This window comes from Eucalyptus grandis, chromosome 3, assembly GCF_016545825.1.
Source record: "Eucalyptus grandis isolate ANBG69807.140 chromosome 3, ASM1654582v1, whole genome shotgun sequence".
Taxonomy (NCBI): domain Eukaryota; kingdom Viridiplantae; phylum Streptophyta; class Magnoliopsida; order Myrtales; family Myrtaceae; genus Eucalyptus; species Eucalyptus grandis.
Genome location: NC_052614.1, coordinates 33,661,901 through 33,806,079, shown reverse-complemented (window position 1 = coordinate 33,806,079; position 144,179 = coordinate 33,661,901). Strand labels below are relative to the sequence as shown.

General features: G+C 37.8%; 7 protein-coding genes, 1 long non-coding RNA gene and 2 other non-coding genes across 12 annotated transcripts in view; 6 read left to right on the top strand and 4 right to left on the bottom strand.

Annotated features, from left to right (window-relative positions):
* Positions 1 to 26,199: 26,199 nt before the first annotated feature.
* On the bottom strand, positions 26,200 to 26,305 carry LOC120292338. Its single transcript, XR_005550133.1, has one exon. It is a non-coding gene; the product is annotated as a small nucleolar RNA R71 (small nucleolar RNA).
* A 20,084-nt stretch (positions 26,306 to 46,389) lies between these two features.
* LOC104437280 (ribosomal RNA small subunit methyltransferase H) lies at positions 46,390 to 51,835 on the top strand. The gene is given in 7 exon segments (XM_010050199.3): positions 46,390 to 47,021; positions 47,023 to 47,070; positions 48,135 to 48,386; positions 49,238 to 49,306; positions 50,731 to 50,923; positions 51,119 to 51,330; positions 51,333 to 51,835. Coding segments are annotated over 7 exon segments (1,404 nt in total). The 5' UTR covers positions 46,390 to 46,598; the 3' UTR covers positions 51,540 to 51,835.
* A 7,458-nt stretch (positions 51,836 to 59,293) lies between these two features.
* LOC104437279 (glucan endo-1,3-beta-glucosidase 5) lies at positions 59,294 to 63,930 on the top strand. Its single transcript, XM_010050198.3, has 2 exons — positions 59,294 to 60,247; positions 61,856 to 63,930. The coding sequence occupies exons 1-2, from the start codon at positions 59,898 to 59,900 to the stop codon at positions 62,979 to 62,981; spliced, it is 1,476 nt and encodes a 491-aa protein (XP_010048500.2). The 5' UTR covers positions 59,294 to 59,897; the 3' UTR covers positions 62,982 to 63,930.
* Positions 63,931 to 71,326: 7,396 nt separating this feature from the next.
* Positions 71,327 to 71,457, bottom strand: LOC120292365. The gene has a single exon (XR_005550161.1). It is a non-coding gene; the product is annotated as a small nucleolar RNA snoR111 (small nucleolar RNA).
* Positions 71,458 to 72,218: 761 nt separating this feature from the next.
* Positions 72,219 to 76,948, bottom strand: LOC104439557 (endonuclease V). 2 transcript variants are annotated; one of them, XR_005550043.1, is made up of 10 exons: positions 76,761 to 76,948; positions 76,360 to 76,642; positions 76,176 to 76,238; positions 75,993 to 76,032; positions 74,877 to 74,941; positions 74,487 to 74,603; positions 73,390 to 73,518; positions 73,055 to 73,117; positions 72,664 to 72,724; positions 72,219 to 72,549 (listed from the first exon to the last, which is right to left on the bottom strand). XR_005550043.1 is itself a non-coding variant. In XM_039310494.1 (9 exons), the coding sequence occupies exons 1-8, from the start codon at positions 76,868 to 76,870 to the stop codon at positions 73,067 to 73,069; spliced, it is 858 nt and encodes a 285-aa protein (XP_039166428.1). In that variant the 5' UTR covers positions 76,871 to 76,948; the 3' UTR covers positions 72,236 to 72,724; positions 73,055 to 73,066. The 2 variants fall into 2 exon arrangements, 1 of the variants encoding a protein (XP_039166428.1); XM_039310494.1 differs by having other exon boundaries at positions 72,236 to 72,724.
* A 6,738-nt stretch (positions 76,949 to 83,686) lies between these two features.
* On the top strand, positions 83,687 to 85,652 carry LOC104437278 (acetylglutamate kinase, chloroplastic). The gene is made up of 2 exons (XM_010050197.3): positions 83,687 to 84,902; positions 85,260 to 85,652. The coding sequence occupies exon 1, from the start codon at positions 83,858 to 83,860 to the stop codon at positions 84,851 to 84,853; it is 996 nt and encodes a 331-aa protein (XP_010048499.2). The 5' UTR covers positions 83,687 to 83,857; the 3' UTR covers positions 84,854 to 84,902; positions 85,260 to 85,652.
* Positions 85,653 to 94,591: 8,939 nt separating this feature from the next.
* LOC108958562 lies at positions 94,592 to 100,103 on the bottom strand. Its single transcript, XR_001985809.2, has 3 exons — positions 99,512 to 100,103; positions 95,793 to 95,857; positions 94,592 to 95,040 (listed from the first exon to the last, which is right to left on the bottom strand). It is a non-coding gene; the product is annotated as an uncharacterized LOC108958562 (long non-coding RNA).
* Positions 100,104 to 105,104: 5,001 nt separating this feature from the next.
* LOC104437277 (disease resistance protein RPV1) lies at positions 105,105 to 108,427 on the top strand. Of its 2 annotated transcripts, XR_005549638.1 has the most exons (4): positions 105,107 to 105,619; positions 105,817 to 106,911; positions 107,590 to 107,895; positions 107,982 to 108,427. XR_005549638.1 is itself a non-coding variant. In XM_039309072.1 (3 exons), the coding sequence occupies exons 1-2, from the start codon at positions 105,408 to 105,410 to the stop codon at positions 106,064 to 106,066; spliced, it is 462 nt and encodes a 153-aa protein (XP_039165006.1). In that variant the 5' UTR covers positions 105,105 to 105,407; the 3' UTR covers positions 106,067 to 107,895; positions 107,982 to 108,427. The 2 variants fall into 2 exon arrangements, 1 of the variants encoding a protein (XP_039165006.1); XM_039309072.1 differs by having other exon boundaries at positions 105,105 to 105,619; positions 105,817 to 107,895.
* Positions 108,428 to 129,195: 20,768 nt separating this feature from the next.
* Positions 129,196 to 132,026, top strand: LOC104437276 (disease resistance protein RPV1). The gene is made up of 2 exons (XM_010050194.3): positions 129,196 to 129,804; positions 130,001 to 132,026. The coding sequence occupies exons 1-2, from the start codon at positions 129,317 to 129,319 to the stop codon at positions 130,239 to 130,241; spliced, it is 729 nt and encodes a 242-aa protein (XP_010048496.3). The 5' UTR covers positions 129,196 to 129,316; the 3' UTR covers positions 130,242 to 132,026.
* Positions 132,027 to 138,753: 6,727 nt separating this feature from the next.
* LOC104437275 (DNA topoisomerase 1) overlaps positions 138,754 to 144,179 on the top strand; it is a 25,162-nt gene continuing 19,736 nt past the window's right edge. The window contains exons 1-5 of the mRNA XM_010050193.3: positions 138,754 to 139,049; positions 139,460 to 140,185; positions 140,283 to 140,704; positions 140,992 to 141,646; positions 142,768 to 142,854. Coding sequence (XP_010048495.2) covers positions 138,960 to 139,049; positions 139,460 to 140,185; positions 140,283 to 140,704; positions 140,992 to 141,646; positions 142,768 to 142,854 — 1,980 coding nt within the window. The 5' untranslated portion in view covers positions 138,754 to 138,959. The remainder of the gene's footprint in view (positions 139,050 to 139,459; positions 140,186 to 140,282; positions 140,705 to 140,991; positions 141,647 to 142,767; positions 142,855 to 144,179) is intronic.

The following is a 144,179-nucleotide window of genomic DNA, read 5'->3' as shown; positions in this document are numbered from 1 at the left end:
TTTAAGGTTCAAGTGAGTGGTTATATTAATATAAGCTTTGATGTGACATAAAGGAATTTACTTTTGATTTATTTAAATATTCCGAAATTATTAAATAATTTAATAATATATTATTATTCGAAATTATTAAAATATTATTATTTAATTATTTTCGGAATAAATTTAATTATTTATTAAATTCCGAAAATTTTGTTAGGACCCTAAATTCTCGAATTTCGTGCTTGGTCACCGTGTAGTCAGATTTTGAAATTGATGATTGGATATTATAAATTGAGTGTGGATTGTGAAAGATATGGATATTATTATTTAATTAATTTTCGGAATAAATTTAATTATTTAATAAATTATGAAAATTATTTTGGAACCTTATTTTCTCAGAATTTCGTGCTGATCGCTGCTGTGCATTTAGAATTTGAATTTGATGAATGGATGTGGCAAATTAAATGTTGATTGTGGTAAATAGGGATTTTATTCATAAAAACCCAAGTGTCGTTTTGATGCAAAAATTGGATTTTAATGATTATATTAAATAGTGGGGTTTGAAAAAGTGAGATATTGGCTTTTTGATTCGAAATTAGCGTGTCCCCACACACGTGAGTAATTTCTGGAATATTTTTAATATTGAGAAAAATGGTCGGGATCACTATTTTAAGTGGAAGTATTGAGCGAAATGCAAGGTGTCCTGGGGCCGAGTATGATTTGGCTGTGTGATAATTAAGAGGAATCGTCCTGGGCTGTTGAGCCGGACTTGCCCCTATATGGGATGCCCACGCGGTGGATGCTGATCGCAGTAGAGGCTGGGCCGACTGGATCGATGCTCCTTCGGGAACGTCGTCGATGTACTGACGAAGCCGCGCTCCAAGGTGGGGAGGCGATGCCTAGCTATGTGTCAGTAGATAGCCGAATTGCGAGTAGGCTATGCCCTTTGTGTGTTAGTGAATAATAATTGGAATGTGTGCTAAGTGCGATTATGATTTATATGAAAGTGATGGCGTTCCAATTGTTTGAATTATTATTACTACCTGAGATTGTGTGATACAAATTGTGCTAACCTGCAGGAAGGAATTGAGGCGAGGTAAGTTCTATGTGTGATGTGGCTAGGCCACCCTTGGGTGTATTTTCTTTCTAATAGGGGTTTAGGGGATTGAACTTGCTAAGACATTGTCTCATCCCGGTTTGAGGATTAAAATTTCAAGTCCCTGGTGGACGGAGCGACTAGATAGCTTTGGTTGGCCTTGAGGAGTTGCAAAGGTGAAGTCATAAGGATGAGAGAACGTGTCCGACTTGTAGGTTGTAGGACAGTTCCTTTTTAAGAGCCGGTCTTTTGTAGACTTTTGGCTGTAGGCTTCTGTTTGTAATTCTGTTGAATTATGAAAGTGTTATGTTGTGATTTTGCTTCATGCTTTTCTATCCCGTATTTCATTGTCAGGGGTTTTATAATACGTTCCGCTTGCGCAATAATAAATGAATGGGGTCGGCGACACTACTTATGAATGTCGCATTTGCATGACCATGGTGGGATGTTGGCGCGCTCGAGGTTCGGGGCGTGACATGAGTTATGCTAATGTTGCTACTAACGCCCTTTCAGTACCTACCTAACAGTCAATGTGTTACCAAATGTGATCATATATCTCTTTTTACTGTTTCGTGCAAGTTTATGTGGTAAAGGCACCGGGAAGAGTACTAAGTAGATCAACTCAACTTAGCCCCTAGAGCTTTCACTTACCTCAAATAGAATGATTGATTAAAGGCAATCGCATCTCATACCTTATTTATGTACTTAAGTGACATAGGTTGGGGTACACTGGGGTACAAAAAGGGTCCTACCACCCTTGACTATGTCAAAAGCTCCATCGGTCATCTTTTCCCAACTTGTAAGCACATATATACAATATCACCTATCTTCTGCCCACTATATGTAAAAAAAACATTATTTGACTTCCTAAAAATGCTACTCCGCCACATTCTAGTCCTTACCTTACTCTACCTCATTGTTGCCATAGTCGATCCTGTCCTCCTTAGGGTGTGGGAGAGCTCCCACTAGTTGCCCACTAATTTGGGTGTACACTGCTCCGAATCCCAAGAAAATGGGGCCCACTAGGGATCCGATGTCCACCGTCAGTATCAAGATGCACTTACCAAATACTACCTTTGAAATGTCGGGATCCACGAACTTAGTAATATGACTAGAGAAATCGACCAGGACATCGTCAACAAATCAAAGGTGGAGGCAGATAGAATCGGCATGCCTACTAATATGAAAGGGAATAGTCAACAAACAATGAGTATAAACTTAGCAAGCAAAATATCTAATTGTCTATACTATATAAATCTATCATTGCACAAGTGAGGAAAACTCAAAATATAAAATATATGAAATCATTCTAAAACCAGCTTGTCTAAGAACCTTCTTCGAAATCAAATTAGTAGGTCGAAAAAATAATTACTTTGAAACCAGTAAACTAGTAACTCAAATGCAACTTGGAGATGCCATTAATCATATTTGCTTTAAAAACTCAGTTGGCACTATATTTAGAGGGAACTCCATTACCCCTTCAGGCATCTTGCACCTACAAGACTTCGCGAGGACATCTGGGGGAACCGTGTTACATTCCTAGGCATCTGGAGGAGCCCAACTGCCCCTCCAGACATATTGCACCCATTCCAGCATTATGAGGACTTCTGGGGACCCCTTTTACCATCCAGGCATTTGGAGGAATCTAGTTATCCCTCCAGGCATCTCTACTACAACCCAGGGCATCATTGTTGTGGGGATCGACTGAATTCACCACAGTCAAATTATGGTGCAACCATTTAATAATTCAATTTAAAAATGTCATTCATGTTGCTAATGCACAAGAAACAACTCAAGTTTAGAAAAACCAACCTCCATCCACTTATAAATCATAAAAATGATATAAAACTAGTTAGTTGACAATACCGGTCTTAAAAAGGCAAGTTACAAGAGGAAATTTATCCAAAATCCCAAAATTGTCCCATAAAGGCAGTTTGCACGCTTTTGGAAATTGTCAACTTTACCTAAGTAAATCAGATTTAAAAATTATGAAATTTTAATACAACATAGTCAAGACATAGAAGAACATTTCTTGTGAAGAACTCGGAACCCAGTTCAGCTTGTACAACTCTCAACAATTTAAACAATCTAGGTAACAAATGGAGTGCAGATTGCTGAACTAGAATAGAAGCAAAATGGACGTTTTGCAGGTTTAATGAGTTCTAAAAACCATGGAAAAATTGTATGTTATAGTTTAAGATGTGACCTACTTTCATGAAGAACACTTGTGCAAATTTCTTATTAAAAAGTCGGTAGAAATTCAATATCATCTAGAAGTCACTACTTGTCTAGGAATGTTGACACAATCCCATGTTTTATCAAGGCAATAATACAAATCATATGAATTCTGAAAAATGTAGAATTAAAATATATCGTAGAAAAAAGTATAATGTGCAACTTTCATGAAGAAAAATCCATAAATAGCTCAGGTACCACGGATGGTGAGGTTTTCTCTCGACATGTAGAGTTTCCTTCTACCTTATGGTAGTCTCTTTCATCACCAAACCCTTATACTCATAGTTGAATTCTTCGATTCCTCCGTCTTCGTGGACTCCTTTCTACATTTATCGAAGATTTCTTCCCTTCCTAGCCATGGCTTCATCCATCGGACCCACCCAATGCCATCTTTGTAGTTTCCACCCAAAATCCCCTTTCTCTTGACCTTGTTCCATGCTCAATGCGCTCATCCCATCCACTATTGTCAATCTTGCTTTCCCCACTTGAACTCAATGGCTGACACTTTCAATTTTGCAATTTCCCCTCTGTCATCTTTCATCCGAGAATCTCGACCAGGCCTTTCGGGTGATTTGCATGGGTACTTCCTCTGATTTGCTTTTTGAGTTGCTCTTTTTAGTTTGTCTTTGTATCCGACACATACCCTCTTCCTACTTTCGTTGCCTTCTTACCCAAGGAATGCTTGCCGATGGACTCCACGAGCTAGGAAGGGGACGCACGCCTTGCTGCTCTCTACACCCGATTGGGTAGACTTTGGTTCGAACAGGATGTCGACGTCTGGGATGAAGCTGCCCCTGTCGAGAAATTAGCAGAATGTAACTTAATATTGGTGGGTAAAGTCCTCTCTAACCCTTCTATCAATTTCCAAGCATTTCAGAATACCCTGAAAAGGGCATGGCGAAATGATCAAGTCAACATTACTCAAAGGGAGGAGGGGTTATATGTGTTTAAATTCAACTTAGAAGGAGAAAAAAAAAGGGTGTTAGACAATAGTCCGTGGTTGTTCTCGAGCCATCTTGTTATAGTGAAGCCTTGGGTACCTAACACTCCATTACATTGCTATGACTTCACCACTTGTGCCTTTGGGTGCAAGTGTTTGGCCTTCCTCTTGAACGCTCTACAGAGGAAATGATTAGTAAGGCTGTGAGGAATATTGGTAAGGTGCAGGAAGTAAAGATTGAAAGCAGAGAATGCACAACGCTATGGGCAGGCAAGGCCTATGTAGAACTCAATTTGCAAGAACCACTCAAACTTGGGAAACTCATACGATTAGAAGGAAGAAACATATGGCTTGACTTCCAATATGAACGCTTATCCCACTATTGTTACTCATGTGGTGTTCTCGGCCATTATGCAATGTACTGTAAAGATATTCCTTATGATGAGGCGAAACTAGATGGGAAAGACAAGTTATACTATGGTCAATGGTTAAGAGTTGAAGTTATAGAACACAGCCCATTTTGGCGAGCTTTCTATGAGGCACAACATAACTAAGACGGAGTAGATGAGATCATACCTAAACTCCCTAGCATTTGACTCTTTTATTACCTGTTACTTCTCACACCACAAACCGGCAACAAGCCAATATGGAAGTTAGCATAGCTCCACATGTTGAATCTCCTTCAGATCTAATCCTTAGGTAGGCACCTCTCATTGACTCTCCACAAGAAGATATAGTGCAAAAGATGAAGCCCCTGCACAGGACCAACATGTAATAATCAAAGATCCAGAGGTAGGTTCTTCCAAAGCGAAGAAATTAAAGACTAGCATAATGCATACTAAAGCGAATCCACTGAAGAAAGCGAAAATGTATGCTCCTTATGAATCGCGTTCTTATGTAAATGAAGAGTTTGATGATTCTCATCTAATGGATAACCCGATTTACGAGGCTGAAAGGGTAGACAGTTGGGCGGTGGTGGCTTGCCCCAAAAAGCCACCAATTGACAAATGAAGCTAATTAGCTGGAAATGTTAGGAACTAGGCAATACCTTGATAGTTCAAGCGCTAAGGGCCCTAGTGGCTTGAGAACGGCTTGACGTAGTATTTTTGATGGAAACAAAAAATCAGGATATGGTGATCCAAAAAATTCAGCAGATGTTGAAATTTCCAAAATCTTTTGTGGTGAGCCCAATGGGTTTAGCTGTGGGGATGGTGGTTTTTTGGAATGATCAGGTCTCCTTATGTATAGAGAGACATACTACTCATTTTATTGACATGTTATGCACTATTGATCCGAGTGGACACCTAACGAGAATCACCTGTCTTCATGCGCTAGCGGTCTATCACCAAAGACAACAACTTTGGGTTGAGTTGCGACACCTCGGTTGCTCTAATAACCTGCCATGGATGTGCCTTTGAGATTTTAATGAGATAATGTATCATTGGGAAAAAGTTGGCAAGAGACTAGCTAAGCCCTACAAGATGCAATCTTTTCGCAATTTTATAAATGATTGTTCGCTAATGAATATTGAGAGTAAGGGCTGTGCTTTCACATGGGTGAACAACAGAGAAGGGGAGGATGTGGTGAAAGAACATCTTGATAGGGTGTTGTGTACAATGGAATGGCGAGTATCTTACCAGATAGCCGAAGTCTTTGTCTTACCTGCCCTAGCTTTTGACCATAGTATGTTATTAACGAACATTGATCTTAACCCAAAGAGAAGGCAAAAATCTTTCACTTTTGAAGCTTTTCGGATTCAAATCAAGAGAGCCGCAAGGTTATTGTAGATGCTTGGGCTTCTTTATTGTTAACGGAATCACCCCTCGCTCACAAGCTTCAGCTCGTTTCTACAGTACTTGCCAGGTGGAGTAAATCAAAATTTTCAAATGGTTGTCATCGGATTAATCTGTTACAACAGCAAATTCAGCAATATATCAATCGACCCGGACACAACTATGACAAAGCAAGGGTAAATCAGCTCAAGGAAGCAGTCCAACAATTATGGCAACATGAGGAACAATATTGGGCGATGAGATCGCGCATAAATTGGTTGAGGTGGGAGGACAAGAATACGAAGTTTTTCCATGCAACTACTGTACAACGAAGACAAAACAACTGCATCACTATGCTTCAGGATGAACACCAAAGGTGGATTAGAGACTCCAACCAATTGAAGAATATAACAATGGATTTCTTTCACAACCTCTATAAGTCGGTGGGTCAACGTGATTATATCCCTATTCTGGCACAATGCCCTCAGGTGGTTACAATAGAAATGAATCTAGTTTTAATAGTAGAGGTTTCTCGAGAGGAAGTTAAACAAGCTACTTTTCAATTAAGGGATACCAAAGCCCCGAGACCAGATGGCTTTAATGGTTTGTTCTACCAAACTTCTTGGAACATACTACAAGAAGATATATTTACCTTTGTGCAAAACTTTTTCATATCAGGTGTGATGCCCCCAGCTTTAAATAGAACACTTATTACTCTTATCCCAACTATACTGCATGCTGAAAGGTTAGATCAATATCGCCTCATTAGTCTCTGCAATTTTATCTACAAAATAATATCCAAAGTACTAGCGAATCGCTTGAAACCTTGGTTACTTGAGTTGATTTCGACGAAACAAAGTGCTTTTGTGACTGGCAGACAAATCCAAGATAACATCTTGGTGGTCCAAGAGGTCCTACACCAATTAAAAATCAGGGCAAGGAAGAAAAAATTTCAAGCCATATTAAAGCTGGATATGAAGAAAGCATATGATCAGGTCGAGTGGGATTTTTTGGAGGCCTATCTGCGACAACTGGGGTTTCATAACAAATGGGTGCAGTGGGTGATGCAATGCATAACTACAGTATCCCTCAGTGTCAAATTAAATGGAGAGCCATTACCCTATTTTCATCCAACAATGGGGCTTTGCCAAGGCGATCCTCTCTCTCCATATATGTTCATCCTGGTGGCAAATGTTTTATTTACCCCCATTTAGCAATTAGTCGATATGGGAAATCTTAAGGGAATCAAGTTTAACAGGTGGTGTCCTACCCTATCTCATCTATTTTTTTTGCGGACGATACGATATTTTTCTTAGATGGACACCTCCTTGAATGCCAAAATTTAGTGAACATATTACAACAATATTGTTTAGCTACGGGTCAAGCTATGAATAGAAACAAATCTGGACTCTTTCTCAGTAGAGCCTGTCCTAGTACTTTAAAGCAAAATCTGGCTAGAGAATTGAGAGTACATTTGATTGAAAAAAACTGGCAAATACTTAGGAACACCGTCTGATTGGGGGGTTTCCAAGAAAGATATGTTTGCTTGGATACTAGGAAGGGTTAGTGCAAAGCTAGCAAGGCGGAAAGAAAAACTCATATCCAAAGGTGGGAAGGAAATATTGTTAAAATCTGTGGTACAGGCCTTACCACAATACGCCATGTCAATTTTTAAACTTCCAGTCTCTATCTGCAAGTCCATTGAGCAGAAGATAGCACCGTTTTGGTGGCAAAATAATTGTATTAGGTCGGGAATACATTGAAAAGTTGGGACCTACTTAAGGGAGGAAGGAAAATGGGGAGCTTGGCTTTCGCGATTTACTTACTCTCAACAAGGCACTCTTGGGTAAACAGGCATGGCGTTTATTCCAAAACCTTTCATCATTGTGGAGTCGAGTTTTCAAAGGACTATATTTTCATTCTAATGACTTTTGGCATGCAACTAGAGGATCTAGACCATCATGAGGCTGGCAAAGTATGCTCTTAGGTCGAGATTCAGTTTCAACTCAGCTTCAGTGGTCAGTTGGGAATAGACAAAGCATACAAATTCGCAAGGATAAATGGTTACCCAAAGGAACTCTTGGTGGGCCAGCAGTTAGAGGAGAGCCAGAAATGGTTGCTAGCTTTATAAATCTAGATCAGCCTACTTGGAATGTTCCTCTACTCCGAAGAAGCTTTGATGACTAGATTATCAAGGAGATTGTTACCATACCTCTAACTTCTGTCTCCACTACAAATCAGATTATATGGACGGGAATGCCAATAGGAGTATACACGGTGAAAAGTGGCTACAGTTTACTCAGACAAACTGCTCACAACCAAACTCCTACCTCTACATCCACATCTTACCAAATCCCAACCCAGTTATGGCAAAAGATTTGGAAAACAAAGATCGCCCCCAAACTTCGAATATTTCTGTGGTCCCTTTGCCACAACGCGCTCGCTACAAGGGAAAACCTATACCGACGACACATCATCCCCAACCTAGTATGTCAGCTTTGTCAATCTCAACTTCCTGAAACCACCGAACACCTATTTCTACTCTGCCCACGGATACAAGGCATTTGGTTCCATCCCAAGGTGAAGATCAACATATCAGCCCGCAACATGCATAGTATGGATATATGGCTAGCAGATCTATTAGCAAATGGAGCCAACGTACCCGACCCGGAGACAATAGCAGCCCTTCTTTGGCAGAACTGGCAAGCACGAAATCACTTCATCTTCCGACACCAACTCACAAAACCCGAATATATTGTAGATCTGGCACTCACAAATGCTGAGCTTACTCGTCGAACACAGCAAATGGCGTTAGCTACAAGATAATTGTTGCTGCACACCTCTCGGAAATGGAATCCCCCGCAACCAGGAACAATCAAAATCAATATTGATGGGGCTTTCCCTATAGCAGATAACACGGGCTTCGTCGCGTGTGTTAGCAGAAATCATGAAGGGACTCTGATCGCTAGCTTCTCATATACCATCCCCGTCTCATCCCCACTGCAAATGGAGATCCGAGCCCTAAATTACACTCTCAAATATCTGTTACAAAAAGGAATAGCAGACGATCACCTGCAGATTGAATCCGATTGCTTGGTGATGGTAGAGACGGTCAATGATTGCCGGTTGCCACCATGGGATTGCCGAACTCTGTTTGCGGAGAGTGCCGATCTGCTTTCCCGATTTTCCCATTTGCGCCTCTGCCACTATAGATGTGAAGCAAACTTAATAGCCGACTAGGCCGCCAAGGCCCATGGCCGTGGCTCTCTGAATTCAAACTGGGCCTCCTCACCTCCTCAAATTATCTTGGATATGCTATGTACCGAAGCCCTAAATGTGGGTTGTAATGTTTCCCTTACGTAAATGAAATGCTAAGTATTTTCAAAAAAAAAAAAAAAAAACTTTCATGAAGAAAGCCCTAAGGAATTCGTACCACACAATCTTGTATAAAATTGGCAAAACCATGGGTCAATTCGTGATTGAACCTAACTATCTTGGCAACGTCTACGGATTTCACCCCGTTTTTGTGTCATTCAACCTTGAGCACGCATAAATTTCAGTGGCTAGCACCTCAACAACACTTTCAAGAACCAAATAAACCATGACCTCAAAAATCTTAGCTATGTATGCTTCCAAAATCGCTGGTTAACATGAACGTGCACGAAATCAACGGAAACCGCCGAAGTCCTAAGAAAATCAACCTCGCTGAGCAACAATCGATCCATTTAGCATTTTGTCACTAGCTGCTCGCATCGTCTTCCTAGGTCGTCACAACTTGCCAAACTGCAGCCACCACTCACCCAAGACCTAAGGCAAGTTTTTTATGATTTACTACCATTTATACTATGTAGGTTAATTTCTGTACGTCAAGGTCGATTTTCTTATGTTTTAGTTGCCTTGATCAAATTCATGCTTGATTATGTTCATCGATGGTTTTGGGATATTCATGTTGTAAGTAGTGTTAATAATTTAGCACCTTAAGTATATTAATATCTTGTTGAAATGCTGGCCGCTAAGATTTAAGTGCATTTGAATTTGAATATCACAAATTGTGGACGGAATTCGAGTACACAATTATTTTAAAGTTCAGTTTACTGTACATGATATTTTCTCAAATTTTATACCGATTTATGTGATACAAATTTGATGGGACTTTCTTCACAAAATTGGTGCGTTTTGGCTTGTTCTATGACATACTTAAATTTCAGATTTTTCGGACTTTGTATGTGCAAAATATACTTATATTGTTTTCTAACACATTTTTGACAAACAATTTGAACTAGTGTCATTCATAAAAGTTTTAGACCACACCTTAAACTATAACATGGAATTTTTCCATGATTTTTGGAGTTCATTTCAATATCCAAAATGGAATTTCCTAACCCGATTGCAATATGGAATTGTGCTCTATTTTGATCCAAAATTCAGAAAATTATTGAGACCCGTATAAGCTAAACTAGATCTCGAGTTCTTCACAAAAAATGTTCCTCAGAGTCTCATCCACGTTGTGTTAAAATTTTGTGATTTTTGAAGTGGATTTGATTGGTGAATACCACTAATTCATAAGGATGGACAAAATGCATTTTGGATTGATTTCGAGACTTTGGAATTTTCCTTTTGCACTTGTCTTTTGGCGGATACTAAATAACCGAGTGTCCTACATCATTTTTTCGATTTTCAAATGGACAATAGGTTGATGATTGTGAAATTGAATGGGTCTCTGTGTCTTAACTCACTAGATGAAATGTTTCAATTGAATTATGAAATGGTTGCATCATGGGATCCATGGGATGAGTGTGTGGTTTGGGAATGCCATCAATCCTTGGGATGACAATGCCCCAAGTTGTAGTGGGATGCTTGGAGGGGTAACTGGGTTCCTTTGAATACCTGAGGGTGTAACCCGGTTCCCCCTGATGTCCTCGCAATGTTGGAAGGGTGCAAGATGCCCGAGGGATAACAGGGTTCCCTGGAAGATTGTTGCAGTCAATTTACGGTAAAGTTGATCAATTGCTATTTCAAAGTTTATTTAAGATTTATTGAGTCCTGTTTTCTGAAGAAACATTTCTCTCTTGCTATCTTGATTTTGAGAAAGGTTGGCAAGTTGATGTTATAATCCTTTGCTTTTCCTCGCATGTGTTGCTATTGACTTATGTGATGTAGACTAGTTAGTAATTTGCTTGCTAAGTGTTATACTCACCTTTAGTTGATTCTTATTTTTTAGATCAGTAGAAATGTCGGCCCCACTTGCCTCCCACATGATTCATTATGGAGTCCCAATTGATTTCACGTGGCCTGAGGTCGAATTCACGAGTCCTAGCTTTCCGGATGTGATTTTTATTAGGATTGTGTCCTATTTGACGGTCGACATAGAAACATCGATGGGGCCTGTATTCCTTGGATTTGTTGGTATGTACACTCGTATCAACAAGCGCATGGTGAGCCCCCTCTCGTTGTACAACGATGACAGCAGACTGACGAATAGCAACAACCTCGCCGAATAGGATGGAGGCAGGCGACCAGAAAAGTTTTTGGGACATGGATGATTTTTGATGGAGTCAGGGTAAGGATTAGGTGACTATGTGTATTGTTAGGTTGGGATGGAATGACATATGTATTAGCAGATGTTGTTAGGAGTACTGACCCTTTTGTTTTTCCCCAATGTACCTAACCTCGTCACTTAACACACATAAATAAGAAGTGAAACGAGATTTCCCTGTTCATAAAAGCTTATGTACATTCCTGGGTTGTTTTAGCATTTACATTTTTGCATGCCTGACAAAAGTAGAAAGATTTTAGTAATCATAATAATTGTGACATAGTGGAAGCGTCACAACTCTGGTGGTATCATAGCATATATTTTGACTGGAATGATAAAGTGCGTTAGTGATAGAAGGAGTTAGGATGGACGCTTGTGATAAGATACTAAATGCATATGTTTGATTTGTTTTGAATAATGAGTGATGGACCGTCACTTGTAAGGTACGGATAACAATTGTAAGTTACCTATGTATTCCAGTAACATGCATACGTTACTGATGCGATTACATTGACATTTATGCAATTAGTGACATTGGATCACTGATCGTTTACATGGGTAATGCTCAGTAATTTGTAGGGAAATATGGTAAGATCAAGAAATTCTTCTCCATCGAGGGCAAAAGCCACTACTTCGAGGGTAGAACCTTAGATGGAGGATATCTTAAAGGCGCTTACCAATATAGGGAATTTGATGGAGAGGCAATCCTAACAGCAAACTGGAGTGAAATGTCGCACCTAAGGACTAGTGAAGCAATTTCTGAAATTGAATCTGCCGTCATTTACTGACATAAGGAGTCTAGAAGAGGGAGAACAATGAGTTGACAGAATGGAGAGCATATATAGACTGTTGAATTGCAGTGATACAACGAAGATAACCCTAGCAGAGTACCAAATGAAAGGAAACACCAATTGTTGGTGGAGAGCCTCTAGGGATATGATCTTTCCAGCTGGTATAGTAGTAGTGTAGGATGAGTTTGTCAGGGCCTTCTAGAGAAAGCATTTCTATGATTGCGCTAAAGACAGGAAAATAACAAAATTTGTCCAATTGAGCTAGAAGGAAGGAGCTAACTGTGGATCAATATGAAGGCAAATTTTATGAACTCTCTAGATACGCTCCTCGATTAGTTGAAGATCGAGAGGAGAAGGTCAAGAGATTTCTGAAGGGCTAAGGATAGACATTAGAAAACAACTCAATACACCTCTTAATATTTCTAAGCTGTTGAAAGATGTGGTGTGGTATACATGAGTGTGTGAGAAATGTAAGATATCTATAGGTGGACGAGATTAGTAAACAGATCTAGTAGTGATGGACATGTATGATTTTGACGCCATCATTGGGATGGATTGGTTTCCTAAACAACGAGCCAATGTGGATTTCTATAGGAAGACCATTCACAAATTTGATGGGACTTTCTTTATGAAATTTGTGCGTTTTGGCTTGTTCATACTTAAATTTCAGATTTTTTGGACTTTATATGTGCAAAATATATTTCAAAAATTGTTTGGGTTTGAAATTGTTTTGGAAGCCGTTTCCAAACTGTGGCATCCTAGAATTTCATAAAATCCCTGAATATGCCATGGACCATGGATAGGTGATGGAAGTACCGATATTGTAATTTGTAGCCTTCTAACCCATGATTGGCGATGAGATGTATGGCCAAGTCTTTAATGGATGAATTTTGGAAAGGAAGTTTTATCTTTGGCCAGATGTATGATAGATGGGGACTTATGTATTTATAATTTTAAGTATATAGTTATCTTAATTTGCAATTTAGTGCTTTAATTAAATAGAGATTTAATTAGTTTTAAAAAGGGGTTAAAATTGGATCTCATTAAACTTGGGTCTTAGGCCCAAGAGGAATGGGCCTAAGATGGACCAATTGTCTGTCCCATTAGAGCCATAAGGGGGCCGTCGACCGTGAGGAAGGGGGGAACCGGTTTTGCATGTCCTCCCCCATTTGTCCCAAGTTGATGACCAAGTGTCATCCATGCAAGAATCAATCATTGCTAATGATGAGTACGAGAGAAATGAAAAGAAAAGGTGGCCGGTTGAGGGAGGAGGTGTGTCGTCCGAAGTGAGAGAGAGAGAGTTGCCGAGAGAAACTGAGAGAGAGGAGGAGAAGGCCGCGCGAGGAAGAAGCCGTGCGTCCGTCGCTCGTAGCCGCCCGTGCGTCCATCGTTCGCCGCCGTTGTGCTCGCCGTAGCTCGGTTTGGAGGCAAGTTGGGATCCTTATTCTGCTCTTGCAAGATGTAGCTAGCATGTGTGTTTGAATGGTGATGAATTTCGGATGTCTAGGGTGTGAAAAACCGAAGTTTAGAGTGTGTTGTTTTGAAGTAGTAAGCTGTTCTCGAGTAAACCGTCTGACCCAGAATGTTGTAGTGGCTTGCATGCGATGTTTGAGTCGAATTTTGGCTTTGACTTCTTGATGAAAGTTGTAGATAACATCATAAAGTATATAAAAAAAAAAATTGAGACAAAATGGCTGAGTTTTGAGGGGTGAGACCCTCCTTCTACGAAAATGTTAGATCTAAAGCTGTTTTGTTGACCTCTTGGTGATATTGTGTGTTGTATGTAACGTTTTACTGACAATTTCACTTCGACCTCTTCACAAAAGTTGTAGAGAACATCTTGAAGACTAACATACTAAAATTTTAGGTAAAAATAATAAGTATAGCCTAGTGAAACGATTTTTCTTTTGAAGACGTTAGGTCTGGAATGTTGTACTGAACACCAGTGACTTTGTGGACTATAAAGTGACTTTTCTTTGTAAATCTCACCTTGATCCCTTAATAAAAGTTGTAGTCAACCTCATGAGGCAAAACTTAGCAAAACTTCAGAGGAAAAGATGGAAGATAAGTAGGGAAATCGTGATTTTTCTGAGACGGCTAAATCTGGAATGTTCGGTACTAGGAACAGGGGCTTCAACCGTCCATAATTAATTATCTAGGAAAAATTTGACTTCGACGTCTTCATGAAAAATATACTTTAGGGTCTTGAATACTACATATTTAAATTTCATAATTTTTGAAGGTCATTAGAGTATTTAATCGGAAATATTTCAAAAACCGAGTAATCTGACGCGTTTGGATTTAGTCAGCTTCAATGCATGGGTCATATCTTTTTGTATGAAGCTCTTTCGGCAAAGTGTTCTTCACGAAGTATCTTTCTGTATGTATTATCTGCAACATATTCAAATTTAATATTTTTTTGAAGTTCAATTGCCTATTTAACCAAAAATGTTTCAAAAACTGTGCAAGCTGTATTGATAGAATAGAAATGCTGTGATGCGTGATCTATATCAAATTGTATGAGGATATTTTGGTGCAGTGTCCTTCATGAAATATATGCCATTATGTCTTGAATATCACATGTTTGAATTTCATAATTTGTAAAGACCATTTGGGTATTTAATGGAAATATTTTCTAAAACTGTGCAAGCTGGATTGTGCGAATTTCAAATGCTGAAATTTATGATTATTCTGTTTTGGATGAGCCTTATTAATTATATTGGTTGAGGTGATTGAATCTTGCTGAGCATATGATGATATTTTTCATTGCATATAGAATCAAATGCTGAATTTGACTTTGTCGTCATTACATCACGTGCCATGTTGATTTTGAGACATAAATTGGTGAATATGAATTATGATGAATGAGGAAACTGTTGGAGGTGAGTCGATAATGCCCTGGGAGTGTCAGGATGCCCGGGATGGGGGGTGCTGGATGCCCGGGATGGGGGGTGCTGGATGCCCGGTTGTATTGTGATACATGCCCGGATGTCCTCAGGAGTTTCGAGATGCCCGGAATGGTTGGGTGCTGGAAGCTTCGGAGGTTTGTGCCTGAGGAATGCCTCGTGATGCCAGTTGGGATGCGAGATGCCCGGAATGTGGGGGTGCCGGATGCCCGGTGGTGTGTGCAGGAGGTTTCTGGCGATGCCAGGTTGGGGTGTGAGTGATAAAAATGTGGGATGCAACTACTGGTCCCGGGAAAGAAAGATGTGGTGATCAAATTGAAAGATAAAAGTGGAAATTGAATCATGCACATATGATATGGTGACATATGCATGGCTATATGATATGATGATGATGAGTGCATGGTTGTATGTGCACCTATGGCATGATGGTATATGTATGACATGATGATGATGAGTGCATGGTTGTGTGTGCACCTATGGCATGATGGTATATGTATGACATGATGATGATGAGTGCATGGTTGTGTGTACACCTATGACATGATGATACATGTATGACATGATGATGATAAGTGCATGGTTGTGTGTACACCTATGGCATGATGATTATGTATGGCATGATGATGGTGAGTACATGAGGAGGTATGTACATATGGTATGAGGACATATGCATGGCCGCAAGGTAAGTTACACTTGGATGCATGAATGACATGTACTATGCTATGAATGTTATGATTGTATTGTGTGATGCATTGAGTGGTTTATTGGATCTTTTACTTGCTGAGTGGTTGTACTCACCCCTTCGGGGACCAACATTTCTGATTAGAAAGATGCCGCTCCCTACTGTCACGCAGGGCACCTTCTATGGCCTCCCATCTGACGTGGAGGTAGAGTGTTCAGAGATCAACTGCGTTACTATCCCTGGTCTGACGTTTGTGCGAGTTCAAGTGTTGGTCATGTACGATGTGGGCCTGGCTGGGGGCCCGATTATACAGGAGTTTTTGTCGATTCACGTCCACCGAGATGGAGTGTTTAGGGGGATGTTGCCGCCACCACCGCCCGACGCGCTAGGATGGGTGTGATGGCCACGTGAGGAGTAGAGAGCTGATGTTTCTTTTTGGGGGTTAGCCGACACTAATAGATGGAGGATGACATGTGATCGAATATAGGGGTCGAGATATCTTTTGGGTTGTGGCCAAGTGTAGTTAAAAAATCTTGGCTTTTTTTGTTGTTGTATCGACCCAAAAATCCATCATGAAAATATGTAAATAAAAGTGGCTTGGCTTTATCTTTTCATATGGTGCGTAGTTGGTGTGCATTGCATTATGGTTATTAGAGGAAGAGATGGAGAGATTCAATTATGCTTCTACTAATAAGTTGCGCTGGGACCGTTTTCAAAAAAAAAATGCCTATGAACTACGATGCTTCTACTAAGATATGTAACTAGCGTTCATTAGGTATAGTGATAGGTAGTTGTGGCAACCTTAGGTGTTTCGGGGGTGCCACACAAACCTTTGTTCGGTTTCTATTTTCTACCGCATTTTTGACAAACAATTTGAACTAGCATCCTTCATAAAATTTTAGACGATGAATTTTTTCATGATTTTTGGAGTTCATGCAGATGTCCAAAATGCAATTTCCTGACCCGATTGCAATTTGAAATTGCACTATGTTTCGATCCGAACTTTATAAAATTATGGAGACTTGGTCAAGCTAAATTGGGTCCCAAGTCCTCACAAAAAAGGTTCCTCAAAGCCTCATCCATCTCGTGTTAAAATTTCGTGATTTTTTGAGCGGATTTGATTGGTGAATACCATTGATTTTTTAGGATGGACAAAATGCATTTTATATTGATTTCGGGACTTTGGAATTCCCCTTTTGCACTTGTCTTTTGGTGGATACTAAATAACCGACCATCTTACATCATTTTTTTTTAAATTTTCAAATGGACAATAGGTTGATGAAATTGAATGGGTCTCTGTGTTTTAACTCAGTGGATGACATGTTTCAATTGAATTATGGAACCGTTGCACCATGGGATGAGTGTGGTTTAGGAATGTTGTTAGTCTTTGGGATGATGATGCCTCGAGTTATAGTAGGGATGTCTGAAGGGGTAATTGGATTCCTTTAGATGCCTGAGGGGGTAACACGTTTCCTCAGATGTCCTCGTCATGTAGGATGGATTTGAGATGCTCGAGAGGTAACGAGGTTCCCTTGAAGATGGTGATAGTCAATTTACAGTAAAGTTGATCAATTGCTATTTCTAAGTTTATTTAAGATTTATTGAGTCCTATTTTGAGAAGAAATGTTTCTCTTACTATCCTAATTTTGAGAAAGGTTTTTAGGCAAGTTGATATTATAATGATTCTTTGTTTTTCCTCGCATTTGCTACTATTGACTTATGTGGTATTGATTGGTTAGTAATTTGCTTGCTAAGTGTTAAACTCACTTTTAACTAACTCTTCTCTTTTAGATCTGTAGAAATGTTAGCCCCACTTGTCCCACATGATTCATTATGGAGTCATAACTGATTTCATGTGGCATGAGGATGAATTCACGGATCCTAGCTTTCTAGAAGTGGTTTCTATCAGGATTGTATCCCGTCTAACAATAGACATAAGGGCATTGACGAGGTCTATATTCCTTGGATTTGTTGATCTGTATGTTTGCATCAATGGGCGTGTGGTGGGCCCCCTCCCGCTGTACGACAATGACAACAAACCAAGGAATAGTAGTAGCCCCACCAAAAAAGGATGGAGGCAAGCGGAACAAAGGAGTTTTTAGGACGTGGATGATTTTTTATGGAGCTGGGGCAAGGATTAGGTGACTATGTGTATAATTAGGTTGGGATGGGATGATAGATGTATAACCGGATGTTGTCAAGAGTACTAACCCTTTTGTTTTTCCCTAATGTACCCAACCCCATAACCTAACGCACATAAATAAGCAATGAAACAAGATTGCCCCATTCATAGAAGCTCATGTACATTCCCAGGTTGTTTTAGCCATTTACACTTCTGTATGCCTGAGAAAAGTTGAAAGATTTTAATAATTACATTAGTCATGTCGTACTAGGGCGTCACACCTAGCCTTAGTCAACTAACTCAACCTTTATCGGATTCGAGTTTCGGATGGTTACCTTTTGATTTTTCTTGAATTGCAACTGATCAAATCTTGATCAAAGATCGTCAAACTTTGGGGATCATCATTGCAAGTCACCATAAAGGAAAGAATAGCTGTCGGACACCACGGGAGGCTGAAGACCGCTGGATCTTGATTGGGAACCACCGAGACAAGGACTAGTGTGTGCATCGGTCTTTAGTGTTGAAGAGAAGTAACTTCAATTAGAGCTTGCTTGTGAAGGAAAAGACGATTGGTGATTGTGACGGTTGAGAGGGGAGGTCGATGGTGCTTGGTGTGGTAGTATGCTGCCGATGTAGCACTGATGAAGGGTGGAGTCGACGTGAGAGAGGCAATGAGAGAGAGAGAGAGAGAGAGAGAGAGAGAGAGAGAGAGGGAATGAGAGAGAGAAAAGAAAAGAAAAATTCCAGATCTGAAAAAGTAATGAAGGCTTCCCTTTTTTAAGGTAAAAAAAGAAGAAGATTTGTACCCCTTTAAGATCACACCCTAGCCCTAGGATATCCAAGGGCTAGGAAGTGATCTTTCCAAGCTAACAAACTTATTTAGTGGTTAAGTCTATTTAAAATGACAACTAATATGCACATGCCTATTTGGACGTTGAAGATGCGATATCAATGAATGATTATGATCGATCTTGAGGTTAAAGCTTAATTGATGTGCATTTTCGTAAATCCAAAGGTAATTTAGCAAATTCATGAAATAAGGACATGACTAGGTAAGCCATGTGGCGGGCCACCCCGTGATGGTTATTGACCAAAAAATGGCTAGAAAAATTCGTTGGTCAATGTCGGTCAACTCTGGTCAGCGCCTAGTCAATCGGCTTGGATTTTATTCCCATTTTTCCATTTTCTATCCAATTTGAACAAAATTACAAATTTCTATATGAATTGGATCAAACTGGACACAATTGAACCATCCTAGGTTGATTAACTACGCACAAAATGTTTAGATTTATTAAATTTCTATTGAAACGATGCCACAAGCTAGAATCATGTTTTCAATTGAACTTCATTTGGTCAAATTGAAGCTCAATTATTTCAATTAGACTTTAGTCTAGAATGGGCCAAGTCAAATGGCATCAATTGAAACACATTAACTTGGATTTTCAACGTTCAAGCAAGCTAAATTCATCAAATTGGAAAACCCTCAAGTGAATTTGGCAAAATTGACCCTGGATTCGAATTCAATTCAAGAAAATGGGTTGAATAGAAGTGTTGATATGCAAATCATGAAGAATTGACCTGAACCCCTAATTAGGGCTAAAAATGGCAATTTGTACACCTACATGACAAATTACAAAACTAGCCGAACGAGTGAATGGGTAATGATCTCTAGATCAAATATCATAAATGGAACCAAGCTACAATATAAACAAAATGAAATTAATTTTATTTTTGGTCAATTTCGTACTTAAAACAAAAAAAAAAATTCGAAAAATGAGGTTCTTAATCGATTTTTGCAAAATTTTCGACATTAAAGTCAAATCAAAGCTAAAACAAAGTGATTTATAGACTTCTATATTTTCCAAGGTTTTGGAGATTTAACCAAAAGTCAATCTTTTAGTTGACTTTTTCCAAATGGTTGATTTTACGACCTAATCTTTGAATGTTTCCAAAACTAATGTGGTCAAAGTGATATTAAGGCTAAAAGAAATCTTGTTATGCAAAAAGCCAAATTTTGACCCAAGGTTAACTTTTGGTCAAAGGTTGACTAAAAAGTCAACTCAAAAGTTGACCATTTGATTTTTTGATAAAAATGAGTAGGAAATTACCTATAAATAATTGGTCGAAAAAAGAAATGAAAAATGACTTTTTTATTTATTCAAGAAACAGGCTCTGTCGCTATCAAAAACCCTAATCTTGGTTTTCTTACCTTTAACAACGCATTGGCTAAAAATCAAGTATTAACAAGAACTAAAGTTGCTAGGTATCTTTTTTCCCTTCCAAAGTTCAATGACCATGGAGAGTATGAGTTTTCTAGTTCATATCTCCACTACGTTTAAACTAAAAAATTGGCTTGTATGCATGTGAGTTCACTAAAATAGTAGCTCCACAAGTCCTCTAAAGCTAAAGCCAATATAAAGAAAATCAACAAATTCTAAGAGAGAAGTATCATACCTAAAACAAAACAAAGTGAAAGACATGTTGAACTAAGAAGTGTTATCTTCTAGAACCAAGTTGCAGGATATCTTTTTCTCTTCTAAAGTTCAGAGACCATGGAGAGCATGAGCTTTCTAATTCATATCTCTACTATGTGTTAACTAAAAAATGGATTATACGCATGTGAGTTCACTAAATAGTAGCCCCACAAGTTCGCTAAAGCTAAAGCCAATATATAAATGTAATAAATAAATTTTAAGTGAGAGGTACCATGCTTAAAGCAAAATAAAGTTAAACACATGTAGAACTAAGAAGTGTTATCTTCTAGAATCGAAATTGCAGGGTCTATTTTTATCTTCCAAAGTTTAGAGATCATGGAGAGCATGGGCTTTCTAATTCATATCTCTACTGCGTTTCAACTAAAAGATGGATTATATGCATGTAAGTTCACTAAAACAGCCCCACGAGTCCTCTAAAGCTAAAACCAGATATAAATGAAATAAACAAATTCTAAGAGAGAAGTACCATGCTTAAAACAAAACAAAGTTAAAGACACATAGAACTAAGAAGTGTTATTTTCTAAAACCATAATTGCAGGGTATCTTTTTCTCTTCCAAAGTTCAGAGACCATGGAGAGCATGAGCTTTCTAATTCCTATCTCTGCTATGTTTCAATTGAAAAATGGATTATACGCATGTGAATTCACTAAAACAACAGCCCCACAAATCCTCCAAAGCTAGAGCCAATATATAAATGAAATCAACAAATTTTAAGAGAGATGTACCATGCTTAAAGCAAAACAAAGATAAAGACATGTAGAACTAAGAATTGTCATCTACTAGAACCAAAGTTGCAATGTATATTTGTCTCTTCCAAAGGAAACTTGTAATTGTAACTAAGTTCTTCACCGGTGGCTATTTGCTGCTTTGCATATATAAAAATCCACTTTTGACCATCTACACTAATGATTTTGGTGAATCAATTAGGCTGGTCTTTGAACTCACAATAATTATCCATGCATATATTACTAACTTATACAAACAATTGGAGCTACGTCACAAGAATGATTGAGGAATCTGGCAATCCCACCATGCTTTGTAGCACTAACCTACGAAATTTCGACAAAACAATAATAGCCCACCTCCTTCCACAGAGAAAGAAACACATCACAGAATCTAAACTTGCAAATTTCAGCTCTAGAAGAAGTCATTCATCAAGCCAACACATTGAGGTAAAGATGGAGGAACATAAATAGCATAGCATACTACAAACTACACAAACCTCCACGAATTTGAAATATATTTGACCTATATCACAAACTACATAATTCCAAAAGTTAAAAAAAAAAAAACACCGTGCTAATGCATGTAGATCAGATGGGTTGAAAGGGTGAAAAGTTATTTCATGCTACAAACTACACGATTTGCACGATTTGAATGGGAGAATGTGAGAATGCGATGAACAAAGGTGTTAGTCAAAATGGGGAGTTTCAATCAATTTGGTGGAGAATGACTTGAATGTCTCTACCTCCTCTTACTTCATCAAGTTGTTCTCGTTACGGTCCCTCGAAAGCTACTTGCAAAAACCCCCCATTCGTCTTGAGCGTCGTCAATCGTTGTCGACTATCGGACAACCATCATCGAGCGTTGTCCAATGTTGCCGAGCAAATTTTTGGAGTTAAATGCTATGGGGTTCTAATTTTTGGAATTAGGTGAGCAAATTAGGTTAGAGTTAGTGTTGTTGAGTGTTCCAAGGTTCTGATTTAGGAGGAATTTCCCCTAGAAACTTTTTTAAAAAGTCACTATTTTTTAAGTTCCATGTCCACATCAGTGCTTGTTCAACCACGTAGGATAGCTAGCACTAACTGGATATCCCTGTAAGCATTTTCTAGGCTAAATTAGCCGGATGGACTCCAATTGGCCAATTATCAATAGGTTTAGGACTGAATTAGCAAAAGTGTAATATGTTTAAGACTTTTTGGACAATTTTCCTTAAAACATTCCTATGGAATTTTGCTGATTTCAAAATTGTCTTTGGTACTAACATTTGTAATGATGAGTGTCGATGGTAGTAGTTATGCGAATGTCAATAATTCCTTTGTTTTAGTAAAGACGAGAAACTAGGTTATGACATGTAAGGTGAACAAGCACCAATTTGAATGGTATCTCATGGTGACTTGGAGGTACATATATTAAGCTAGTGTTTTTGAGGATCTTTAAATAGAGGATCTTTGGATACTGATAAAAGTGGAATGATCATTTTTTGTCGTATTGGTATCGTCACTGAAGATCATTAACTAAATCATTCATAATCTGCATGTGCTGATGGTGACTCTTAAATCGTGTTGACGAGGATTTAGCATTAATGATGGTGAGATATGCATCTAAAGATGACTATTGATGGTATGGAAAAGAGTTGTTACAAGTCTAGACTCCATAACTAAAAAAACAAGGAAATATATCAAAAAACTAACTAACAAACTTCTGCTTCAATGAATTAAAAGCTACAATAGACTATTTTGGGAAACTTGCGAAAGTCAAAAGAAATGATTGTATGGGCAATCATGATTTTGGAATATGTCTCAGATGACTCTAAAATGGCTAGCCAGATCTCTTTGAAGGTTTCTAATAGTTAGATTGATGATTTCTATAAAGAAGGATCAGCGAAGCTTAAGAGAGGCAGGACTCTAGGATTGTTGTAGTTATGCTTTAAGATAGAAATCTTCTCTATGAAGTAGTTTACAAGTGGAAATGCAGTAGTTGTATCTTGATAATGTGATCTATTTTGCGAAAGAAATAATACTTGTCGGTTGTAACTTGCGATGCTAATTATTAGTGGAATCTAGCCGCTGTTAGATTGTTAACTAGAAAGAGTGGACGTAGACTAAGGTATAAAGCCGAACCATTATACTTCGTTGTGTAATCTATCTTCAGTGTTCATTGTTTGCTTTGTTTACTTGCTATCATCACATACTTTGGTTATTATCTCTCACGATTTGGTTTGTTGATTGCTATCTTACCTCAACCTATTTAACCCCCATTCTAGGTTATGTTGTTAGCCCCAGTAGGTTCTATATATGCTAGACTATTCTTGATCATAAATAAGATCAGTATAGTTGCTTAAACTAGCTTTGCCCTTAGCTCTATCTAGTGTACACAATGTTTTCCATGTGTCTTTTTGATAAAAATATGTGCCAAATCCTGAATATGTGCCAAATCCTGAACATGTGCTAGATTTCACGTTATTGAGGTTAAGGGAGAGCTTAACTTATGAAAAACAACCTATTTCCATTGGAGGTAGGAATTATCAAGTATTATGGCGCCAAATTATTTCATATGTGAAGTTCGATAAAGTAATGTAGCGCCAAACTCTTCCATACGTGAAGTTCCAATAGCAAAATTATTGTAAGAAAGAGGCCACTTAAGAACTTAAGAAGAGGCAATGCACAAATAAACTCATTCATTTGAAAGTTGAGGTAGGTTCAAATTTTGATAATGAAATATCTTTGAAGGAGGGTATAATAAAATAAGTCATGTTAAAAAAAGAAGAAGAAAGAAGATAAAAATAGAAGGAAAAAGAAAGATAGAAGAAAAAAAAACAAGAATAAAAGAAGGGGGCTTTGTGCGTGCAAGTTTCGAAAACTTCAACAAGTGGGATTAACTTTGTTTCGTAGTGCTCGGTAAGAATTCAAATCCTTTGTTCATTTAATAGGAAGAATTTTAGGAGATAAACTATAAATTTGAATTTATGTAGATTTTAGTTCGCTCAGTTTGACTTAGAAGTTATTGAGTTGTGAAATTATGTGGTAATAAGAATTTAGGATGTTGTAAAGCCATGGGGTTCGACATAAATCAATTCTGAGTTACGGTTTGGTTAAAGCAAATTTTTAAAGTTCCAATGCCCTAATTATGCGTAGCTAGCAACCATTGACAACTCTATAAAAATAGGGTTAATTTACCTATTTTAGGTAGTAATTAATGCATTATCTATGAAAAAATATTTGGATTTCCTTCGGATTATTTGAATTTTCCTTGTTTATGCAGAATAATGAGATATGGAGAAGATAAGGAAAAGAATGGCAATTATCAAGAATTCAAATAAAAGCAGCAATGGAAAAGTGGAAATATCAAATTAGGATATTCTTGATTTTATTCCCTAATGTTATCTACAAGCATTGGGAGATAGATATTTTAGATTTCCTATAAATAGGAAGAGAGACAGCTAGGGTTTTTGGGGGGGGAGTTAGATCGTTTTCCATTATTCTGAGAGTTTTTCAAGTATTTTGAAGAGAAGACAAAAGCGGTGACAGAATTCTTGTTCTTTGATTCAAGATGCTGGGTTTGATTTATATTTTTACTTTTTCTTCTACTATGTTATAATTTTCTTTTGTTAGGGCTACGATGTAGCCTAACCATGATGATGTGAATTTCATGATTTTTATGTTTTACAATTGATTTCATTCATGTGAGTTATATATTATTGTGTTTAATGCTTTTGAGTAACTAGCCACCACTTGAATGATCTGATGTGCATGTTTGAGACTGAGAGGTGATAATATGCAATTGCTCATTATAATATATAACCATGAATTAAACGTGGATAGAAATATATTGCGTTATTTGTGTAGCTTTCGGTGATAAGGTGATCTAAAAGCCTCATTGTAAACCGAGAATATTCATAGTTTTTAATGCACTCATGTTTTTTTAATTCACATAGAGATATAGTGGATTAATAAGCTGAGTAGGTTTGCTATACCTAGAGATAGGATAGTAAATAGATTAGGAAATTCTGCTATCACATGTTTGATATCATTCTTGTATTCACAACAATCTGAAATTCATATCTAGTGGTTATGGTGAAATCGGATGCTCTAACATATTTATCTGATTGATTTTACTGCATTTAGTCTTCAAAGTCTTCAAGTTTCGTTTTTAATTTATTCTTAATTCTATTTTGATCTATTAGATAAATTTTAGAATTAATCTATTTTAGTATTTAATTAGTTTATTAATCATCGATCTCCGTGGGACGATACTTTATCTCATCATTATATTACATGTTTGATACGTGCACTTGCGTTTAGAATTTTACGAACAAGTTTTTGGCGCCGTTGCCTGGATCGTTTGTTTAATACTAATTAATATTGATACCAAATAATTCTAAGTTTAATCTAGCTTTCGTTTTGTTTTATTTTTCAGGGTGTACATCGGTTTATGACACGTAGCCAACAAGGGAAACTTGTTGAGCTTGATCCAGAAATCGAGCATACATTTAAAAGACGACTAAGAGAACAGAGAAATCAAGCTAAGATGGCAGACGGTGAGAATGAAAATCCACGTAGACTCTTAAGAGATTATGCTGCGCCAACAGTTCAAGGCACCACATCAAGTATCAGAAGACCTGCAATTCAAGCAAACAACTTTGAGATTAAGCCGTCACTTATTCAGATGCTTCAACAATCAGTGCAATTCAGTGGGCTACCAAGCGATGATCCAAATGCTCACATCGATGCTATTCTTGAAATCTGTGACACCATTAAATATAATGGAGTTACAGATGATGCTATTAGATTGAGATTATTTCATTCTCTCTTAGAGACAAAGCTAAGAGTTGGCTTTCTTCTCTTCCCGCAGATCAATTACTACATGGAATGATATGGCTCAGAAATTTCTTGGTAAGTTCTTTCCACCTGCAAAGTCTGCGAAGATGCGTAATGATATTACTAATTTTATGCAAATGGATAATGAATCATTATATGAAGCATGGGAAAGATTCAAAGAATTTCTTAGGAGATGCCCACATCACGGACTACCCGTATGGATGCAGGTACAAACTTTTTATAATGGCTCTACCGCAAATCTTCGTTCTATGATTGATGCAGCTGCAGGGGGGACTTTAAATAATAAAACACCAGAAGAAGCCCACAATCTATTAGAGGAGATGCCGTCCAATAGTTATCAGTGGCCTACTGAGAGATTACCAATGCGAAAAGTTAGCGGAGTTCATGAGGTGGATGCTTTTGCTGCAATTACTGCACAATTTGAAACACTCAACAAAAAGCTTGATAATATGAGTGTTTCAGCCATGAAAATTCACAATTTGACATGTGCTTTTTGTGGTGGAGGACATGTTAGCACAAAGTGTCAGGTAGGTAATACTTTCAAACAAACTAGTGAAAATTCTAACTTTGTTGGGAATTTTAACAGGTCACAGAATAATCCCTACTCCAACACATACAATCCAGGATGGCGCAATCATCCAAATTTTTCATGGAATAATCGAATGTGACGAGACCACCGGATTCAAACAATCGAAGAGACAAAGTCAAATTTGGAAGACATAGTCACCAAACTTGCTAATACGACTCATGACTTCATCAAAAGCATGGATGTGAGATTTCAAAATCAAGAGGCTTCAATCAGAAATCTGGAGATGCAAGTGGGTCAGTTAGCAAGCATGATGTCAGGAAGGCAGCAGGGTTCTTTGCCGAGCAACACAGAGAAAAATCCAATTGAAAACATAAAGGCTATTACCCCGAGAAGTGGTAAACAAGTGGGAGAAGAAGAGATTGTCGAGACAAGGAAAATGTGGTCAATAAACAATCAAATGAGACAAGCAAGAGTAAACTTTTTCCAGATAATCCCAAGCCATATGTGCCGTCAATTCCATTCCCTCGCGACTCCAAGCACAAAATAGATAAGCAATTTTCTAAATTTCTTGATGTATTTAAAAAATTGCACATTAACATTCCTTTTGCAGATGCTTTAGCGCAAATGCCTAGTTATGCAAAAAATTTTAAGGAGATTTTGGCAAACAAAAGGAAGCTAGAGGATTATGAGACTGTGAAGTTAAACGAAGAGTGCTCAGCCATCCTACAAAATAAATTGCCTCCGAAATTAAAAGATCCAGGAGTTTTACTATTCCTTGCACTATTGGGGATTCTTACTTTGAAAAAGCATTATGTGATTTAGGTGCAAGTATTAATCTGATGCCTTATTCAGTTTTCAAGAAATTAGGATTGGGTGAGGTAAAAGCAACCACGGTGTCACTTCAACTGGCTAATCGATCAATTAAATATCCGAGAGGTATTGTGGAAGATGTTTTGGTAAAAGTTGACAAATTTATCTTCCCTGCAGATTTCATAGTTCTTGACATGGAGGAAGATTTTGAGGTACCACTTATCTTAGGTCGACCTTTTCTAGCAACAGGAAGAACTCTTATTGATGTACAATAGGGGAAGTTGATCCTTAGAGTTCAAGATGATCTTGTTTCATTTAATGTTTTTGAAGCAATGAAATATCCATCTGATGATAATTCTTGTTTTAGAGTTGAGACAGTTGACAAGTTGGTGAATAAGGTTTTTCAGGAAAATATTTTTGAAGATCCACTTGAAGCATGTCTGATTCAACTAAGGGACAAAGATATTCAGAATGAGGAGATAAAGGAGTACGCAAATTTCATGGAGGCAATTCCACCATATTCAAGGTAAAAGGCAATTAAATTTGAGGAGTTGGGACAACACATTACAAAGCCTAAACCATCAATTGAAGAGCCTCCAATTCTTGAACTCAAACCCTTACCTTCTCATTTGAAATATGCTTATTTAGATGGAGTTTCTTCTTTACCGGTATTATATCTTCTTCTTTGACAGATTTGATGGAGGAGAAATTGCTCGAGTATTAAGAGAGCATAAAGGTGCAATTGGATGGAAAATAGCTGATATCAAGGGAATTAGTCCTTCAATTTGCATGCACAAAATTTTGATGGAGGAGCAATATAAACCCACTATCCAACCTTAGAGGCGTTTGAACCCGAAGATGCAAGAAGTAGTGAAAGCTGAGGAAGGAATAGTGCTCGGGCATAAAGTTTCTCAAAACGGAATAGAAGTCAATCGAGCCAAAGTGGAGGTCATTGCAAAATTACCTCCGCCAACATCTGTGAAACTTGTCAGAGGATTTTTGGGGCATGCAAGATTTTATAGGCGATTTATAAAAGATTTTTCAAAAATTGCTAAACCTCTTTCTAATATTTTGGAAAAAGATACTCATTTTAATTTTTCTGTTGAATGCATGCAGGCTTTTAACACTTTAAAGGAGAAGTTAATATCAGCACCAATTATGGCAGCACCAAATTGGGATTTACCTTTTGAGCTGATGTGTGATGCTAGTGATTCTGCAGTAGGAGCTGTTTTGGGACAAAGGAAGAATAAAATTTTTCGAACCATATACTATGCCAGTCGAACATTGTCAGGTGCACAATTGAATTATTCAACAACAGAAAAGGAACTTCTAGCGGTAGTATTTGCTTTTGATAAATTTCGTTCTTATTTAATTGGCTCAAAAGTTATAGTTTATTCTGACCACTCTGCTCTTAAGTATTTGCTTGAAAAGAAAAAATCAAAACCCAGGTTGATCAGGTGGATTCTATTGCTGCAAGAATTTGATTTGGAAATCAAAGATAAGAAGGAGACTGAAAATCTAATTGCAGATCACTTATCAAGAATTCCAAATTCAAAGGAAGAAGTAAGACCAATTTTGGAAGAGTTCCCTGATGAGAAATTTATTTCCATCATGTCCACAAAAATTCCCCGGTACGCCGACTTTGTAAATTATTTGGTAAGTAATGTTCTTCCTCCTGAATTATCATATCAACAGAAGAAAAAAAATTCTTTTATGATGTTAAAAATTATTTTTGGGAAGAACCTTTCTTGTTTAAAGTATGTGCAGATCAGGTCATAAGGAGATGTGTTCCAGATGAAGAGAAGGCAAACATTCTACATCATTGTCATGATGGAGAGGCAGGTGGCCATTTTGGTGCCACAAAAACTGCAGCTAAGATTTTACAATCTGGATTTTATTGGCCTACACTTTTTAAAGATGCATACTCTTATGTAGCTTCATGTGATAGGTGTCAAAGAACTAGAAATATTTCAAGAAAAAATGAGATGCCTTTAAACAACATTATTGTGTGTGAATTATTTGATGTTTGGGGTATTGATTTCATGGGACCCTTTACACATTCTTATGGAAATTTATACATTTTAGTGGCTGTGGAGTATGTGTCTAAGTGGGTAGAAGCTGTAGCATTGCCAACAAATAATGCTAAGGTTGTGGTGAAATTTTTGAGGGATAAGTACACTAATGGTGCCAAAAGTTGTGTACGGCGCTCACTTTGGTGCCAAAAGTTTCTGTCGGATCACTTAAGTGCCAAATCGGAGGAAAAACGCTCACTTTGGTGCCACCGGCAAAAGATTCCGGCCTCCGGCGAAAGATTCCGGCCAAAATGATTTTTTTTTTTAAAAAAAAATTGATAAGCCTTTAAATGATGTCGTTTTCGGTCCTCCTTAAGAAAACGACGTCGTTTTGCCGTCCTACGTGGATGGCTTCATGGAAACGACGCCGTTTAGCTCACATGGGGAAGAAATTAGGGTTTCGGCGAGGTTGAAGCCGTGGCCATCGTCGGGGTTGAAGCTGCGGCCGCCGAGTGGCCATCATCGAGGTCGAGGTCGAGGTCGGGGTCGGCTACGACCGTCGAGTGGCCATCGTCGGGGTCGGGGTCGGGGTTTGAGCCGCGGCCATCGAGTGGCCATCGTCGCGGTCGGGGTCGAGGTCGAGGTCGGAGCTACGGCCGCCGAGTGGCCATCGTCGGGGTCGGGGTCGGGGTCGAGGTCGGAGCCGCTGCCGTTGAGTGGCCATCGTCGCAGGTTGGGGTCGAGGTCGGGGTCGAAGCCGTGGCCGCGAGCGCGAGGACCGTCGAGGACGGCGACGGCCGGAGATTAGGGTTTTGAATTGGGGGAGACACCAAACGGCGTCGTTTTGGTGTTTGGATGCTAACTCAGCTCTCCGACGAGCCACGTCGGCGTCAAAAATTAATAAAAAAAGGCCACGTCGGATTTCCGGCCAATTTCGTCGGAGTTGGCACCAAAGTGAGCGTTTTTCAAATTTTTTGGCACTTAAGTGATCCGACGGAAACTTTTGGCACCAAAGTGAGCGCCGTACACAACTTATGGCACCATTAGTGTACTTATCCCAATTTTTGAAGAAAAATATTTTTACCCGATTCAGCACTCCTAAGGCAATCATAAGTGATAGGGGGACACATTTTTACAACAAGCAATTTGAAGCACTTTTGAGTAAGTACGGAGTCACACATAAGATTGCAACCCCTTATCATCCTCGAGACTAGTGGTCAAGTAGAGATTTCAAATAGGAAATCAAGAGAATTTTAGAAAAACAGTGAATGCCTCTAGGAAAGATTGGTCAATAAAACTTGATGATGCACTTTGGGCCTATAGGACAGCGTTCAAAACTCCAATTGGAATGTCTCCATTTAGGCTAGTATTTGGAAAGGCTTGTCACTTACCAGTGGAATTAGAGCATAAAGCATATTGGGCATTGAAATTTCTGAATTTTGATATGCAGTCTGCAGGTGAAGAAAGATTATTGCAACTGAATGAATTGGAGGAATTTCGCAATGAGGCTTATGAAAATTCTAAGTTGTACAAGGAGCGTACAAAAAGATGGCATGACAAGCACATATTCAGAAGAGAGTTTAAAATTGGTCAAAAAGTCTTACTTTATAACTCCCGTCTTAAACTTTTTCCAGGAAAGTTGCGATCTAGATGGTCTGGTCCTTTTACAATTACACATGTATTCCCATATGGAACAGTTGAAGTTGCGCATGACACTGATGGCACGGTCAAAGTGAACGGTCAACGTTTGAAGCCCTACTTTGAAGGTGGTTACAACAAGCAGAAGACCACCATTGAATTTCATCCTTCAGAATAGCGACATCTGAGATAGTTTGGCTGAAAACTATAAAGCAAGCGCTTCTTGGGAGGCAACCCAAGCATTTTAATTATGTTTTTATTTATTTTTAATTTTATGTTTTGTTAAAAAAAAAAGATTAACTTTTCTCTGTTTTATCCAGGTTAATTTTTTAGGGAGCACCTTTCAAGAGTTTAATCATCACGGTCATCTATGGACTTATCCTACAACCAGGGGAGTTTTCTTCTTCCTATTCTATTTTTCGCATTGAGGACACTTTGCTTCATTCAAGTTTGGGGGAAGACAAATTTTTGGATAATTTTTTATCATTATTGCTTTCCTGGTTGTGAATTTTTGCGATTCTTTTGTGATTTTTTGCGATTCTTAGGAAAATTTAAATTTTATTTAAACTTGCAATTAAGGTGTGAGTTAATCTTAATTCTGATTATATTGATCCACTTACTGAGCACTAAAAGTCCTTACTTTTTGAATTATGTGTAAATCTAGAGAACATTCATGTGAAATATGTGATTTTCTTAGATTTCACCCAAATCTTAGAATTTGTTTGATTTTCTCTTGAGGCGAAATCCTAAGCTAAATCTAACTGAGAAAATGATATAGGCAGTTTTTGGATCAATTGAGCCTTTCAAGCCAACCCTATTTATTTATCCCTAGTCACCCCGTTGAGCCTTAATTATTACCCAATTTTTCATTGGCACCCATATATGTTCAGCCTAACCGTAATCAAATTATATCCTTATCCCATGCTCTATGAACACGTTGATTTTCTTTTGGGATAAAAAAAAATTATTTGAGCTTGATAGAAATTTGGGGGGAATGATGGAGTAAAAAGAAGAAAAAAAAAAGTGATTGCAGTGGTTGTTTGGGGTGATTGTAAAAAAAAAAAATTACTTTTATGGTTCCCTATCCAACTTTCAATTGAGTGAGCCTTTTAGATATTCAATGGGTTGGAAATTTTCATGTTATATTAGAAGGGACTTTGGGAGAAACTCCACCATAAAGCAATTCAAAAAAAAAAAAGGAAAAAAAAAAGGGAATGATGATATATGGCGGCAGAAAAATTATCTTGAAGGAGTGAAATTGGACAGTGACATTGGCTCTAATTAGATCCTAGAAATCAACGTGTTGATGGGTGATTTGAGCTTAAAATTGCCATTATCTCACCTTTAGCCCAGCATTACATTACAACCCGAGAAAAGTCCTATTGATTTTTGGTTGGATGATTAGCTTACATTAGTGGAGAGAGGAATGAAAAGCAAACTTATGAGATTTAGTCATAATTATTGAGAATTTTTTAGAGGTTACATGTTAATGTGAATTATTCTGCATTGCATATAATTCGAAAAAGATGAGGACACACACACACACACTTGGATCATATAGTTAGAATTGGTCTTAACTTATAAATTGATTTTAATGTTTGGATGAAATTTGTGTTTTTCTTTGAATTGTGAATTTGAGCAATTATGGAAAGATGTCATGGAGAAGGTTGTTAGGTTGAGTATGTGTTATGTCTTACTTTTGCTCGAGGACTAGCAAAATGTTAAGTTTGGGGGTTTGATAACTCTATAAAAATAGTGTTATTTTACTTATTTTAGGTAGTAATTAATGCATTATCTATGAAAAAATATTTGGATTTCCTTCTGATTATTTGAATTTTCCTTGTTTATGCAGAATAATAAGATATGGAGAAGATAAGGAAAAGAATGGCAATTATCAGGAATTCAAATAAAAACAGCAGTGGAAAAGTGGAAATATCAAATCAGGAAATTCTTGATTTTATTCCCTAATGTTATCTACAAGTATTGGGAGATAGATATTTTAGATTTCCTATAAATAGGAAGAGAGACAGCTAGGGTTTGGGGGGGGGGGAGAGTTAGATTGTTTTTCATTGTTCTGAGAGTTTTTCAAGTATTTTGAATAGAAGACAAAAGTGGTGACAGAATTTTTGTTCTTTGATTCAAGAGGCTGGGTTTGATTTATATTTTTACTTTTTCTTCTACTATGTTCTAATTTTCTTTTGTTAGGGCTACGATGTAGCCTAACCATGATAATATGAATTTCATGATTTTTATGTTTTACAATTGATTTCATTCATGTGAGTTATATATTATTGCGTTTAATGCTTTTGAGTAACTAGCCACCACTTGAATGATCTGATGTGCATATTTGAGACTGAGAGGTGATAATATGCAATTGCTCATTATAATATATAACCATGAATTAAACGTGGATAGAAATATACTGCGTTATTTGTGTAGCTTTCGGTGATAAGGTGATCCAAAAGACTCATTGTAAACCGAGAATATTCATAGTTTTTAATGCACTCATGTTTTTTTAATTCACATAGAGATATAGTGGATTAATAAGCTGAGTAGGTTTGCTATACCTAGAGATAGGATAGTAAATAGATTAGGAAATTCCGCTATCACATGTTTGATATCGTTCTTGTATTCACAACAATCTAAAATTCATATCTAGTGGTTATGGTGAAATCGGATGCTCTAACATATTTATCTGATTGATTTTACTGCATTTAGTCTTCAAAGTCTTCAAGTTTCGTTTTTAATTTATTCTTAATTATATTTTGATCTGTTAGATAAATTTTAGAATTAATCTATTTTAGTATTTAATTAGTTTATTAATCATCGATCTCCGTGGGACGATACTTTATCTCATCATTATATTACTTGTTCGATACGTGTACTTGCGTTTAGAATTTTACGAACAACCATCAATAGCTTGTTTGAGCAAGTCTTTTGTTAGCATGTATGAGTCATTTGGTTGCCAAATAAGTGTAGTTTACTTTTACCTTAGTTAAGATACTTATTTACTCTCTTTTTTTCGTCGGTCCTACCATTCTTCTACTCTAACTCTCACTCTCAGACTTTTGCTTGCTTTCTTACAAGATGTGGGAGTCGAAATTTACACTTGAAATTAAATTGTTTTCACCCCAACCCCCCAAGAAAGTGGGGATTCAAACCCCCACCTCCCCTGTCCATGTTGGAAGGGTGACCACTAGGGTAAACCACAGTGGTTAAAATACTTATCTACTTGAGTTTTGGTATTGCTTCTTATTTAATTAATAAAATTTCAAGTTCGTCGACCCAAGTAGCTTTTCTTGTTTGGTTTTGGCATTTTCGGGAAAATGGTGCTTATGCCATTTATATATTTGTACATTCATGTTATCATGCCCCGACCCTCTTTGGATGCGCAGCATCCCTCAAGTCACTTGGGCCATTTAATTGCAACATCCCAAGAGGCATCACCAACCCATCCATATTATCGTTTACTTATACACAAGTGAAAGGAGAAACAAATCACCCAACTATTCAAATAGGAATAGCATGAAAACACACACATGTGCGTGCGCGCGTGCATTCATAATGTCACCACATCACACAAGCCATTTACATCCAAACTTAAGCACACAAGCTTTAGCATCACTTGCTATGCCACATCAAAAACAACCCAAAAGCGCGGCCACAACTATCTTCAAAAACCTAGGTAAGCCTAGCATCTCTAATATTATGAGGGCGACTTCCAAAAATGATACACCCCCGCTACCACCTAGCTCCCTATGGGCTTCATGTACTAGGGCTTCGACTCGACAATCATGTCAGGGTCGACCTCTGGATCGGACACTATCTCATTGGGCACATCCAGGTCCATCGCATCCTAGTTAGTATTCCCTAGCCCTACACTCGGAGGTTTGTCAAAACCGTGGATGGAGCCGTACAGGTCATCCCCTACCCAAAAGTACCAGACCGAAAAGTGGTGGGGCATTAAGTTCTAGAGCCCATCGTCGACCCATATCGTGGTCACATAGCACTCATAACGTGCATTGCTCCCTTCAATTGGATATTTAGTAAGCTACTGGCTTTGCTCAATGGACACCTCGAACCTAACATGGCGATAGGGCTCAGACATTCTTAAGGCTGAAAACATTTCAACAAACAACAACAAGATAAAACTCATTGAATAAGCTCTCTAATCCTCGCGTAGGAAGGTAATTCACATCGGAGTCAACTTAAACGCGCGAGTTATTTATCAATGACGAATCAATAGCAAAGATCTTACTTTGCCTTAACTATTAACATGAACGATTATCTCATTTCCTCAAGGCCATCACAATATAAGCACATAAGCAATTTTTACAACAAATCACATACTTATGAGGTAGAAATAAAAACATGCAATATCTTATAATCATGCACCAATGCCATGTAACAATCCGGACATAATCAGCTATCATTCTTATGCACATTTCACACATATATAACCATATTATTACGATCGCTCAGGGCCATGACTAACTCGAAGGTCGACAATCTTCTAGCATAACCAGGCATTATCCCATCCCATCAAGTATGACATCATCCCGCCTATGCATATGCCTCAGGATGGCATTTTAGTTGAGGAGCTTCATTCCGAAATTCATCCGCGAACAGCATCTTGTTGACATGAGGGCATCCGAACTTAATCAGGCATCATCCCACATAATATACGCATCAGGACGGTTCTATCACCTTGCATAATCATACGCATCAGGGTATTTAGGTGATCACACGAGCATACTATCACTCAGACTCATTTAATATCTTTCTCATTAATTGATGTAGGAGTGTATAATGCTTATACAATATGCAATAGTATCAATCACATGCACCCATGTCGTGCTATCATACTGTATGATCACATCTTTACCGTGCATTCGTAAAAGTAGTCATGCTTTCTATTTCATAACATAATGTATAATAGCAACACATGACACTTCAATAACCTTATCTTCTTACTTAGTCTTGCATACATACCTATTAGTTACCATTATTAAACACCATAACACTTATCCTTTCCTATTCTAAGGGCTACATGAGCAAATACCACATTCAAAGTTAGCATCCAACAATGCACCAATCAATCTAGAATCCAATACATATAGAACTCCCATTAAAATAAGATAAGTCATTGCATTTAAGTACAAGTTTTTTTTTAATAACCTATCACATGCTATCATAACCTATCCAATAATTTATCTCATATTAATATAACATATCATAATAACTTAACACATATGACATATCATAACATGATAACTTATCACCTATCTACTTCTCATATTTTTATAACATATCGAATGTTAACAAGGCTTATCACGATAACCTATCACAAGCTTCTATCACGATAACCTATCAGAAACTAATAATAACTTATCACGATAATTTATCAAAATCATATGATAACCTATTGCAATAACTTATTAGAAATCTACGATAACATATCATGATAATCTATCGGAACCCTACGATAACCTATCGCTTAAACCTACTTATCACATAACCAAAATGTCATTTAACCTTAATCTAATCCTAATCTAAGTCTTAAGTGTAATCACAACCCTAAATAAGGGCTAGAAAGCTATTCACTCTCGATTCCAAGCTCGGTAAGTGACGGTGACGGAGCGGCAAGGGCTGGACAGTGGCGGGGTTGGTTGGTCATGCCCCCAAATAGCCCATGGTGGGGGCTGTGGTGGCGTTGTGGTTGAGGCACGGCAGCAACAAGGTGGGCGAGCAGTGTTCCTTAGGTGTGCAACGTCCAAACCGAGAGCAAGAATGGAGAAGGAAGGCAGTGGTGGGGGGGCTAGCTGGATAGTCCTTTTCACCTCTAAGGTTTGGCATAATGACAAGAACAACAGTGTGGGAATCGTGGCCTCGACTTTGGATAGTGGGCAATGGGCAGTGCACAGTGGAGTGAGATTTAGGGAGGAAATGAAAGGAAAATGAAGGTGGCGTGGGCGAAGAATGGAGGGGGTGTGGTTTGACTAAGCACGAGGAAGAGAGGGAATGAGAGAATGAGAGCAAAATGAGAGAGAGAGAGAGAGAGAGAGAGAGAGAGTACCGTGTGATTCAAAAGGGGAAGAAGAGAGAATGAGAGAGAGATCTTGCCATTACATACCTTGTACTTCCTAATCCCATGAAACCCTCTAACCATGCAAACTAATGGAGAATAATCTCACTTGAAGAACCAAAATCCAAAGCCAAATGCCTTGATATGCACACATGTAGAAATAGACTAAGGCTAGGCTTTAGGATGACCTCATCCTCTCTCCTTCAACCAAATAGCCGCCCCCTCCCTTTTGCTCATCCAAAAATGCCCTTTTGTCCATAGTTTGAAAAGAGGACAAATGAGACTTCACAAGAAAATTCGGTACTATTCATGCATATAGATGCATCTATTGCAAGATCTTGTGAAAGGGTCAAGTTGGGCTTGGAGGGCCCATGGCCCCCTTAGGCCGCCCCTCCCTTATGCGTGAGGTCCTTGGGCCACCCATCTTTAGGCATGGGGCCCATTGGCCCACTCGTGTGCTTGGGCTCACATGGTCCTCCTCCTCGAACCATTTCCACTTTTTTGAATTTTTATATTCCGTCGATGAAAAATCGAGTTTTCGCCCTAAAGTGGCATGCTCGGTGTTTTCGTGGTCTACTAATCCTTATTGTAATCCTGCTCCAAAGATTTTTCACCGTTGAAATCCCATTCCGAAAATTGGGATTGGATCGATGACGCCACACATGTGTTGAAAATGATAAGGGATTCAATTTATATTTTAAGTTATGAAAAAGTATATTTATTACATAAAACTAAATCAGCCTTCAACTAACTTTTGATTATTAAAATAAGCAAGTATCTTTTGAAATGGTTTCAATTGATCATGTAAAATGGTTTGAGAAATACTTTTTGAAATGAATTTTGGTTGTTGAGTTGGATTGCCAAATAGCATACATTTTAATATATGGAAGTATTCTTATTTATGAAATAAATTCTGGATTTGATTTATAGGTTATTGGAGGATGAGATAATAGTTTGATGCTCATGTTGCTATGTTTAGAACAACCTATAGAGGGTCTAAGTAGTCAAGCTGTTTAGGATATCTTTTTGGATCGAGTCATTGGTTAATAAAGATGGAAACCTAGCCAACGGGGGAATCTTGATTGTTTTTGTCACTAGGCATTAAGCATGACCATAATTGGATATTGATCACTAAATTGATTAATAGAATGGACTATTGATGTGTGATATGATAGAGATTGATTAATGAAATAAATCGCTAATGTTTACATATAAACCTTTGTCATAATGATATAACTCATTAATATGGTACATCTATTATATACTATATTTGGGGTAGATATGTTATGGTATTGACTTATAAATATACATAATGTATGCTTGATTACTTAGAAGAGATTGTACCACTTACTGGACTATGATTGCTCATATCATTCATCTAAAATGATTTTCAAGTTTTCTCTTAACAACAAGTAGAATGAGACCGCTAATAATAAGGAATCTTTGATAATGAGGTTTTTGGGTATGAGCTTAGCTTATATATATATAACACATATGTATGTGAGATAATAAATTTTGGATGTAGTTGAATTGGAGATGCGTACATATTTTTTTGACGGATTATAGAAACTCTATCTTGTAACCAACTTATTGATTTATCATATTAGGGATAAGTGCACTAAAGTCTTGAAATTTGTTATAAAAGTGCAATTGAGTTCTCAAACTTTCAAAATGCAATCAAGTCCTAACATTTATCAAATTCAAACAATCGAGTCATTTCATTAACTTTGTTCAACTTGATTGACATAAAATGTTGACGTGACTTTTTTATTATTATTTTCCCTATCCTACGTGGCAATGATATGACTAAAACGACTTCATTTTGGTCTAAATTTGATTTTTTATGCAGTTTTTTTGGTGAAAATAAAGCAGATGAAGTACAATAGTTTAAAGGCAAACCTGACATTACAAATAGAACTAATAATTCAAAACAATGGAGGTAAGAAGTCTCACGTAGTAGCCAATACAACATTTATCTGGGAAGGTTAAATTTTTGATAAAGCAAAGCTCTACCTTTTACATTTTTACATACCTTGGTCAAAATAATATAGATGTTAATTGACCTATTTTGAAACTATTTAAGATGGCGCTCCATCCAAATGCGATATATGGTTGCTAGGAAAGATACCTTGAGGAGTCTTGCCACCAAATCTTTATCCTTTATTGCCCTAATCATCCATAGAAGTTCCTCATTCCATCCTCCTAAGAAACACCTAATCCCATGTTGTGCTGGGATACTGTGTCAAATACTACCTGTCCATTCATACTGGAAGACTAGATGAGCTCTATCTTCCTGTTATATATAATGCAAATTTTATTTAAATTAGATTAAAAATAATCTCAATTGAAAAAGAAAAAAAGAGAGACTTGCTGCCCTTGCCACCGTAGCCCCACTTCTTGCTGGTGGCACGGCGCCGATCGAGCGACGGCAACGGCAAGGGCCTCATCACCTAATTTCTCACATCTCATTCCCTTTTTCATTTTGTAGTTTAAATTTACCCTTTTTCTTCATTTGGTTTACATAAAATTTGTATTAAAAATAAGATTTGGACAAAAACGATGTGGTGTTATACTTATGTTTCATGTTTCAGCCTTGTTATCACCACATAAAAGAGAGAACCTACTAAAAAAACTACATCAATATTTTCTGTTAACTAAGTTGAACAGAGTTCACAAAAAGATTCGATTACACCAATTTAACAAGTTTTAAAACTTGATTGCACTTTTTGTAAGTTTTAAGACTCAATTATATTTTCATAACAAATTTTAGAACTTTTAGTGCATTTATCCCATAAAATTAAATGGATATATAGCAGGTTTATGTTGGTTTATATCGGAGACAATGTCTTTCAAGAAGGACAATGGCCATGTCATTCTTATATTTGTAGGAATCGGGCGTGACATTTGTTGGTATATATGTTTAAATCATTCAAACAATACTATTAGTTAAGATATAAAGAAAAATTATATAAATAGATTTTTTTTTAAAAAAATTTGGTCTGATATACAATATCATTTTTGAATTTTTAATTTGTTCAATGTGATCTTTGAATTACATCTAAATATTCAATCTAGTCCATAAATTTTTAGTTTGTTTGATCAAGTACTTCAACTTTTTATTTAAAAAATTCTAAAGTTTTCATAATTACATTATTACCCAGAATTTAGGATATTTTCTTCATTTCAATTCATTTCTTCAATCAACAAAAAATATATGTTTATCTTTTTATGACTTCTTTTATACCTTTTTGGTCTTTATAAATATTTCAGTAGTTTCATTTAAGTACATTTCAGCTTGTAATATCTATAATAGTAATAGTAAACCTCATTTTGAGTTATATTGAGTTGATATTCCCGCCGTATCAGATTCCTAATTTGAGTTATAATTGTTTTTAATTAAAAAAAAAACAAAAGCTTGAAAATTTTATCTATCTAAAATATTAATATTGTTATTAAATATTTTTAGGAAAACACTTATATCTAAAATAAAAGGAATATAAATCCATATAACTCTAAATGGTGTTATCTTTTTACTTTTATAGAATCCTAAGTTAAAATATACTTAAAATGGCACTATAGGAATAAGATAAAAAAAATAAATAGAAAGGTAATAAAATGATCAAATATTTTTTGGTTGATTTAGGAAATGGATTGTATTGAAAAGATATTATAAAATCTGGGCAATATATAATTATGAAAACTTGTGATAGTCCCAAAGGACTAATTCAACTTCGCTATCAAAAGTTGGTTGACTAAATTTAAAAAATTGAAAGTTGATGGACTAGATATTTAGAATTAATTTAATGATTATATTAGACAAATTAAAAGTTCAATAATAACATTACACATTTGATGAAAATTTTACGAACTGTTCGTGTCATTTTCCCAAGATATATCGAGGACTTAAAAAGTAGGAAGCCGCTTCCTTTTCTATCATATGTAGTTCTACTAATCCATAGTGACTTTACTATATCATAAATATTTACAATAATATCAAAACAAAATCTCTTTTCGAAAGAACCGGCCAACCAAGAGTAGTGGAGTCATCTCCTAACCATCTGAGGATGGACAGCCCTTATTGTGCTTAGGCAATGTTCGCCACCCTCCATCACAAACACTTGTACATACCCAAGGGTAGGAGGGGCGAGGAGGGATCGTAATCCTCGTCGGCTTTGCCACTCGTCGGGGAGGGCCACTACCCTCGGCACTCCGGCGGCATTTGTTTGCACTTGCGTATGTGAATGCACGCATATGCCCGTGTTTGGTCCTAGGTGGTATCACCGAGGCACCTAGGGCGTGCATGACAAAATTTCTATTCTAAAAATTGATTTTTGGCCAAAAATTGATTTATCAATTTATATTCCCTAGACAAGTTTCTGAACAAAGAAACCCGTTTGATAACGACTCAAAATTTCTATTTTTGGAATAGAAATCCGTTTGATAATAGAATAAAATTTCTATTTCTAGGAATAGAAATTGATTAGATAACAATATAGAAAATCTTCAAATAAAAAATAATAGTCAAAATAATACTAAAACATTAGAGGAAACCCTCAAATACAAAATAATAATCGAAATAATATTAATACATTACAAAATTTGAAAATACAATTTCATGAAATTTTTGGCATATTATTATCCCTTGCAATTTTATTGGTAATGATTTTCTTAAGCGTATTTATTTGGTTTCTCTCATCGGTCAATGTATCGTTTGCAAGCTCATCCTACGTAGGTTCAGACAAGTATTACGAAAGCATGAATATGAGTTCCATCAATGGCGCCTATATAGCTTTGTCATTTTATCAAAGACTAGTATTATACAAGATTATCAACAAAATAAAATTGATGGTGTAAAGGAATATATGAGAATTCTACCTTGAAGTAACGTTTATGGTTAGGAACCAATTGAGGGAAGGTCAGTTTATTTTGATTCTCGAATTGAATCATTCGATTGCTCATCCTAATTTTTTTTTTTTATTGTTGCTCAATGAACCTTTAATGGCCCTTGCATAGCAAAGAGAGAGATTCTCTTGAATCTCTTACATTCGAATTAAAATTCAATATTGTGTAATAATCTAATTATTTTGATTTTGCAAGAATTTTGAATCCGTAAATAAACAAGGTTAAATTTCTAGGCACATCTTTTATTCATCTATTGCGTAAGAACTTTTTCTTCAACTGGCCATACGTGCCTTTTCTAGGAGGAAAGAGCCCCATTGTTTTTAAGTAAGCATTTAAGAACTTTGGTCGTTTTTGAAAATTGGGGACCCATTTGATTGCCTTTCATCCTAATGAGGAAGTTATAAAAAAAATTGAAAAAAAAAAAACACAAGCAAAATAAGAAAAATAAAATTAGCAATAATTTGTGAAGTTGTGGTTATGAGTGAATTAAGTTAGCAAGAAAGCATAAGATTCTTTTATATGGTTTGATTTCAGCTTTTGATTTTTATTTCAAAAACTGAGGAGTTAAAAATTCCAGCTTCTGATTTCTTCGATTTCTCTATTTCTATAATAAAAATCTGTTTCAGAAATAGAGAAATTAAATTGCGTTACAAAACGGATTTATGTTCCAAACTTGTTCCGGGAAATAGAGAAACAGAGAAATCGAGAAATAAAAATTTTGCCATGCACGCCCCTAGTCACCAACGAGGGTTGTTAGACATGTGAGGGATAAGCTTGTTAGCTGATTTTGCCGGCCCCCTCCTCTCTCCCGCCCTTTTCTTTTCAAACTTTTATCTTTCATCCTTGGAAAATTAGGTGGACGAGGAGGTTGATCTATGGTTGAATTTGTTGACCTAGATTACCATGCGAAATTTTTTATTTTTCTATTTGATGAAAGGACAGACATATGTAAAAGGATTCATATTCTTAAAAAATGCTCTATTCTTTTAGTTAACATAGACATGATTGAAAAGAAGGAAATTACATTTTCGTTATTGTAGTTTTGCGGTGTTCACTTTTGGTTCTTATACCTTGTTTGGTTGTAATACTAATGCTTATATTACTCTCAAATAATAATTTAAGTCATTCAATTAAATTTTTGTATGTTTTTGCTGGAAATTGTTGAGTTAACACTAATTATCGACATGTGGCTCCTACTTGCACAAGCCTTTAAATTAAATTACGCTCCTCATACCTTCTGGAGTCTACGGAATTATTCACTGTGCTTAGATTTTGCAACAATATTTGTCAGTGTACCATTTATAGATTAAAATTTAAGCACCACTTGTCACGTTTATAATCCAAAATAGGCTTAAATTATGCTTGGCTGTTATTTAATTCATGATATATATGGGTATGACTCTTTTATAGTTAATGTTCATGTCTTTATTAGAAATTACCTTAAGGAACTCTTTTTAAAATCATTTAATATAAAATAGTTGGGATTGAGACTCGATACTCATAATTTTCTCATTGCACGAAGTTCTTCCGATCAGAGTTACACGAACTTGCCTACTAGAATCCAAAAATTCCTATCATATCTAAACTATTTTGCCTATTAGCTAGCGATTTAGTTGTGTTGGAAGATTTGAAAGTAATCTACGCTAGTACTCCTAGTTATAGATCTGAATCGAATAGGAGGATGGCATTGTTGTATGTAGTGGATTCAATCTTAGACTCTCTTTATTTCACAAACCCAAGAAAATATTTCCTCATTTTCCGGCATTTGGATCACTTCGGAAGATAAGTCAACAGAAAACTTATACTTAAATTCAAGAAGCAGATTTCCTCTTTAAAATATTGAAAATCATTTTTCAAAATATGACTAAAAGTTGGAGCTTAGACCTGAAACTTTGCCCTTAAAGGGCAGGGTTGGGTCCATTAGGGTCTATCAAAGCCAAGCCTAGGTCTAATGAGGCTAGGCATGGAACCTAGTGCCTAGGCTCGAGTCAACAAAGGTGGGACTTGGGACACCGATACTCGTACTCAGGACTTTGGTGCCCAGGGCCATCTCCCTGTTGCTCGAGCCTGATCCCTATGACATTCAGAATTTCTATCCTTGTTAATAACATTTGGGATTAAAAGACAAGTGTTTGAAGCCTTTAAGGTCCTTAATTTTGTGAGGTGCGGAAGTTGCGAAGGATGATTTTCCGTTAATGTTATCGTCTAAATTTGATGCATTAAGTTTAGTGATAGATATTGATATTTATGGCAGCGGTATTAAGTGATGGTCATTAATATACTGCCATATTAGATGTAGTCCTCAAGTTGCGCATTTGAGAATATTCAAATTTAAAGTTACTAAATTGAGATTTTTCCAGCGTTTGTTATTTTTCATCAATGTTTTCTTTCAAAATATTTTTCCAATCTATCAATGCTTGGAACAAACACCAATTTCCTTGTTTACATAGTGATTTAATGGATATTTTGATAATTTAACAAAATATCTACTTTAGAAGCCATGCAAGTGAGCCATTTGTCATTCTTTAATTTATACTGTCTCTTTTCATTTCTCCACCAAGTATTTTAAGTCACATGTCCTTAGTTTGAGAAATTGAACTTGACTAACTATGAGGTCATGCATTGCATTATTCATTATCATCCATGACAATTTTAGCACATTAATGCATTGATGACTCACCCACTTTACTTGGCCAAGAAGAAGCCATCTTTCATTTGAATCAAAATGTCTCCTTGTGGCTAATCTTATTAGGCTACTTGCATCCTAATTACTCACTTAAGACCACTTGAAGTATTTCTATTGGAACACATACCCTTTCTACTTTTAGACCTCATGTTTTTAACTCAAGATTGGTTCATCCCCCTTTGCCTTATCATTGGATGGAGTCTCATGATCATGCCACTTGTGATTATCTAACTTGAATACACCTTTCTTGCACTTCCACCTAACATTTTCTTTGACTTCAAGTTATTGTTTCTCTTAACTTAGTTACTTGTTCTTACCTCCCTTGACCTATAAATAGGTTTCCATGTGTCTTCAAATTTCAAAAAGAATTCCAACTTGTTCTTGCAAACAAAGAAAAAGAGATCTTCCTCTTTCATTTTGCATTCCATTTTTTTGTGTGAAATGAACAATTCTACTCTTCTGTTGTCAAAACTTTGAAATTCCGTTTTTCAAGAGCTTACAAGGTGAATTTATGGGTTATTCTCCTTTGTTAAACTAGTTTTGATCAAATGTTAAGAGATCTTAATCTTTGTTTTTTGATCATATTGCTTAGAAGGTGATTAAAGCTTTGATTTTAATCAAGCATTCTATTTGAAGTAAGTGAAAACTTCAGGAGATAAGTTGGGTTAATCTACTCAATATTCTTCTCCGGTGCCTACTCCTAAGTCCGAGCCCCATCAAGAGCTCGGAATGCTAGTGCCCCGCTAGCATCTCCCACACCTATGTTTAGGTCCCCGACACCCGAGCTCAAGTCACTGGCACTCAAGCCCCAATACATTGAGGTCAAATCGGGACCTTAGTGCTTGTGTCTAGTTCCTTGGCTATTCATGATAGTGTATCTTTATTTAAGAAAATCAAATTAGATTTTCCTATTCGAACAATGGAATGTATTTTCTAGTTATTTTTTATATTCTAGATAAACACCAAAAAATTATTGTCATTTTCAAGAAAAATGACAGCGTGAAAAAACGGAGTCTACAATAAATATGATTAGACACATTTGTAAATGTAAGAATCACCGATTAATAATTGGTCTTGATTTGACAAATTCACAAGACTTGGGATGGAAGCGCGATGAAAGTTAAGTTTTCGTCTAAAAAATATAGGGACCATGTTTTATTTTATTAAAACAAAGTGCATCGATTAAAATCGGTCTTTCCTAAAAGTACGGGACCAAAAGTGTAAGTTATGTGAAGAGGCCTACATCACATGTCAATACATGGCGGGCGGTGACAAGCAAGTTTCACCAAATTAGGAATGAAAATTTGAGGCAACGACCTAAATTTGATATAATAAAGATTTAGAATTATAACCGAACAATAGAAGGGTCAAAATTGAACTCCTAGGATATTCCACGGACCGGTATTCACCGGTTCCCATAAATTGGAATCGGAAAACAGACTAATTCCATAGAAACTGGAAACCGGACTGATTCCCCAAATTATGGTTACGAGCGATTTCCGGTCGATTTCAGACAGTCTGGGCGGATGCTGGTTCTTTTGCACACTTCTACCCATGCACCAAAAATTATAAATTCTCAAAAAAAGAGGGACTGCCTCGCAAATAACGGAATATCTGGATACGAACTTCGCATTTGGGATTTTGGGTGAACGCCCTGCTCCTCGCCCTTCCCCGCTCGGCGCCAGAAGTGAGCTTGCACGAGCTTCCATGGGGGAAGTAGAGCTCCGTCTCCTCCCAATCGAAGATGACTAGTTTCTTCAGTGCCGTGTAGTTTCGATCTCGACACCAACCTGGGTTTCGGCTCGTGGGTCGTGACTGGAGATGGCGACCGCGAGAGCGCTGAAATTGCTGACGCTGTCGTCTCCTTCCCTGCTCAGACCTCCCCAGCTTTCGTGGGTGCGTGGTGGGTCGGTTCCGTTTCGCTCTCCGCCCCTCGTATCGCGGTCTCGCTGCGTCGGAGCCCGTTTCTTGAGCAGCAGCAAGGGCGACGCGTCGGTTGAGGAGACGGCGACGAGGACGACTACGAAGAAGAAGAATAAGAAGAAGGAGAAAAAGGAGAAGGGGAAGGGGAAGGTGGAGGGTGGGAATGGGGGAGGAGGTACGGCGATGGAGGCGTTGCTGAAGCGGAGGACGCGTTCGTCGAGAGAGCTCGACGATGAGACGGTCCAGCAGCTGCTCGGCGTCAGTAGCCACATACCGGTGCTGCTCGGCGAGGTGCTGGACGTCTTCTCGGGCCGGAAGCTTCCGGTCTTTCGCCGATTGCACCGTCGGTGCCGCCGGCCATTCTTCCGCTGTCAGTGTGCATATATTTATTACGCGTTGGTGCTGTTAGTGTGAATTTGTTCTTTTTTTGAGCAAAACTCGCTTGTGTTTACGTAAAAATTCGTGAGAAGATGGATACTGGGGTTCTGTGCGACGTTCAGAGACTTAATTTGAAGTTATTGGGCAGGGTGTTTTACATCTGCGTGAGTTTAGATTAACAGGATTTTGTTAGTATTTACACTGCTTAATTTCCTTTCCTGTAGTGAGTTGTTTAGCAAATAGGGAAAAGCTAGGGAACAAATTTTGGGGAAGGAGAGGTCCTTGGTGGTCGGCTAAATGGAAATCTCTTTTAGAAAATGGTGAATGAGACTAGCGTAGAATTGCTGATGCTGAATTTAGCAGCTGAGTCAGGTGCTTTATCGCTTCTACCAACCATAAGATATTCCATCCACCTTCAGTCTATGAGGCTCAGCAATAAGAAATGAATACCTTTCTTGAGCAGCTTAATAACACCATTTTCGCTCAACAATTAGCATCATGAATGATTTTTGGACACTGCTTGTGATATGAGCAAGCAATTATCAGCATTGTAGTAGCAGCATTGATAACATTGGCGTTTTTTAATGTCCACGTTGCATTTGAAAATACTATCTGTTAAGGTTCTTGAATATCTTATTCCATTATCTAATGAGGATGATTATCTGTACTCATAAATAGAGAGAGCAAATGGACTTTATTTATTTTGCTGCTAGGATAAATACATTTTGTTTATTCTCTTAGATTATGATTCACTTCTTGTAGTGGGAAGTTGCAATTCTGTACCCTCCCATAGTTATGATTAATATAGGTCCTACTAATGGAATAAAAAATCTTCTGCATGCATCTATTCTGGTCACAAATGGGCTCAGATTCAAATCGTTTATTTCATTTGTAGTACTCATCTTCTTATGTTCTAAATGAATAAAAAGTGTGCCACTTTTCTCATGACCTTGTTCTTTTGGAGATGGCTTTCACTGATTCTAGGATTTTCTTCTGTACTATTGCTTTAAGGGCATGTCTAATTATTTTCTTCTTCTTGTCTCTTGCTAATAACAGATCATCCAGGCACACCCAGAATTGCAATGCTATCTTGGAATGGATGTTGATCCTATGGCACATCAAATGGCAAAGAACAAGATCGATTCTCTTTTGCATGATGATTCCTCATCCACGTCTTCAAACTTAAGAGGATATTTTCTTTTGAGGAACTTTAGATTTATAAAATCCATGGTTGATGAGGTTGGTGACAAGCTAATGGACTCTGGATTTGATGGCATCTTAATGGACTTGGGAGTGTCATCGATGCAGGTTGGTCACTTTAAAAAATTTACATTGGTGCTTGTGTGTTCTTCTGTTTCACCAATCATCTGCCTATACTTACTTAGGTAGGCTGGAAAGGATAAGAAGCATCCCTTTAGATGCTTCTCTTTTATCTACTTAAATTAACCAAACTGGATGAGTTTTAAATTACTGCTTCATTCCTTCTTTTGAACCTAAATATTCACAACACGGAAACTCTGAGGCTCAGATTCACCATGCATGTGATAAATATCTTTCACAGTAGCTAAAATTCCACCTCAATTTCTCTTCAAACCTCATTGCATTCCTTAGCTGTAGACAGATCTACCAAAAAGTTGAACAATACAGTAAATGTGCACAAGCAGGACATGACTTCTTCTGTTGAAACTGGCTTAAAATGTCACATTCCACCTCATACATATTTTATGGTTGTCTTTTGAAATTTTAAGAAATTATGCAGGCACTGAGAATGGGTCAAAACTTCAAGTGAATTTGTAGTTAAAGGTGATTTGGGAGGGAAAAATGGTGAGAAAGAGAGGATACTTGAGTTGTTGAATTTGGGCTCCTTATAAGGCCTAGTTGTTTGAAAGCATAGACATATGAAGCAAACTATCTTTTCCTCTGAAATTTGAATAAAGACATTGTTTTTCCCCCTTCATCCAAGTACAAAAAAGTTCGTGAAAAGACCAGAAAAGGAAAAAAAAAAAAGAGCCACCTTTGACCTTACGTTTCTCTCTCTCACTTTTCTGTAGGTTGACTTTGACATATCTACTCGATTATTTGCTTATCCTGGGAAACCTTTTCTTATTGTTAATTCCATAAAATACTTCCTTGGAAGTTCCTCACTGAATTTTTTACAGGTCAACAATGCTGAAAGAGGATTCAGTGTGCTAAATGATGGACCTCTTGATATGAGAATGGATCCTCAGGTGAGAGCTGTTTTGATTTTCTACTGGTTTTGCTTTTTTTAGAATAATCTTTTAGATTTTGATAGTTTATGCTGCATTAAGCTCTCTGTGGACTGAGCTTCGAAGAAGTATCTTATGTTATTTGAAAATCTTAGGGATGTGGGTTGCATGTATTGTGATGAAATTATGGAGAAAAGCTAGAAAAAGATGGCTTGCTCTCTTTTTGGTATCTTATCTTCATCATTCCTGTGATCTCAGTGGCAGCTGAGGACATAGTGAAAACCCAAGCCAAAAATCATTTAACAGATCCCTCGTGTCCCGGATCACATGGAAAATGGACCACGATTTGCCTTTATTGTGTTGTCTTCCTCTCTTGTTGCGATGTGTTTTCCCTTAATCTGGCAAAAAAAAAAAAAAGTGTTTTCCCTTAACCAATTCTTCTTCTTCCTTTCAACCTAACCTAGAAGCTGAAGCCTTGTAAAAGGTACACTGCTAATAATTGGCATATTGGTTAAAATATCTGTTGTCAATCTCTCTGTCTATGGGTGGTAATAATGGGATGAAGTTTATGAAAAAATGGTTGCATTTTGCCTTTCCCTTGTCCTTTATTTACTAATCCAAAAAATAAGTGTAATAGTTGGTGTCAACATATTTACTAACTTGATGGGAGGTATCAGATTCCTTGGACCTTCTCTTAGCTCTTGATCATCTAACAGAACAGAAACTTCTTTAGATATCATTGTCTCTGAATGATTTGTCTCCTTCACAGCAATTTCTTTTGTTTCACCATCTTCAGAATGGCTTTTCAGTTGAGAAGAGTGCTCTACTTCCACAGTTTCCAAAGGATACAACCTCAGGCTGTAATCCAGCCTCTTTTGTAGCTTGGTGCAATATGAACTCTATAAGACATGTTTGAATATTTAAATAATAAACCATACATTCATCTAATAACTTAAGTATTTAGAATAGCTGGCGGTGGTTCCACAAAATCTTGCTATGTTATTAGAGCTAGAAGATCCTGAGTTCGAATCTTCCACGCCTTTATTTGCCTCCCTAATGGAATTTCTCCACACTTTAGGCTAAAGCCAAAGTTCAGCCCACGCTTGAGATGGAGCATTAGAATATTTAAATATTTAAATAATAAATCAGCGTCTTCATCTAACAACTTAAGTTTTTAGAATAGTTAACAAAATAGTTGTCTCACAAAATCTCACAAGACAAAATTAAAGTAAATGAGAAAATGCTACGTGACTATGTATGAATGGAGTTATTTATCCAGTAGATGTGCCCAGAGCTAATCTCTTATTGCCTTCAGTTCACTCTATGCTGAAAGATTATGTAGCTGCACCCTGCTGCTTGTTTTATTGTCCTTTACATGTTTTTCCTTTGCTTGATGCCGAATTACATGAGATTGTGTTTTACTGACTGAAACAGGAACTTGGCAGGCAAGTTTGAAAGCAGAAGACATCTTAAACTCTTGGCCTGAATCTGAAGTTGGACGGATCTTGCGGGAGTATGGCGAAGAAAGCAATTGGTTCTCCTTGCAGAATAAGATTGTTAAATCCCGTTTGCGTGGTGGACTGCATTCCACTGGAGACCTCGTTAGTCTAATCCAAAATTCAACTCCCAGGACAAAAGGTTTGTATAGACAACATCCTTATTATATCTATTTCGAGTACCTATTTTAACAAAATCTATAATGACAACATATGTTTAGTCACTAATTTCTAAATCTTGATTGCTGACACCTCATGGAAATTTGGGAAACCCTTTTACTACTCAAACCTTTAGTTCAGTGCACATGCTTCCTTAAATCATTTATTGCAATGGCAGGAAGACAAGGTTGGATTAAAACAGCAACTCGGGTATTTCAGGCTTTACGGATAGCAGTCAATGATGAGCTCAAGACGTTGCAAGACTCTCTCTATTCTTGTTTTGAGTGTCTTGCACCTGGTGGTAGGCTTGCTGTCATCTCCTTCCACAGTTTGGAGGACAGGATCGTGAAACAGACATTTCTTGACATCATAAGAGGCAAGAGAGAACTGATGAAGATGGAGAGATAAGTGAAGAGATGAAGAGCGATCTTACAAGTACCATCACTAATGACAATGACAAGGAAGTGTGGATTAGACAGATAATACAAGGGGAAAGGGGTAGGATTTTAACCAAGAGACCGATCACTCCATCTGAGAAGGAAGAGAAGTTGAATCGCCGGAGCAGGAGTGCTAAACTCAGGGTGATTGAGAAGATCTAATTTTTCAACAACCACCGGGTATACAGTGAGAATTTAATTCTATCTTCACGATAATGTGGCTGGATATGCTTTGATGCAAATGGCTGACGTGTCGGATGGAGTTAGATGCATTTCACAAGGCTGAAATGCTGAATGCTAAGCACTTCTTTCTTCTTCCGCTGGTTTAGTGTAGCGAAAATTTTGTTGTAAGCTATGTTCCAATACATCATTTGAATTTTATTTTATTTTCCTGTGTTTTAATTTCTTCTCTTTTTTCTCATTTTATTCATTGAGGGATAAATCAGGGTTCGTTTTTAGGTACTTTTGCGTGCTTGCTGTAAAGCTTAATGCGGATTACTTCCCATTTAGAAAAAGGAAGATTATCCCTCATTTAGTGATGCTCTCTCTCTCTCTCTCTCTCTGTGCAACATGTTAATGACGTTTTATTGTCCTAGATATGGGTGAAATGAACAGGAATGACAGGACTAGTTCATTCATTAGACAATCCGGGGAAAAGCCTGAGAGAGCAGCTCAGGACATTCCATTCGCTCAGGACAAAGCAATAATTGAGTTGACATAAAATATGAAACACGCTATCTCCATCAACGATATGTTTTCGGACGGAATGTTCTTAATCCTTATCTTTAGTGACAGCACATATATTCTCATGACGGGGTCCCGAGCAACTGTGTGACTTGCGTGAGTTCAAAGTTCATATCGAGCATTTTGCCACTTGCTTTTCACTTTATGGGTGGCATCTTAGGCCTCCATCGTTCCTGTTTTTTCTGTCTTTTCTCCAGGGGCAAACTTGGTCTGCCTTGAAGATTTCGACATTTCAGAACCAGCGAACTAGTTTTGAAGGTGAAAAAAAAAAGGAAGAGGAACAGTGACTTAAAGTTGTACGATGACAAAAAGGTGATAACCCTGAGTGGACAGATTTGGAAGTAGGGCCGGTAATATCTGGCATGATTTGATGCGATTAAATGCTTTAATTGGCCAAATCCAACAACGGCAGGAATCAGCACGATCTCAGTGGATTTTTAGCATGATTAACGAACATATATGGTGTTTTTGGATGGATGATATGGCTTACACATTCAAGATACTCCAATAATGTATATGAGCACAAATTGCCAATCATATTGTACTTGTCCAAATGGATTGCCACTGATAATATTCGTCATGAAACACCTGTTTAAGCATAGAAAAATTGACGCGTTCAAAATACTCCAATAATGTACTTGAGTATGAATTGCCAATCATATTTTACTTGTCAAAATGGATTGCCACCGATTACATATAAGTCATGAAACACATGTTAAGCATACAAATTGTAAAAGTCTTTTCACACCATGTTGCCACCCAAATTCGATAGTTAATTTTTTATGTTGCTCGTTTCTTGCAGCATTGTGAAATATGTAATTTCCAAACTTCTACTGTAGATCGTGAAACTGGCCATCACAAGCACTCCAACTCAACAAAAATAGGGTCAGTTGGACATTAGATGAGTAAGTTATCACCAATCAAATTTGGATCAAAATTTCATGTACTCGGAAAAGGTCCAAAACCATACTGAAAGATTTTGGAGTCATCCGCAACTTTTCAGATCTCTAGTTTATCGTAAATAATGATTTTTAGAAATATTAAGTTGTCGAAATAACATCTGGATCATAATTCCGAGCCTATGGCCTTGATATGGATTGACAACTTATCAACATTGGGCTCCTTAGAAAGCTTTCTACACAAGCATTTCATGGTTCCAAAAAATCAAGTGAAATAAGCATGACATTTACGGGGCTAGGAACATTCTGGTTGAGATAGCTTTGTTGAAATAAATATATGAGTGGTGTTAGAAAAAGTCCCACATTAGAAAATTGGTATGATGTATGGCAATTAATATATCATAATTAGTCCATAACTCAATAGATTAAGTTTTAAGTAAATGTGAGTTCAACTAGATATATTGATGAGCTTGAGCTTGAGTTCTCTCTTGGCAATTTCCCCGGTGAAGGTATCGAATCTTTGTTACATGTTGCAATTAAATGGTGACTACCTACCAATGTGCATCAATATTTGGTAAATATCTCATGAAAGGAACCTAACCAATGTGTCTTCCAAGCCAGTCATCACGGTTTGGTCTAGCAGAAAAGACAAGGGTGAAGGTGGGTGTAGCAACGCTATCTTGAGCAACCTTCACGGTTTGTTTTGGAGAAGAGACCGGAGATGAAGGTGCGTGTTAGAGATTCAAGTTGAGATATGTTGGTGCAAAAGAATACTTGAATTGAAGGAGAATAGACTTAACATTGAGCTCATACGAAGGGAGGAAATTGTTGAGATGCACATTAAAGTTGTGTTAGAAAAGATCTCACATAAGAGAATTTGTGTTATTTGAAGTAATTAGTATATCTTAGTTCAGACATAACTCATTAATTTAAGTTTTTGAGTAAAAATGGGTCCGATTAGATATGTTTATAGACTCGAACCTTGGCTCTCTTTTGGCAATCTTCCCAAGTGTAAGTATTAGGCTTCTATGGTGCATTTTTACAATGGTATTAGTGTTAATAGCTGACTAACACGATTTCTGGGCACATGAACATTGTGGCATAGCAACACAATCTTATTGGTAGCTTCATAAGTCGGTCAAGAGAAAAATATCAAGGATGAGGTTGGATGTAGGGGATTCTAGTTAAGACATGTTGATGCTGAATGATACATGAATTAAGAAGGAATGAACCTAACACTGAGTTTACATGTGATGGGGAGATTGTTAAGATTCACAAATATCTCATGTCGTAGAATTGGTGTAATATGGATTAGTTAAAATATCATTGTTAGCTTATGACTCATTAGCCTAAACTTTTGAGTGAATATGAGTTGAACTGGATATGCTGACGGGTTTAGACTTGGACTCTATCTTGGTATTCTCTCCAAATGAATGCATCAAGCTTTTATTGTGTGCTTCCCACGGCTTCAAACTAACGCACCACAAAGTGCCTAACTTTTCTATAGCGCTCACTTGAGCGCTATAATTTTTTTTTTTTTCGATTATTTGAGTACCGTAACTTATGTACAAAACTCACTTGAGTGCCATAATTTATTTTCCTACCATATAACTTTTCAATTACTTGATAAGTTATGGCACTTAAGTGGTCTAAAAAAAAAGTTATGGCACTGAAATGAGCGACGTACAAAAGTCATGACACTTGTAATGTCTTTATTCCTTTTTATTATCTTTCAAATTTGATTTGTCATATCATTTGGAATGTAAATATTGTTATGTTATGTCATTCATTTGTCATTCTTTGAATTTAATTTACATGTCATGTTGGATGGGATTATTATTATGTCATGTCACTTCACCATTATCTTCTAAAAGTTGATTTGCCATGTCATCTCATTTTGTTATCATTTTTAAAATTAGATTTACTGTCATGCTGCGTGTGATTATTGCTATATTATATCATTTGATAATTATATTTTTCATTAAATTTGCCTTGTTATATTGCATGTGGACATTGTTGCGTCATGTAATTCTATCATCATCTTTTGAATCATATTTTCCATTTCATGTTGCATGTGAATATTGTCATGTCATATCATATTGTCATTATGTTCTACATCTAATTATTGTCAATTATGGCACCTAAAATTTTAGAATTTGAAGGCCGCTAGTTAGTAGTGCATCGGTTCCTAATATCTTCCCAAATTCTAGGTTTGAGAAATCTATGGAGGATGCAATTATTATTATTATTATTATTATTATTATTATTATTATTATTATTATTAACCATAACAATAACAATAACAATTACAACAATTACAACAACGACAATAATAAACTAGATCGAAGCCACTACCAATCGACTAGGGAAAGCTAGACCGATTAGACACTTTATCGTTGTGAGGAGAGTTTTGGTTTCAAACTCGATTCGAACTAAGGCTTAGGCATGGTAGAAAAGAAAGTCCACTACCTAAGTATATTTGGGACAGAAATTGGTCTACAAAAACGTAAATATTTTAAGAGTGCATTTGGTAACCATTTTATTTTCGGAAATAATTTATGCTCAAACATATTTTTTATTATTCTATTTTCTAGATGAGTTTTTGAGCAATTAGAAGTATTTGATAACTGTCCAATTTTTCTAGTCCTGGAATAGAAATGCATCTGGTATAACACTTAAATTTTTTAGGACTTAGAATTTCTTTAATTTTTTAAAATAATTTGATTACATTTTCATTTTTTATTTTCTATTTTCTCTTCTTCTTCCTCTAGCCGGTTGCCAGTGAGGTCTTTGGCCTTGGGGGAGCCTCATTGGGCTCGCCTCACTAGATCTAGCAAGGATTGCCTCTCCAAGCCACTAATGAGGCTCAACCCGCTAGATCTGTCGAGGCTCCAACGAGATCGCCAAACCTTGGCTAGCGACCTTCTAGGGGAAGAAGACGAGGAAACGGAGAATAAAGAAAAGAAAAAGGAGAAAGAAAAGAGAACAAAATGGTTTGGACTTGATTACGGAATTGTTTCAGGAATAAAGAAGCAACTTTTTTTTGTTTATTTCTTTATTATGTTCTAAATCTATTCTCTGAACAAAAACATTATCAAACGGATTTTTTTTTGTTTTGTTTTGTTTTTTGTTTCGGAGAACAAAAGAATAGAATCATGCTCTATTTGGTATGTTACCAGACAAGCCTTATGTCTCATAGTTCGATTACACATAGGAGGAATTAGCATCCCATGACATCCTTTTAGTAATGTAGCCTAAATCTTGAATCATTCATCATCTAATTTCTTAAGTGTTGACATCTCAAAATTTGCCTCCATTTAATAATTAAGTTTGACCTAGGTTGCTCGAAAGTTTGCCAAAGGTTAAGCGATCAGATACATGGCCCAAAATATGGTTTATTCTTAAGAAATTGGTTCTACTCGTTAAAACAAGTCTTATAACACTCATATTGTTATACAAATATGAACAATTTATTTTTGACCCTTTAGAATTGAGTGTTCACTATTTGCGATGTTGGGAAGTTCGAAATTTCTTGATTACGGGTGCAAAAGTGGGGATCACAAGCATTTTAACAGAACAAAAATCTAGTTATAATAAATGTCAAATGAAGAAGTAATCACCAATCAATTTTTAGTAAAACCTTCCAATACTTGAAAAAGGTTCCATAACCAAAATTGTAAGGGCTAATATGCTGAAATACCCTAAATCAGTACACATGTGATAAATTAATGCCAAAATAATTTTTTTATAATAAAAAAATTCAAACCAAAAGATACACCTATGATAAATTTATCCCGATTGATTATAAAAAACCCTAAACTGATTTACTTGTAACAAATTTATCACAAACTAATTTATTTGATCGCTAAAAACCCTAAAATGATACATTTGTAACAAATATACTCTCCATTCATTTAGATTAATACCACAAAAAATTACAAAAATTATATAATTTTAACAAATAGAAAATAAAATCCCAAACTGGTATTAATCAACCTGTCATATTCAACTTAATATTTTTTTTTTGTAACGACATTCAACTTAATAATTTGATAGTAGAGTTTAATGAAAACTAACAGATGATAAATTTATTATAGCTATATCAGTTTAGGATAAATTTATTAAAATTGTACCAGTTTGGGGTTTTTGGTAGTTAAAAAATTAAATTAAGATAAATCTTTTACAAGTGTATCGGTGCGTGGAGGCTTATATTTGCCTACCCGGTAGTAGCCAGAATAGAAATCCTAACTTGATGTCTACCTTCATCATCGTAAGGTCTCATAATTTCCTATTTATCTTTGTCTTCTCAACAAAAATGAAATAGGAGGACAGAGCGGGATCTCTCACCCCAAGACAATTCTTCCATTTCTTCTATGAGCCTTTTAAGGACATCCTCAAGTCAAATATCAACTAATTTTATTTAGGAATTTAAAATATATTTAAAATCATGAACGAGGTTTGGATAAAAGGTCTTCGGTGTATCTAGTGAGTTCAGTTGAAGTCGAAACAAGGACATGAGCCATCGATTAGACAGGAGCAAGGATTCAAGTAATCATTTCGAGATCAGCTTGGGTTTTCGTCAATTGTAGCGTCTGTCACTGTCATGCTCCACGTGTAGCGTCTCATCAGGCGACATTTCTGAATCTTTATAAAGGGAAAATTACTAAATTTGTGATTTTTTTAAAAGAGTCTTCCAGACAAGTGTCTTCAAAATATTCATTGGTAACGAGGGTTCTTCACTAGATTAGTCGAAAAAATTGAACACTATTAATATCTTCCTAAATAATCACACTTAATAACAACGTCTCCCAAACGCAACCATCACTATAATCATTTTCTAAAGTCACGATTTCATTTTCTTGATTTGTTTTTTCCATTCAAATTAGATCAGATTTCTAGCACCATGAGAGGGTTCTTGCTTGTTTCATCAAATTCTTTAGTAATTTCCAATTAGCTAATATTTTGTCATGTTTAATTTTTTTAAGTTGATTAGTCTTCTTCAATATGCTATTTTTCATATTTAAAGGAAAAATTTCCAAGAATTAGAGCCGAAATTAAGTTGTGTACTCGTCAATTTGAGTACGATTCACTAAAATTATATTACATAAAAATACATCAACATGGATCAAACCTATTTTTTCACCCGCTTGATCCCAACTCGACCTTTTCATTTGATAGGTCTATGCATATTTTTGAAATTTGACTTACATGTAAATTGAAATCTAATGCAAAAGGTAAGCTTCGTTTGTTTCAAGAAGATGAATAATTAATGAAATGTTTTCCTAAAAATAATTACTTGTATTGTTTGAAATAATTAATCAATGAAAATATTTTCATTATCAACAACAATATATGTCTAAATATTTTTATAAATGATAAAAATATTTGTGATTCATTCTTTTTCTTTTTAAGTAATATGAATAATCATTTATTTTAAAATATTTTTAAAAATATTTATTTTTTGCGAATATAAATGGAGCTGTGAGTAGATAGTGTCTAGTATTCACTAGTACCATATGGTCTAAACTTCTAGATTAAGGGATGGTGATGGCTCAAAATTTCATGATATCAAATCTTTGAGTGAATTAACTTTTAACGATCCTGCGCGCCATTAAAAAAGTCAAAAGGCTAGTAGGACCACACTAGATCCGCTTTTTCACCTTAAATTAATTACTCGATTTCTAGAGTAGCAAAGGACAGAACAAATATTGAGTACACGTGAGGGAAATATCTTTAGGACTTCAGAAGCAATTATAGTTACTAATTTCAAAAGATAATACTACTACTTAAATCTATTACGATTCACACAAAAAAAAAAAAAATTCCAAACGAATGGTCAAATTATACTAAAAAAATTAACTATAACACTACTTTAAATTCTTTGAGCAGGGCACAACTCTATCTTCCCTGTTATCGAACAATTAACAATAAAAGTCTTGAAACATATTGCAATAATGCATTTGATTTGTAAAATTTTCAACAAGAGAGAGTTGTCCATTTTAATTCTTTTCTAGTTTTGTTGGGATTTAATGGATAGGTTATGTACGTGGTATTTTTTTGTTATATAGTCGCATAAGAGTTAATTATAGGAGTCAAGCATGTCAAAGTCAAAAATTTGAGACTGCAACGCTTGAAATTAGAGATCGAAAGTAATTTGGTGACGAGTTTCGCTTTCTTTAATTATTGAAGTGGGTGGGCAACTTATGGTTCAAGTTGAAAGAGACGCCTAAATTAATATATCCTTCTGGAGCTATCAATCCAAAAGCAGCTCTCCCCCTGTTTTAAGCTCTCCGTGTCTTCTCTTGGTTGTCGGTCGGGCCGTTGAATTGCTAGGACATCTATCCGACTTGTCTTTTCTACGAACTTTCGAGCTGTTCCGTTCTCGCGAGTATTCCGTTTGCTTTCTTTTTTTTTTATGCCCTGTTCCTGGTGATCTTTCTGTCTCTGTGCTTTCTGGGGGCGCTCTCTTTTACTCTGTTCCTGGTGATCTTTCTGCCTCTGAGCTTTCTTGGGGAGTTCTCTTTTACCCTGTTCGCTATATGCTTTATTGTTGATGCTTTACACATACTCTGCCACTTTCACCAGCTTTAAATTTGAGGTTATCAACTCAACTCTGTCTCTCCCTCCCTGATGATTCTTTATGGCACTTTGTAAGGAACATTTGTAAGGAACTATCCGTGGTCAGTCTGTCTCAAGCTCGAGATTGCCTCTCTCTCTCTCTCTCCCCCTCTCCCTTTGTATAAAAAAAGTCCAACTCAGGTTTCTGCGTCGTTGGTAGTTGGATTCTATCTCTAACTCAGTGGAAAGTTCGGTTTAAATTATAGGAGGACCCAAGTAAATTGATTATTTAGGTGGATCGAACTGAAATTTTGTGAGTATGGGGTTCTTTAAATTTATAGCTTTTAGTAGGCTGTGTGTTGCCCTGTTATTCTTGGCTGAGCTGGTGACCTCGGTGGGTGGAATCGGAGTAAACTGGGGAACGCAGACGACACATCCTTTGCCGCCTGCGACGGTGGTAAGGATGCTGAAGGACAACGGGTTTCAGAAGGTGAAGTTTTTCGATGCCAATTCGAGCTACTTGAATGCTCTGAGTAAGTCCGGGCTTCAGGTGATGTTGGGGATTCCGAATGACATGCTCTCTTCTCTGGCGAGCAACGTTGAGGCGGCGGAGAATTGGGTCGCGCAGAATCTCTCTACTTATGTCTCCTCCAATGGAGTGGACATCCGGTAACCTCTCTGCAATTCTTTTTCGCCCGGTTTTTTGTTGTTGTTCTGTTTACCTTATATGAAGTCACTAGCAATACGTTGGTTCAAATGTTTATGGGTCTGCCTATGTGGTACTGATGAAAATCAGAACTTCAATTTCGTCGGGAGTACAAAAATTTGAAGCGAGCGGGTCTGAGTTTATTAGCCTTTTGCAAAATTCGCTTGCGAATTTTAAAATTTACATCCTAGAACGATTATGAGACCATCTGGTTCAGAGTCTCCTTAGGCTTCTTGTTTCTGTGTGTCTTCAGCTGCTTTGGATTGCAGCGTGGTCTTTACATGCTAATTTAGTTGTCTAGGAAGTGATTTTAAACGAAAATGTGAGTGCAGCTTCAAATGGCCTACTTTGCAAAGGCACTTCCCCACTTCCTTGAACTGTTTGGAGCGTCTATTTCTTGATCATACACGGCTTATCTTATATCCTAGTTCATTTGCATTTTATTTAGCTAGTTGGAGTCGCAGAACGTGACTATTGAGTCTAGTTCTTTGAGGCTCCTATTCTTATCTTCTTTATACTTCGTCTCCTTTCTATCCTTCAACAAGACCCCGAAGAGTTATTACGTAATATGAAGGCAGCAAGGGAGACCATTTATTCTTTCTTTCTTTCTTTCTTTTTAATCGAAATACCTTTGGTGGTAAAGCCCAGGCCAACAAAATCTCCAGCTTTCAAAGAAATAATAGGGTGATGATTGATGCTTTAGACAGAATCATAATTACGAGATCCTGCTAACTGATTGCTCGAAAACAGAGGATGGTTTGTGCAATGATGATAACAGCTGCTATTTTATGTGGAAAGCAGAATCTTACCTAACAACCAAGCTTATGCGTTCCTCATTGCACGGATTCAAATATTTGTCACATATAATTGACTTCAACAAGATTATATTCTAGTTCTTCATTAAGAGTTTAATCATTTGATTGATAAAAGAACCAGGTCTGCAACAATCGATTTGCATAGATGTGGAATCTCTGCAAGTAGAACTTTTTTTTTTTTTTTCTGAAGCAGGAACTTATTTGACATTCCATTCGAAATATGGCTTATTAAAGAACTCTTTTTGGCTAGATGGAACCCATCAAATTCCTATTTGTTTCTGAGTTTGTTCCTTTGCCTTAGGCGTCAATCTGTATGATATTTTTCTTCATCAGGTATCTAGCCAGTCCTTTGCCGCTATTCATCGTATCTTCTCATCCAGGCCATGTGTATGGACAAATAACTGTGACAGACGTGTGCATCGATGTTGAAACTAGGAGAACACCAAACTAGGATATGTTAGAAACGATGTCTGAAGAGTAGGGTCTTGGACCTATTCTTGGTGTGGCCTGGGATGCATTACAGAGAGATGCAAATCATATTCCCTGGCTATGGAAGTAACTTCCTGGGACTGCCATCATTTAAGTAGTGCTTGAAATAGATATAACAATCGGGTTCTGTTTTAGTCCCCACCAGCCCGGTATTTTAGCTAGAGTCCTCTCAATTTTGATCAGAGTATCCGAACTCATCTTAGCTTCTTTAAACGAGCATTCAGATATTTCATTACTTGTAATGACGAAGAATGATGTTTCTTCTAGGCATATTGCAGTAGGGAATGAACCGTTTCTCTCGACGTACAACGGAACCTACCTTAATACAACCCTTCCCGCCCTCCAGAATGTCCAGGCAGCTGTTGTGAAAGCCGGATTGAGCACACAGGTCAAAGTCACCATCCCTCTCAATGCTGATGTGTTAGAGAGCTCGACGAACCTTCCTTCTGATGGAGACTTCCGGTCAGATATCCGTGATCTCATGTTGGAGATCGTCAAGTTCCTCAGCGACAATGGAGCTCCTTTCACCATCAACATCTACCCTTTCATTAGCCTCTACAACGACCCCAACTTCCCAGCGGAATTTGCCTTCTTCGACAGCTCGTCATCGCCGCTGAACGATAAAGGTACTATATACACCAATGTGTTGGATGCAAATCACGACATGCTTGTGTGGGCCCTGCAGAAGAATGGTTATGGAAACATGTCCATCACTGTTGGAGAGATCGGTTGGCCTACAGATGGAGACAAGAATGCAAATGCGAAGAGCGCTCAACGGTTCAACCAAGGGTTTATGACTCAGTATTCGGCTGGAAAGGGGACCCCCTTGAGGCCTGGCCAAATGGACGCCTACTTGTTCAGCCTAATCGATGAAGATGCAAAGAGCATTCAACCAGGCAACTTCGAGCGCCATTGGGGCTTGTTCTCTTTCGACGGGCAGCCAAAGTACCAGCTCAATCTCGGTTCCACAAGCTCAAATGGCTTGGTGGCTGCAAGGGATGTCAAATATCTGGCTAAGAAATGGTGCGTGATGTCACAGTCAGCGAGCCTCCAAGACTCGCAAGTGGCGCCTAGCGTGAGCTACGCCTGCGCCAACGCGGACTGCACGAGTCTTGGGTACGGGAATTCGTGTAGCAACTTGACTGCTCAAGGGAACATCTCGTACGCGTTCAATAGCTACTACCAGCAGCATGACCAACTCGACACCGCCTGTCAATTCCCTAACCTATCGGTGATTACGGACAACGATCCATCTGTTGGAGATTGTAAATTCATTATCATGATCCAATCGCAGTCCATGAGCTTGGTTGGGAGTGACGGATCTCGGGGAAGAGGTATAGTTCCAGCCATATTGGTGTCTTCATTGCTGTACATGATTTTATGGATGCCATAGTTATTTCATATGAAGTACATGATTGTAGTAAGGCATTGTGGCTTCGTTATAGGTGCTGTCTGACACTTCGTACACAGTTATACTTGTCTCCATTCTCTTGTAAATAGACATTATCAAGACATGGAAAGTAGTTGAATTCTATCAATTGTGTTAGAATATTTATTTTTTAAATAATAAATCATGCCTTCATTTAATTGTTTAAACTTTTAAAACAATTGGTGGTGATTATACCAAAAACTTCACATGGTGTGAGAGTTAGAGGTCTTGAATTCAAATTTTATTAGGTCCCATGTGCCTCTCCAATTAAATTTTCACGTCTAGTATTAGGCAAAAGACAAAACTAAACGTAAGGGGGAGTGTTAAATTATTTAAATAAAAAACTACACATTTATCTAATAACTTAAGTTTTTAGGACATTTGGCAGTGGTTTTACCAAAATTTTCACAAATTGATGTTCTTTATTTTCCCTATCCAATCTCTCCATTAGACCTAAACGGGGTATTAGTAACACTTTTCCCCATGTTATCTTTATAATGTTGCCTAAGTGCTTCAAGGAGCTTCTTTACTTCTTCAAATTTGAAGCACCTTTTGTATCTAATTCAAATTGCCTTTGTCTTTTGGATGACCAATGAGAGCTTGTCGGAACATCAGTGGACTTGCTAGAATGCAGGGTTGGGATAGATACCCAAGCTAAAGCAAAGGAATATTTTTTTTCAAGACCTAGACGGAGTGCAAGGGCAATTCACTATAATCAAAAGGATCTTGTAATGATGGTCCTCTCCATGGGTCTTATGATGAAGAAGCTGGATCCTATGAATAAGTTTGTGTCCCAAAAGTGTCTTGTCATGTCCATTCCGTAATGTCTTCTTAGGCAAGCATAAATTGTTGTTCTAGTTGCATGATAGTCATCGGAATGATCCCAAGAAACATTCTCAATTTCTGTTGACCATGCTTTGGGTGGAATAACTTGATTGTGCCGGCATGATATCCTCTGCAATTCCCGATATTGTCAAGGATAAACTGAGATTCTACAAGGAAAAGTTGTAAAAATCTCATTTGGAATATGTTGGGGTTTATATGTGGATACTTCAACATTTGCTAAAAATTTACACGTATCTCCACTGGGTCAAACAAATAGTCATGGCCTGAAAAATAAAACAACTGCATAAAGCTCTGGGTCGAGCCTGCATGCTCTAACTTGGGCTTGGAAAATATTTTTCATGCACCTAATAGTTTGAACCAACTAAGCATTTGACCAAAATATTTATTTTTGGCTTCACCTTGAATGATTTTGCTGATGATAAGAGACATCTTGGGCATCTGAAACTCAATGTCAATGGTATAAAAATTAAACAAATACCAATAAAATCATTTGTGTTTTTTTTTTTTTTTTTTTGCCATTGGAAAGTCAATGGAAATGATATAAAAATTAAACAAATACCAATAAAATCATTTGAGTTTTTTTGGAATTTTTTTTTTTTTTTTTGGAAGAAAGTAAGATGATGAATAAAGGGATATTTTGGATGCAATCCATCCGGACGAAGGAGAAGACCACCATAATCGTTGAAAATATGGAAATGATACTGCCACATAAGTCTTCCAAGATTTTCGAAGAGAACATTGTCTTGGATGAGCTTTGGGATTTCTAATGGATATGAATATGAATGCCATTTGGGCTTTATTTCTTGAACCTTGAAACCACCTCTTGGATTCCTTACCCCCCCCCACACACATACACACACATATAGATGTGGTAGCCGTAAATTCTTTTGGTTGAGACAAAAAAATTGGTGAGTATATTCTTTTTTTTTTTTTCCGCAATATGTTTGATTTCAAAGGAATACTTTGAAAACCATTTCGCTAATATAAGAAGTTGAGGATGCAGAATATGTTTCTACTTGAACTTCAGCATATGAAAAAATGAGGACATGTCCATCTCAACAAGAAAATAATGGCCTATAAGATGGAATTCAAACTTTTTGGTGCCATATTTTATTGCCAAGATTTCTTTTAACATAAAGTGGTAATGCATTTCCGCTTGTATGAATCTCCCGCTCTTATGATTACAAACTCATTGATTTTCATCAATTCCTTCAAGAAGAACAGTAATCCAGTAGTTATCACTGGCATCTGTTTGCAAAATCATTTTTCCCGTAGAAGGGATTCACACTGGAGGAAGATGTTGTAGAATTTCTTTAAGCTTATGTACAGACTTAGTTTGTTGTGATTCCCACGGAGGAGCATCTTTCTTTAGCATTTGTGGCGGTGGACTTACAAACTCTGTGATTTTTGGGACAAAATCCCTGAGATAAGTAACTATCTCAAGGAATTGTTTAACTTGCTTGAAGGAAAGATTTTCGTAAGGAAATCTTTGCAATTCTTCAGCGATATGAGGACCATGATAATACATTCCATCTTTGAGATGCATCTCAAGAAATTTAATTTCTTTCTAGGCAATGATATTCTTCTTCTAGGATATCATGATTCCATGCTTTCATACCAGCTCGGCAAATTGGGTTAATAATTTATAATGAAAAACCTCGTTCGGGCTGTAAAGGAGGATATCATCAATGTAAATTTGGGCATTGGCTAGAATAGGCTGAAAAATTCTACACATAGTCTTCTAGAACATTGAAAGAGCTGTCTTAAGGCCAAAAGGGAGCACTGTCCACTGAACACGTTGATTTGGGATACAAATCTAGTTTTGTCCCTGTCTTTAGGATGGATTCATAACTACCAAAATCTAACTTTAAGGGCAAACTTGGAATATACTTTGACTTGGCTAAAATTGGAGAATAAAGAGTTCCAATGTGGCAGAAGAAATTTATCATCTTGCAGAAATTAGTTGAGAGGCTAGTAATTAATAAACAATCACATCTTTCCTTTGTTTTGCTCAGCACATCTGTTGACATAAAATGCTTCACAAGCCCATTGATAATCTGATGGCTTAATTAATCCTAGATGAAGTAAATCTGAGCATTGTTTTTGTGCTAAAAGCAGGTGTTCTGGATTCATTCCAGAATGACTGGCTTTGGTGGGATTGACATCCTCGTTTTTCTTGAAAGGAAAATAGATAAAGAAGTCAAGATTCATTCCAATTATTTCATCGTGAGGTTACTAATCAGTTTAATATATCCCTTAAAATTTTGCGAATAGATAATGCTCCAAAATATACATAGATATCAAGTTCTTTGTTTTATTTTAATCTTGATATTATACATTAAACAAGTTGTACTTATACCTCTCAGCAGAATGGTATGGCCGAAAGAAAGTAGATCAAACAAGTTGTACTTATACCTTCTAGAAGTTGCTCGTTCACTCTTATTTCATATGCCTGTGCCAAAATCATTTCGGAGTGATGCTGTCCTTGCCACATGTTATCGCACAAATCATATGCCTTTCACTGTCCTCAATCATCAGTCACCAATCAATGTTATATTTTCTGACAAGCCGTTATTCTCTCTTACCCTGCGCGTCTTTAGGGGTGTTTGTTTTGTTCATAACCTATGTTTCGGTTCTGATAAACTATCTTCTTGTGCCATTAAATGTATTTTTCTTGGGTATTCACGTACACAGAGGTGATATCGGTGTTATGATCCAATAACTTGTACCTAATATATTAGTGCTGATGTTACTTTTTTCAAGGGCACACCATGCTATCCTACTGAGTAGGGGTGAGCACGGTTCCCGGTTCTAAAGAGACCGGTTCCGGTTCCCGGTTCCATTTTTCTAGGAACCGGCGTTCCCGGTTCCAATGGGAACCGGAACCGGCGGAACCGGAACCGGTCAGATATTTTAAAAAAAAAAAAAAAAAAAAACCCAAGAGCACCCACGTCATTTCCCCCTTCCCCTTCCTTTTTCCCTCTCTTTCTTTTCCCCTATTTTTCCCTCTCTCTTTCTTTTTCCCCCTTTTTCCCCGCTCACGTCACTTCCTCGTCCCCCAACTTTTCTTTCTTCTCTCTCTCTCTTCTCTTTCCTCCTCTCTCGGCCGAAACCCCACCCCTTCTTCTTCTTCTTCTTCTTCGTTCCTTCCTTCCTTCCTCTTGCTGGTTCTTGCCGGTGCCGCTCACTCACCACCACACCGCCGCCCCACACCCTACTCACCACCACCTCTTGGCCACCGAACCACCACCACCCACCGCTCGTCCGACGAGCCGTCTTGCCGTTGAGCCCGACGAGCTATCGCGCGGCCCCTCGCCGCCATGAGCCACCGCCGCCGTCCCCAAGCCACCGTCACCACCTCTTGCTGCTGCTCGCTTGGCCGTTCGGGCCGTCATTGCTCCGAACCGCCACCGCCAACGTGGTTGAGGCATCGGATCATCCTCAAGATGAAAGCGATTGGGAAGGCTGGGATCCTGATGGAGACATTATTTATGTGGAGTAGGTCTAATCTGCTGAAGAGCAACAACACTATGTTGCTAGACCGGGCATACCGCCGCTTAACCGGTTAGTTTGGTGTTGTCTTTGTAGGGAAGAGAATTCTTTTTCTTCTCGTTCAATGACAAAATACGATAGCAATCGTATTGTAGGGTGCAGCTTAGCCATATTCTGGATCTTGTTGGAACAAATTGTTATTTATGTGCTATATTTTCATAGGATTGTATATGTTATTGTCTACCAAGGAATAGCCAATGTGCCCGAAATACTTGGCACCGTATCTATATTATTTGCCACTCTACTCAACACCGCCCATTTGGGGTGAAGAATCTTCAGCTGATATTGATGTGACCATCTTCTTTTGCCGGCCCGAAATGGGAAAGATATTATCACCGATTGATTCTCTAGTTAAATGCTAAACCCAATAGACAAGCTGAATCCTTTTGTTGAGGCAGTTTGCGCACATGCAGTCCAAGCCGTCATTTTGTTGTAATTGGTAAATCTCATGCGTCAAACTAAGAAAACGATGATTTTGCACTTCCTCTGCTAGTTTACGGCACAATGAACGGATTTGCAAATGTTTGCTTGTCCGGGGATAGATACATTTATCGAAGCACCATACGCATGCTCTTGTTGGGTTTTAAGCTTTCAAGTTGTTCTTTCTGATGCTACTTATTATTTTCAGAATGACAATTGAAAAGTCGGTCTCTCTTCATGTAGGTTTAGGGCGGTAACAATAAACCGCTCTTGTGCAGAAAGGAGGTTTCATTACATCATATGGACTTGAAATATATCCCGCCGATCTTTGATGCAATCCTCATAGTTTTGTCCTTGCATTTGCCGACCGCACGCCATGGCAGCTATATTGAGCTTGTACTTTGTGTATCCGAGCATGTTGCCGTAACTTTCGCAAGGAGCGCATAGCAACGATGTGGCACCTACTTCTTACCCACTCAAATCAAGAGCGAAATGCCAAGAGCATATGCTCATACAACATGCCCATAGTTATTATTATGAAACATATTAACCATAAGGAATCACCAAATTATACATTAGACAATGTTTTATCTACAAAATTATGAATTTAGTTGTCTATTTGGATGTAAAAGATTCACATTGTTGTGTATTGGCAAGTATTGAAAATGGAGGGCCAACTATTGAATTATTCCGGCTTCCAGATATTCGCCCACTACGAAAATGAAAAAAAAAAAAAAAAAAAAAACCTGTTGGAACTGGAACCGACCCCTAACCCGTGACAGTAGGTTCCAGTTTTCGGTTCTAACGGGTAGGTTCCGTGTTCCAAAATTGAAGAACCCGTACCCGATGGTAGGTTCCAGTTCCGACGGAACCGAACCGGAACCTGGAACCGCTCACCCCTACTACTGAGGATAAAGAGTTTTCGACTGACATTGTAGCTGATCCTTCTATCCCACAACTTATCCTGCTAGATCCTGTTAGTTCTTCTCTAGTATCTCCTCCCTTGCAGGTGTATCAGCAGTGAAAGCAATCTTCCATACCCTCCGGTCAATCTTTTTCCTTGTCTCCTAGTCTAGACGATCTTCCGATTGCCTTTCGCAAAGGTACTTGATCGTGCACACAAAAATCCTCTTTGGCCCTATTGAGCATTATGAGACATCTTCCTTCTCCATTACATGACTTTGCTCTATCATTACAAATTCACATAATTCCTATTTTTACCACTGAGGCTTTGTCTCGCCTCGAGTGGAAAGCTATGGATGTGGAAATGAAAGCTCTAGTGTCTCACCAAACGTGGTCATTGGTTGATCTTCCTTTTAGAAAAGATGTGAAGTGTCGTTGGGTGTACATTATCAAGTACAATCCGGATAGCTCAATTGAGCATCTTAAAGCTCGGCTTATTGATAAAGGTTTTACTCAAACTTATAAAGTTGATTACTTTGAGACTTTTTCCCTTGTGGCACATCTCAATTCTGTTCGTGTTATTATTTCTCTTGCTGTGAATTTCGATTGGCCATTATATCAATTGGATGTCAAGAATGCTTTTCTTTATGGCAATTTGTCTAAAGAAGTATATATGAAGCAACCTCCGGGTATGTTGCTCAAGGGGAGAATCGTAGTAAAGTATATTGGCTACATAAGTTTATTTATGGGTTGAAACGGTCTCTAAGAGCATGGTTTGAAAATTTTAATTTAGTGATTTTCATATGTGGTTTCCACCAATGTTAATTCAGATCATTCTGTTTTTGTTCATAAGAAGAAATCGCCCGCGGGGGTTGTCATTCTTGTAGTATATGTGGATGATATAATTGTCTCTGGTAGTGATGTGATCGACATTTATGAGGTTAAGTCATTTCTTCAGCAGCAATTTCAGATTAAAAACTTGAGAACCCTTAGGTATTTTCTAGGTACTAAAGTTTTACGAAGTAAAAAATGTATTAATTTGTCTCAGCAAAAGTGTATGTTCTTGATCTTTTGTCTAAGACTAATATACTAGCTTCCAAGCTAGTTGATACTCTTATGGATCCAAATCAAAAGTTTGGAGTTGATGATGAAAATGAAATTGAAGACAAGCAACAATATCAACGTCTAGTTGGGAAACTAATTTATCTTACTGTTACACGTCCCGATATTTCTTTTGTTGTTGGTGTGGTGAGTTAGTTTATGGAGTCACCTAAGAAGGCTCATTGGGATGCTCTCTATCGCATTCTCTGTCGCATTCTTTGATATCTTAAAAGCTCTCTTAGTAAGGACTAATTTATAAACCTAACGGTTCTTCCACTCTTGTTGGCTATTGTGATGCTAATAAGGATGGGTCAACGTATGATCAACAGTTTATGACTGGATATTGCACCTTTATTAGTGGTAATTTGGTTACTTGGAGAAGAAAGAAACAGACTATCATTGCCAGGTCTAGTGCGGAGGCTGAATATCGTGCTATGGCACAACCTGTGGCCAAATTATTGTGGTTGAAATCTCTTCTCCAGGAGCTTGGATTTTCTATTAATCAACCTATGGATATGATGTGATAGTCAAGCAGCTACTTGTATTGCTGGGAATCCTGTTTTTCAATAGCAAACTAAGCATATAGAAGTTAACTGTCACTTTGTTCGTGATGCTGTGAAGCAGAAGTTGATTGCTACTCCTTACGTTGCCTCTAGAGATCAGTTTGTTGATATGTTCACCAAAACATTATTTCGTCATGATATTGTTGCTAGTTATTCCAAGCTGGGCATGAGTGACCTATATGCTCCAGCTTATGGGCATGAGTGACCTATATGCTCCAGCTTAAGGGGGAGTGCTAAGTTTCTTTAATTGAGTTATTTTTAATTTTCAGAGTTTTATTTATTTTTTACTTAGATAAGGGTATTATGGTCATATACAATTTATATTTAATATAAACACAATGGGTATAAGATTTATGTTACATAGAAAACTACAACCTTCTCTTTGTTTCTTTTACGTTCTCCTTCTCCTCTCTATTCCTTCTCTCTTCCTTCTTTCTCTCTTTCCACTTGTTGCGGGTTCCCTAATAAGCTTTGTGACAATTTTATTTTAAGTCAAATCTATGTGGCTCATAACCCAATTAGCAAAAACCATAAGAGACAATGCCATTTTGGCACTCAGTAAAAGAAAAAAGAACAAAGGCTGAACCCAAAAAAGTCACTGTTCATGTCATCAAACAAAAATTGCTAAACCCAAAAAATCCAATGGAAGATAAAAGCAACCAAACTTAAACAATGTTTGAAGAAAGGCTGAATCAAACAAAACAAATTAAAATACCCATGAAATCAATTGAACTAATGGAGGCAAAGGGATGAATATATTTGAAGAGTGCATCAGCGTCAAGAACATTTCCACATGGATCATTTGTATCTCCAATCAGTTCAAAGTGAAGAAAAATATGGATGGTAACACATCATCTGCACTCGATCTCATTCTCCATAATATTTAAAAATAAAATAAATTAAAATGAAGAAGAGTCAAAGCTAAGGTAGACGAGCAACAATCATACTGCCAATTTAGACAAAAATGACGAATGAAACAATTTCTTGGCCACTTTCGGTTCAATTTGCTTCTTCATGATGGAAGCACTTTTTATCACAGATTCTCAGTCCATGAGCACAAACAGAGAGCTTAGAGACGGATGAATGAAAACTCAAGCAACCGATTCAGAAGTACAAAATAAAGCAATAAAAGATGAAACAAAACTCATCAGCACTTCCAATAAATGCATACAGATGAATTGGAATGCGGACTTTGTCCACGCTACACTAAACTTTCTATTAAAAACCCGTGTCAAACTCAGTTTTTTAAAAAGCCGCATAAGACAAATCGCCAGAATTTGTTGCCAGAGGCATTTAGGTAATCGTTTTTCCACCAGTATTGCACTCGAGTGATTGCTTGAATAGTTTTTACACTGAAGTGAGTGATGTTAAAAAGTTATGGCACTTCCAGTGTCCTTTTCCTTCTTTAAGCAAAAGGACTTCTTTTAGGACTAAAAGAAAGCAAATTTATAGATCTAAAAGGTTCAGACAAGGGATGAACAGATCGAATGATTCTGGTTAACAAAAATAGACCCGATTTTACTGTGTGGTACCTCTTAGCACTCTGCACAACTTCTTAATCTGTTTTAACCATTTATTTAGCTTTAAATAACATGTGAACAGACTAAAGATTTAGCATGCCGTAAACACAGCAAATGTTTTTCCTTCAAAAGAACTCAAAAGTGAGTTTTTGGGCAATGTACCACATTCATTTGGTTTCATAGCCACGCATGGGGTTCTACCATTTAGGATAAGTTGAAAAGGAGGAAGAAATGGCCAGTGTCATCACCGTAAACTTGGAAAACTCTTCTTTTGTCAGTCATGTGGATTTTATGGCTAGAGAGGAACAAGAGCTAAATTAAACTGGTTTAAAGTTATAACATTCTCTTTAGGTTACTTTCTTTTCTCTCATCTCTCTTCTATGTTTTCTTTTGTTGTCACCTTATGATATACAGTGTACTCAGTTTGTTTCTTCATTCTCCTTAATTAAAGTACTTCTCTATGCAAGCAGATACAGAAGGAGCCATCCTAATTCAACTAGCCAAGTAAACACCTTAACACCTGAATATCTTGAGTCAGCTGCCACTTTAGGATATTGATATGACAGCTTAATTCAACGAGCCTACTGATATTCTTCAACATTCTAATCTTAACAACCAGCTTTTTTGCTGTCAAAATGAGAGAAAAGAAAAAGAACAGAAAATGGCTGTCAAAAGCATTCTTGGTGCTGTGACAATAATTAGGAAATTCAGAAAGTAGGACTTATGACAATTTCAACATACCAGATCTAAGCACCAATGAAGAAAACCATGCTTTGAGTTAGAATTCTGAAGTTAACATAGCCTGCAATAAGACATATAAAGAAAAATAATGCAGCTGTTAAACGAGTTGTCTCCTTTGATGGCACCAAATGTTGTTTATTATACGAGACTCGTGCATGTTACTCGCGCATATGTACTTCCATATTCATTACTAAAACAAATAGGACCATATAGCAATGTCAAAATGCAAGTATGGCTCAGAACAGACATAATCATTCTAAGAATAATGATCTGATGACGGCCCGCAAATTGTCATCAGAAGAATGAGCACTATGAATATTTCACCTACCTATATGGTATGCATAGATTGGCAATGAAACCAGAACATATAGCAAAGTCAAAATGGAGGTACCTGATGAGCTCCCTAACAGATATAACCATTCTTGCGAAGGAAGTCTCTTGACCTGATGTCAGCCTGCAATTCAACATGTCACAAAAATGATTCCCGTGAATATTATCACCTACCTAAATGGTATGCAGATATTTGTCATTCCTTGTGAAATAGCATACCATCCTTGTTTAAATTGAATGATCAAAGCACCATCAAGGGCCAAGACCACAGAAGTAACATGTGATAAGCTGATTCAGCACGAAGCATACTTAACAACAAATTTCTAGTGAAGTAGAGTCCTCGTATGGGAAGCGAACAAACACAAACAGGTTCGAGTTTTAACATCAATTGGTTACCTGTCGCACTGGCTCTGGGACCCGATATTTGCAAGTCATCCCAACAACTTTGACAGCAGTTTGAAGGGATATACGGTGTCCAATTGACACAAAAATAGGCTTTGATGTATTCCATGTTGATTGCATTGCCTGTAAAGAATACATTTACTTGAAGCAAAACTTCTAAGAGCCAACAAACAAGATAACAAAAACCTCACAAGCTATCCGTTGACACCACCTTTTTGGTTGTACTATCAAGCATAACATGCTATCTACGTCTTGATTCAGAACATCACAACTATGTCTTGGATATATTGCAAAGATATATCAAGGGGAATTCCATCCAACAAGACGAGTTAATGGGCTCAAGCTTTGGATTTCCATCTCCTAATATTTTCCATCTCCTAATATATGCAATAATTGAAGTTGTCATCCACCTTGCAAACTATGGTAGAAACCAATCATTTTTTTTTGTCAAAATTCTTAACAAGATCTTCCTTTGAGCTCATTTCTCACAATATTGTAGATCATCATAATCATAAGCAATCACAATTCAATGAACCAACTTCCTATGATGTCTCAAGAATGATTGCTAGGAAATACAGGTCCATTTGAATAATCTCCCAGCCACTCATGTAAAAAAGAATGAATAGTTCCTTTTCAAAAGCCAGTACCACGTTCATGACGAAAATTGATAAGAGACATCATAAAAGACACGAAGAGCAATTGGATTTCCTCATGGGAACCAACAAGAGGTGTTTGACTGATGAGTACATATTGTGAAGCACAGTCAACTGCATCATCATTCAAGTCATGACAACTGCTGAGAACTTCTAGTGGCAAGAACTTCTGACAGCATCACTCAGATCACAGTGCTGTTCATGTGTTGGATAATACAAGTTTATGATGAACAAGGAAATCAAGGAGAAATTTTTCATCAACTTTAGGAAACTATAATATCTTTCACCATTACTGTCTGCATATGTCTTTTCCTTTTTTACAGTTTGTTAGTAAAGTACTCGTATTTCCAGTGACAGCTTCAAAGCACATTAAGGATTGCATGTAGAACATTAGATGCTGCCTCGAGCAAATCCAAGAACTCAAGCCAAAATCCTTACCACACCCCATATGCGTCCAGAGGATCCAGTCAAAGTGAGAAGATCTTTAGAGAAGTTATCCTTGGCTTCTAGAAGCTGCTTCACTCCAGATAGAGTCAGACCATCCACATGATGCAACTGATATAAACCATACATAGATTTATTCTCAGAATATTTACTTAAGAAGATGATATGGAATTAAGCTAAAAACTGGAGTCTAGAAAGATCAAGTGAGAACCTAGTTCTTTTGCAGACACGTAATATTAGGAAATAGAAGTAGACAAAACATCTGTAGAAGTCTAAACTGAGAGTTCTCATCCTTGGAGATGTGATGTTCAAGTAGACTAGTATAATTAGTGGCGACTTAGTACCAACAACACAATATTCCATGCTAGACGTGGTTATACTCACATTTTTTCCAATCCCAATGGTGGGGAGATCAGCCAGAACACCAAGATGGCAGGCTAATCCAAAACCTACCAAAGAAAGCTTCAGGTTTTAATGAAGTCATCATAGTTACAAAGGATATATTATCAGAACATAGCTTGACTAAGCGGTCAACATAGCTTAAAAGAAAAACCAAGTATCTTGCTTGATCAAACACAATGAAAATGTCAAACAAAAATGCAAATCATAATTTTTCATCATGGCAATGTCCTCCTATTGACAAGGAGAAGTTTTACACTGATGGGTTAATGTAGGACAGTGAGTCCCACAGCAAAAGATAATTTTTAGTCTTCATATGCAAAGCTTCATGAGAATCACACCTAGGGTTTCTTAAGCATCAAACCTAAGAGTAGATTTGCATGACACAATCCCAAAGCACAAAAATTGCCAAATATAATTGATCCTCGACTCCATTGAAAAGAAAGAAATACAAACTAGCCAAAGTAGGAATTCCAATACCCTAATAAAACTAGGAAAAGGAAACATTAAATCCAATTCAAAATAGGGAAAGGAAACTTATCAGAATCCTAATAGACTCCAAACACTTAATGCAACAGCATGTTACCAAAATTAATCAAACACTACTTGAGCGTATTATATGCAAAAGGCTGTAAAAACCAAAGTAAATCTTTTATACATGAATCGACATTAAAAAAATATATATATGTATGCTTATATGCACATTTATACATTGAGTTTCAGATGTTTCAGGTTAAAACAAATTTAAAGTGCATCTGTTTCAAAATTTAGATGAAGCAAAAAGGAAAAAATTAAAAATCTATCTAGACACTCCTATGCACAAACTGGCAGCATGCAACTACACCAAAAAAGTGAAGACACCTGAAAAGAAAATGCGAGGTTAATAAATAAGGGATTCTCCTGGAAACCAAGAAAACTCGTAGGACCATTTCTAAAAGAAGAAATTATCAGACTCAATACAAAATTGATCATGAAGGACAATGCAGGAACTCCATAGTTCCGGGTGGTCAATAGCAATTTTCCTCAATACCAGTCCCCACTAATTGTCATACTTAACTAATTTCAGAAGAAAAGAAAGGTCGTGTGAGCCTTAACACTTGCCTCGAGGATGAAGTAACCCATTTCCATCGACCATTATTAACTGTTGAAGTTACATGTCAAAGAAAATTCAGAGATGTTAAAAGGCAGAGGAGGAAAAAACAGTGATAATCACAACCTACTATTCAGTAACTAGCATGAGGTTTGAATGGAAAGGTAATAACCTCAAACCAGGCAATCACAAACCTGTGGACAGATATCCTTGGCACTGCTTTTGACCTTCTCCAGAAGTCCCAGAAGAACAGGGGCCTGACAAGGAACAGACAACACGAATGATCAAAAGGATCGAATTCTACATATCTGTAACAGCAATCGCAACAATCCTGAATTCAACTAGAGATTGACTCATCCATCGCGAAATCAGAATCACCTCTCTGAAAGCGAGGAAGCCAGGAACGTAAGGGACCTCGAGCCTGACGACGGCGAAGTCCTCGTACACGACCTGCAGCGTCGCGAGGTCCAGGACGACGAGCGCCGCGCAGGCCAGCGAGGCGTCGTCCTTGGCGAAGCTCATGTCGACGCCGCCGACGTACTTCAGCGCCTCGCCGCCGCCGCCGACGTACTTCAGCGCCTCGCCGCCGCCGCCGCCGCCCGGCAAGGTCCACGGGAAATCGTCGCGCTCGATCAGCCTTCGCCGGAGCAGGTCCTGCGCCCTGAGACGCGGATTCAAGCGATGAGAACCGGCCGGAATTCCGCGGAATCACGGAGGAGGAAGAAGGAGGAGGAGGATGTCGATCGGCGATCGGCGATCGGCGGCGTCTTGGAACGTACGCGATCCACTGGCTCGTCTGTGCAGAAGGAGGAGGAGGAGGAGGTGGAGGAGAGGAGGCGGCTGCGGCTTCTTCTTCTTCTTCTTCTACGTGGATTGCGATCGACGCCATTGGAGTGCGACGGGAGCGTGGAAGGGAAGCGGAGATGGTAGGCGAGGGAGCGCAAGCTTGGACTGAGCAATGAGCGTATGCCACGCCTCATCTCAGCGAGCTCGTTCCAGCGAATATATTGACCGGGCTTTTTCTTTTCGTGAGCAGGCTTTTAGGAAAGTAAAAGAAAAAGGCAAAAGTAGATGAAGAAAAGAAAAGGGCAAAAAAATTAATAATTGAAAAAAAAAAATTGTCACATCGGTATAATTGTGCTTTGTAGGTTAACTCACATCCATGTTAACGATTGCCGACTAAAATTAAATCATTCATTGAACTATTTAAGGTGCCTTCAGTAGTCACCCTTCACAATTTCGAAGAGGAATGTGAGGATTCTATTCCTCACCTTCTCAAGGGTGAAGGTGTTTAATTTTAGATATGGGATTGAATTCCTATGATTTATAATGAGAGAAAACAAAATTTTAAGAATGAGATAAATTTGAGACTTTTTTGGACAATTAGCCCAAACTGATCATTACCAAGGTAAAAACATCAACTCAAGTCAAATTCACGGGCCATTGACAAAGTTAACACCCCCACCACACACCAAGTTACACTTGAACCACCCTTAACGATTCGAGGAGGTCATGGTCTTGACACTTTCTATCACTTGACTTTGAATCTTGGTTGTAGCCTTCTTGCGAGAGAAAAAGAGAGATGTGGTGAGAAGGGTAGGAAGTTCAAAAGCCGGGGAGGGGGCAGTTTTCTTTTCTTACAAATAAAATGACTCACGTTTTGGTTTTAGCATTTTTCAAAAGGTTTTTCACCTCAAAAATCTCTTTGAGAAATACTGGTATTTAGCAAGCATTCCAAGAGACTTTCGATTAACTATTGGGATTCGTCTCAGTGGCAACCCTTCCAACATGGAAAGGGGAGGTGAGGGGTTCAAATCCCCATCTTTTCAGGGGGATGGAGTGAGGACGAGTAAAGTTTCAGGAATGGGTTTCGATTCCCACGCCTTGCAAGAAGTAGGGTAAAAGTCTGAAAGTGAGTGTAGAGTAGGCATAGAGTAAGACAAAAAAAAAAAAAAAAAGAGACTTTCGATTAAATGCTAACCTTGAGAAGGGGACCAACATTGAGTTTTTAGTTATTTATGGAATGCCGAAACTATAGTTAAATAATTTTTTTTTCAAAATTACTCTCATCACTTCTTTAGTTTTTCGGTTTTGCCCCTCATTGTTTCTATACATCTCCTTTGTGCAATGGTGACTGGAGAGGGCCGACGAGGCTCAATCTAGTTGGTGAGGGTATGATTTTTTAATAAAAAAAAAAGAAAAATTACATCCAAAAGCTCTTTGCAAAAAAATAAAATAAAATTGCCAAACACTAATTTAACTCAAAAATAGCTTTATAAAAGAATTTTTATCAAATGTAATTTGCATTTCCCCTAAGAGCTTTAGGTTGCCTAATTTTTCCAAAGCTCATTTCCCAAGCCGTACTAAACGCACCGAATTCTCCGAGGTTTCAACTTTGATTCATGTCCTGAGAAAACTTGTGCCATGTCCCCCAATGTGATGTGTGTCGCGACCAATTTTTCAGGGTGTGAACTACCTAGGATTTGGCTAATGGATTATTAAGCCTAGATTTAACTCGGGCTCTCCCAAGCCCATACCAATTCGCAACTTAGGTTCAAGTTTTTAACGTCCAATTGATTTTCAATTAGGAGTCACCACTAATCTATTTTTTGTGAGTCGATTAGAAACCCAGTAATGAGAGCCAGTAATGAGAGTTTTACTTTACTCCTATGAACTAGAAATTTATAAGTTCGGAGACTTGATTTCGCTAGATTTTTCTAATGCCCTTTCGGTACATTTCTTTTTATTTTGAAAAATGTTTGGCAAGCATGTTGAATTAATTTTAAGTTATTTCCCTAATATGTGAGGTGATCACACGGGTGCGCGATCCATCAATTTAACACCCACATAAATAATAAATAAATTGCAAGACTTACCTCGAAGCAACGAAAGCATCTGCAATATTAAATTAGAATTCACATCAACAACCCTAGATATGATTTCTAATTAACACACAATTTCTTTTTTTTTTCACTTGATTAATGAAAATCATGCAATATGCAATTCCAAATTAACTAAATGACCTAAACTATATGATATGAATATGCAATCTATCCCAGAGAATTAACTAATTTATTCTAATAATTTTTGTATTTTTCATGAAATTCGAAATTAAGAAAAATGCAAAAATTATCTATCTAGATTAAGATTCTATTCAGCTTATATTAAGGATCATGTTAGACTAAATCCTAATTTAAACTAAGATATTATTTTAACCTAGCAATCTCTAACCTAAGAAGATGCAGTCTATTTAAAAAATCAATCTAAACTTAAATGGAACATGCGATTTTATTCTAATATGCCATGACGTACAAATAATACCCTAATTCTACATGACATATGCATGATGATTTTTGTATTTTTATAAAATCTGAAATTAAGATTGACACATAATTAAACAAGCAGTTTAAATTAAAGAAAATCTAACATCCTAAATTTATGCATTTTTTTGGATTTTTTATTTAACAAAATAAAATTGATTCAACCAACATGATAGCAAATCAGATAAGATATGATTGATATCCACAAATTGGCGAACCATATCCCACGCATGAGATCGGGTTGGCCATAACCCGATTTTTAAATAAATCACAAATTGAATCTCGAGCGGGAGATCGGATTGGCGATTTTTTCGTGCGATTGCGAGTCACATTTTGAGCATGAAATCGGACTGTCAATCATGTGCACGTTGCGAAAGTAGGAAGATTTCCTAATTTAGGAGGCTACTCGAGTTGCAAATATCATGGCATATCGGGAATTTCCATCATGTGCACCAATGAATATATCAAATAAGGAAACAAAATTTTCGGAAATTAAAATAGATAATTTTACCTATTCCAAAAATTGCTTCCAAATTTGGTCTTCGAACGGCGGCTGGTTCGTGATGACCAACTGTGCTTCAAAGCAAGCCGGCAAGGCATCTCAGGCTTGGGATGCTCGAGCTGGTAATTTACGGTGTGGTGTTCGGTTGACTGCAAAATCAAAACAAGTACTCGGCAAGGACCAACGCAATATGAAAGATTAAAGAATTAGACCCCAAACCCTCGAATCTCCTTACTGTCGGCGTTTCCCCTGCTGCCATGCACCCTTATATTTCTATTTATTTATCTAACCCCCCTCTCCCACCGAAAACCAAATTTCCACCGCCTCAAGCTACACGGAGGCCAATTCTTTCCCATGTGTTTGGCTGCGTTTGGGAGTGGCATTTGCAAGCCACTTTGAACCCCCAAAGCTCTTTGGGCTAATTTGTGGGTGTTTGGTAAAAATTTCCAAACCCCATTTGGGGAATGCCAAGCATTCCCAAGGCCGAAAGCCCAAGGCGGGTGAGGGGTGCCTTGGGCTTTCAGCCTTCTCGCATGCCGAGCCGAGCTTAAATAAAAAAATTTCCTTCCCAAATTGTCCCCGTTGATTTTTCGTTTTTCCCTTTTTACCCTGACTGTTCATCTTCTTCTTCTTTCTTCTTCGTGAGCGATTGCCGATGAAGGGCACGCAATCGCTGGCGACCGTCGCGCCCGCCACGCCGACCCGCCGCGGCCGCGCGACCCTTCAGCGAGGGTCGCGTGACCCCGCTCGAGAGGTCGCCGCGAAGGTCACGACCGCGACCCATTTGGTCGCAGATCGGTCGCCGGCCGCGACCTTCGCACTGCGACCCGAGATGGGTCGCGGTCGCGACCTTCAAGCGAGCGACCTTCGCGGAGGTCGCGACGTAGATCCGCGTCGTCGGCCGTGCCCGGGCGACCTCCGTGGAGGTCGTGACCTTCGCGACACCCATCTGGTCGAGACCTTCGTGAAGGTCGCAATGCGGATCTGGTAGCGACCGGATCTGTGTTGCCGACCATGCTCGGCGACCTCCGCGAAGGTCGCGACCTTCGCGCAACGCATCCGGTCGCAGATCCGGTCGCGACCACGCCCGGCCGCAACCTTCACGCGCGACCAGATGGGTCGCCGACGACCTCTGCAGCGCAGTGGGTCGCACAACGGCGTGGCGAGGGTCGCCGCGACCCTCGCCGGATTGCCTACCCTTCGCCGGCGGTGACCGGTGAAGCCCTTGGCCGTGAAGCCCTTGGCCGGGCGAAGCCTTGGCCCAACGTTCTTTTTTTTTTTTTAATAATAAAAGTATTTTACAAATTTAATTTACCCAAACATTATTTTGCACAAAAATATTTCACAATGGATTTTCACAAATAAATTTACCAAAGAGACTTTGCATTTTGCTTTTACCTTTTCTCAAAGACTTTTCCCAAAAGTCTTCCCAAACGCACCATTTGTCCTTTGACTATAACTTTTCGAGTGAACTTCATGAGTGGCCGTGAATTCAAATATTCCATTGAGAATTCTCGTATTTTTCTTCTTTGTCAACCGATAGTGTCGTGACTTGATGGACGCCGAAGTGTGAACACGAGTGAATTTTCTTCACGGACGATATACTCAAGAATCATAGGGACATGGCCACCTGGTCACCGGCACACAAGTCAGCCTGCAAAACAAAGAAATTCAACAGCACAATCCGAGTAGCGAGTTGTCGAGGCCGGGGTCATCGATGAGGGTAGCCACTGGTGGTCCGGCTCTTCTGGACGACAGGTCTTCGCTGGTGCTCAGCTCGGAGAGATCACGGGGCAAAAGTCAGTGACGGATCGCAACAAGGCTTTTTTTGCGGTGATGCTTCTCAGCGTGATGAAACAACTCTTGGTGGTGTGCTCAGGGTTGGGATTAAAATCTGTCGGAGCAATTCACTGGAGATTCCACAAACCAAGAGCTTTAAACGTGATGAGGGTAGCACATCGGGGAACTCGACACAACTCAGGCACGTCAAACCATGGTGTCGGCAACAGCTCAATAGGGTAGCACTTATTAACAAGGCGTTGCAGATGAAGAACTGAGGCTGCACAATGCCAAAAAGACGGCTGGAACGGTATTTTGACTTAGCTCTATCGCCACCTTCGTGAAAAAGGAGTCTTCCCCTCGGTATTGCCTCTCTCTCCGTGGAGAACGTGAGTTCTCTCTTTTTTGCGGCTGTGTGTTCTCAATTGTGACTTATTTGTAGGGCACGGATAGGATTTTTAAATTTTCCAAATCCATATAAGATTTCTTTTCGAAACGCAATATTTGTTTTTTCCAAACGTAATATTTGCTTTTGAATTGAAATCTCACAAAGATAAATCCGTAAAATATCTCCGAGGATACGGACTTGGACCGATTTGCTTTTTTTTTTTTTCGTGGGCTTAGCCCGACTCATCAACTTAAAGTTTCCGAATCATCAATTCGAATTCATCCGTCACTGGCCCAATGTAAATACAAATAAAAAATAAATGCACCTAAAACTATATGTTATGCGATTAATTATTTTTTTTAGGGGTAAAATTAACCCCTAATTTTTTAATATGATAAACGACTAAACGGGTTGCCAAAATTTAGGCGTTAACACCGTGCTCGTCAATCTTGGTCCTTTGATTTGCAGCGGTCCTTACTAATGAAAATTACATACAAAATTTAGGCGTGCTACTGTTTACCTTCAACGGTTACATATCACCCCCTTGAATCTTCATTTTGCTACAATAGTTAACCCTTCGTGTATTTCCATTATCATGTGTAACAAACACGAGTTTTAAAGGGCAAAAATGTATTTGCATCCCAATTTTTGAGAAATGTCTTTTACCTGGATAAGTTAACTAAATATTAATAAGAAAAATACAAACAATTATATTACAAAATAGAAATATTTGAAAATTGGTAATAAATTTGATAGAATTAATGTTTTAAGGGAACAAAGCACAATCAAGTAAAAAGAAAAAAAAAATGTCTCAACAACAAAAAGGTCAATTAACAAAAACTGGATATTCTTTATATACTCAAAATAATAAATCAATGCAAATGACTGGTTGATCGATGAAAAATACTTTTTTTTAAAAAAAAAACCCACCTTTGATTTCAAACAACCATTTCCTTTTAAAAATTCATTTTTTACTCTATCTCTCGAAATATTTTATTTAATTACCAGTGTGTCTATTTATCGAATCTTTTTACTATTTTCATTAATAATTTCTATACTATTTATTTTTACAGCAATTAAGAGTAAAAATATATCCCTTTTAAAAAAGATGAGATGAAAATATTATTTTCTTCCTTAAAAGTCATGCATATTGCGCACGTGCTAATGGGAAAAATTGTGGAGGGACAATAATTAAAAGGGTTAACTAAGATCAATACATTTGTGATAAATTTACTCAAAATCAATTTTTTGATTATTAAAAACTTCAAATATGTATATTTATGATAAATTTACCTCCGGTTAAATTATATTAATATCACAAAAAGCTACAAATTAATATTTATAACAAATGAAAGATAAAATGTCAAATCAATTCACTCGTCAACCATCACGTAAATAAAATTTGATGAAAAATTAGTTATGTGCACAAATTTATAGTTTTTGCTGATCGAAAAATTAATTTTGAATAAATTCATCCTAAGCATACTAGTTTGAGATGTTTTGTGATATTAATCTAAATTATAATAAAATGAAAGTTCAATGGTGTATGTACAACAGCGGGGGATCTTCCGTAATTGGCGTAAAATTTAAAATCCGTGTGACGTAATCACCGGGCAAGTGAAAACGGCACTGTCGAGGAGGCCTCGCGGCGCCGCACACGCACGCACGCACGCGTGCGCGTGCTCCTAAGCCTAACTCGCACGGTCCGCGAAATGCACCCCGCCGCCGCCGTCGCATCGTCACGTCAGCATCCCTCGCCGAGACAGACGGCAAATAAAACCGCGCCTCCGCAGCGCCGCCCCGCAGAGCAGAGGAGAGAGAGAGAGAGAGAGAGGGAGGGAGGGCGGAAGAGAGAGAAGCGAGGCGGAGCGCCGGGAAGGAACGAAGATGGCACTGACCGGAAACCACCACCACCACCTCCGCCTCTCTCCTCCTCTCCCCAGAACCCTAGCCCCCGCCAAGACCCCCGCTCTCTCCGCACCCCCGCCTCTCCGTCGCCGCCTCCTCGCCGCCGCCGCCGCCGCCCCGCCGGCGGGGCAGTTCCGGGTCGACGTCCTCTCCGAGTCCCTCCCCTTCATCCAGAAGTTCCGGGGCAAGACCATCGTCGTCAAGTACGGCGGCGCCGCCATGAAGTCCGAGGCCCTCCGCGCCTCCGTCGTCAACGACCTCGTCCTCCTCGCCTGCGTGGGGCTCCGCCCCGTCCTCGTCCACGGCGGGGGCCCCGAGATCAACTCCTGGCTCGGCCGCCTCGGCATCGAGCCCGTGTTCCGCGACGGGCTCCGCGTCACCGACGCCTCCACCATGGAGATCGTCTCCATGGTCCTCGTCGGGAAGGTGAACAAGCACCTGGTCTCGCTCATCAACAAGGCGGGGGCCACCGCCGTCGGGCTCTCCGGCATGGACGGCTGCCTACTCACCGCCCGCCCTGCCCCGAACGCTGCCCAATTGGGGTTCGTCGGGGAGGTGGCCTCCGTCGACTCCTCCGTGCTTCGACCCCTCACGGACAGTGGCCACATTCCCGTGATCGCATCTGTGGCGGCCGACAAGGATGGGCAGCCATATAACATCAATGCCGACACAGTGGCAGGTGAGTTGGCAGCTGCATTGGGTGCAGAGAAGCTGATTTTGTTGACAGATGTCGCGGGGATTCTTCGAGACCGGAATGATCCCAGTAGCTTGGTGAAGGAGATTGATATAAAGGGGGTGAAGAAGATGATAGAGGAGGGGTTGGTTGCGGGAGGGATGATTCCGAAGGTCAATTGCTGTGTGAGGTCGTTGGCGCAGGGTGTGAGGACGACGAGTATAATTGATGGAAGGGTCCCGCATTCGTTGCTCCTCGAGATCATGACGGACGAAGGAGCTGGAACCATGATCACCGGCTAAAAGACATGACAACGACGGTTATCTTCAGGCTCGAATGAATTGCAATTGAGTAAGTGGCTTTGTGGAGTTTTAACTTAACTTCTCTCTACGAGTGTTTGAAGAATAAATTTAAGACAGCCATTTGAAGTTGAGAAAACATGTCATATGTCCGCTTTGTTGCCTTTTCTTCTGATGATGGCCCTGGCTTTTGTAGTTGTAAGTCACTGTCAGAATGCTTATAGGTGATGTCCAGATATTACTTTGCCCATCAACTAAAGTCTTAGTTCTGGGTTAATGAGTCTGCTCCTGAACCTGAAGAAGATTGATTTTTGCCCCGTCTGGAAGTGTTGGCGATATTTCTTGATCACTTAAGTTGTAGCAGCTGTTAGAACATCACTAATGGAATTTGGTTTCTATGCATGACCAGTGTTGCAAACATCTGGGCAAAATCTTCACTTCTTCTCAGTGGGGAAAGCAGAGGACAATCAACAGTTCATACTCCTAGAATTTCGTGGGAGAAAACCTGTTGTATTTGCTGTTTTGCATTCAAAACGTTATTATGGAGAAATTGGGTCCAATTGCTTCCTTTTTTTTTTTTTTTGATTGGATCCTTCCCAGTAGTGGCCTTCGGATTTAGATTTAGAAGGGGAGCCTTGGGTGTTTGGAAAATTTGAAGAGGGATGACGAACTATAATCTTATTTCAAATTATGCACACACAACATGGATGCTCACATCCACCCACACAAAGGCACATAGAGCCTTCCCTTCCCTTCTGGTTTTCTTTTAATGAAATGAGCAAAAGGAACTAACTTCTGTGGAGATCTGATGCACTTAGATATATCATGCTTTCTGCTGCGTGCTTCTATTGATGGTCGTTCAAGTCATAGAACGAATTCCTAGAATTGAAAGGAATGTGTCTACCTCTGTATCTGTCTGTCTCTGTCTGTGTTTCTCTCTCTTTGTTGTGGGCGTGCATGTGCTCATAACAATATACTTTATATAGACGCTTCTCTTTAAGTTTTTTTGAATAACATGAAGCCCCCTCCCAACCAAGAAAAAAGTTAAAATTTGCATCCTAGATCCATCGCCTTGTTAGATTTCATTTTCTTGGCGATCTCAATGGATCCAACCATTTGAGGACTTGCTGTTGCAGACTTTGATAATTTGCGATGCCGATATGCAATGGTTGTGTCAAATGAAAGAACTTTGTGCTGTATTTGGGGAACTCGTGTTTCTGTTGTTGTTATGTTTATCATTTTTAGACTTCATGATTTATCACGATCTATTGTCTGGAGGTTCATTTTTGTGGTGCCGATGTGAGTTTAGAACCTTTATAATTGCAGTGATTTGCAAAGTACGAAGCTTTTCCAAGGAGATAAGTTATGGACAGTAGAACATATATTGCTTATAAGGGACTGTTAATGGGATTTATGCTTGAAAGCTTTTGAATCATTAGCCAAAGAATGAAATCTGTGCTTGTTATTGGATGACAGTTAATCATGGGAGGCAAATCAATTTGATGTTGTGCATCCTGTAGATTGATTTTCGCAAATCTTTTTATCTAGGGTCTGTTAATAGGCTAAGGAGCAATCTTGGACATCTTGTTAGCATCGGTTGTGTCATAGAAGAAATTGAAAATGTTGAGGTGGTAAAGCTCAAGAAGTTCATGCTTCTACGTGCTTGTCTTTCTCAAAATAATTGTCAAAGCCCTTTCTGTTTTTCATCATCTAAGGGGCTTAGAGTTTTGTATCGGAGAGAGCAGAGGTGGAATGACTATAAACGTGCATCATTCACTCTGCTTTCCTCACAACCTTACGTGACCTTGTGGAGGAGACAGGCACTTGGACTTCAATGCTCTTTGTACTTCACTTTTGATTGATTTGTGTTTGTAAGCACTGGTGCCTTTTTTTTTGGGTGTTGTGGGGGAGGGGAAGGGAAGGAGGAGGAGGAACAGATGCCCACATTTTGTTTGGGTCATGAGTCTTCAACTGCAATTTTTCTTGGGTCATCGCATTCAAATGTTTGTGTAGCGACTCCGTCCCTTCAGGAATTAGGCCTTTGGGGAGTGACTATGTTTGGCTGCTGTTGATCGGCTTCAGCCGAAGCTCTGATTGATATGTTTTGTCAGATATTGTCACAAACTTGTGACTTTACTTACTAACACAGAAGAAAACCCAGATGGTCCGCCGCCTCTCTCTTCCCCATACCCAGCCCACCACAGTCCATGCTTCACCCCAACTACTATTGTCGCCTGCAAAGGCACATGACCCACTTCGCGTCGCATGGGGTGGGGGTTGCACTGGGCTTGCCCTATCTCACCGGTGGACAAAGAGGTCATTAACCTCGGATTATAGAGCAGAGAAGTGATGGCATACTGGATTTTCATCGTTTCGCGGCCATCTGGTGCATTACTGTTTCTGCATGTCGAACGCCACCTACCTTGGGTTAAGGCATAAAGGCATTCTGTTATATGTGGGATACGATAGTTTTGTCTTGAACCTGTCTCTGAGAAAACAACAGACCTTTGAATGGTTTCCTGTTAAATCTTGTTAGAGAAGAGGAAAAGAAGGAAGATATTGGATTTAACAGCAGGGCCAATTGTTAGATTTTTCTTTGATTATGTTTAAATGCACAGATTTTTTGAAAATTAAAATATATTTCGCTATTAGAAAACAGTATTTGGATGGTATAGACGGAAAATAAAATAATGACATGGACATGAGGGGAGAGCTAGGAATGGCAGAAAATATTGGCCATACAAGACGTGTTGATACAACAAATAAGAATGGCCTTGAGGTTGTGACATGTGTCCAAAGTGGGACCTAAATTTTAGGGAAAAAATTCCTCACCTGCATGCTCTTTCTTTCTCTCATCAAGAATGCCTTGAGATTGTGACATGTGTCCAAAGTGGGACCCAAATTTTAGGTAAAAAATTTCTCCCTTGCATGCTCTTTCTATCTCTCATCTCCCTTACTAGCTCTCTTTCTTGCTCGACTTTCTTTCTTTCTCCTTCCTTGAACCCTTGTCCTTCTGATGAACTACCTCACTTGATCGACGAACTTCATGACGGCAGAGGCAACCTTACGAGGTAGAGTAGAGGTTGTATGGTGGTTCGTTGGACGAGGGCTTAGTCATGACTCAAAGAGGAGAGAGAGAGAGAGAGGGCATAGTCGGGAGAGCATTGGCGATGGCAAAGCTAGAGGGGCAACTCGGTGGCTCATCAGTCAAATGAGGGCTTGGTGAAGGAAGATAGAGGGGGCATAGTTGAGTGTCGAGCGAAAAGAGAGAGTGTAGGATGAGCCGAAGTCGAAGCCGGAGGGGTGGCGCGGTGGAAGAGAGAGGGGGTGGTGAAGAGAGAGAGTGTGCAAGGGAGAGAGGGAGAGAGAGAGAGAGAGAGTGAGAAGAGTGTTCGCTCAATTCAAAATAGTCTTACATTTGGGCCCTAGTTTAGATGTGTGTCGCAACCTCAGGGCTCTTCTTATTTGTTATGCTAACACATTTTGTGCGGTCAATATTTTCTCCAAATTGGTATCCTATTTTAATTTAATTTATTTTTATTCTTTTTGTAGTTAATAGAGATTTTTTTTTTTTTTTAAAATAACCGAAGACTCCACCATGGGCCTCTCCATGCTTAGACGGCACCGAAGGGCCGGGCCTCTATACCTCGGGGGAGAATAGCATAGGACCCCACCACCATGACCCTCACTTAAGACGTGTTAGCAGCTGCGGAATTTCGACCTAGGACCTCTACGATGAAGTGCCCAAAGCTGAATCAACTTAGCTGCCTATTGGTGGGTTAGTTAATAGAGATATTAATGTTTGGAAAAGTCATATATTTGATAATACTATGCAAATAAATTTGCTATATCAAGAACACAAAAAGGTGTACATTTGTTTCATGAAAAATGAATCGTTTTAAAAAATATTTTCTTAAAACTAATTATGTATATCGCTTGAAATTATTACTCATTGAAAAATGTTGTTATAATTGTTAGGGAAATTCCTTATGATGTTTCGAAAATGACAAAATAAATCAAATGCTACTAATGTGTTTAATTGTTGAGTAACAGACTATGCAAATAATAAAAATGATATTGTTAAAGTCTGAAGACGACCATAAGACTGAATGTAACATTTGTCCAAAATATATTATGAAGATTTCCAAACTTTTGTGTCAAAGTTTGAAAACTGCCAGACTTTAGTGCCAAAGTTTGTTCTACACCAGAAGTCTGCCAACTCCGACAAATTCCAGATTGAACGTGAATGAGGAACCGGAAGATAGATTTTATGCTGAAACTGAACTTATTCAGACTGTGTCTAGACCTTAAAGCTAAATTTGTTCATAAGCAGATTATGCTTAGACTCAGATTGTAAAGTCTATTGCATTCAAACTTTACATCAAAATTCGATATAACGTAATACAAACCCAAACATATAACGGCTAATGATCTGGTTTTGATTGTACATCAAGATTAATTTGATTGACTTAATCTAACTGATTGATGATTAGATCTTGAAGACAATAACTTTCTATACGAAGAAACTCTACTTATGGAAACCAAGATTTTGTTTGTATGAGCGATCATAATCAATTTGGGATTCTACTTTTGTCACTCAAAGAATCAATTTGGAATTCTACTTTTGTCACTCAACGGCTACCAAATCTTCTAGATACAAATCTGTCCAATGGATAGATTAGAAGACGATCATCGAGATACTGTCCAATGGCTAGTTTGGAAGTAGATGAGTATTTAAGGAGATCAAGGACCGATGAACAACCTTCGATCATACACTTGTCTCTTGTGAGTTTAAACATTTGTGGTCGTGAGAGAAATACTAAAAGAGTAATTTAATGAGATAATGTGATCTACTACTAAGTGTTTGCACTCAAAGTTGTAATCTCTTGTTGATTGCATAGTGGAATCCAACCAAGAAGGCTGTTAACGTGGGAGAGTGGACGTAAGCTTGATATAAGCCAAACCGTTATAAAATTTGTGTCCTTATTCTTTTCCTTGAACTCTTTTATTTTGTTCGTAATTCTATTTAACTGTTAAAGTTTGATCTCACTCAAAGTCTGTTACTCTTCAGACTCAGTTTCAAAAGTCTGTTGTTATTCAGACTCAGGTTAAAAGTAAATGTTTTCACTGCATTTTGCAGAATCTGTTTTTACATCTATTCACTTTCATCTAAGTGTTCATACTAGCACTTTCAATTGGTATCAGAGTCAACTGCTCGGTTTATAAAAGTGTTTTTATTTTTGAGCTAAATATCTTTTATGGTTAGTATCTTGGCACCAGGACTTATGGAGGGACAAAGTAACACCAGGCCATCATATTTTGATGGAAAAGAATATGTGTTGAAGAACAAAATGAAGGCATTCCTAAGATTTAGAGATCCCTTGCAATGGGATGTTGTGGAAAGAGGAATCAATCCCACTGTTGTGTCTACATCAAATAAGAATGGCAAAGACAAAGAAATCAAACTCCCGGCTCTTATGTCTTGGACGGAGATGTCCAAAAGAGAAGCGCTTGATGCAAAAACCATTTATTTTTTATATTGTGTTTTATCTTCTGGTGAATATAACATAATCTCTTCATGTAGAATAGAAAAAAAGTTTGGAATAGACTTTATGTTACATATGAAGGGACTGATCGTGTAAAAGAAACAAAAGTAAACATTTTACTCGACAAATATGAATCCTTCAAGATGAAGCAATGAGATTTGATTGGAGATATGTTAAGTCATTTTACAAAAATTGTAAATGGTTTAGCATATCGAAGTTAACCAATTTCTTCCCCAATGAAGGTCAACAAACTCTTGCGAGATCTCTCAAAAGATTGGAATCATGTCAAGACTTCAATCTGGAAGACTCAGAGGATTATGCCACTCTCCGTTGATGAATTGATTGGCACTCTTCAATCCTATGAAATGGAACAAATCAATGATGAAGATCCCGAAGGTAAAAAGTCCATCGCTTTAAAAACTAACATTGATTTTGATGATACATACTCAAAAAATGACATGGATGACGAAGAACTTGCTTTTATTATCAAGAAATTCAAAAGCTAAGTAGAAAATGAAGAAAATTTGATGGAAGAAGACAATACAAGCAGAATGGGCAGAAAAGAACAATGAAAGAAGATGATGAGTAAGGAAATATATGTTTGATGGCATATCTAGACTTAGACTTAAATACGGAATCAGAGTCTGATTTAGACATAGACTCAGAATCAAAGTTTGATTCAAACACAGACTCAGAATCTGATGAGGAAATTGAGGTAAGCCATTCAAAAATTCATATCAAAGTTCTTAAGTATATAAATGAGCTTTGCTTAAATCTTAAATCTTCTTAAAATGATCTTCGAACTAAAAAAGGAGAATTCACGTCTTAGGCAACAGGATCTTTCTCAAAAGAAAAGTTTGAAATTTTGCAAAAAGATATTCTACAAATAAAAGAAAGTCGATATTTACTTGTCAAAGAAAATGATTCTTTAAAAAAATGAATTTTTAAATATTTTGACAAAATTTTCAAATGGTTCAAAAACATTAGAGCATATCCTTTCCATACAAGTATCTTACTATAATAAGTTGGGACTTGGTTTTCATAAGGAAAGTGATTCTCTAATAGATTTTTCTAAAGTCAATAAGAGACTTAGAAAAAAAAAACCTCCAAAGGCATTTTACAAAAATCATTTTCAAAAAGTGTTTGTAAAACCTGTTGATCCAAAATGACTTCAAGTGTTCAAATTGTGGAGACTCGAAACACTTTGAGAAAGAATGTCCTAAAGTTTGGAGAACTATTAAGAAAGATTTGGTCAAAATAACATACTTTACTAACTCTCTAGACCCAAGAAAAATTAGTACCAAAGAAAAGATAATTGTTTTTGCAGGAAATAAAGGAAGATGAGAAGGAGAATTTGGTAAGGAATGTATTTTTTTTTTTTTTTTTGGCACATAATTCTTAGTATGCTTGATATTCGATACATCATTGGTTGATTGAGATTTTATAATGATCATATTTTGTTTTATTGAAGAAAGAATCGTATGATTTATTTTTGTGATTCGTGCGTTGAGATTTGACATGATATGTGTGATCATTTTGCTTGAGACAAATGAATTTATTTGGTTTGGTTTTATACTCTTAGATTTTGTCATATTTTTCCAAGTAAAATATGCTTTACGTAATATTAATTTATTATTCAAAATATTTTTCTTAAATATTCAAGAATTTTATTCTAATTTTATTGTGTTTTGAACTAAGTGAGAATTTATTTTTGTGCAAGATATTCTTTTCTTAAATACTTTATTATAATGAGTTTAGAAAGAATATTTGATTATTTATGAAGATTTTATATTTTGCTCTAACGAAATGGAAGGATCCAAATTGATGGATACCAAAAAGGAAATGAGTGCATTGCAGGAAATTCAATAAGGTAAAAATGATTGCGAATCTACACAAATTTTGGTGCAATCAGAAAAATATCTACAAAGCTTGAATTTGCAGGGGAAGAAAGTGAATTCAAGAGAAAGGAAAGAATCGTGATCATCTCAAAAAGGTAACAAATTGAGAGGGAGCATTAATCAATTATGGAAAAATCTTTTTGAATTGATTGTGATATTGAAGGAAAAGGTAAATGTGTTAGAACTTACCAAGTTTTACAATATCCGGTTAGTGCATCTTTTATTACCTTTTGTCATCAACAAATCTCTTATTATCATTTTATTACGACAAAAGCGGTAAAGTGAATTTTATAATGCGTTCCTGATTTTTATTGGATATTTGCTGATATATATGATCGAAGTGAGCTATATTGCATATCTTTAATATTCGATTTACTTTATAAAAGCTGATTTTTGGAAATTATGCAAGACACATTTGTTATCGTTTTATATTCTCTACGTGATACTATATCTATTGTTATCGCTTTTTGATTATGACAAAATGGGGAGTGAATATAAATATGCATATGTGTTATTGAGCAACGATTATTTTTCTATATACTGTTATGCTCAATCTATTTGCTATCTTGAATTACATTATTCTTTGAGATTGCCTTGATTTATTATTATCTTTGAAAGCATGATTACACATTTGCATATTCGGAGATTATTTTGTCATCATAAAAAATGGGAAGATTATTAGGGAAATCCTTTATGATGTTTTGAAGATGACAAAATAAATCAAAGGTTACTAACATGTTTAATTGTTGAGTAACAGACTATGCAGATAATAGAACATATAAATGATATTATCAAAGTCTGAAGATGGCCATAAGACTGAACTTAACACTTGTTCAAAGTATATTATGAAGATTTCCGGACTTCTGTGTCAAAGTCTGAAGACTACCATTCTTTAGTGCCAAAGTTTGTTCTATATTAGAAGTCTGTCAACTCCGACAAATTCTAGACTAAACGTGAATGAAGAACCAGAAGACAAATTCTATGCTGAAGTTGAACTTATTCAGACTATGTCCAAACCTTAAAGCTAAATTTGTTCAGAAGCAAATTATGCTCAAACTCAGATTGTAAAGTCTGTTGCGCTCAGACTTTACATCTAGATTCGACAGAATGTAATACAAGCTCAAACATATAATGGCTAGTGATCTGGTTTGGATTCTACATCAAGATTGATTTGATTGACTCAATCTAACTGATTGACAATTAGATCTTGAAGATAAGAACTTTTATACAAAGAAGCTTTACTTGTGGAAACCAAGATTCTGTTTATATGAACGATCAGAATCAATTTGGGATTCTACTTTTATCACTTAACGGCCACCAAATCTTCTAAATACAGATCTGTCCAATTGGTAGATTAGAAGACGATCATCGAGATACTATCCAACGGTTAGTTTGGAAGTGAATGAGTATTTAAGGAGATCAATGACTGATGAACAAGTAAGAGATGGAAAGCGTAGAATTTATAATTCCAAAATCTGAGTAACCTTCAATGATACACTTATCTCTTGTGAGTTTAAACGTTTATGATCGTGAGAGAAATACAAAAAAAGTGACCTAGTGAGATAGTGTGATTTATTACGAAGTGTTTGTATTCAAAGTTATAATCTCTTGTTGATTGCATAGTGGAATCCAGCCATGAAGGCTGTTAGCGTGGGAGAGTGGACGTAGGCTTGATATAAGCCGAATCATTATAAAATCTTTATTCTTATTCTTTTCCCTGAACTCATTTTTTTTATTCGTAGTTCTATTTAATTGCTAAAGTCCGATCTCGCTCAAAGTTTGCTGCTCTTCAAACTCAGTTTCAAAAGTCGATTGTTATTCAAACTCAAGTTAAAAGTAAAGGTTTTTACTACATTTTGTAAAATTTGTTTTTACACATATTCACTCCATTTAGGTGTTCATACTAGCACTTTCAATAATAAACAACAATTTATGTCTAATAATTTTTGTGGATGGAGAGAACATTTTTCGTTTATTTATTTTTAAATAACATAAGCGGTCACTTTTTTTAAAACATTTTTTTGTAAATTATTAATCTTTTGTGAAACAAACAAATCTTCAAATAGCACGAACTTTAGTTCTTCTTTTTATGCAATTAGAGGGTTTTAATGTCTTGATCTCAAATTAGATTGCACTTTCTTTATTCCATATATAAGCATAATTTGGAGGCCTTAGTTGTTTGATCTCAAATCCTTGACGATCCTCTCTTCTCTTGGAAGAGCTGTTCCCTCTCCACCTGGGCAGAGAAAATCCCTATCCCTATAATGGGTGATAGCATCATCAACTCTCAAGAACCCCCCTGAAATCTCTTTTAGCTACATTACAATGGAGGATAGCATCATCCTCTTCAAAAAAGGGAAACCTTTTCTTCCCCAAAAACCTATAACTCCTCAAAATCCCAAACCCTAACTTATGAATACCCACTACTTCTTCCTCTGAACTGCAACAAGACCATCTGCTTCTATGGTTAGGGCGCATCATGATCTCAGTTGGAAAGGAAGTCTCCAAAATTCAGCCGAGCTACTCATTCCAGAACCAAGGCTAGGGTGCATCAAGACTTCGACTTGGGTTGGTGGCACTGTTCCATTAAGCGGTTGGACAAATCCAAACTTTTCACAGGAACCTACCCTGTCATCCACAAGAGTTCCTTTCGGGCTTTGGTTGTAGCATCTCGGCGACACTCTCCCCCAAGAGCTCCCTTCAAAGCAAGTTGTAAACCTGACTTTTAACAATAAGTTTTCTCCTTCTGTCATCCACAAGAAAGGAACATGGAGAAGGAAAATGAAACTGAAATACGTCTTGCAGCGCTATGTAAAAGTTTGGGCCATTTGTGGTCGGAGGATGATGTTGTGAATGTGAGATGTGAAATCTCAGTTGAAAAAAAGAAGAGAATGTATGTTGACCCTCTATGGCAAGCTCTTTTTCAAGCCAAATGTGAACTTTTAGGCTTTCCAAAATACCATGAAGAAGGCTTGGATGACAGATATAATGACGTGCAACCAAAAAGAACCAGGGTTTTACTTGTTTTTGTTTGAATTAGAAGCTGAAAAAGAAAAAGTCATAAATCAAAGACTGTGGTCCTTTGCAAGCAACTTATTGGTATTGAAACAATGTGTGGCTGATATATCAGAGCATTGCTATGATTTCACTAAGTGTGCATTTTGGGTCCAACTAGTAGGAATACTCCTAGGATGGATCCTAGAAGATGTTTATTCTGACTTAGCCGCAAAAATAAGAAAGGTTCTGGAAATTTAACTCCAAACAAAGGGAGGTCCCTATAAAACAGGATGAGTGAAGGTTGAAGTGGATTTAACGGCTCATTTGGATCTGGAACTATTGTGAAATTAGGAGAAAAAATGTTATGGGTGAAATTTAAGTATGAATGATTACCCCACTACTGTTATTCATGTGGAAGAATAGGCCATTATGCATCAAATTGTGAAGAAATCCCATATGAGCAAACAAAATGGGCTGAGAACAAAGTAGGAAAGTATGGACCTTGGCTGAAGGCTCAAGTAAGAGAAAAAAGTCCACATTGGGAGGCTTTCTATGGAGCGATTAACCTGCAGCAAGAAGAAGAGGAATCAAGTCCCTGATATGCAAATCCAGTCAGCTGGCATGGAAATTGTTGTGAGAGAGGAAGGAGCTCAAATGCCAGTTTTAACTAGAAGCAAAAAACGATCTACAACCTTGTACTATCTGAGCATGAGGAAAGTGTAGTTCAAAATGTAGTAGAAAAGATAAGCAAAGGCAAGCAAATAGCTATATTCAAACCACCCTTTGCTGAAGTTAACAAGACCAAGGTGTCAAGCGTTAAGAAAAAGCAGATTTTTAAAAGAACAAAGAAGCAGAAGATGATTCAAGAATTTGCCATAACATTGATAGATGAGGTGGAGCTATTAGATACTCCTATTCAGGTGATAAGAGAAGGGAAGGAGTGAGCTCTGGTGGCTAGGCCGAATAAGCCACCGAAAATGACATGAGGGTTTTGAGCTGGAATTGTCAAGGGTTGGACAATCCCTTGATGATTCAAGAGCTAAGAACCTTAGTGGCTCAAGAAAGGCCCAACCTAGTTTTTCTAATGGAAACAAAAAACAAAGAGTTGCTAGTGGAAAGGGTAAGAAGACAGCTTAAGTTCCCACATTCTTATCTTGTACAATCGGAAGAAATTGTAGAAGGTTTGGTTATTATGTGGCTTGAGGAGGTAGAAATCAAAGTGAATTTCAGCTCGAAAGAACTTATTGATCTAAAGTGCAAAGAACCGGAAAGTGAGAAACATATGAGAATCACATTCTTCCATGCATCCACGAACTTTCGAGAGAGGCTAGCACTTTGGCAACAAATAAAAAAATTTCATGTTATGAACCAACTCCCGTGGATATGTATGGGGGATTTTTTAACGAAATTCTGTATAATTGGGAGAAAGAAGGCATGAGAGAGGCCGATCATCACAAAATTGTGGCTTTCCGAGAGTTCACAAATGGCTGTTCCTTCATGGACATGGAGAGTAAAGGTTGTGCCTATACGTGGACAAACAAGAGAGAAGGTGATGCACTAGTAAGGAAAAGGCTTGATAGAGTGTTCCGCACTATGGAGTGGAGGGCGGCCTTCCCAAATACAGAAGTGATAGCACCACCTGTTGCGGGATCAGATCACAACCCGCTTATGCTCTACTTATATTTATTACAAATACAAGAAAAAAGGCATTCAAGTTTGAAGCTTATTGGCTAGAAGAACATGAATGTGGGGAAATCATAAGAAGCACATTGCAAGAGGAATAGTTTTAGTCGTTAAGCTTCCTAGAGAAAATCTAAGAAGTATCAAAGAAGCTAGCATTATGGAGTCGGGGAAAGTTCTCCAACGCATCATACCAGATCAAAGGGCTGAAAGGGAAATTGATAGAGATAAACAACAAACCAGGGGCAGCCATCAGTAAAAAAGAAAGCCAAGATATAGTCGAATAGCTAGGAAAAGCTATGGAAACAAGAGAAATGTATTAGGGATGAGATCACGTATTGAGTGGTTGCAGTGGGGTGACAAAAATATTAAATATTTTCACGCAACAATAATCTAGAGGAGGCATTGGAACAGGATAACAATGCTGAAGATTGATGAAAGGAGTTGGTGTAGAGAACCAAATTCTCTTAAAAGTCATATAAGGGAATTCTATCGAAACTTATATGAATTGGTAGGACCCCGGAATTTCCAACCTATCCTTGATCAATGCTTGAGTTCGATTGGAGAAGAGTTAATGAAAACTTGATGGCCAACATCACAATGGAGGAAGTTAAAGAAGTCATATTCCAGCTAGGAGCAACAAAAGCCTCAGGGCTTGATGGAATGAATGGGCAATTCTATAGGACCTATTGAGAAGAAATCAAGATATACTTCACCTAGTTCAGAACTTCTTTGACATAGGTACCCTTGACCCAAACTTAAATATGACTCATATTTCTCTAATTCCTAAGGTTAAAAACCCTGAGGAAATCAGCTAATTTAGACCTATAAGCCTCTTAATTTAAGCTACAAAATTATATCAAAAGTGATGGCTAATAGGCTAAAACCATGGCTCCAAGAGATAATAGCAGTAGAACAAAGCACCTTTGTGCAAGGCCGGCAAATTCAAGATAACATTCTCATAATCTAGGAAGTGTTGCACTAAATGAGGATTAAAAAGAGCAGGAAGAAGTTCCAAGCCATTCTTAAACTAGACATGTAGAAGGCGTATGACAAAATTGGATGGGACTTCTTGAGAGTTTGTATGCTGAAAATGGGCTTTTGCAAACGATGGGTCGATCTAATCATGAAATGTGTCACAATGGTATCGTTTTGCGTGAAAGTGAATGAAGAACCCACGCGGGTTTTTCCCCCACACGAGGCATTAGACAAGGAGACCCATTATCACCTTATCTATTTATATTAGTGACAAATGTGTTATCATGGTTGATGCACAAAGCACAAGTGGATGGAAGCCTAAGGGAAATAACTCTAAACAGGTACTACCTAACATTATCCCACCTATTATTTGCTGATGATGCTATCTTCTTTCTGGATGGAACGGTTAGAGGATGTCAAAGTCTGGCAGCAATTCTAAACAAATACTGTTATGCAACAAGTCAAGCTGTCAATTTAAATAAATTTGGAACCACTTTCAGTAGTGGCTATCCACAGAATTTGGAGGGGAATATGGCTCAAGAACTATGCGTCCCAATTATAGAGAAGACCAGGAAGTACCTTGGAATGCCATTCGATTGGGGTCAGTCCAAGAAAAACATGTTCACTTGGATTTTGGCTAGAATTAATATGAAGATGGAAGGATGGAAATAATTTTTTTTCTCAAAAGTAGGTAAAGAAATATTGAATAAAGAGTGTAGTGCAAGCTATTCCCCAATATGCCATGTCAATTTTCAAGATACCAAACTCTATTTGTAATGCTATAGAGATGAGAGTTGCATCTTTTTGGTGGAAACAAAGTGATGTTAGAAATGACATGCACTGGAAAAAATGGGAAATGATGAAATTCCGGGAAGATGAAGGAGGCTTAAGCTTCAAAGATTTGCAAACCTTGAATAGAGCTATGTTGGGTAAATAAGTTCGGAGGTTATGTCAGAATCCTTCAACACTGTGGAGTTAGATTTTTCGAGGTATATACTTCTCGGATGGGGAATTTTGAAAAGCCAAAAGAGGACTTCGACCTTCCTGGGGTTGGTAGAGTATCTTAACTGGGAGAGAAGTTATTGAGCTCGAACTTAGATGGGTAGTAGGGGATGGTAAAACTATAAAAATCCGAGAGGACAAGTGGTTACCCTCTGGCATAATTGGCGGTCCTACAAATAGGGATGAGCCACACAAAGTGGCCGAACTGATAAATACCAACACAAGGAAGTGGAAAGAGCAAACTTTACAGAACCTCTATGCAGAAAAAGTCGTCGAGGAGATATTAGCAACCCCCATTAGTCCTTCCCCCAAGGCGGACACCCTATACTAGACAGCAAACAAAACTGGAAACTATATAGTCAAGAGCGGCTACAACAATGAGTGATCCAAGTTTTCCAAGGCAGCTACAAACATAGCTTTAACCTCATTCCAGCCAATGAGACAATTATGGATGAAAGTATGGAATATCCTAATCCCCCCCCAAATACGCACATTTCTATGGAGCATATGTCAAGATGCCCTACCAACACGTGAAAAACTTTACAAGAGAAGAGTCTTACCGGACCCAATATGTCCACTCTGCTCCAAATACCCTAAGACAATTGAACACTTGCTCTTCTCATGCCGCTGGACAGGAGGAATATGGTCGGATCCAACTTTGCAAAGTTTTAACAGCCTACAAAATGTCCCTAGAGCAGACAAGTGGCTGTCGGATCTCTTTGAAGATAGCAGTTGAACTCCAAGGACAGCTACCGAAACCTCACCTACAGTAGAGGAAGTCGCAACGATACTCTAGTTTATGTGGAAAGCGAGGAACAACGCGATCTTCCGAGGACTTTAGCCGAATCCCATAGCCATACTAGAAGAGGCAAGAGCTCAAGCCATCACATACCTCAAATGGAACCCACAAAACAGCAGATCAAAAACCAAATCAAGAAAGGAAGACACGAAATGGTTGTCCCCAACAAACTCAAACCTGAAGCTGAATGTGGATGCATCTTGGGTGGGGAGCAAAATCCCAAGCTCAACCGCTGGGATCCTAAAAAATTCTTGTGGAATGGTGGAAAGAGGCTTCGCGTGCGAGATCCGAGCTGCAACCCTTCTTCAAGCGAAACCTAGCCTTTGTAAAAGGTCTGAATTTTCTGAAGCAAATCCAAGAGGCTCATATGTGGGGAAGTCAAAAGGAAAAAATAGATTATGTCTATAAAGGTGACGAGTTGATTGTAGTGGAGAGCATAATGGGCCAGGAAGAAGCACCTTGGGACGTGAGGAACATAGTCCAAGAAGGAAAAAGAATCCTAGCCCAATCCAGCCAAGTAAAGACAACTCATTGCCCCCGGGAAGGAAACCGAGCCGCCGATTAGATAGCAAAAGCACATCAAACCAAAAAACTCCCTCTCAATTGGGTGTCTTACCATCCCCAGCCTCTTAGGGACATTTTATGTTCCGAAGTATGTTTACCTTTGTCTTGTAATTATCGTATGAAGGAATGAAAGAAATTCCCCGTTTTCGACCAAAAAAAAAAAAATCCTTGACAATCTTGATCTCTTTCCGAAGTCATGTTGGCCGAAATTCTGATAAATGTCTTGATGACCTAAATCTGAAAGTTTCATGTTTTTGAAATTCCTTAATTTTCAGGACTTCTTGTAAGCGGCTCTACATAATTTAAAGTCTTCGTCTCTCCGTCTTGAAATGAATAGACGAATGAATGCTATTTTGACCTAAATTAGAATTTTGGATTAACATCTACTTTGATTTAGACAATATCGTATTCGTATTCGTTTTGTATTTTATATGGATAAATGCTATTTTGATTAAGCTAATTCATTTAACCAATATCTTTGTTAAAGTTTTAAGTGTTCGACCATAAATACGATCCTCATTTGATTAGACAATTACGCTTGCAATAAGATTGGTGAGTACTGAAATGTTTGAGCATAACTTTTTTGTTTTTGCTGTTTTGCAAATACATTCAAGAAATCACACTGAAAATAAGCAAGTTAATGAAGAAATTAACTTTCATTTGTCTATCCAATGACCAACATGCTTTCATATTACTATAACTTAATTATTTCATAGTTCAATCTCATATGGTTACCATCTGTTATCAATGGAACAACGTAGTGGAACCGCTAAAATTCGATTTTTTAATTGTGATGATTATTGAATGAGTTGAATTGATTCACCCCTAAAAATTGGGAACGTGTCAAATGATTGAAATTTTACAATTTAGTGCTTATGGTCCATTTAATCCATACAATACCTATAAAAGTCTCTTTGTTTTGCCAAATAAGCATAACTTGAAAGAGATAACGATATGGGCAAGGGAAAAAGTACTAAAAAAGTCATAAATATATTATATTGATATCAATTTAGTTTTAAATATTTTAATTGGACTAATTTAGCCCTAAACATTTTTACATTAATATCAATTTAGTCCACTTGCCTAATTTAGACTAGAAATTACTAACGTTGCACAATTGATATTGACATGGAAATTTTAATAATATTTTAATAATATTCTGATTTTTTTTTGAATTTTTAATTTTTTTTCCTTTTTTTTTCTTTTCATTGCCTTTTCTTTGGTTAATGGCCATTGTCAGCTATCAGCCATAGTCATGGCCGATGAGAGCTAGCCTAGCTTGGGTTACCCTCGCTGGTGAGGGTGAGCACTGACTGTCTAGGTGTGGCCAAGTTAGTCCCCTCTTGTTAGATTTGGCAAGCCTGCTCGCCCAAGCCAATGCAACCTCACTAAGCTTCTCTTGAGCGGGGGTTGGCCTTGCCAAACCTCACCATTGCCCAGGTGAGGGTCGTCGGGTCTTGCCCTTGCCCAAGTGAGGCTTGATTAGGCCAATCCTCGCTTAGACGAGGCATGGTGAGGTTCCCTTGGCTTGGTCGAGAGTTGGCCTCACCAAATTTGATGAGGAGGGCCTAGCCTAGCTACGGTTGGATGATTGGTGCTCGCCCTCGTCTAGGCGTGGCCTAGTGAGGCCGGCCCTCATCTAGGCGTGGCCTAGTGAGGCCGCCCTCACCAACCGTGACTATGGCTGGTGGCCGACGATGGCCACCGACAAAAGAAAAGGCAAAGAAAGTGAAAATGGAAAAAAATCAAAAAATTATTTTAAAATTAAAAAAATTCGAAAAATATATTTAAATATTATAAAAAAGTCTACGTTAGTGCCGACCATGCCATGTTAGCAATTTCTAGGCTAATTGATCGGATGGATTGAATTGGTATTAATATGAAAAAAGTTTATGATTAAATTGATTCAATTGAAAGGTTTATGATTGAATTGATACCAATATAATATATTTATGACTTTTTTATTAATTTTTTTCTCTTGGGCAGCCCTCGATCTTTTCTTTTGTTTGCTTAATCTAATTCCTGAGCCTTTGAAAGTTCAGTCCCTATAGTCGTCTCGTTAGGCATGTCACCTAGAGATGTGAGTTTTTCAAACCATCATTCAATTCAAAGAGGAAATTGGGAGATGTGCCCTTTTACGGTTGCACCTTATGGTCTTGGGCACTTGGCATTTTTTCTATTAATTCATGTTGGCTTGAGGTTCAAGCTTTTCAACTTTGTCTTTTTGCGTTCGTTGTTTTTATTTGAACTTAAATGTACTATTTTCTCGTTAATTTCTTTGAATTTGAGATTCTCTTTCTATTAGATAACTCTCTTCCTCTTCTTAGACACGAGCTCTCTCTCTCTCTCTCTGTGTTGGGTTTGGGAGGTTCCCACTTATCTTGAGCGGTTTGGGGGATTCCCACTTATCTTGAGCTTCCAACTCTCTCTCTGTCTCTCTCTGTTGGGTTTGGGGGGTTCCCACTTATCTTGAGCGGTTTGGGGGATTCCCACTTATCTTGAGCTTCCAACTCTCTCTCTCTCTCTCTCTATTGGGTTTGGGGGGTTCCCACTTATCTTGAGCTTCCAACCTCTGTGTGTGTGTGTGTGTGTGTGTGTGTGTGTGTGTGTGTGTGTGTGTGTGTGTGTGTCTCTCTCTCTCTCTCTCTGTTGGGTTTGGGGGGTTCCCACTTATCTTGAGCTTCCAACCTCTGTGTGTGTGTGTGTGTGTGTGTGTGTGTGTGTGTGTGTGTCTCTCTCTCTGTTGGGTTTGGGGGTTCCCACTTATCTTGAGCGTGTGTGTGTGTGTGTGTGTGTGTGTCTCTCTCTCTCTCTCTCTGTTGGGTTTGGGGGTTCCCACTTATCTTGAGCTTCCAACCTGTGTGTGTGTGTGTGTGTGTGTGTGTGTGTGTGTGTGTTGGGTTTGGGGGGTTCCCACTTATCTTGAGCTTCCAACTTTTCCAAGCTATTATTTGGCCTAAAGTCTATTGGGAAAATTTGCTAAATACCTCAAATTTTCCCTAAGAGGTTTTGGAGTCTCTTGGAAAAACTGAATCAAATGCATTCTTAATATATTCAAGTTGGCTTGTAACTCAATTTTTAAAGATTCTGAGTGAAGATAAATCCAATTGGATATGTTGATGGGTTCGGATTTAAACTCTTTATTAGTAATCTTTCTAAATAAATGTATTAAATTTTACTGTGCACTCCTAACAAATGATATTAGAGTCGATTTTAATTAGTGGGCCCCCAATCCGTTGTGGTGTTTGATGAATATCTCAATGAAAGAATCTGATGGCCAACTTAGTTTCTAGGCTATAGGAGTTGTGGTGTATTAACATAGTCTTGATGGCAACTTTTCCTTAGGAGGGATATATTTGGTGTGGTGTGGAGCAGTTCATATATCCTACTTAGTCAATATAATTAATTGGTTTAAGTTTTTGAGTAAATATAAATAAGTTATATTCAATTGGATATGTTGATAGGTTTGGACTTGTACTCTCCTAGCTATCTTCTTGGATGAAGGTATTAGACTTCTATTACCCCTTCCAACATCCATGACCACGAGCTCAAAGCTTGAGTGGCCATGGCCACAAGCTCGAAGATCAAAGCAACCATAGCTGCCATGAGCTCAAGCTTAAGCATCCATGGCTGCGGGCTTAAGAAATGTCAATCATGCCACTCCGTGTCCATGGTGGCTACGAGACTCTACATAGAATGTCTTGACCCAAGAGATTCTTGATCATTGCCATTGCTAGGAGCTTTAAGCTACAATGGCCATGGCTTTCAAGAGTTCGAGCATTCAAGCAACCGTGACTGTAAACATCAAAGCTCGAGTGACCATTGCTATGAGAGCTCGAGTCTTAGCTCCTTGGCCATGGCAGTTGCAAGTTGAGGAAGCTCTGGCTAATTTTGCTATAAGTTCGAAGCTCAAGCGATCATGACCACGAGCTTGAGACAGCAAGAGAAGAAATGGATAGGAGACGTTGATAGAGAGAACAGAAGAGAGAAAGGCCATGAATATTGCGATCTGGCACAATAGATAGAAAAAGAGGAGAGAGTCGAACGGCTTTGTTTGCAAGCTTGAAGCTTGAGCTTCTGTGGCTACCATAAGGCGGAGCTTTGCATTTGCTAGCTTTGGACACGCGGTTACCACAAGCTTTGGCATTGAAGTCAAAATCTATGGTTATGGCGGTCGCGAGAAGAAAGAAGAAAACCAAGTGTAGAACAAAAAAGAGTGACGCAACAGAGATGGTCACAGACAGAGAGGAAGGGGAGAGAGTCCTTCGCTAGCAAAAGAAAATCAAAAGGTCCACGTGAGCTGAACAATTCCGCGTCACTTCAAACAAATCCGTCCTCGAACACCAGAAGGATGATCAGTGTAACTTTTCAAAAGGTACAAGGACGTTCTGGACAAAAGAGGTAGAGTGATGATATCAAACTGTCACACTATTCTTTTAAGTTAGCAAACATTTTCCCTTTTTTAAGGACGTTTTGGACAAAGGAGGTAGAGTGATGACATCAAACTGTCACGTTGTTCTCTTAAGTTAGCAAACATTTTCCCTTTTTTAAGGACGTTTTGGACAAAAGAGGTAGAGTGATGATATCAAACTGTCACACTATTCTCTTAAGTTAGAAAACAATTTCCCTTTTTTATTATTTTCTTTTTAGGCTAAGAGAGAGACGGCATGGAAACCACTCGGACATCGGAATGGCAAATTTAATTCAACATAATTTACAGGGGCTCACCTAACGATGTTTGACTTTTGGGTAGGACTATATGTTGAGTGGAGTCGTGAAAGTTCCACCACTGAATTTGAAAATTTTCTTTCTGGCTTTACATTGAAACTGAAGAAGTGAGAGATCATCCATGCCGTTCCTCCAACTTGAAAAGGAGCCGATGGAGAAAATGTTACAAGATATCCAGTAGGGTGAGGACTTATTGTGGTATATATTCTCCCTCGTTCCAGAGTACGCTCCTGCAGTCGTTCCAAGACTAGGGCCGCCGGGTCGGCTTGCGGCTTCTGCACACGATCGCCCGGCCCAAGATTTCGATTCCCATCTTCTCTGAGAGCTGCGGTGCCAGCAAACGGTGCCTCCGCCAGCTCGTTCAGATGGCGGCGGACGGGAAGAGCGCGGGACAAGTGGTCTTGCCCTTCTTCGACGGAGTCGAGCGCTCGCACGCGCCACACCTGACGGGGAGCTTCCAGGAGGCCTTCCGTTCACAGGAGATGTGCTTTGAGCAAAGGGATGTGGAGGCAGGGCAACAGGTGCTCGGAGATGTCAGCTTCTTGAAAGGATGGGAATGGGAGAGAATCGTTAATGGGTATGCAATTTCATCTGCATCTAAACTTGTTGACTTTCGTTCAATGACATCTTGGTGCTGTAATCCTAGATAGCTTATTGGTAGAATGGAAATATAGTTTTGTTCATAATCCTTCGTAATATGTTGCTGATATGGCGATGTCGTCCGATGGGATTCAGTAAAATCTTTTAATTTCTTCTGTGTTGTTTTTTGGATAGGCACCGAGGAGAATTTGTAATAATAGTTGTTGAAACTGATCCGAGCGAGTTTCGACAAGGTTTTCGGATAAATGTTCCTGAGAGTTTGGTTGGAAATAATGATCATATTAAGAAGATTATGGGATTGCTGGACACTACTTCCAATGGTACTCGAAGAATTGGAATTTATGGCATGGGTGGCATTGGCAAAATCACTTTCACCTTCGGAGAATTTGCGCTTCAAAAAATTGTCAATGATTCTTCTCGATGACGTGGATCATAAGTATCGATTAAATGCTTTGACCCAAGCACAAAATTGGTTTACGTCAGGAAGTAGGATCATCGTCACATTTAGATATGAAGCTGTACTTGATCAAGGTGGAATTTTGATTAGACTACAAGTATGACTATCCTCCAAGTGCGTTGTAAGGTAAATTCGGGAGGATTCCTTTTAGCTCTTGAGGTTATAGGTTCATATTTGTCTGTCTAATCTAATAAATAGATATGAGAAGTGCTTAAGAACTTAAGGAAAGAACCTGATAGAGATGTCCAAAAGATATTGAGGATAAGTTATGACGCATATCAATAAATTTTCCTCAACATTGCTTGCTTTTTCATTGGCATGAATAGTAATTTTGCCAAAGGACACTTCAAGTTGTAGGTTCATATTTATGTATTTAATTCAACAAGAATATATGGGAAGTGCTTCAGAAATGAAGAAACAAACCTCTCATAGAGATGTCCAAAAGATTTTGAGGATAAGTTATGACGCATATCCACAATTTTCTCCAACATTGCTTGTTTTTTCATTGGCATGGTTAGCCCATTCGCCAGAGGATTGTGAAATTTGTCCGGTTTGATAATTGAATAACTGATAACATATTGTGGTGATGAAAGATATAGTCAAGAGATCTTGGTTAGGATGTTGTGTGCCTAGCAAAGGACATTGTGTGCACCGATGACGTTTTGTGCCTAGAAGGGTTAACATATGTTGGTGAGTGAAGGGTATAGTCAGTTAAGAGGCCTTGGTAAGGACGTTGTGTGCCTAGAAGCGTGAGCAGAAGAACTGGTCTATGGATCTTTGAGGAAGCCTTGAAAGTACTAGAAGCGAATAAGGTAATCTACTACCTATTTTTGCCTGCTCTCTTAGCTCTTATGTACTTATTTAATTCAATATGTAGCATCTGTTGTTGTTTAATACTTACCTATTAAATTGCATAATGGCAAGCTCCTGTTTCTAGGGATATTTCTCTTCCCTTCTATTTTAAATACTGTTATAAAAAAATTCTAGTTGTAAATCTAAAGAATCTGGAGATGAAAAGGGATGTTGCAGCTCTAAAAAATGTATTTCTGAACACATAAAGTACTGTGCTTCACTGCATAGTCATAACACGAACGACTACAACAAAGCCACAGCTTTACCAAACAGATGCTTTATCATCGTAAAGTAGATAATCACTTCCTTTTAATTGGTTTTGTGACTCTTTATTGTTGGCTTGCTTTTAACAGCTTGACCTTTAAAGAAAAAATATGTGTCTAAAATGAGATGAGAACGGGTCATAAGTTCTAATCTTGGCAGTCCTTGTGTTTGTTATGTCTGTTACTGTTCTTATTGTGCTTGTTTTATGGTCTGCAGTTGTCTATGTGATGTGGATATGTTCAGATATAGTTTCATGTGTTATGCTTCATATTTGAGTAAATGTGTTAAGTAATATGTTATATAGATTGTGTTGACCTGAACTTTTTCTCAGACATATGATGCAATACTAATGATATCCAGTGTTTTACTTTTAGGTTACTGGAAAGGGTTGGGCCGTTTGTTTTGAGAGAGATGCACAGATGAGATAGTTTGACCAAGGTTGTTGAATATACAAAGGTGAACGGTTTCAAAATTTGTTGAACTTAACATTCCTTGTAGTAAGAGGTGAAATCTTACTGGAGATTGTATGTAATTATTATCTGAATTAAGATGGCTTCTGTGGAAGAGTTGTCCTCCCTCTGTTTTGTCGCAGACAATTTTCATCTAGGAACAATTGGTTGACCTGAGATTTTTCGCAAAGTAATACTTCAAAGCACTGTGGAAGATGGAGTTAGATCATGGTAAGATGGAAAAGCATATCCTCTTCTCTGTATTTGGAAGTCGGCTTGTTTTCAATACTAATCCAGAAATATCTTCATTCCTCCAGATGGCAAAGCAGCTAAAAGTTCTCAAGCTAATGTACTCCTGACCTGTCAGCCTTTACAAATTTGGAGACTCTAATCCTTGAATGTTGCGACTCATTGGAATGAATTCACTCTTCTATTGGAAAGGTCAAGAGCCTTGCTTCCATGGAATTGAGTGACTGTAAGAATCTAGTGGACCTACCTACAGAATTGGGTAGATTAGAAGAATTAAAAGAACTTCTAGATGGAACAGCTATACGAGAAATTCATACATTTTCAGGTTCTCTGAAGAAGCTGGAGAGGCGTAATGGCAAGTATTGTTAGTTATTAGTGGGCTGCCTGACTCAATAAGCCATCTTGTAAATTTGTCAACCCTGGATTGAATTTCTGTAGAAATTTCACTCAATATCGGGAGGCCATCGGCTCCCTCATTTATTTATTTATTTTTGCTCAGTATTTGGCCCCCTTATGAAACTGCCCTATTTATCTTTATGAAATTCATTGAGAACGATCCTCGACTTAATGGGAATGTTGGAATCATTAACCAAACTAAACTTGTCCGGCTCGAGCATTACAGAGTTACCTGAATCTTTAGGGAATTTGCAGAGTTTAACGACTCGTGATGCTTGCTTCTAGTTAGGTAAGAAAGTTTCCCAGTTCTATTCGAAAGTTGGTCAAGCTCCTAGAGTTTAGTGCCTTATTCTGCGTTGAATTGCTAGGGAAATTCCTAGAGAATCGGTTGCTCGTCTTTCCTCAATAGGATCGAGTTAAAGTATACACCCTTCTCTGACCAGCCAGATAGCATTGGAAATCTTTCTTCTATCCAACACCTTCGTTTGCAGGGTTGCAGCCAGCTTTAGTTGCTTTCAGAAAGCATCCATAAGCTTGATTTAGGGTACTGCTACAAGCTTCAATTGCTGCCAGAGCTTCCTAGAATTAACACTGCGAGTCGCCTGCAAGAGTCGCTCATTATTGCAACTATGCCGTCTAAGTCATTTGAAGGAACTCACTCTTCAGTCATGCTCATGGCTGGCATGCCTCCCAGATAATTCCCCGAGACAATAAAAGATTCGTATTTGCGAATGCAATAAGTTTGAATTCAGACCAGAATTGGAGCTCAAAGAACGCTATGAGATGACTGAAATAATATGGTCCTGAAGCATTGATATCTCCAACGATTTAAATTGAGATTGAAATAGTTGACTTTTGAGGCCTTGACAGATTGAATTGCTGGGAAGAGTTGAGTAGCCATCTGTGCAATGGACCTCTCATTATCAAATTGCCTCAAGCAATTAGAGATGGCATCTTGCTTTAATGTAGCTAATATGTGAGGCCTAGTTCCCGGAAGAGCTGGATATCGTTCGTCCATCAAAAGGCTGGATTTTTCAACGGTTAGAATGTCTAAGGAAATTTGTTGCCAGAGGTTGCAAGAATCGACTGGAGGTGTTGATAGTTTGGAGTTCTTGGACAAGATGCATATCACTTGGCATAGGGACATTGAAAAATTACCAGACTTAATCTTTCTCCGACACCTTGAAAAGGTTGAACGTCTACTTCTGTTTGTAGCTTCGCGATACCGAGAGCCTGCAGAAAGTTTCTTACTTCGAAAATCTATATATTGAATGATGCAACTCAAAAATCGAATATATAGAGCAATTGGTGGTGAGAGATTGTCGTGAATTGTGGAGATCCTAGGGCTCGAAGAATCATAATCTCTAGATATCTCAGGATGCGAGTCAATTGAGAATTTATCTGATTTGTGAGAATGTAAGAACTTTAAAAACTATGCTGGCCCGAGACTACAAGACCCTGCCTGAGCTTTGGGGACTCGTGGATTTGAAGCAATCAAAAACCGTGGATGGTTCTCGATGCCACTCGCTCGAAAGTTAATACGGGGATTTTACATAGCAAACCTCTTACTGCATCTCTTTTCATTTCTCGTCCACAGGCTCTTAACAGTATCATAAAACTATCATCTGGTTCTGAGATGATAGAACAATCGTATTGCGGAGATAATGCTGTGTTGAGTCATACACGTCCATTACCAATTTTCCTCGTCAAGATGATTCATGTAACTTTACGAAGGTAAATGAAGCCGGTACCCTACCAATTTTTTGCCGAGGTCTAGAAGCTACCGTTTGTTAGTATTTTGTCTGCTTGATTGTATGGTTTTCCTAGACCCCGTGCTGTTGTTTTCTCCCATGTCTTGCAAAATTGAAAGATTTCTGGGGAAGTTGGTCAAGTACATCGGGTGTCATCAGTCATCAAGTAAGATTGCTTTGATCCTTCAAGTGATATCAATGGCCAGCAAGAGCAAGCGAAGAAAAAAAATATTATTTTTCGAATATTTACGTTAGCAATCAGAAGAAAAACTGACGTGGTCGAATAAGCAGAATTTAAAAAATAATCATAAAACGATACGAAAAAATCATACTCTAGCGGACACCAAAGACATTGCCGTCCTGACGACACTGCCTCAAGTTTGCCGCAAGCTCGAAGACCAAGCAACCATGGATGTCGCCAGCTTCAGCTCGAGCTGCTATGAGACTCTAGATTGAGCATCCAGAACGCTAAGTGTTGGAACCAAAAAATGATGGCAATTTCGGAAATTTAGAGCGAGGCACAAATGAAGACCAAATGGAGAAGTAATTGAAATGCAAATGCTTTTTTTCTTCGGTGTAACTTCAAATTTGTGGCTCCCCAACCTTTTAAAGCAGTTGACATAGCTCGACAAACATTAAATGAAGAAAAAAACAAGAAAGTCCACAACGTGATACGAGCACACAAATAAAATCAAATGAAAAGACACACAATAAATACATGAAGACAAGCGTGGAGTACTCTTCGTTGAGTTTTTCTAGCTTTCTTTGTCTTCATGCTGCAGAAGGTTTTCTTTAATAAATGCTTGCAGCCTTTTGGTCTTCAATCTTCTTCAAAGCTCCTACCATGAATCATGCTTCACCGATTCATCTTCATTCTTCTTATGACACCCACCAGAAATCAAGGCATTTCGAAGAATACTAACAACCAAATCTAGGGCTTAGTAACCAACATGCTCAAATCTTCAACAATCATTTTATATTGTTCTAGCAGCTTCCCTTAAAATTGATTTTTGAATTTAGCAACATTGAGCATTGTCTTTAATTTTCAAACATATCCGCGTTTAATGGTTTTGTCAAAATATCAGCAATTTGACCCTTTGGTCTGCAAAAATTAAGTTCAATCTCACAATCTTTGACTCACTCATGAAGATAACTTTGACTCACTCATGAAGATAACGATACTTGATGTCAACGCGTGGGGTAAAAACAGTACATGTGCCAATACTCTCGCATGGCATTCACTTGAGTATTAAAACTTTTTTTGGCTCACTTAAGTGTCATAAATTTGAATAGAATAATTGAGTGCCATTGCCGATTTGCCCCCTCGGAAAAAGCTTACGTGGGCGCCAGAAAATATTTTTTTGATATACTTTTCAATAGTTTTAATATTATTACTATTATATTTTTTGAATTTTATTATTTTATTATTTTTCTTTATGGTCAGCGGTGACCCTCATTGGTCGCGGCTGCCTCACCCTAGACCGCGAAGGCCCTGGGTGAGGTCACAACGACCCTTGCCCGCTAGCAATCGGCGAGGCCATTAGGGCCTAACTCAAGGCCTTCATGGTGAGGGTGAGGTGGCCCTCACCTAAATCTGGCAGCAATGGCCCTGGTGAGGCTATCGGGGCCTCGTCGATCACTAGCGAGGTTGTGATGACCCTCGCTTGCTCTGGACGGTGTCGCCCGTGGCCCCTCAATAGTTGATAAGGGTCATTGTGACCTTGCTAGCAATTAGTGTGGCCTTGATGGCCTCCCCTAAGGCCTTTGCGACCAAAGCCTGTGGTTGCTTAACGGCTAGCGAGGGGCCTCGTGGCCTCGCCCAAGGCCTTCATAGCCAAGGGAGAAGCAACCCTCACCTAATTTGGGTGAGGCAGCCGTGGTTGGCGAGGGTCGCCGGTGACCTTCGCTAGCCCTCAAGAAAAAGAAGAAGCAAAATACAAATAAATAAAAATTCACGTAGGACATTTGGCCAGAATTGGCACTCGAGTAATCGATTTTTTTCAATGAAGTACTTAAGTGAGCAAAAAAAAAAGTTTTGGCACTCAAGTAAGTGTTGCATGAAAGTTTTAGCACTCCTACTGTTTTTATATGTCGATGTGTTGGACGGGATTCTTGGCTACTGCATTAGCCAACTTATTGTCACAAATCATTTTGGTAGGACTTATTTGTTCATGTTTCAATTCACACATCATCCTACAAAGCCATGTTGCTTGACATGCTGCAGAAGCTAACGCCGTGTATTCACCTTCAATTGTTGAGAATGTAACAACTTGTTGTTTTTTTAAGGACCAAGAAATTACTTCTGATCCTAGAAAGAAGGCAAATTTGGAGTGCCGGACATCTGGAGTGCCAAAATTTGGCACGGAGGGATACTTAAGTGCCAAAAGTTAGGAAAGTGACACAAATCGAGTAAAATGGATCACTTAAGTGCCAATTCGGCCAAAATTCGACTAAAATGCTGATGTTACGATTTTCCGACAAGGTAAGTGCAAATGATGTCGTTTTGCACGCTAATGTGGCTAGAAAATGCAAAAACAACGTCATTTTGTCTTTGACGTGATAAAAAATTAATTAAATTTAATTTAAACTAAATTTATTTACAACATATAAAAATACAAATACAAATATTTAAAAGGGGGGGGGGGGAGACGACCGAGGGCCGAGCCCTTGTCGCGCTCCGCCATTGCCGGAAGGGGCGGCGAGAGGGGAGAGGGTCGGTCCTGCCGGCCCCCGGCCAATCAATGGCGAGGGCTCGTGGGCCCTCGCTGCCTCCTTGCCGCCGTTGGGAAGGGGCGGCGACAGAGGGGGAGAGTCGGCCGAGGTCGTTAGTCGGCCGGGTCGCCGGCCCTTCCCGACAAAGGCGGGGGAGGCGGCGGCGGCAAAGGCTCATCCATCAGCTGTTGCCTCCTCTCCCCACATTTAAAAAAAAAAAAAAATTAAAATAATAATTATTATTTATTTTTATAATTTATTTAAATTAATTTTTATATGAACATTCAAATCCGTTTAGAAACGATGTCGTTTTTTACTTTTTTGTTGAGTCAGCATTTCGTGAGCCACGAGACGAAAATAATAATAAAAATTATCACGTAGAATTTCCGGTAGGGTTTGCTGGATATAGCACTTAAGTGTCACACTTTTAAAAAAAAGTGACACTTAAGTATCACTTTCTTAACTTTTGACACTTTAAGTGTCTATTCGTGTCAAGTTTTGGCACTTGAGCTGTACTTTGCTCGGAAATCTAGAATTACTTTGCCAACTCTCATTATCACTTGCCTAATCACCATCTATGTATCCTGCTAGACTAAAATTGTCCTGATAAGAATATAAAATTTCATGGCCACAAGTTCCACCGACATATCATATATTTTTTTTTTTTTTGCTGCCCATAAATGTGATTGGTATGGCTTTTTCATGAACCTGTTGATAACTTCCACTCTATAGGTAATATCTAGCCTAGTAGAATCCAAATATCTAAAGTTGTCAACAATACTTTTGGAATAAGTGGAATTTACCGGTTCACTGGTGCCTTCTTTCTTCAACTCCAATTGTTCTATTACAAGAGTCCAAATTGGTTTGAATGATTCGCTTCGAAATATCATCAGCATATATTTACTTGAAATACATATTCCATCATTTGTCAGCTTCACTTCAAGGCCAAGAAAATAGGACATCAATCTCAAATCTATCATCTCAAATTGGCTAGTCATAGCCTTCTTGAATTTGACAAACATTTGTTCATAGCTTCCAAGTCATACAATTATTATGTCACCGTTAGAATTTAACTTAATATGCAGCGAATGCTCATACGGGCACCTTTGAAAATCCTGCTCTAAAATGCATGTGTCGATTTGTGCGTATCAAGCATGAGGTGCTTGTTTTGGCCCATACAATGCTTTATTCAGCTTGTAAACTTGATTTTTATGCCCTTTCTTCTCATAACCTTGTGGTTGCTCAACATACCTCCTCTTCAAGGACACCATTAAGAGATGTTGATTTCATATCCGTTTGATAGATCTTACGAAGGTTTTGAGTTGCAAGTGCTAAGATCATCCGAATAGTATCCTTTCGGGCCATTGGTCTCATACTTCAAAATAATAAATACCCATCTTTCGCTTGTAGCCTTTTACAACCAGTGTGGCTTAGTAATGGTCCACTTGACCATTAGGTTTGTACTTTGTTTTGTACACCAACTCGACACCAGTGGGCTTCTTACTAATAAGTAAAGATGTTAGCATCCATGTGACAATGAAGTAGATTTCTTCATCCATTCTTTATATCCACTTCTCATCTATAGTTGTTTCATCATAGAATACAAGGTCACATTCAGTAAATAGACAAAAATTTACCATAGATTCATCATTGATTCTACCACTATCACTATCATTATCGTCGTCATTGGGACCACTAATTCTTGATTTTGCTGGAGTTTTTCATAATTGTTGTGAATAACATAATGATGGTTCTAAAGCTATTGTTGATAAAGACAATGCACCACTAGTTGAAGATGATGGAGAAGATCTTCCACTAGTCGAAGATGGTGGAGGTTTTTCGATATCTACCTCTAATGGTTCAAATTTACCATAGATTCATCATTAATGGTGGAGGTTTTTCCACTAGTCGAAGATGCTAATATTTTTTCAATCACTTTTTTGGTTCTAATCCTAGGCTTCATCTTCTAAAAACTGGACATCCTTGTTAATAATTACCTTTTCAGTGATTGGTTTATAGAGCTTATGAACTTTAGCTGTGTCACTATAGCTTACATAGCACTGACACTAACACCAACATGTGACATGTGACATGACACGTCGACTTATCATTTCTAAAAAATGAAGAATTTTGATATATTGTATTTTAAATGTAAAATGATAAATTATCATTTAAATTCACAATAAGCGTAGAATGAATTTACACGAAAAATATTTATCCAACATTTGTTAATATCATACATTGTTTTTTTTTTTTTTTTTTTTTTTGTAAAATAATATCATACATTGTTTCAATTTGACAAATTTAACTACATTCCATTGCAATAATCCATAAAATTTGGAGGGAAAAAAAAAGATCCACATTCCACTATTAACTTTAATATTTTGCAATAAGCAAAAAAATCTATATTTCACCATTAAATATAACAAGAAGTCATTCATCTATATTATTCACTTCTTCTAAAAAAACAACAAACTCCATTTTTGGCTCATTAAGTGAAAGACTTGCAACTTCAGGCACTTTAATATCTTCAAACGTGTCAAATGCATCTCCGCCAATATCTCACATCTTGGCCTCTCCTTTTGCATATTGTGAGTTTTTTCTTGATAGAAGACTAAGGTTGCTGTGAATGAGAATCGGATCTTCTACACATTTTGGGATCATCTTATTTCTTCTTAAAAGTGCACAAGGAGCAAGTACTTCAATTTTTCTAAGCACATGATGAAGAAGAAGGTTATGCAAGAAGCTTTAAGGCTATACTTTGAAATATAGGTGTACATATATCATGATTAACCCACCAAACCTTAGGATTTATAGAATACCGATTTTGAAGGAAATCAAAATCTCTAAAATTCACATTTTTGCTCATAAAATCTACATACTCCAAATTCACCTTATTGCGTTGATCCAAGTTAGAAAAGTATTTCCTAAAGAATTTTAGTCTTTCTTGATTGATCTCCTTATTCTTGTACGGAGAAACTCGGGTAGGATGTTCATTGAGCCATTGATCACCATAGTACCTTATTTAATAAAATAAAATAAAAATAGAAAACCATAGTAATTAAGATGAGTATTATGTTATCATGTTAAAAAAGAATAACTAATAAAGTAATATTATCTTATTCTCATTTAATTTTAGAAATTACCTAGGATTTAAGGCATGTGCCAAGCAATGAAGTGGAGTGTTATTCTTTGTTCAATGATCCACATGAATTATATGAACCACCTCTAAAATGTGGACTCTTCATCTAACCTTTTCATTTCATGTGTATATATAGCTTTGCTCATTTTGTCAATCATTGAATTCCACATCTCATAAACTAAGTGAAGACAAAACTAGTCGGTGTCACAAATTCTAAGCATACCATAAATAGAAGCTGTGAGAGAAAGTATATAATCAAATCCTACCAAAATCATCCAACACCTTGTCCTTGACAAACTCCCTTGATTATCATCTCAATAGATATTTCATTTGTTACACCGTATTTTGAAGACTACTTTTTATTAACTTGAATCTCCTAAGCATCACAATTATCAAAACAAAATATGCATCCATTATGAAAAGCAACTTCAAGCTAATAAACTTATCGTATATTGCTAATCTTATGGAATGGTTTATAATAAAATGTTTGATTTGCATAACTTCTTTAATAATATCCAAAATCCAACTACATTCCTCACAAGCTACTTGATTGGTCTCCAAATTTTTGCGATACATATGTTCTTCAAAGCTAGATTAAGGTTATGTGCCACACAAGGCGTTCAAATAATGGATGAAAATTCTTACTCAATGAATTTTCTTGCACCCTTACAATTTGAATTATTATCTGTAATTACTTGGATCACATTATCATGCCCAATTTCATTAATAAATTCTTTCAATAAGTTGAAAATGAAATGCATATTATTTGTTTCTCTCGAACAATCACCCGATTCTATAAACGTTGGTTATTCATCCGACACCACCATAAAATTAATAAGCGGTTTCCTTTGTGAGTCATTTTATCCATCACTGACAATACTTATACCATTCTCCCTCTACATGCTTCTAATAGGTACACAAAACTTATTCATATTTGCCTCTATTTTTGCAGCAAATTGGTTATCGACAAATTATATTTTACTGGTACATACCCCTCAATATTATGATTAGTGGCATGAGTGAAAGTAGATTGAAAATAACAGTTCTTTGCAAGATTAAACAACAAGCTCGCCGAATAGAATATTCTAATAATTTCACAATCTAAATATTTCCGTTGAGTCATATTGAAAGCATTTTCAAGTGATTTGCCACTTCCACTTCCAATCTTCCTTTTTTTTGGAGTTAAAAAATGAATCTATTCTACCACCACCACCACTAATTAAAAAACTAGAAATGGGCAAAAGTACATTTATAGGCGCAATATTCATTAATTTAGTATTGACCCATTCCTCTAATCTTTCTATCTTTAAAAGCTCCTCTTTTTTTCTACTTCTGTGCATTTTAATATTCCTTTTCCATTTATTATCAACAAATGGCTTCTCACTCTTAAAATATTCTTGACAAAAATTATATTTCCAAGACAAGTTTCCCCCACATTGCTATGATTAACTTAGTAACATATCTCCATAAATAGTTGTTTTACAATTTCATTGTTAGATGTAGGTGCTACTAGCCATACTTGAAGATATTCTACAAAAAATATCGTTACAAGAACTTTAAATTTAATATATACTATAGGTAAATGTAATGACAAAAAAGCAAAAATAAATATATATCATCATAGGCACATCCATAAAAACAAATTATCAGCAGAAATCAACGACCCAATAACATATTAACAAATTGAACTCAGATTTTACGATCTTCAACTATAAAGATGAAGATCCCTTGTGAAAGAAAAAAAAATTGCAAGTTTCTTAACCAAACAAACAAAAGGGTTCTCTCCACACTTAGACAAGCAAATAAATTGGTGTAAGTATACTTAATAAGCATATGACTTGGATTCTTAGTAAGAGCTTTTAGCCATAAAATCAATAACTGTCTTAGTTGGCAAATAGACAAGACGAAGAAACTAGAAAATCTTCGAAGACATCGTAGTGTATCCTCACATTATCTTCATCGCCCTTCCTATGTTTACAAAGGATTACGCGTTCAACGAACCATAATAGCTTCAATGGAAGAGAAACAAAATACCACCAGGAGCCAAACCAGAGCAGGCAAATTCAAAAAGCAGGGCACTTCAAATCGCTGAAGTTGAGAGAGAGAAGGGGGGCAAACCCGATTTCCTAGTCACTCTATAAATGCTAAATTCGCTCCTAAAACAGATTTGGTCGAGCAACATCCAGCCAAAAAAAAAACTAAAAAAAAGGGGTATTGAAATCACAAATCTAGCGAACCTTTTGATCAATGCAAAAACTCGAAGAACACATTTGTAGCCACTTGGCTATCAAGCTGGGCATTAACTGGCTTTACCCCTACTCATCGAATGAATTCCATCATCGTACCCAATTTTCATAGGAATGCGACATTGATGGCTAAAAATAAGGACTTTTCTCTCCAACCAGTGCCCCTCCGACTCGTTCATCCATTACAAGAAAAAAAAAAAAAAAGCGGGAAAACCAATGAGCAAGCAAGCATTGCCAACGAGAAAATCAAATGAGAAGGAAACCGAGGTACCTCGAGAATCTTCGCGAGCTTGAGGTAGATGAAGACGGGCAAGCAATGAGGGCAAGCCATCGGGAGGCCAAAGCACGGCTTCATGGTGATGAGTAAACACACAAAATTATTCATCATTCAGAACAGAGGAAACCAAAACGACCCAAAGCCCCCTCGACAAATGAGCTTTAGGGTTCGCAAAACAAATCTCAAATCGAATTAATAAAGACCCAAGATGCCATATTGAATAAGAAAGTGGAATAACGCAACTAGCTAACTTGAGATGAGTGAAACGACACGAACTGTGAACTGAAAAGAAGCAACGCTTGCGAAAGGCAGAGGCGGGGTCGGGGTGACGCTTGCGAGAGGTAAAGGCGGGGTCAGGATGAGTTAGGGTTTGGGGTGAAGGCGGTGGCGATGGCGGTGGCGGTGGCGGTGGCTATTGGGGTACGCCACGAGGGTGGCGGAGCAACACCAACAAGAGGAGTAACGCGCGTGAGAAGAGGGGGTTTGATCGTTCAGGGAGGGAATGCCGAAGTGAGATTGTGAGAGATTGAGAAGAATTCTTCTTCTTTTCACTTCATTATTTTTATTATTATTTAAAAAAATTATATATTTACATTTTGACACTTGATAAATTTTTAAAATTGCCTCCATGCGTGTCCAAATTCCAGACTCACGTGTCAAAATGTGTCGAGGAAAGTTAACTATGTGTCAAAACGTGTCGACACGTATCGAGTGTTGATGCTTCTTAGACTATAGCTAATGAAGATGCACTTTTTGATTTTATCATCAAATTTCTTCCTTCTGTCATCTAGTATGTGGGGATATGCCAAACACTCAAATACTCATAGGACTAGCTTGTTATTGCTCCAAGCCTCTTTTACTGTTCTTCCAAGAACCTTCCTTGTTGGACACCTATTTAGCACATACATAGCACACACAATTGCTTACGCCCAGAATTCCTTGGGTAAATTTTTAGCTTTTAGCATACTTCTTGTCATTTCAAAATGATCCGATTCTTTCTTTTTGCTATACCATTTTACTGAGGAGTATAGTTACTAGTCAATTGACATTTTACTCCATGAATTTTATAATATTTGTCAAATTCATTTGAGGGAAATTCTCCCCTTTATTTGATCTTAACATCTTCACATTAAACCCATTATGTTTTTCAACATAAATTTTAAATTCTTTGAACTTGCCAAAAGCTTTGGATTTCTCTCTCAATAAATATACCCAAGTTTTTCTAGTAAAAATTAGCATGTACCTTTTCCGTTTGAATGACTTCACTTGAACAAGACCACGTATGTCTATTTGTACCAACTCAAATAGTTGTTTTGCTCTTTTGGCCTTTTCAACTAGAAAAGAGTCTGATGTTGTTTCCCAACGAGACATCCTTCACATGGACGGTCTGAACAGTCAATCAATGGCATGTTGATCACCATCTTTTTCTGGACTAGTAATTTTAGTCTATGAAATTTAGATGCCTGGACTAGATATGTCACGATCAATTGCTTTCTTTCATCATCGCTTGAAAACTTGAGAGACTCTTTGTCTAAAGAGTTAGGGGAAACATTGGATCCTTCGTCATTTGCACCATCGTGATCAACTCGTTATCGACACCTTTGATGGTGCAAACTCCATTTTCAAGGCCTTTTTTGGAAAGTTGCCCTGGCAAATTCCAAAAAAGTCTTGGCACAAAGTAAACATCTACAATAGTAACATTAATACCGTCTTTTGATTTGATATTAATGTTATCTTTACCCATCATAGGAATTTTTATTTATTTCCGAAGTTGACTTCGCCAAGACCCATCTCATCCAACTATGAGAATAACTCCTTTCAGCTAGACATATATTGGTGTCTACGGTGCTTGGGTTATCCTTCTTACAAGTTAGCACCATATATTCCTCAACATTGGTGGCATGTGCGAGTTCCGCTTGCTCATACATTGCCTTTGCTTGGCATTCAGGTTTGTAATGTTCGAATTTATTGCACTTTAACCACTTGACTTTTGATTTGTCAAGTGTTTTATATTTTCCAATACCTCGACCTTCTCCACGGCCTCGACTGCCTTAATAGCCTCCTCGACTTGATGAAGCAACTTGGCTTTGCAATGCTTGCTTGAGATTTGAACCAATGGACTTTTGATTCATTCTTTGCTCATGCAAGCACAATGAACTTGTCAACCGCTCCAATGTTAGGATTGATACATCTTGCCCTTCCTCGATTACTGCGATGACGTAATCAAACTTTTCAGTCAAAGACCTCAAGATTTTTTCTACAACTTGTATATCTTGGAGTTCTTCACCATTAACCTTCAATTGGTTAATGATGGTTTGCACACGACCAAAATATGCTTAGATGGTTCAAATCATCACGCTAAAGACTCAAAATAGCCTCGAAGTGTTTGAAGCCGCACTCGTTGAACACGATCATCGCCTTTGTAAGGGTTTCGCAAAATATCCCATGCTTCTTTCACAGTCTTCGCACTCGATATTTTTTCAAATTGCATACAATGTTTTTTGATCTTTCTTCTAAAACTCCACCAAAGAATCTTTCTCCTCCTTTCTTAAAGCCTTAAATGCTTCAACATTAGCCACTTCGAGGTAGTTGTTTTCCACCAGATTCCACAAATCTTATGATTTGAATAGAACCTTCATCTGGACAGACTAGTTGTTAAAATTCTTTCACTCAACTTTGGAAGTTGCAATTGAACAAAATTGGTGGATGCCATTTCTAGCTTTGATACCAAATGTTGGAACCAAAAATAATGGCAACTCTGGAAATTTGGAATGAGGCACAAATGAAGACTAGAGGGAGAAGTAATTGAAATGCAAATGCTTTTTTGCTTCGGTGTAGCTACAAATTTGATGCCCACAACCTTTTAAAGTGGTTGGACGTGTACACAGCTTGACAAACATTAAACGAGGAAAAACAAAAAAGTCCACAAAGTGATACAAGCACACAAACAAAGTCAAATGAAAAGATACACAATAAATACATGAAGACAAGCATGGAGAACTCTCCAATGGGTTTTTCTGGCCTTCTTTGTCTTTATACTACAAAAAGGTTTTCTTCATTAAATGCTTGTAGCCTTTTTTGTCTTTAATCTTCTTTGAGCACCAGCTATAAATCATGCTTCACAAATTCATTTTCGTTCTTTTTTTTATACCCACTATAAATCAAGGTATTTTGAAGAATACTAACAATTAAATCTAGAGCCCAATAACCAATGTGCTTAAATCTTCAACAATCAATTTTATATTATTCTAACAATGAGATTGTGGATCTAGGGCAGTAGCTATGGCATTCAAGAGCTCAAGCTCAAGCATCCATAACAGTGAGACATCAAAGCTTGAGTGGCAATGGCCACCATGGCCACAAGACGTCAAAGCTCAAATAGCTATAGCTCGAGCTCGCAACTCTAGGCTCAAGCTTGAGCTCCATAGTCATGGTGGTTGCAAACTATAGATTAAGCATCTAGGGCCATGAGTATGTACATATAGTAGCTATAGACGGGAGTTCGAAGCTCTGACCATTATGGCCATGTGCTCAAAACTGACGCAACCATGGTTGTGAGCTTGAGGCGGTAAGAGAAGAGAAACAAATGTTGATGGAGAGAATAGAAGAAAGGCCATGTAAGTCATGATGTAGCACAAATATAGAGAAAAGAGGAGAAAGCAATCATGCCCATAGGCACGAAGCTTTAGTAGCTGTGACTACTACCAATACTTACCTTCATTCTATTTTTGGACTCGGTCAAATGTGGGGTTGAAATTTAAATAAAAGAATTGACTAGTCAAATAAAAGAAGAGAAGAGGACATCCAACTTATATAAAAGGAAAGTGCGCATCGAGAAGGGAGGAAGCACGAAAAATGAAAAGAAAGGAAAGAAAGAGAAAAAGAGAAAGGAAAAACTTATGCATAGATGCCTTGCCAAGCTAGATTAATTCCATTTCGCAACACTTGATAAGAATTTAAGCCCTTTGTTCATCTAATTGGAATAAATTTTAGAATTAGGGCATAAATTTAAAGTTATGTGAAATTTGAACTATTAGGTATGATTTAGGAGTTGTTATGTGACCCTTGGATTGAAGTTACTCGAGGTATTGTGCGCTTTGCCCTGTCCCATATCAAACCTCCTTGACATATAGATAGGCACTTTCTTAGGAGTTCACCCATCTTGGTGGTGCTCTTGCCTAAATACGCTTAACTTTGGAGTTCCAAAGCAAAGGTTGCTGTTATGTCAGTGAGTTAATTCTAATTTTCACACATATATCCAAGGCATGATCTCCTCTTGTTCATTGTGCAATTCGGTTCATTCTTGCCCTCTTTGCCATCCCAAAAGCCTTTGGGAGCCTATGACATCCTGAATCTTACTTATTCCAATAATTATAATTAACACGTGAAGTTTGATATTATTATTATTAGTTACAGAGTTCGGATGTAATAGTTTATGCTCAAGGGACGAGCAATGCAAAAATGAGTTTGTGAATCAATGTTGGAATGAATGCAGTTAGAGAAGAAATGGTGATACTATGTTAAAATTTGTCTTAAGTTTGAGCCTGATATACGAATCTTGACCTGAGGTGAATTGTTATTTTTGAACATCCAAATTTGTGCCATGAAGATACATATTTCCTGTTTTGGTGATAAAGTTCAATTGGATCTTTCTTGACACTAAATTGGAATTGGCCAAGAAAATAGAGAAGGAAATACTATAACATATTTATATTTGGATTGTTTTTGGACTATTATTGGAAAGTCCGATGTGAGCTCTAATTGGATAGAAATTCGATCAATCAACTTGGGCATAATTTTGCCGATTGAATTTGAACTTTCATGTGGCTTATCTTTAGGCATATTAAGCACCATGTTGCGGATTGGGAAGAACAAAAAAAAGGCTCGATTTTGGACTTTGTTTCCAATTTCTACTCCACGTTGTTTTCTGCTTTGGACTCGATCACTCTTGGCTTATATATATTGAAGTGTGGGATTTTTCCAATCTCTCTGAAGTTGATTGACAAGAAATATCGAAGCGCTATTTTTAGAGTGCTTGACGTAGGTTATCTCGTTGTTCTTGTTCGTGCAATTACACCAAGAATTTTTAGTGTTGAAGTCGATTAAATCTTGTGGTAAGATTTACGTGTATAATTCCTTCGTAAGATTAAGAGATTATTTCATGAGGAATTGTGGGGTTAAACAATACATGTGTTATTGGGTGTAATTAGGGCTTACGAAACACCATGAGTGTTTGAGTGACTCAAATGTGTAATTTTCGTTGTATCGCCTGATTTATAATGAATTCATCACTGCTCTTCCCACAGACGTAGATCTCGATGACTAAACTACGTAAATCTGACATTTGATTTATTTTCTTACTCTGTCTATTATCGCTTGTTTTTTGCAACAATTGGTATCATAGGTAGCTTGGCTGAATTGAAGCAAATTAATGGTGATAAAAGAAGGAAAAGTGAGAATCGAAATATTTGATAGGAAGGATTTTGGTTTTTGAAAAATGCAGATTGAATATTATCTCTACCAAATAAAACTGTACTTGCCATTGTCTAGAGAGAAACTAGAGATGATGAAGCAAATTGATTGAGATTTGCTTGATAGACGAGTTATGGGTGTTATTCGGCTGACGTTGACTCATAACGTCGCGTTTAATATCGTGAAGGAGAAGACCACTGCTGATTTGATGAAAGCATTGTTGGATATGTATGAGAAGTCATTTGCTATCAATAGGGTCTATCTGATGCGACGTCTATATAACTTGAAGATGAGCGAAGGGGCGTCTGTTGCATATCATATCAATGAATTTAATGTGATTGTTAGTCAACTAAGTTTAGTTGAGATCGACGTTAAAGATGAGGTATGTGTTTTAATTCTATTGTCCACATTGCTTGATGGTTGGAACACTATTGTTACTGCTATTAGTAGTTCCTCTAGGTTTACTAGTTTGACATTTGATGGGGTTCGAGATTTGATTATGAGCCAGAACATCTGTAAAAGAGAATCTAGTGAACTTGTATTTGTTGCTTTAGTAGGTGAAAATAGAGGAAGATCTATAGCTCATATTAGCAGGAGTAGTACTAATATGAATAGGCATAGTTAGTCTAGGTTTAGTGATGTTGTCTATTGGAGTTGTGGTAAAAGAGGACATCTTAAAAGGAATTACCTTAAGTTGAAGAATAATAAAGGTAAGGGAATTATAGTTGATTTGGCAAATAATGTTGCGGTTGTAACTAATAATGTTAATTATGTCTTGTCTGTCATTGATTATTCATCGTTTGATGGATGGATATGGATTCTGGTTGTTCTTTTCATGCTACATCAAACAGAAACTAGTTTGCTACTTATCAATGCATGGATAATAATAAAGTACAATTGGGGAACAACGCTGAATGCGATGTGGGTAATGTTAGAATCAAAATGTAAAATGGTATCGTGAGAATATTGATTGGAGTGAGATATGTTTTAGAGTTGAAGAAGAACTTAATTTCCTTAAGTGCCCTAAATTCGGCTAGGTATCAATATATTTTAGAATGTGAAATTTTGAAAATTGTTTGAGGTGATTTGATGATAATGAAAAGAATCAAGCACGGTGGCTTGTACAAGCTTCAAGGTGAGATAGTGACGGCCTTCAACATGGAGATGTTGAATACATTTGTTTGAGAGTTTGAATTGTGGCATATACGTTTGGAGCATAATAGCAAGAGAAACCTGAAGGTTTTAAGTGAAAGAAATTCGCTATATGGTTATGTTGCTAATGAATTTAATGTATGAAAATGTTATGATTTAGATCAACGACGAAAAAGTACATTTCGATATGATTGTCAAAGAAACCATGGAAATTGTAGAGTCAATTTACTTAAATGTTCATAGATTGTTGTGGTTTTCTTGAAGAAAAAGTGTCAAATATATGCTAACAGTTGTTGATGACTACTTGATGAAGATGTGGGTGTTTGTGCTTAGGCAAAAGTTTGATACTATTGTCAGGATCATGCAATCAAGAGCTTTGATTGAAAATGAGACTGGTAAAATGATCAAGCATGTGTGGATTAATAGTAACATGGAGTTTTGCTCGATGCTGTTAAATAAATTTGCATGAAGGAAAGCATAATGAGACACCATAGAATAGTTACTAGACCACAACATGTTGCAAAATTGATGAGCAAAACATTACTAGAGACGTCCCATAAAATGCTCCCTACTGTTGGTACGGCTAGAGATTCCTCGCATATGCGTTTAGTACAACAGGCTACCTGATAAATGGATCCCCATTTACCACAATTGGATGTCGAGCTCTCGAATAAGTGCGGTCAAGTAACGTTGTTGATTATTCTATTTTTAGAATATTTAATTACCCATGTTATGTTCAAGTGAGTGATAGTAAACTTGATGGAATGATAAGAAAGTACATGTTCCTAAGCTATGCACGAGATGAGCGGGGTTATCGGCTATGGTGCCTGGAGTTAAATTCACCTGTTATCAATAGAGAAGTTACGATTGACAAATCTCTCGTACTTCTAGCTAGGAGTGATTTTAGCAGTATTTTTACGGATCTAAACGGTGTTCAGCTTGAGGTAGAGTGCAACTAGAAACTCTTGAGGTAATGGTACTAGTGAAGTAATCGATATAGCTGGTGTTCATAGTAAGGTAGAACTTATAGAACTAACGGTTGCTGTAACTGTTGATATTAACAAGGTACGCATGCTATGTCTTGAAAGATATGGATGCAACAATGGTTTTGTTTTATCTACAATTAATGAGAATGCAATGGAAAATCTTTGCGAAGCAGTTAAAGATGTATGTCGACTTGGTATTATGATGAGGTTCTCGGTTATGGCAAAGTTCAAGCGAGGCTTGGACTTGGAAAATATGTATGGTGGTTGAGCGTATTAGGGGTTATGGGAGAATGGCAACGGAGTTTTTTTTTTTTTTTTTGGCAAAGCGATTGTGACTTGGCTCATCGTTGAGCTAAGGTGGAGATTGTTAAAATATATCTTGAGTTTGAACATTATATACGAATCTTGACCCAACAATCGAATTTGTGTCATGAAGATACATATTTCTTGTTTTGGCGATAATGTTCAATTGGATCTTTCTTGATGGTCAAATTGGAATCTACCAAGATAATAGAGAAAGAAATACTATAACAAATTTACATTTGGATTGTTTTTGGACTAGTATTAGAAAGTCTAATGTGAACTTTAATTGGACAAAAATTCGGTCAGTCAACTTGGGCATAATTTTGCCGATCGAATTTGGACTTTTGTGTGGCTTATCTTTAAGCATATTCTGCACCATGTTGCGGATCAGAAGAATAAAAAGGAAAGTCTCAATTTTGGACTTTATTTCCAATTTTTGCTCTGTGTTGGTTTTCTGCTTTGGACTCAGTCACTCTTGGCTTATACACACACACATGTTGGATTGTGGGGTTTTTCCAGTCTATCCAAAGTTGATTAAGAAGAAATATTGAAGCATTGTTTCAAACAAGTGGTTTACGTGGGTTATCTCATTGTTCTTGATCGTGCAATTACACCAATAATTTTTAATGTTGAAGTTGATTAAATCTTGTGGTAAGATTTGCATGTATAATTCTTTTGCGAGATTAAGAGATTATTTCGTAAAAAATTGTGGGCTAAACACTGCATGTGCTATTGGATGCGATTGGGGCTTGGGAAATACCAATAATTTGTGTCGTGAAGATACATATTTCTTGTCTCCATTGATTTCATGACTTTAGAAAATCAAGAGATACATTGTGCATGTTAATCCTACCAATGTGACATTAAGGACATGTTCACATAAGTGATCTTTGGAATTAGACAGAGAGGGCCGTTATTGGTAATTCAATTATTCTAAAATTCAAAAATAACAATGCAAATTATGCATGAAAGTGGACAATTGTTCACTAATCCTGACAACTTAACCTTCTCATGAAAGACAAGTATCTAGTGAAGCAAGCCAAATGTCTTCAAGGATTATCACAAGTGTTAAACGACAAGCAAGGATGAACCAAATGTTCTTGATGATTATCACACTTGACAATCAACATGCAAAATAGAGATTAAAAGGGGTTGGCATCTCTCTCTCCCCCTCCCCCCCTCCTCCTCTTGGCCGAACCCCTCTCACCATTACACTTCAATTATTTTCTCTCAATTTTCTTCACCAAGAGTCTCAAAGATCCAACACTCAAGTAGGTTGAGGTTTGGTTGTCCAAATCAAGTTAAAAAGTAAAATTGCTAAATTCAATACTATTTGATCTTCTTGCTTCTTGGAGAATGAGTGTAGTCTAGGCATGGCAAAACTCTAGATTCTTAGTTGTTGAAACTATGTTAAGAATTGTTCATGCATGTGAAACTAAGTCCATCTTTGATGTCTTTTGGCTCATTGGAAAAGCATCTTATCTTCTTTCTTTTCAGCTCACAGCATTCAAATTTTGAGAAAAAGCAACTTTTCTTCTTTCTTTCCAGCTCATAGCATTGAAATTTTGAGAAAATGCAACTTTTCTTCTTTCTTTCCAGCTCACGGCATTCAAATTTTGAGAAAAAGGCAAGTTGAGATATTATTCGTTCCGTAGGAAGACAAAATCATTGTCTAAGAACAAAAAAAGGAAGATGAGATCTTTCTAAGGAAAGAAAGGAAGATGAAGAAGGCCTTCAAACTAGGGAGACAAGTGTACTAGAATTGTTGCTAACATACAACAATCACACTATTTTTTTTTATGATGGATTAAATAAATAAAATGTCATGACCTGATTATCAAAATAAAATGTTGAGGATCGATTGGTCGGTGGGTAAAATGTTACAGACTATTATTCCATTTGTCTAAAACAACATGTGTTTTGATTTTCAGTTTGATTCTTGTGTTATGGGTATAGTGAAAAGAATTAATTTTCATTTGTCTATCCAATGACAGACATGCTTTCATATAACTTGAACTTAATTCTTTCATAGTTCCGTTCATTGTTCAATCTCATTTGGTTACCATCTATGATCAATAGAACAATGTAGTGGAACTACTAAAACTTGATATTTTGATTGTGATGATTACCAAATGAGTCAAATTGATTTACCACTTAAAATTGGGAACGTGTCAAACGAATGAATTTTTACAGTTCAACGCTTATAGTGCATTTAATCTACACAGTACTCATAAAAGGCCTCCTTATTTTGCCAAATAGGCATAACTTAAAGGGGATAAAAACATGGGCGGTGCTTGAACTTTTTTTTTTCAAGATTCGGTGCTATCTCCGAACCTTTTTTTGGTTAATCTAATCCTTGAATTCTAGTTCGTTTTATAGTTTTTATGTTAAACATATCCCACAGTATGTGCATTTTTTTTAACGTGGACCGCCACGTCAACGTTTATTATACCAAAAAAGTAATGTAAACTATCACACCATTCTCTTAAGTCAATAAATTGTCTTCCCCTCTCTTTCTTTCTTTTGCTTTTGGGTCAAGAGAGATGATGTGGAAACCACACGCAAATCGCGCGGGCAGCAATATGACGAATTTAACATCACCTAGCTAACGATGTTATAATTTTAATGGAAGGATTACATTAAGTGAAGTTTTTGAAGATCGAGGACTAAAGGGGGAAAAATAGGGCAATATCGAATTTGAAGAAAAAGTTAAGGGTCATACATATCATTATTCCAATTAGAAATGGATCCATGGAGAAAATGCTAAAAAAAAGAAAAAAAAATCATTTAGGGCGAGCTTTTTGTAGTATATATTACCCCTCATTCCAGAGCTCACCCCACCGGTGGTTCCAACGCTAGGGTTCTTCTCCAAACAGAGAGTGAACCGAAAGGTCTCTGGGAAAAACCCAGAGCCGCCGACCAAATGCAACGTCCACCAAGTTTCGGACGCTTCTTTGCTCGAGAGCATGATGAACGCCGACAGCACGAGCTCTGGCGAAGGTCGGAGCTGTCGGGGGTCAACAGAGCATGAGTGTGTCATGTTCTTGAGCTTTAGAGGTTTGGATACTCGCAAGGGTATCGCCGATCACCTCTACATTGGACTCGTCGACGCGGCACTGACCGTGCCAATCTCCGTGTTCAGCGAAGCCGAGCACCTGCCGATGAGCAGCCAGTTCAGCTCGCAGCCTCAAGTGGCGGGGTCCGAGGTTTCGATCCCCATCCTCTCTGAGAGCTACGCTGCCAGCAAACGGCGCCTCTGCGAACTTGTTCAGATGACGAAGAACAGGAAGAGCGCGGGACACGTGGTCATACCCTTCTTTCACAGAGTCGAGTTCGACAGGGCCTTCTGTTCACACGAGATGTGCTTTGAGCAAAGGGAGGTGGAGGCAGGGCAGCAGGGGCTTAGAGATCTCAGCATCTTGAAAGGATGGGAATCGGAGAAAATCGCTAACGGGTATGTAATTTCATCTCCATTTACACTTGTTGTCTTTCTTTCAATGAGATCTTTCTGCTGTAATCCCAGATTCCTCATTAGTAGAATCGAAATATAGTTTGTTTATAATCCTTTTGCGATATGTTGCTTATATGGCGATTTCGTCCAATGGGATTCTGTGGAATCCTTTAATTTATTGTGTGTTGTTGTTTGATAGGCACCAAGGAGAATTTGTAAGAATAGTTGTTAAAACGGTTCTGACTGAGATTCGACAAGGTTTTCAAGTAGATGTTCCTGAGCTTTTGGTTGGAATTGATGATCATATGAAGAAGATTATGGGATTGCTGGATACTACTGGTACCCGAGCAATTGGAATATACGGCATGGGTGGCATTGGCAAAATCATATTCACCTTCGGAGGATTCGCGCATCGCAGCTTCCTTCCAGATATTCATTAAACGATCGATCATTCTTCTCGATGATGTGGATCATAAGCATCATCTACATGCTATGACCAGAGAACGAAATTGGTTTATGCTGGGAAGTAAGATCATCGTCACGTCTGGATACGAAGCTATGCTTAATTAAGGTGAAATTTGGATTACACTACAAGTATGAACTCGAGGAAGGTGCCTTTTAAGATAAATCTAGAAAGACTTCCTTTAGCCCTTGAGGTCATAGGTTCATATTTGTTTGTATAATCCAACAAGAAAAGATGGGAAGTGCCTAAAAATTTAAAAAAAGAGTCTCAAAGAGATGTCCAAAAGATATTGAGGATAAGTTATGACGCACTGCTTGATTTTTCATTGGCATGGATAGAAAATTTGCTGGGGACTGTGGTGCATATTCAATTTGGTTGAAGAACTAAAGCTTAGATATCATATGAGTGGTGATTAGAGGATATAATCAATTAAGAGATCTTGGTGAGTATGTTGTATGCATATGGCAGTGCTGAAAATATACCGTCAAGGCGGTGAATAAGGGATATAGTCAATTAAGAGATCTTGTTATGTAGTGTGCTTGGAGAACTGGTCTACGGATCTTTGAGGAAGCTTTGAAAGTATTAGAACCAGATAAGGTAACCTACTATCTATTTTTCCCTGCACTCTTAGCTTTTGTTCTCGTTTACTTCAGCATGTAACATCTGTTGTCATTTGTTACTTCTTACCTATTAAATCCCGTAATGGCAAGAATGCTGCTTTTTCTAGGGATATTTCTCTTCCCCTCTCTTCTAAATACCCTTACGAAAAATTTCTTGTGGTAAATCTAAAGAATCTGGAAATGAAAAAGGGATGTTGCAGCTTTAAAACATGTATATTCCAAGCACGTAAATTTCAATGCTTCACCGCACGGTCATAACATGAACAACTAAAATAAAGCCACATCTTTACCAAACAGACCCTTTATCATCGCCATATTATGAGAAAGTAGATAATTAGTTTCTTTTAATTGGTTTTGTACTATATATTATTGGGTTGCTTTTAACAGCTTAATCTTCAAAGGGAAAAAAATTGTCTAAAATGACATCAGAAGGGGTCACAAGTTCTAATCTTGGCACTCCTTGTGTTCGTCATGACATCTATTGCTGTTTTCATTGTGCTTGTTTTGCGGTCTGAAGTTGTCTAGGCGATGTGGTTATGTTCAAATGTAATTCCATGTGTAAAGGTTCATATGTGAGGAAATGTGTCGAAGTAACATGTTATACATATTGTGTTGGCCTGAACCTTTTTCTCTTAGCATATGATGCAATACTACGATAACTGGTGCTTTGCTTGTAGGGTTCCAAAAAAGGTTTGTGCCATTTGTTTTGAAAGAGACGGCACAGATGAAATAGTTGACCAAGGGTGTCAAAAATGCAAAATTGATCGAAAGCCCTGGTTAAAGGGCTAAGCGAAAGCAAGCGCTATAGAAAGAATAGTTTTGAAGCTACCTTTATAATGGGATTCCAACTCAGCAACTTTATGGGAATTGAAATGAACTTGCTTTTCGTTAGCTCTTTCTTTTCTAGCAGATCGATCGGGGCCATGACGAAAGGTGAAGGTGAATGTGAATGTCAGTAGCGAGTTTTCAATGTCTCCAATTTTTTGCAGAATTAAAGGTTCTTTATAGCAAGAGGTGTGCATTTTATTGGAGATTGTAAGAAATTACTATTGGAATTAAGATGGCTTTTTTGGTAGAGTTGCCCTACATCTCTTGTCACAAACATTTTTCATCTAAGAAATTTAGTCGTCCTTAATTTGTCATGGAGCACAACGTCAAAGTATTGGGGAGGATGGAGTTCAGTCATAATAAGATGGACAAGCATATCCTCTTCTCGTTATTTCGAGCTCCACTTGTTTTCGATAGCTAAATCCTAAATTTCTTCACTACTCTATGTGGCAAAGCAGCTAAGTGTTATCATGCCTATTGGTTGTGCATATTCAGGGTGCGCTCTTGACCTGTCGACCTTTCCAAATTGGAACTAATTCACTCTCCTATCGGAATGGTCAAGAGCCTCGTTTCCTTGGACTAGAGGAACCGTAAGAACTTGGAGGAGCTACCTTTTGCATTGGGTAGATTAGAAGAATTAAAAGAACTATTTTTAGATAGAACAGTTATATGAGAAGTTTCTACATTTACGAATGTATAAATTCTGAATGTACTAGATTATTCACATGCTTAACCAAAAAACAAAAATAACTGAGCATTTAAGGTTTTTAATATGTAAAATTTCATATTCGTTATTATAGTTTGTAACTCACGTTTGCGATGAACTCGGAGTACCATTATTCTACATGATTATCTAAGTTCTAAAGATATACTGGGTTACATCTAGATCATCTATATTGATCAAGAAGCAATTATAATTAGTCATATGAAAAAACCATGACCTCAATTCGAGTGATTTTAGTTTCTTGACACTTAATTGTTTTTAATTTGGGTTGTGGATGTTATTCGTTAGGACTGTTTTATATTTTCTTGGCACTTGCCCGGGTCGTGTGTAAGAATGTGACTAATATTCGAAGCAAACGAGGCCTGTCTCAGAATAAAATAACTTTAAAAGTAGGGAATTCTGAAATCTTAAACTCGTATCAATGTGATACTTTACAATATAAAAAAAATTATCGTCCAGGTTTTAGAGCTTACGTTGCATTTCGAGGTCAAGTTAACGTAAAATTTAACAAGGAGAAGTTCTCTTACTCATACCTCAATAAGATTGCCATGATGGACTTGCCAACCTTGAATTTTTTTATCATGGGTGATAAGGAGTAATTACGGGCTGATCTAACTATTCGGAAGGATTTGAAATCCTTATGATGACCTTCAAAGAGGATTGCTAGCGTGGACCGCCCTCCATCACCATTTTATCTATCCAAAAAAAGAAAATGCACATTAGAATGGCAAAAGATATCATCCTACTTAATGATTTCCCTACCAAAATCTAAACTTCTTCTATGTCACAACACGTTGCAGCATCATACATAGCATTCAAGACGAGAAATGCTTTTCCATTGACTACTCCTGATCCTTATCTTGTGCCTTGTCGCGAGCCTCAAGATAAAGCAATAAGTATGCGAGCCATGTGACGGGCAAAGAAAATCACGACATAAAGTAGGATAAAAAGATTTATGCCCCAATATATTCTTGTTGTTCCAAGTAGTAGTACGATCCTCCTCCCTTTTACACAGTCTTGTCGCTCCCAATTCACAGAAAAGCTCTCCATGCTCCCAAGTCTTCTCTTCTTTCTTGCCAACTTACCATTCAAATTTTGAGGTAAAAGCAAGTAAAGCACATCATTCGTTCTGTGGGGAGAGAGAATCATTTCACTGAAAACAAAAAAGGAAGGAGAAATCATTTTCCGAGGAAAAAGAGAAAAGGAAGATGAAGAAGGCCTTAAAACTAGAGGGAAAGAGAGTTCGGTGTGCTGGAGTTGTTGCTAACGTGCAGACTATCGTTACATATGTCTCAAAAAGCACATGTTTCAGCTTTCACTAGCACGTACTTTCATATAACTAAAGCTTGATTCTTTCGTAGCTTGTTGATTGTTCAATCCCGTTTGGTTACCATTTGTTGTTAGGGTATGTTTGATTCAGTTTTCTCAATAGGCTTTCCAAAACCCCTTGAAAAAAATACTCTGAGTGTTTGGGAAACCTATCTAAGGAGCTTTCTATTGACCTTAAAAAAGCTGAAAACCCAATGCTAATATAGATCAGTTTTGGGCTTTCAAGCCAAATGCTGAAACTACTTTTTTTTTTTTTTTCAAAACTATTATCATAAATTTTTTATTTTTTCAGTTTTATTTCTCATTGTTCCAAAACTACCCTTACGTTCACTGGAGTCGGCATATAGTTTAATATTTTTTTAATAAAAAAGAGAAATTAAATTCGAAAGCCATTTATAGAAAAAGATTTGCCAAACACCATTTACACCAAAATAACTTTGCAAATACTGTTTTACCAAACGCAATTTGCATTTCTCCAAAACCCATGCCTAAGACTGAACCAAACGCAGCCATGGTATAACGTAGCGGAATGCTAAAACTCGTGTTTATGATTGTGATGATTGTCAAACATTGATTAACCACTTAAAAAAAAAAAAAACATGTCTAATGATTTGACTTTTTACAATTCAGCATTATAATGCATTTAATCAATACGATACTTATAAAAGGCCTCTTTGTTTTGCCAAGCATAGCTTGAAAGGAATGATGACGAAGTCCCTCTAGTTTTTTTTCAACATTCAAGGATGTCTCCAAATCATTTTTTCGTTCAATTTAATTTTCGAACTTTTAAAAAATTGTTCCATATAAACATATGCCGTAGTATATGCATTTTGCTAACACAGATTGCCACGTCAATGTTTATTAAATCAAAATAATAATGTAAATTGTCACACCATTCTCTTAGTCGACAAGTATTTTTTTCTACTTTTCTTTTTCCTTTCCTTTTAGGCCGAAAGAGATGATGTGAAAATTATACATTTGCCATGCAGGTATCAGTATGGCATATTTAACGTCAAGTTAACATAAAGTACGATGACATGAACCAATGGTGTTAAAAATTTTAATGGAACAATTGTACAAAGTGGAGTTTTTCAAGTTTAGAACCTAAATTGAATAAAAAAAGAATTGGACTTAGAAGAAAAAGAATTAGGAATCATCCATATCAAGATTGGCTTCGAGCAGAGGGATGTGGAGGCAGGGCAACGGGCGCTCAGAGATGTCAGCTTCTCCCAAGGATGGGAATCAGAGAAAATCGCTAATGGGTGTGTAATTTCATCTCCATCAAAGCTTGTCGATTAGATCTTGCTGCCGTAATCCTCCTTAAAGGTAGAATCGAAGCATGATTTGTTTATAATCCTTTTGTGACATGTTGCCGATAATGGCGATTCCCTCCAATGGGATTCTGTAGAACCGTCTAATTTCTTATGTGTTGTTTTTTGATAGGTATCCAGGAGAATTTGTAAGAATAGTTGTTGAAACGGATCTGAGTGAGTTATAACAAGGTTTTCGGGGAGATTTTCCTGAGACTTTGATCGGAATGGATGATCATATGATGAAGATTGTTGGATTGCTGGACACTAGTACCTGAACAATTTATGACATGGGTGGCATTGGCAAAATCACTCTCATTTGTGGCTGTAGGAGTCAAAAGCGTTCAGGAATGATCGCTCATCCCTTATCGATAACTATCTTTCTATAATATTTACTAGGCAACTGAGGAATGCCAAATCTCCATTCCCATACTGTCTGAAAATTTTGCCTCCTCGGAGCTGGGCAAAAGATGTTGTCAATCTTCTAAAAAGTTAAAGGCATCGTTTTCAGGAGTACATGCTCCAACATGAAGCTTCGGAAGAGGGCTCTACTTAATGAGCGTTGGGTTGGGACTGTCTGTAGAAGCGGGTGAAAATGAGCTAGTTCGATGTAGTGAACCAACTGAGGAAGATACCGACTCAAATCTCTCTTCTTGACCTATTCAAATCCTCTGAGCTATTTCGATGTAGTGAACCAACTGAGGAAGATACCGACTCAAATCTCTCTTCTTGACCTATTCAAATCCTCTGACAAGCATACGAATGCATTGTTGTGCTTAATAAAGTCCATGTTTCAGAATCCATAGATGACAGTCAATTGGAAAGTTTGTTGGATCCATTCTACTGAAAGATCAAATCTCTTTTGTGGATGATGATTTCCCTGCGGAAGACCCATGCATACGAAGGCTTTACACATTTCTATGGAGTACTATGATTAGAGCTGTTAAACGGATGGGTCGGATCATTAATGATCAGACTCAAATTGACCCATTAATCCATTTATGCCTAATGTAATTTTTTTTTTTACCCATACCCGACCCGACCCATGCCCAACCCATACCCGACCCAACCCATATTAATAAAATATTTTTATATTTAAAAACTTATTCCCATGTTTTTTTTTTTTTAAAGATTATATTACTAAAATACTTCCAGCTTATTTCTTATATATATATATATATATATATATATATATATATATTATTTTTTAAAATTGGTATTGCTAAAATAGTTTTATACAATACAAATTTAATGGAAATTTTTTTATAATTTTTAAAATGATTATTTTTAAAATAAAAATTTAATTATTTTTATTTTATTTTTTAAATATAATTTTTCTTTTTCTTTTCTTCTTCTTTGGCTAGCCACTGGCCATGATGATGGCCGGCGAGCCTTGAGCTCACCCGGCTCGTCGACACCGACAAGCTCAAGGCTCGCCAAATCGCCGAGGCTCAAGCCTTGCCGAACATCGCGAGGCCTCCGCCTCGCCGCATTTAGCGAGCTCGAGGCTCGCCGGTGTCGCGAGCTTGAGCTAGCCCTCGTCGATCTAGCAAGGCTCGAGCCTCATCCGATGCCGACAAGTTCGAGTCTTGCCGGGTGTTGGCGGCCTCGCCCGATTCGACGAGCTCGAGCTCGAGGCTCGCCCGGCCGATCACCAACCATCGCCGTGCGCTGGCAACCGCAGGAAGAAGAAAGAAAAAATAAATAAATATAATTTCGATTTTTTTTTTTTTTATAAATATTTTTGTAAAGTTAAAAAGAGAAGAGAGAGATTGTGAGGTTTTAGATGAAAATAAATGGGTTCAATTTTAATGGGTTGATAAATGGGTGCAGAACTAACCCATTTAAGACCCATATATCTCTCTCTTTATTTGTAAAACCCATTATAAGTGTTTTAGAAGATAAAGCTTGACCCATTAATGATCCATTTAAACATAAATTGGTCAATGACCCATTTTGACACCTCTAACTATGATGTAGTTGTCACTCCTGAGATTATAGGTTCATTTTTGTGTGTGTAATTTAAAAATGAAGAAGATATCCAAAAGATATTAATGATAAGTTATGATGCGCTAGAATACGGATACCGACAATAAATTCTTGATAAGGACGTCATTTGACTAGAAGGGTTAACATATGGTGGTGAGTAAATGATGTCAATCAAGAGATCTTGATAAGGACGTGGTGTGCCCAGATGGGTAAGCAAGAGAACTGGACTGTGGATCTTTGAGAAAGCCTCGAAAGCACAAGAATTGCATAAGTAACCTACTATCTATTTTCCCCGCTCTCTTAGCTCGTGTACTCATTTAGTCCAATATGTAACAGCTGTTGTTACGTGATACTAGAAGCTGCAGCAGCAGTGGCTTTCGAGAGCTCGAGCGGCCATGATTGCACATGTCAAAGCTCGAACGGGCATTGCTGTGAGAGCTTGAGTCCTAGCTTCGCGGCCATGGCGGATGCAAGAAGCTAGATTGAGGGAGCTCCGGCAAATATGGCCGTAAGTTCAAAGCCGCGAACTTGAGGTGGCAGGAGAAGAGATAGAGAGAGATGTTGGATGAGAGAATAGAAGAGAGAAAGGCCATGGATGCTGCGATTTGGCACAATAAAGAGAACAGAGACGACTTTTGATGCTAGTAATCTTCGATACGAAAAGGTCCATATCAAAAAAAAAAAAAAATCCATGTTCATAATCTTCAATACCATCAAGTCCATGTCACATAAATACATCATTAGAATGGAAAATAGACGATTGTTATGCCTTTTCAAACAGTAAAGAGACGACTTAGGGGGAAAAAGTAGAGAGATGATCTCGAACTTCCAATAAAAGTGAATAGATCATTTGTACCATTACACGTTCTTTTAAATAATTACCAATCTGCTCAAATAATGATGATGACGGATTAGGAAATGTCTCCTCTTATGTCCTTTCTGGTCAATTTGATGCCAAACACACTTTCAGAAATTGAGATCCCCAATCTAAAGTAAATACGATAGGATGATGGGTATATAAATAGGCTTATTTGAAATGAAGCCCACCATAAACTACAGAAGAGACTTGCTATATAGAACATCATTAGAGATACTTTGTTTGGTAGAGTCCAAATCTATACAGAGTAACTGACATTTCCGTCAGATTCTTAGATAAATTCAATAAAATTAAATAATTAGTGGTGACTAATCATATGATTTGTGAATCAATCTATAGTACCAATCACAATATATTTTATATTTCTTTGTTTGAATCGCACGGTCGATGATATATCAAAATTTCTTTATTTTGATGCTTCAATTTCTTTACTTGCAATGCAACACATCCTGTAAACCATTTTAATATATCGGATTTAGTATCTCTTGCATCACACTTGATGTTATCAATTCTTGCTTTGAGTTTGGATTCTTGATCCCAACTCAAATGGGTCGGGTCGGTATGTGGTACGATTAATCCGACCGGATCGTTGCTCTCCGTCGCTAACTCCGGCGAGACGTGAGGATCAAATGGGGCCTCCCATCACAGAGGAGAGAGAGAGAGAGAGAGAGAGAGAGAGAGAGGAACTCCACATGGGCCGGGACCCGATCCAGAGGCATATGACCCGACCCGACGAAGAATCTTGAAAAATCGGACAGTTAAGTCCAACCCTTTAAAAGGCGCCTAAAGCCTTTCCTCAACGATATGCTTAAACCCTCACCGACCAGACATCACGACAGCCTCTTTCTTCTTGCTCCATTGCCGCTCTCCACTCTCTGCTTCTCCCGCTGCTGCAACTTCAACACGCGCCCGACGCTTCCCACGTCGACGACCCGAGTGCGTACCGGAGGAGGAGGAGGAGAAAGCGAGGGAATGGGCGGTGGCAAGCCGATGGCCCAATGGTAGCGCCGCCGTTGCAATGAGTATCCGGCTAAGTAGGAGCTTATCGATATCGGCCGCCGACCCGCGATTGTGTTCGCTCCGTCGTCTTCGGACCTCCGTGGCTCAGGTTCTTGCTCATCAGTTTCGGCTGCCCATTTGAATTCTTGAACCCAAATGAATAAAAAGAAAAAAAGAAAAGAAATGGAGCATTAATTTGTCTCCGTGGCATTGCTCTGTGCTGGTTGGATTTTCTGTTTTGGGAATGGTGGGGATGATGGGGAGTTTATGCCGAATGGCCGTGTTAACTCTTTTGTATTATGTACCTCGGAGATGGTAGGAGCATGTTCGTTTGCTAAACCGAAAGAGAAGTAAAGTGCGAGTAGAAATGGGAAACATCGATGCTTTCTGAGTAAAGGGTCGAAAAATCATTTGTTTGACGACACTTGCGCATGTTATCGTCGTATGGTTATGAATGTGCTGTCATTTGATTTGATTGGTTATACTAATTTGACTTGTCGTTTGTAACTGCAATTGCAGTTGCAGCAGGGGACGCTTCTTAATCATCGCGGAATGTCGATTTGCTCAACTTCATTTTGTACTGGAGAGCTGTTTACGAGGTCTTCTAACCTCAAAACTCGAAGCGCACCTAGTGCGCTTATGACTAAACATCTTAAGAATCAGGAAGCTGGTAACGGCTTTACAAGGTTTCACGGCGGTCTGTCTTTTGGCCCTTTTCACTCTAGACCTGTACTTTCGAGCACCGCAGGAGATGGTTTATTCTTTAGCATTCGAGTCAAATTCCCTGGTAATGAAGCTTTGGCTACTAGGTTTTACTCACAAAGTTCTCAACCAGTTAATCAAAATGATGACGCCTTTGTAAGGGATGGGATAAGAGGTGCCACTGGATTGGGTTTTAAGGGTTTCAAAAAAAATTGGAAGAAGGCAAAGCAGTTAGCTGCTCAAAGTAAAAAGTCTGCTGCTTCTTCATCCATTGTATCAGAATCTTTGAAGGAGGATGTCTCAGTAGAAGTCAAAGAAAAAATTGCAGATACAGCAAAAGAAGTAAACTTGGGTTCATCATCTGTGACATCGCTTGCTAGCGGCGCTAAACAGGATAAGAGCAAAGGGAGACGAGAGCTTGCACGGAGCAAAAAAAGCAAAGAACAAAAGCGTGATCCTTTGAAGAAAGATTCTAAAAGTGCTTCTCAAGCAGAAGTGTCAGACCAGAAGAAAGTCGAATCCTTGTCCGCATCGAATTTGGAGGTCAGTGATTGCAAATCTGGGAATAGTTAGGAGCACTTTTAAAAAAAAAACAAAAACAAATCATGCTGTGATATCTTAACTGATGTTAATTTTGCAGGGCAAGTCAGGTGGAAGTCATCCTGACTCCAAGGAACTCCTTGAGGTTTCTGCTTTTGCAAAAACAAGTTCTGGTAAGAAAGTGCGAAAGTCAAAGAAAAAATCTGTGAAGACATCTGTTGAGCCATCGGGAGAAAAGAAAGAACAAGCAATCAACAAAGTGAGTTCTCCAAGTCAGAGGATTTCAAAGTCACTTTATCCTCCTGAGGGGAGATCTGTTGTGGTTGTAGAGTCTGCTACAAAAGCAAAGGTTATTCAAGGCTATCTTGGTGATATGTTTGAAGTTATTCCAAGCTATGGTCATGTAAGGGACTTGGCTGCACGATCAGGATCTGTTCGTCCTGATGATGACTTCAGTATGGTCTGGGAGGTGCCTTCTGCTGCTTGGACCCATCTGAAGAGTATCAAGGTTGCCCTAAGCGGGTATTGATTTCCATCCCACTTACTTCTTCATGACAATTCTTAGTGAAAATACTAGTGTTTTACTTAAGGGACTTTTCAGGAGCTCAGCGAATAGTTCATGAACTTGATTCAACCAGATTTTAGTCTTCGAAAATAGTAAAGTATCTATCTATGAATATGAAAACCATACCATTGAGATTAGGTTATGCATTAATGTTATTATCTGCGACATCTATCAATGTATGGAAGGCAAATAATTTGGTATTTAACTATGCTTCTGAATGCTTTCTTCCTGTCTTGGTTCTCAGAGCAGATAGTCTAATTCTAGCTTCAGATCCTGATCGTGAGGGCGAGGCTATTGCTTGGCACATCATTGAGATGTTGCAGCAGCAGGATGCTTTACGTGATGATATGACTATAGCAAGAGTTGTTTTTCATGAGATAACTGAATCATCCATCAAGGCTGCACTCATGGCACCAAGAGAAATAGATGCAAACTTGGTGCATGCTTACCTTGCACGCCGAGCTCTAGATTATCTGATTGGTTTTAATATTTCTCCTATATTATGGAGGAAACTACCAGGTTGCCAGTCAGCCGGGCGAGTCCAGTCTGCTGCTTTAGCACTTATTTGTGATCGAGAATTGGAAATCGATAAGTTTGTTCCGCAAGAGTATTGGAGTTTCGAGGTTGACTTTGAGAGAAGAAGTTTGGAACCTTCCCTAAAATCCATTTCTATCCCATCCCGCTTGACATATTTTGCTTCGACAAAATTGAACCAGTTGTCAATTGGTTCCTATATAGAGGCAAAAGATATTGAAGAGAAGATTAGATCTGAAGGTTTCAAAGTTGTTGCCTCTAAAAGTAACAAGACGAGGAGGAACCCTCCTACACCTTACATCACATCGACTCTTCAGCAAGATGCTGCCAATAAATTACATTTTCCAGCCACATACACTATGAAGGTTATAACCTTAAAATTCTGATGACCTTCTCAACAGATGCCTGCATATGTTGACCAGGAAAAACAGTTTTTGCAAGTTAAGAAGCATGCAATTTACTTCCAAGTGCATAAATTTTAAGCCTAGAGGTAATCATGCTGTAGATAGTAATATACGTGGAACTGTTCAGTTGTTTGCTTGCCGGAGTGTCTGAGAGATTGATTTTGAAGGTAAATATGTTTTCGTATCCTTGAAACACCATTGTGTGATCCATGCTCAACACTCTCTGAGAGTGCACCACATGTCACTCTTTGGCTGGTTGCCAAACCACATGAGCTGTTTTATAGTTCATGCCAAAGTTGCAAAAGAAGGTAGACGGCCCAGCCTTATTGGGCGTTTACACATGAGTGACGTGCAGGGAGAATTGATTTTTGTTTGTTCTTCTTTCCATTTTTTCTTTATTATTTGTCTTTCTTCTTCTATTCAACCCTCATTTTACTATACATGCTGGCACATATATTATCAGATTAGAGCATTTTACTCATATTTATATTCTATGAGAAAAAACTATGCTAAAAAAAATGAAGTTTCATGAATTTTGAATCTAACTTAAAGTTTAATCTTTTTTTTTTCCTTTTTTTTTTTCTTTTTCAAGTTATGTATAATGAGATTCTCTCCCCCCCTCTCGGCACCTCCAACCGCAGTAATTTTATTAGACTCATGATATCAGAGAAGACCATATTATTCTTCTTGTTTTATAAAGTCCTAATATTACTCGTAACATTCTTCTATTGATAACTAAATTCACTAATAAGAAATTGAATTTAGCTAAAGATAACACTTTTAATTTAAGAATTTGCTCAAAGCAAACATTTCCTCTCTCATAGTTCTGTAGTTTTTTAAGATATTTATTATCAAGTGCCACAACTAAGTTGGAATTTCATTTTCAAGTGTTTGTCATTGATTTTCAAGAAACTTAAGATTTGAGAGTATGTTTGATATTTTCCTAACTCTAGAAGTCCAAAACTCTACTTTGCCTATTGGTTGGTTAAAAATGAAAATAGAAACAGAATGAATTTGTTCTTGAATAACAAAATGATTGAAGCTGCTTTAATCATCTTATTCACATCAGTTCTTGAATGCAGCTTGCGCAAAAGCTTTACGAAGGGGTACAGTTATCAGATGGCAAGGCAGTTGGTTTGATAACATACATCAGAACTGATGGTTTACATGTAGGTGCTGTTCTTCTGTAAGATTGTCCTGAAGTTATCTAGTTGCTTGTACATGCTCTACTGGCATCACTGTTGTTCTTTTAAATTACTTGTTGATCTTTACTAACAGTTACTTTTAGGCCCTTTTAGCGGGTAAGTACTCAACCTATAGTCTGGACTTTTTATATTGGTTGCTTCAATAAATGTTGAAAGCGACATCTTTGGAGACTTAATGATGTGTTAGTCTAGGGAAGTGAAGTAGATAGGATTGGTTATTTTTTCATCACAGTGATAATATGCACTGATGTTAGGATGAAGTGTTGAGCCATAGTCGTACTTTGTCATTTGTAAATTTTGAACCCCTAAACTTTCTTTCTGGTAGTGTTGTTGCCTGTGCTATTTTATTTATTTATTTATTTATTTATTTTTTGGGGTCAAAGCCTGTTCTATTTGATTAGAGTAGATACGCCTCTTCCATCACTTCCATCATAAGTCATTAGTGTGCCATTTTCATATAGAAGGAAATGTATGCTGACTTTTTGAATTTGTCATATAATTCTAGCATTGTGCCAAGCTTTGATCATTTGTCGGTTTTTTTTTTTTTTTTTTTTTTTTTTTTTGGGGGGGCTATGATCATTTGTGGGTTAGGTGGTGTCAAAAGTTGGAAATTTTCTGCAAGAGCATTTTATGGGCTAATAGAGGAGTTGAATTATTGTGGTAAGATGGGTTTCCTTGGGAAGCTATCTGGAAAGCAAAATTTCACTCTCTGGCTTGCTTTCTTTGGTTGGAATTGAAAGCTTTTTCGAACCGAAGAAGAGAGGTAAAGTGTTGGCCACTATGTGCTATTTTTCTTTTCTTTTTTTTTTTTTTTTGCCAAAAGGAGGAAGAGATTGTGGTGAATCGTCTTCGACAACCATGGATGAGAACTTTTAGACTTCTTCTTATGGTTCTATTGGGCTAAGCTGGGTTTTAGTGAGGTCTGTTGAGCATGAATTGTAGGCATGGCAAAGTATTCAAATATCTTCTCATGCCCAAGTCCTCTTTCTATGTTTTTGGTTGGTTGGAGAAGAATGGAAAATATGTCTTTTGAAGGGGAAGAGTTTTCCATCTAGGCACTTGTTGAACATTGGTTGGAAGTTCCATACTTTTTGTACAGTGTGGAAGCGTCTTCCATCCTTGGCTCAACATTGAGCTCTTTGTTTACATGGGTTGGCACCCCTTCTTCCTCATAGTGGATTTGATGTCTTGACAGTTTTTTTGGATTATCATACTTGTGCTGTTTTGTGCATTTGTGTTGCCCTTCCTGAAAATAAGTCCTTGCTCTTTTACATAAAAGTTTTTGATAT

Bases quoted from the DNA above. Each gene is read 5' to 3' on its own strand.
- LOC104437276 (XM_010050194.3), top strand. From the start codon at position 129,317: ATGATGAACGCCGACAGCACGAGCTCTGGCGAAGGTCGGAGCTGTCGG. The intron at 129,805-130,000 runs GTATGTAATTTC...GTTGTTTGATAG, and splicing joins TCGGAGAAAATCGCTAACGG to GCACCAAGGAGAATTTGTAA.
- LOC104437277 (XM_039309072.1), top strand. From the start codon at position 105,408: ATGGCGGCGGACGGGAAGAGCGCGGGACAAGTGGTCTTGCCCTTCTTC. The intron at 105,620-105,816 runs GTATGCAATTTC...TTTTTTGGATAG, and splicing joins TGGGAGAGAATCGTTAATGG to GCACCGAGGAGAATTTGTAA.
- LOC104437278 (XM_010050197.3), top strand. From the start codon at position 83,858: ATGGCACTGACCGGAAACCACCACCACCACCTCCGCCTCTCTCCTCCT.
- LOC104439557 (XM_039310494.1), bottom strand. From the start codon at position 76,870: ATGGCGTCGATCGCAATCCACGTAGAAGAAGAAGAAGAAGAAGCCGCA. The intron at 76,643-76,760 runs GTACGTTCCAAG...TCCGCGTCTCAG, and splicing joins CAGACGAGCCAGTGGATCGC to GGCGCAGGACCTGCTCCGGC. The intron at 76,239-76,359 runs GTGATTCTGATT...GTTCCTTGTCAG, and splicing joins GCTTCCTCGCTTTCAGAGAG to GCCCCTGTTCTTCTGGGACT.
- LOC104437279 (XM_010050198.3), top strand. From the start codon at position 59,898: ATGGGGTTCTTTAAATTTATAGCTTTTAGTAGGCTGTGTGTTGCCCTG. The intron at 60,248-61,855 runs GTAACCTCTCTG...TGTTTCTTCTAG, and splicing joins TCCAATGGAGTGGACATCCG to GCATATTGCAGTAGGGAATG.